Raw genomic sequence first — 136697 nt, 5'->3', positions numbered from 1 at the left:
TCTTGACAGTCAGAGAATCCGTAACTTGCTCATCAAACACGTGGTCGACAAATCTCATTTTCAGGGCATACTGATCACCTAAGAGAGTGCAGACCAGAGGGTGGCTACAATTCCTCAAAGAACAAGGGGCAACCTTGAAGCTCAGCTCCTAACAGAAGCAAGAGCAGAATTCGGATGGATACATTGTGCACCAGGGGGCACTAGCTCACTCAAGTATATTTTAACCAGATGTCTACAAAAAAACTGAAGGAAGCACAGAAAAGAAGGTGGATTTGCATATTCTAGAAATAATAGCCAGCAACTCTTGTTGCTAAGGTGCAGTGTACTGCAGCTTTGAATTCTTTACTGTATAGCAACCACCTTTAAACACAGAGAAGGTTTCTTATTCCCTTCGCCTGTGCCACCCACCGAGATTGTAGAGGTATTCGTAGCTTGGCAGGTTATAGCCGATGATGTAATGGGTTTTCCATCCCCCAAAAAGTGGGAAGCGGGGACGGATCTCCATCTCCACAGAGTCATCCAGAACAAGGAGGTGGCTGGTGGAGATGTTTCCGATTTCATCACGGTAATAGACATCCTGAGCAGCAGCTGGGAGAATGGTCTGTATGAAGGGAAGCAACAGTCAGTACATTGGCTAGGAGTTATTTCCAGTGAAATTGGCAAAACCAATAATGGCTGTTAAGCATCGAGAAACTGTGCTCCCACGTGAGAGATGACAAAATGGCCATTCAGTTGCACTGAGTGGTAAAATTGTGCTATTATAAGCAATCAGCCACAGAAGTGGCTGCCAGCACTGAAATCACTTGGCCTCTAAATGAATGTGCATTCTCCAGCCCAGTTTCAAATATCCCAGACAGCAAGGGATCTCATCATGCCCACCAGGACAGCAATTCCCTTTTCACTCCAGCCCGCTGCCCTAGCTCACTGAGCTTGCTGGCTTTACGCTCAGCAAAATGAGATTTCTGTTTGGCTGCACCACCTTAGAGAATTACAACAATCAATCCTGGAGGCTTCAAGCAGTGAGAAAGGTTTTGGTTCAGATGAAAACACATAATACTTTTCACATCTGGCTAGCAGACCAGCTTTAACTCCTGTTGAGTGCTTTGTGAACAAGGAATGAATGGATGAGTTTCCAATTAATACTGTTCAACTTGATGAGGATATGACAGAGAAGGCAACCCTGAAAATAAGAGGGTGGGGACAGAATGAACGGCCCTTGCGCAGTGGAAAATGGAAAGCAGAGCTGTCAGCATAGTGATTAAGGGCTTTAGAGGGTCCCCAAGACTGGAGGGGTGGGAGCATGGAGAAACACTACATGCCCTGGTATATGCAGTTTGTTTGGCCAACAGATGCAATAAAGCATATAACCTCCTAATTCTACCTCCAAAAGCTATTCCTATCTAGCATGAGCCTTCTCTGAAAATAGATCAGAGCTTTAACATTCCCTCAGGTATGCTTACCAAAAAAAAGGACAACTGTATTTTTTTCCCCACTCTGGGGATGTAAAAAAGCAGGGAGCCACAGTAAAAAAAAAAAAAAAAAAAATTATGCAAAATGTCAACCTTAAAAGACTTGACAGAAGAGATCCCACTGTCTGGCTGTCTCTGGTAGTCATATCTGGAAAAAGGCCCTTTCAGCACTGCTCCTGTGTGCTTTAAATCAACCGTCTCTTCAACTGCAATGTTCCCCCAGTGAGACACCTCGATGACTCGGGTCATACTGGTGATGGTCAGGAATGGACTGTTATTTTCATAGTGTACCTTCAGAGTGTCCTAAAAAGGAAAAAAGATAAACTATTAGACCTGAAGTAAGGAACAACCTCCCCTCACAATTATGTGTCTCTATGTCCCACAGAGAAACCTCCCTGACAGACTCTGCAGAGAGGTGAAGCTGACTGCACAGGCACACAGGGCACTGGCTACCTGGGGTGTACTCATAGGTGACACCCTGCACATCTGGCTGAGTTATAATGGTGAGGGGGCTAGAGATGCAGTTTTCCCCAGTGCAAATACACGCCTGCCAGAACCAACAAAAACTGGCTTGGTTTGCCCTGTGGACACCAAGCAGCAGTCAGCAATCACGTCTGTATTAGGAGCACCTTGTTGGAGCACACATTCCTAGCCTGCACACAGGTTAACTCAGGCTTGACCGGCAATTCTTACACAAAAGCCTCCACTTCCCACTCTCCAGCCTCCGAGATGCAGGTGACATGTTTTCAAGATGCTCTCTGCACAGCCACAACCTCTTTGCACAGACATTTACCTGGCTGTATGGAGGAATGTCCTTGAAGGGGCCATATTCAATCATGTCTTCAGTGCGGGAAGGGTTGCCCAGCTTGGTATAACTCTCCACGTTCCTAGAGGCCAGTTTTACCCGGGTTGTTTGGGTCTTGGTGAAGTATGGCGAGTAGAAATAGTGATTTCCTTCAAAGACCACAAACTGCTTCTCGCTTTGGGTGATGTGGGTGGGGTAAGGCTGCAGGACATGCGTGAAAACCATTTCAACAGATACACGGACCTTGGCTCCTGGTGCCAAAGGAGACGGCAGCTTCACAGAGAAGAATTTTCCACTGGAAGGGAGAAGAACAGGTAAGTCATGTGAGATATCCCCTGAGAGAGCAATCAGATCCAATTCCCGCAACATTCCCTGTGGATGGGAGCCCATATATCACATATATCGTGTGTGATTGGGGCCAGTATTTTATTTGCTCCTCCACGATGTACAGACGTCCCAGAGGGTGTGCTTACTCTGGACTGTGGAAGCAGGACAGAAGGCAGCACAGGGTGAACTGTGTCCAGGCACAATTACAGTCTTTGCTTCACAAAAACACCTGGCTCCCATTTTGGAAGGGGAATGGTGACACGCTCCCCTCCCCTCCCTAGTTCTGCATTTATAAAACATGCTTCAGCAGGGGTTTTTCCATTCTTCTCCAGATGACAAGAATGATCTGAATAAGAGGAAGCATGTGCAAATGCCCACAAAACAAATCACAAACACTTTAAGCACCTGTTCCCACAAAGTCTGTTCATTCTCAGCTTTTTGCCCACAGGATGTGAAACTAAGGAACGGCCACAAAATGAGCACAGTTTTGGACTGAGGTTCTACAGAAAGGATTGGGATTTCACCAAACCTGTAAGGATGCACCAGATGGACCGAGGTCATGACAGAAGTGAATGGACTTCAAGTCATGCCTGGTGGCCCAACATCACATGAGGCCTCCAGATATGTCAGAAACCATGGTCTACCTTGGCAACTTAACTCCACAGCTACTGTCCTCTTGAAACCCAGCAGCACCGTGCTCCTGACCCACTTTACAAGCACCCTTTATTTCGCAGCTATCATGGCTCAGAAAGCACCTGCCTGCTCAGTCTTGCTGTGTATGCACAACATCCCAAGCTTGGCAGCGCAGAGCCTCACGCAAAAGACAGCATCGTCTCTCCCTGCAGCAGGCAACAGCCCATGCTGGGCCACAGTATCCACGCACTGTGGTACTCCCCACATCACAGATTAAGAGCGGTGCTCTGGGTACACAGCCAAAGAGCACTTACAATCTTTCTGTAATCACAACTGCCCATCATTTGAGAGCTCAAAATGGAGCAATGGGTAAGAGCACAAACATAGCTATAATACTTCTCTTACCTGAAGTCCCTTAATAAAGTAACAGGACATTACTTAAGGCACTGAGTACAAGAGACTAAGCACAGCTGAACCCCCCGTGAAGGCAGCTGAGTTGTATTTAACAGAGATTCTCCCCCTTATAGGGCTCTCCTCTCACTGGCAGCCATGGGTGGGTGTGAGAAGCAGGTATGTGCAGCTTGTGCTGGGCTCAGTGCAGAGATCTAAAACCACATGTGCTATCCCCCAAGGAAAGAGTATCTGAGGGAGGGGAGTGACTTCTAATGGGGCCTCTTGGGCTGCAGGAATTGGGTTTGGCTGCTTGTGTGAACTGTGCTTCCTGGCTTTGTAGCACCTCAGGATGCAGCCTGACTACAGAGTGGATCTTTTCAGGAACAAAAGACTCTAGGATCTATAGGTATGTGGGACTGGGGTAGTACTTCTGCTCCACTGTAAGGACGATGCTAGAACCCCCATGCACACCTCTAGGTACTGATCTTAGAGGGTGACACTCACCTTTTGCCCTTAACTTTAGTCTCTCTCACTTCCAAGATGTTCTCCTCCTCTTCCTCACCCTTCACCTGTTCCAAAACAAGAGACTGATCAGTATGCTGCTGTGTAGAAGATTTAACGTGTCCAGGGCAAACTCCATACAGTCCCTATCCACTTTGTAGGGGGATGGCCCTGGAAAATGCAAGCCGATAGATAACTACTTCATTTAACAACAACAACAAAAAAAAAAAAAAAGAAGCCCCCTTTTATAATGTTTTTCATTAACACAAATTGCAGTGTGGTCAGTGTGCAAGAACAGATAACTGGAGACTTCTGGTAACTCTCTCAAGTTCACCTCAGCCCGGTTCCCAAGCCAGCACAGTCACTGTAACTTGTGCAAATAAGAATCTCGGTCAACTGCTTCTGTGATTTCTCTTGTATGTTTTCTACAGTGGCAGGGGAGCGAGCAGGCCACGGGAATGCGACCGGGTGAGCCAGCACGCAACGAGATGAGTGCAAATACTTCTGGGATTAGAAGAACCCTCTTGCACGTACGTCCCGGGGGATAAGAGGCTGGACCCCGTCCCGGGGCCTGCGCTAGCTGGGGATGCAAGCACTGCTCCAGCCGAGGGGCTGCGGCTGCTCACGTTACAGCAGTAACGACGCTAATTAGCAGCCGTCTCGCCTCCCTCATCGCTTCCCAGACCTTACGCGGCCACAGCCGTTCACACCCCCGCTTTGTTCCGTATAACGAGAGAAACCCTTAGCTTCGTTGTTTACAAGGTAGCTGGAGGGGCAGGACGGCCAGCGCCCGGCGGCACCCGGGTCACCGGCCAGCGCTGGCCGGGCGCCGGGCGAGGAAGCCTCTCCCCGACCGCCACGCCGGCTGCCGGCGGAGCCCATGCGGACGGCAACGGCCGGCAGCGCCCGCGGGGCGGCGGGAGCCGGGAGCGCGGCGCTGTGCCTACGTGTCCCTGCGGGCGGCGGGGCCCGGGCAGCGCCCGAGGCCGTGCCGCGGCCCCCCCCCCCCCCCCCCCCGAGGACCGGGGCGCCGTCCCCCGCTGCCCCTCGCGGCCCGCGCTCACCTGCACGCCCAGGTAGGCCAGGCGGGGCTCCAGGCCGGGCTCCAGCGCCAGCAGGAAGGCGGAGGCGGCCGTGCCGCCCGCCGCATTGGCGAGGCTGAGCTCGGCCGAGACCTTGGCCAGGTGGGTGCTGAGGTCCACGGAGCGCCGCGCTTCCTCCAGCAGCAGGTCGGCGGCGGCCCCGGCGGCCGCCAGGCAGAGGAGCAGGCGGCACAGCAACCCCGCCATGGCCGACACGCCGCACGGGGAGGGCACAAGATGGCGGCGCCCGCGCTGTACGGGGTGGGCACAAGATGGCGGCGCCCAGCGGGGGAGGAGGCTCACAATGGCGGCGCCCAGCGGCGCTGAGGTCCCCCCCGAGCCCCCCCCCCCGTGGGGTAGGGCGGCCGTGCGAGTGCCTGAGGAGAAAGGCCGGGCTGGAGGCGCGGCTGCGGCGGGGCGGGTCCCTCCGCAGCCCCGGTGCCGGCTCCGGCCTCCCGCAGCCCCGGGCGGCCGCCCCTTTTCCCCGGTGCTTTCCGGCGCCCAGGGCCGGCCGGCGAGCTCGGGCGTTCCCGCGGGGCGGCTGGGCCCGCGCCCCCGCTGAGCTCCCAGGCCTGGCCAGGCCTCGGGGCCGGCCAAGCGCCAGAGCAGCGGCAGCCGCTTGCTCGGCCCTGCTGTGGAAAACCACTGCGGGGCCTGAAAAGGAGCAAAAAGCGATTATAACAAATAATCCGGGACGCTCAGGGCATCCACGTGCTTTTCAGTCTCCTCTCCAGCCACCGCACAAAGGAGCTCTGTTTTTGCCTCTCTTTGAGCAAAAGCCGGCTCTTGCCTGACAGCGGCGGCTTCGAGTGGCCAAAATCGTAAAACCTGGTGGTAGCGTCTGGCGTGGGATGGCACGGGAGAAGGGCAGTCAGCGTGGGTGGCGCTGGGATTTAGCACGGGGCATTGCACAGAGATGGGAGTTCGATGCTTTTGATTACGCTTCTGAATGAATGAGCCACAAATTGGGACAGTTTGTCTTGCTGGCCTGGCACATGGATCGCTGTTGCTCTGGAAGGTGAGGTTTTAACACAAGTAGATTTTAAGCAGAATCCAAATCTGCAAAAAACCACTGATAATTGACAGCTAAACAATGCCAGAGTAGAAGTGCTGCAGTCAGTCGAGACACAGTAACCAGTCCTGAACTTAGGCAAAGAGAAAATTTTAGTGGTTTAACACATGAGTGGGAAAGAGGTGATTGACACTTTATTCTCAAACATCTAAAGCAGATAAAAATGAGGAACGGATGTTGTCTGCCGTGATTCCTGGAGCAGGGCTTTTGCCTGTGAGCCCTGTGGGACAACAGACTTTTCATGTTTGTGTAATGTGATCCAGGACTCGACCTTTCTTTAAGATCCTAATATGAGTCACGGAAATAGTTCTTTGAATTGGCCTGAGATTGCCAAGTATCGGAAGGGGATTTCCTAAACGTTGTGAGGTTGGATCTGGAGTCAAACAGCCCCTTGGCAAAGGCTAAATAAAGTGAGATGTCTCCTGGTGTGCTATGTTCAAAACAGCATCACCCCTTAACTGGCCTTCCTTTTCTCCCCTTGCTGCCGCCACAATTCCTATTATGGAAGTTTTCTTGGCAAATTACTTCAATTTCCCTTTGATTTATTTAGGCACCAGACCCGTGAATTTGGCAGCTGGCCCTGCTAGCATATCCTAGCACAAGCGGGTAGTTTTGTCACCGTGTCTTGGGTGACAGCAGGGCTATCTTCCAGCAGCACAGCAGGAGATGGTCGCAGGGGCGGGTGTCCACCTCCTCAGCCTCGTGCTTCCAGCTAGGGAAATGTTCCAGGTCCCTCTGCTCTCCAGGAAAAGCATGTTTATCTTGGCCCTCTTCTCCAGAGAGCTGGGTTTTGGGGCCCCGGAACTGGGTAAGCAGGTTCAGGGAGAAACAACCACAAATCATGGAGGGCTGAGCAAAACAGCCGGCTCTAATTTAAGGCTGGCCAGCAGTGCTGCATTTGGGGACTCCCTCCAGTTGTCTGGGTTGGTTTTGCTGTGGAAAGTTCCTCTGCTAGGAGTGGCTGTCACTGTCCTTTCTTCAACCCCGGCCTCTGTGTCACAGGGAATAAATGAACTCCAGGCTGCGTCTTTAATAACATGCGCAGCTCCAGCCTTTATTTCCCCTCTCCCTCAGGGCAATTTCTCCTGGCAAAGGGAAGGAAAGAAATAAGTGCACATTCCCCTTGTGTCTGGAGATAATTGGGCTTCCGTCGTTACATCGCAGGCCAAAGGTTGCTCTCTGATGGGTTCAGCCCAGAGCCTGGATCTGAGCTTGCTGGCAAATGCAAAAGTTTCAACATCTGACCCATCCCAGACCCTGGTGAGCTCTGAATCAGGCTGTTATACGCTAACCCTGTGTTCAGATCCATTTCTAATTGTGATAATTGAGTCATGCCGAGCCCGTGCAGCATCTGTTCCAAGACTTAAGCCCTACCACGTAGGCTAAATTTATCTTTGGGTTGAAAAGCTATTGCTTTCAGGCTTGCTTCAAGGATGAGTTTGGCTCTGCAGGCCCCTCTCGCTGCTGCCCTGCATGTTGTGTAGACCTTTAAGCTTGCACTGAGTGGTGCCAAGCTGTTGTTCCTTTGTGCATGGGTTCACTTAACAGCTGGCAGCAGGCCCCTGGCTGGGTGCGCTGGTTAGAGTGGCCGGGACAGCTTGCAGATAGCTTGCAGGCCGTGTTCAAGCAAGGAGAGGCTGCTTTTGCAGGCGAGGAGCGCTGCGAGGCCCGCTGCCTCCTCATCGTCCCAGGCTGTGGTGCCTGCATGCGGGTCCGGCCAGTGCCAAGCAGCAGCAAGAGCTAGGAGTCCAGAGCTGCTGATTTTTCTCTCTTTATGTGTTTGGTTTTTTTTTTAATTCTCCCCTTGTGAGGAATGCCCCCCTCCAGCAGTAATGCCCCACAGAGCTGTGGGTCAGTAAGTGGCATGAAAGAGGTTACCAGACCCCTCTGCTATCCAGGCGCTGACATAATGCCCCAGCTCCTGGTGACAGTGCTGTGGAGAGAGCGTGTCACCCTCAGGGACACTGAGCAGTGGGACGGGAACAGCCGCGGTGGAGCCGGTGCCAGCCCAGCCGTCTGCCAGGGCTGAGGGACCAGAGCGGTCTAATAAATGCCTCTGGCAGGATAAGCCATGGACAGAACTGCACCCCAGGAAAAACCCTACGCTCTTCTGTTTTTACGGGGCTGATGCCAAACTCAGAGCTGTGTCATCTGTCAGAGCAATTTGTTCTCAAGGAGGAAAGGAGAAGAAGTTGTTTTCCTGAAGGAGCGAGTTGGCTGTGACCACAGGAGCACACTGAAGCCTGTAGCAGCAGGGAACAGGATTTATCCTGGTGTGATCGTCATACCAGCGGGAAACTTGCACCAGGAATATGCAGGGACCATGATATAATGTGTTGCTCTCTGAGGAGCCCGGGTCAGGGGCAGGAGATACTAAACAGGGCTGTGCATGTGTAGCAGAAGTCATCCTGGCAACACCTTAGCCTATGGATTTTAATACAAATCTAACAGTGATCCTGAAAAAAACCACAGGCACGTGGCTGTCGTGGTGACCAAGGCAAAACTCCATGGTTCAGATTTTATTGGTGTTTCAGTGTTTAATCCTGTCCGTGTAAAATCAAGGCAGCCTTCTGGCTGCCAGTGGGAGGCAGAGGGCACTTCTCTCTCTGTATTCGATCCAGAGCGAGGTTTCGCAGTTCCCAGCCACTAGAGTGCAGGTACAACCTGGCTGAGTGATGGCACTTTACTCAGCCTTGCTAAGGCCCTTGAAAAGCAGCTGGCAAAAAAAAAAGTCTTCCAGTTCGTTATTTTTATAACCTCATTTTTCAACTAGTCAGCACAACTCACGCTGAGCCGCTGCCAAGCAAAACACACCGTGATTCTTGCTTGGGGTTCGCCTGTGATTTCCATGGGAGTGGTGGGCCTGGAGGGGGCTGGTTGAGGCTCGGCTCCTGCGCTTTGTTCGGCTGCCCTGGAAACATGTCCAGCCTTTGCACAAAGACAGTGCTGACAGGGCACTGTGTGCTCAGAGGCTGCTCCTCTGGGGTTTCTTCAAGTTATTTCAGGAATCTGCAGTAGCCCCTCTTACAACAGTCACCTTTCTTTAAAATAGTTTATTCCTGGGTTTGAAAAAAAAAATCTGTTTTCATTCCCACGTTAGACCATGAGACTCAGAAAAACTAATGGAGAAAACTGTCTGTGCACAGCAATTGTGCAAAGCATTGGGAAGCACACAGGAAAACCTGCTGGAAGAAAATGGGAGAGCATCTGTGAGTCTTGTAAGGGGGTGAGACCACTGTGTGACAGGTATTGTTGCAATAGGGAGGAAAAAATTGCAGCAAGGAGGACACTTCATCAGTATAAAAAGTACTTTTAACTCTGTTTTTAAAGCTTACTAGAAACATAACTGAAATAGCCGTAGACAGGCACTGGTGGGCTGCTAATGGCAGAAATCTGCTACATGTGTGTGGTTAAAATGTAGAGCCTGAGCAAGGAATGGGTACCTTGCCCACTCAAGGTGACCTGCTTTGCCTTGGGTGGGTCTGGATTTTGTTACAGGATCAGAGCACGTTTTGGGTAGAGGGAACAGTGCTGGTTTAATTGTATCAGGTAATTAGGCTGTTATCAGGGCCGCCACTCAAGTACTTCCCAGCGCAGACAGGACCTGGGTACAACACCCTAAAGTGGCCTGCCCACATCGCACCGCAGCTTGAAAACGCCTTTGGCAGATCGGTGTCTGCAAAACCAGAGGAGGCGTAAGGAGGACAGCGTGCAAATCTTGGTTTGAGAAGACAAATGCTGCCTTTCACAGAGAACTGGGAGGGCAGGGAAACTGCTCTCCTTCCACGCTCCAGAGGAGGAGGCTGAGGGTCCTAGCCATGAGGCCAGGGCGATGCTGGCTCCTGGGGCAGCAGCTGAATCGCACCCTTGTGCTGCGTTCGGCTCCTCCTGCCAGGGCCTGGCGCAGGATCACACCTCTGCAAACTGCTCATTTGCCCCAGGGCTGCAACCTCCCAGGGCCAGCGGTGGAGGCAACAGCACCCGTGTTTGGCAGAAAAATAAGGGCACAAATGCCACGAAAGAGCATCCAGTGGAAACCCGCATGCTCCGCGGTAGGAGCACCCCTGCGGCTGGCGGGCTAGGTGTGCTGGGGTCCCGGCTGGTATCTGCAGGCAGCGGTGCTGGAACAGACGGGCCCTGCAGCCGTGCTGCCACTTCTGCCCCGCCTGGGCTGGGAAATGGAGCTAGTTCTTAGCTCTGGGGGGGGGTGGCAAAAAGCCTTGCCTAGCCCCACCTTGCCATGCCCCCCCCCGGCCCGCAGTGTCCCCCACTCGCCCCCTCCCGCTAGTGTCCCCGCGTGTCCGCACGCCGCCGCCAGGGGGCGCCCAGGCGCCCCCGAGTCGGGGAGCGCCGAGGGGGCGGTGCCGGCGCTGGCGCGGTAGCGTAGCACCGCCCCTTGGAGAATAGCGTTCGGTACGCCGGGGGCGCAGGGGCTGCCCGCCCGTCGGGGGGCAATGGCCGGGCGCAGGGGGAAAGCCCTGCCCGGGGGCGGCCGGGCTGCTGCCGCCTCCCGCCTGCCGCTGCTGGCTTAACCGCCCCATTCACTGCAGCTCTCACGTTAGTAATAACAGTTAATGAAAGGGAGGGCCCGGTTCCCTTCCCTTCCTGCAGGGCCCTGGCAGGAACCCCCGATGAGGTGCGTCCCCTGGCTGTTCGTGATGGGCAAAAGTCACTCAGATTTGTAGGGGTGATGGAGCACCTTACAGGGATCCGCTGCAGGGATCAGCAGGTTTCACTGCATCGCCCTGGTGTCATCGCCAATCCGCCAGGCTCTGGGGTGTTCCACGCGTCTCCTGGGGTTGCTGCAGGAGGTGGCGTTTGTCCCTGGGGTGAAGGACGGGGAGTGGTGGCACGCATCTCCCCCAGGTGAAAGAAAGGCTGTGCAGTAACGCAGTGCCCAGGTGCCATGGGACCACGGTGTGATTTAGTGCCCGATCTCTCGGATAAGCGGTATTGCATTTTTCCTTCTGACTGTTTAAGGTCCTGCAAATGCGGTGCCGGGACCCACCTCACAGCAGTACCGTCCCAGGACCACGATCCTGTCCTCAGTGTCAGTGAAGCCTGGTGAGGAGTTGTGATTGGCCCCTCAGTACAATCACTGAGTTTCCATCTGTCCATGGAGCAACTCCTCATTCTCAGCTTGTTTTTGGAGAGGAAAGCACTTGCTGGTGTATTTATTTTGGAAGCCCGTTGTTCACGTAGAGTTTAAACCTGGATTTTAAAGCCTCAGTTTTGCAGGATCTGCCACAGACAGTGGGAAGTTGAGGATCCTGCTAACAGCAGCAAGAGGGGGTCATTTGCAGATTGGCAGCTCTTGCTGTGCCTTCTGCTTCCTCCAGGAGCTCTGTGTTTGAGCACTGCTTGCTGTGAGATAATGCAGATTTCTCACCAGGTTACTAAATTTTGGAATCCGCTGGCAGGGACTTCCCTGGATGATGCTCTGTGAAGTGCCAGCTGGGATTTACATTTCTCCTGCAAAGGCAGCTCCTGTGCCCCTGCCAGGCTGAATCTGACCCAAGTCTGGCTGTTCATGGACCTCTGGGGTGTGTGTTATGTGGTGGTTGGCAGTGGCCCCTTCCCCAGAGACAATCCCATCGTGCCCTGCCAGATGGGCTGATGGTGATTCCTTCCCACCCAGGCTGTTTGATGTGTGACCCAAAAAGAGGGAGCATTAGCCCTCTGTGAACAGCATTGGTCTGCAGCAGTGAATGCAATCAGTCTTTCCTGATAAGAAAAACACTGATGATCGAGGAAAAAAGGAAACTTGAGGATAAAAGATCGTTCTTTCTTATTCCTTTCTTTGCTGGCGGGTCTCAGGCTCCTCACACACAGCTTTCCTACCTGCCTGCTAAGAAATGCCTGATACGGTGTTTGCATTGTTTTTCCCCAAGTCGTAGGTATTGCTCTGCAAACTGATCCACTGCAACAGAAAGGATGGCAGGCAGTGGAGCACATAGCCCCACACAGGTCACCCAGAAAGCAGCTAAAAGACAGCCTTAGCCTCTGCCCTGTACTCCAGCAGGCCAGCCCCGGCTCTGATGTTGGGGTGGCCCTGGTGTCGGAAGCAATTTGGCAGAGGGCAGGAGTGCAGATTGGGCAGAGCAGGTGTTCCTCAGGCTGGCGTTGTGCTGCTGTAGATGGGATAATGCATCTTTTGTAACCTGATTGCTCTCAGGACTTCACTGAAGACAACAAACCCAGAGAGATCCTATTCATCTAAACAATGTAAAAGGTGCTGTTTTTTATTTGCCAGAAATTCAGGCACGGATATGGAGCCAGCCCTGAGCGCTAGAACAGAGTAATTGAAGCTTTAACACCCACCTATAACCATTTCAGTTTTAGGCAATTGTGCTTTGCGGGGCATACCTTCAATTTGGTGGCTCAGGGATTTGCAAACAGTGAGTCATAACTCCCTGGGGGTCAAAAATGTAGCTGCTGAGGCACCAGGCATTGAAAAGTGTTGTCCAAGATAAAGGCAAAGCAAACCTCACTGCCCACACACCCTTATCCTTCAAGGCTGAGTATCTTTGTCACCCTCTTCGAAAACATGCACTCAAAATTACACAGGCTTCTCGTGGTTGCCATTGATACGGAATTTACTTCTTTTAGAGCAGACAAGAGGGGATTGCGAAAATCTGTGACTTGAAAGAACTGAGGCAGATAGATCTGAAGCTAATATGCAGCACCCCATGCTTGCAGAGAGGTGGCTGCCGTTTGAGGAGGGAATCGTGCTGTGGGACATGTCTGTGTCCTTTCCAGGGAGGGTCCCAGAACAGCTCCCTGGGTCTCTACAGACAAGCCCTGGCCCTGCACATCCAGGATGGACCTGCAGATCCTGGAGAGCATGCATGCAGCAAATTTGGTTCCTACCCATGGAGCGCCATCTTTGGGACACCTTTTGGCACTGACTCACTGCTAATGAAGAAGCGACGTGCGAGTCACCTGTCCTATAAAGTGTCCTGCTCGCAGTGGTCACGTGGCACCAGGCTCCTGTCCCATGACACATTCTGGGTACAACAACAGCATGACATGGCCACCTTTGCCACAAAACGCCTGGTTGCAGAGCTCACGTGGCTGGTCCACCCCATCGCACAATGCCCTGTGCAGAGAGGAGCGGTGGCACGCAACCTGTGGGTCCTGCAGAGCATTCCAGGCACTGCCAGCCATCGGCCTGTTCTGCCTGTCCCCATGGCTTCAAAGCCACTAGTGTCATGAGCTGAGGGGTCTCAGGCACACCAGACCTTCGCTCTGAAGGCTTCAGAGCTTGGTGAGTAACAGCTTGTAGAACCTGCTGCTTTGGTAACACACTGCTCTAACAAAACCTTGATTCCTGAAGAAAGGCCAGTTCTCTAAAGGCCCGTGCAGTTCTGTGCTGGCTGTGTGCACCTCTCTCTGTACCTATTTTTATACCATTCCTACGGTTTAAAAAACCTTTCAGAAATGTCCGTGTTTAGAAGGACCCAGATCTGACGAAGTAACTGACTCACTCTGGCCTCAGGGAAGTTACTTCACTCCCTGGATCATCTTCTCCACTTGAGTACTGAGAACAATCATATGAAATTACCCGGCATACCTCCAACGCAGCTGTAAAAAATTAATTAGCTGGTATTTAGCACCAGCTGTAAAAGTGGGAAGGTATTGGTGTTGTTGGAGAACTTCTGTAGCTGGAGAGACCAGCTGGGAGTCCTGCAGGGGACTCAGGTGATTGTCACTATTTGTGTGACAGCTCTTGGGATTACAGTCATAAATAGGATGTAGGCGTCTCTCTGCCCCCAAGCCCAAAGTCTGGACCATCAAAATACCCCTTTGCTTTGTGACACTTGAACTTTCCACAGGCTTTGGCTTCCACCAGTCCAGGCTCCAGGTAACTACGGTGGTACCAAATGGGTAAGCGCAAAGCTGTGTGGTGCCCATCTTACACCGTGGCCAGCAGCATGTGGTTGTTTCTCCCTGCTGTTCTTGTCAGGGCCAGCATAGGCACTTGTCTAAGGGGATGTCCCGTGTGCTCAGCATGTTGTCCGTAGTCTCTGTAGGAGGCTGACTCAAAGGCAAAGCAAGGGGGAGATTTGGACCTTCACACCTCAGGGAGTGAGCTGGCATCTGAGGGAAGGTGCTAGCATTGCCACCTCCCAGTATCAAAGAGATCGCAGCTCTGCAGTAGTTTTGCGGCTCTTGCTACTGAGCAGGGGGAAGCTGTCAAATGAGTCCAAAGCCATTTCTTTTATGTGCTCCTGTCTCCTGTGTCTGGTGTGAGGGTAGGTGGCAGAATCAGGCACTGTAGAACTGCAGGTCGGCCCCCACCCACTGTGTGGGGCTCAGGCTTCAATGGCTGCATTTAGACCTTTTATCAGTGCTTTGTTTTTTTAAGATGTTCAACCTCCAGCAGCTGCATTTTATCAGTGAGTACAGACACTGGTAATCCCTTGCACTATATGCAATGTCCTCTGCACCTCAGCAGAAGCTCGGATTGGAGATCTGCCATGAGATAACGTGACTGCAGTTGCTTCCTATGGTTGGTATCTGGTGATCAAGTCTTGTCCAGAGCTAGCTTTTTGCTTTCATGTGTTGCTGCTGTATGACTTAGAAATCAGCTGAGGATTGCAAAGGTGAAAGCATTAGTAGATTACCGGAGTGGTATTTGTACTGCAGGCAGGGATTAGAGAAGAGGGCAGGCAAAAGACTATGGCTGTACCCTTGCCAGTGGAAACGTATACGTGGTCATGCAATAGCATAAGATTTCTAATGAACAAAATGCCAGCAGAAGCAGGGTGAATCTGCTTTAGACAGGATAAATCAAAGGATGACAAAGCTTGGAGTACAAAAGCAAGATATTGTGCATTTGCTGCATTTTAGTTCCCCTTTTTTTATTTTAGTAAGTTAGATCATTATAATGATAATTTGAGGAAGCTGGTCTGGAAAGCTAAAGGTGACAAGAGGAAAGTGTTGCATAGCTAGTTGAGAGAGGACATCTTTGTGTAGGGATCTCTGGACAGTCAGTTTTCACTGAGCAGTAAAGCCACTGTGGGCTGGTGCTACATCTTTCTGGGCACAGAGGCAAAGAAAGGTCCCAGGGCTGTGGCCAGTGATGAGGAGGAGGGAGTGCAGGACTCTGAAGAGCTGAAATATGCTGGACACGTATCAGAGGAACGAGCAGGCTCTCCCCAAGCTTTCAATGTCACAGATGGCCAGAGGTGGGGTAGCCGTGTGTCCACAGAAGAGGGTGAATTCATTAGGCATTGTGGGGAATATCAAGACATTCACAGCTAATGTCAAGGTTTTGTAGGTACTACAGCTAAGGTGATGTCCTCCCTGGACCTCTCTGCAGGCCATTCCAAAATCAGGAACCAGCAGGTGTTTTTGTATCCCCGTTCACTCTGCCATCTTAGGGACTAAGAAGAAAAAGGGAGGGTGCCTTTTTGTCCAAGGACAAAAGCAAAGAGATGGTGTAAGACTTATCATGTTTTATTGTCTCTAATTGGATCAGAAAGATTAATAAATAGAGATTAGATGTCACAAAGGGAAGAAAATCAAAGCTGGAGACATTCTTACTCCTGGTTTAGAGGGATGAGCGCATGAAATAGGTTGAGGCTTCTGCACTGGTAAATGTCTTAAGACCTGTCACTATAATCTTAGATATCCGCTCACCTGTGTGAAGGTCCCTCAAGGATAGAGAATGGATTTCTTCAAAGCAATGTTAGTGATTGGGAACAATTGGCATTGGGTTTCAAACTGATCCATTTTAATGGGTTTTAATTGGGCTTTGATATTGTGAAAGTATCAAATGAGGAATACAGCTTTCTTCACAGGCTACTGAAACTAAATGTGCTGGGCTGCTCGCAGCACCACGCTCTGGTTTCTCCTGGGCCACATGTTTATTCTGGTGCAGAGGTGTGCATGTGTGTGTGTATGTCCCCAGGGCCAGGCAAAATGCAAGAGCCACAGCTCAGTACTTCCATTGGCCACTTTCTTACCACTGTATTTCTGTTTTCATTCTGCCACTGTGAATGTAGCTCTCATCTGTGCCAAAAGACAGGTGTCCAGCCTGAATAGCAAGGACCTCTCTGCTGACATTGGTGCTCCCCAGTGCCAGGATTCGTATGTTCTTCAAGGCAGGCAGGATCTTGCCTCATGAGTCTGAGAAAATGCTGCATTCCCACAGAGGATCAGAAACTCATCACGAACAGATATTGCATGACACAGCTGTTGGTCATGCCAAGAAAGCTAGCAAGTGACACAGGAACTTGGTGTGAGGTTATCTTCTGTGTAACAAAGGTATGTAACAGATGGTGCCAGGATCGCTCTGGGGTAGAGAAGGAAGGAGGAAATTTCACCCACAGTTTTTGATGGCTTTTCATATTGCATAAAAAGAAAGAAAAAAGGAAACTTTTAGGAAAAGAGAGCTGAGGAACATTCTGTAACTCACCATTAATGTCTACCCATAACAGCTCAGCATGTGGGTCTCCTGTTAAAAGGAAATGGACTGGGGCAAGCCAGTGCTCTGCCCTACCAGCTGCTGATGAGCCCAGGGCCCACAGTCCTGGGGCTGAGCTGAAAGGATACTTCCCTCCCCATCCAAAGAAATCATGTCTGTTTGGGAGGGTTTTCTCCATCATTTCACTAATCAAAGCTCTTCCTCTTTTGTCCAGTCTGTGTTTTAACTGGTGTCAGGTTCTTCTGCAGCTCTTTGCATCTAATGGGTCACCTTAAAAGCACTAATAAACTAGATGTCACAGGCTCCCGTCTCTTGTGAGATGGATTGGTAACAGTGATACACTCCTGTAGGTGGAAGAATGAAGGTACAAAACTGGTAATGAATTGGCTGGCATCATATGAGGAGAGTCCAGCAGCTCTGGCTCTCGTTCACCTTCTCTTAGTCTGCATTTCCACAACTTAAACCAGCCCAAGGACGGGCAGCCTCATCCTGCCTCACCCCTCCTTCCCTTGCCTAAAGCCAGTTCAGTGCACTAAGCTGGCAGAAAATGTATCTGTGCTGCTTTTATTGCTAGTTATCAGCAGATTCAGTGCTAAAGCGACTCAGGGCAGGCTCAGTCGAGAGCTGGCACTGGCGTATAGGAGGGAAAGCGTGACGGTGAGTACCTGAAGTGGGCTTGGGCTTGGCTGCCCTTTGGAACAGACGTGGTTCCTGCTGCAGGCAGCACAGGAGCTTCTCTGGGCAACAGAGATGCCGAATCGGGCTCAGGCCCCTACGCCACTGTTGTCTGATTTTTCTAAAGTAGGACACTGCAAGGACACCCCGTGTGCTCTGCGATAGATACTCCTCACAAGGGATTCAGGCCAGGCCTGACAGGTAACAATGACTTTAACAACACACTTGCTATGCTGCGCTACCTTTACACTATTGATCTCAAACTGCTTTGAGAGCATTAATGAATCAAACCTTGCAGTATCTTTCCAAGGTGAGCGTTCCCATTTCCAGGTGACATGCAGGGAAACTGCGTTAGGAAGAGTCAAGCCTTTGCCTAATGATATGTGGCAGATTTGTCTCAGGACAGAAAGAAGAGCAAAGGTCTTCTGACTGCCAGTTCCGAGATCTCTCTCCAAATCAGTCCCTGTCTCTTAAGAGTTAGAAGCGGTCTGCTGTATACTGCTCAGAAGCTATTTTCTTTTTAATGTAGCTATAAGTAGCTTAGTTCCTTTTATCTCTTTCATTAACTCTAAAAATACATTTTTTCCTTGGTTGCTTCGTTTTTGCTTTCCCGAGTTCACAGCTTAACGAAACCCACAATAGTCACAGATGAACCAATACGCAGAGTAGAAAACACGGATTTCTCTTGTATCACCAGGACGGCTATCCTCCCATGTATTAAGGTGCCAGAGAGTTTATATTGTCCTGTTTCACTTGCCTGCATTATTGATCTTGGAACTGGTTACTGCCTGATTAATCAACCTGAATGTATCTTCCATTGTCATATTTTACTTTGTTTTCCTTACAAATGCTGTTGCTACTACCTCACTCTAGATCACAGCTGCAAATAAAAAGACCCCAAAGAACAGGTTTGCGCCCTTGTGTCCCCATCCTTTACTTTTGAAAGCATGAAGCGGGAAAATTTCTCCAGCCCTCTCCTTCTCTCCTCAGACCTCCGAGGGCGGGCCGGCGGCTGTCGGCAGCGCTGCCGCGCAGACAGCAGCCGCACAGGACCGGTGTAGTCAGTGTCTGCCGCTCTGGCGCGGTGACAGGCCGCAGAACAGGCAGGTCCCTTCCCACCCGCGCCCTCTGCGCCCGGGCGGGCGTGGCGGCCCGCGTGGTACCACGGGCAGCATCTGGACTCCCGATGGGCGCGCTCGGCCGGGCCCGTCTCCCCGCGTAAACTCCCGGTTCCCGCGGGAGGCCGCTGGGCCCCAAAGCCGGTGCGGGGCGCGGTTCGGCCGCGGCCTCGGCGACCCAAGATGGCGGCCGGGAGCCCGCGGTCACGTGATGCGCGCCCACCGCTCCCCTTCCCCCCTTACTCCGCCGGCTGCCGGGCGGCGTGCTGACGTCAGGGGCAGCGGGCGGGCCCCGTGACCGGAAGTTGTCGGGGGGGAGGCGGAAGTGAAAGCGGGGAGGCTGTTGGGCCCATTAAAGCCGACCGAGGCGAGCGGGGGGGGTGGCAGCGAGTCTCGGGCGGGCGCCGCGGCACACGCACCAGGTGAGGCCTTGCGGGGAGCCGGGGCCGGGGCCGGGGCCGGGGCCGTGCCGCTGGGGTGGGGGTCCCTGGCCTAGGGCGGGGGTGGCGGCTCCGCCCCGGCCGCAGGAGTCGCCGGGCGGGGGGCGCCTCTCGGGGCCCCTCCCCGGCGCCGGGTTGGGTTGGGTTGGGGGGGGGGGGCGCCGGGGCCCTCTCTGCAAGGCGGGGGGGGGCGCTGCCTTCGTGCTCCCCCGGCGGGCTCCGCCACCGGGGCCTGTCCCGCTGGGGAGGGCTGGCGTTCGCCCGCCCCCGTGGCGGGGTCAGGCGGCCGGCGCTGCCGGGTGCCGAGCTCCCCGGAGCCGTGCCGGGCCCGGCCTGTGGTTTCTGCGGGAACAATAGAGCTGGGTCGCGGGGGGGTCTCGCCGGGAAAGGGCTCCTCCGCGCAGCGCCGCGGGAGTGGGGACCCGCAGGCCTTCCCCGAGACGCGCGTTTCTCGAGGCCTTTGTGGGAGCCTGCTCTCCTGAGAGGTTTGAAGAGGCCCGACGTGGTACCTGCCAGGGAGGAGAGCGTATTGTCTGTGACATGTGGCGGTGCTGCTGTAGCTTCCTCTCAAACCGTGAAGAGGCTTTGGGGCAGCTGGTGGCCGAAAGCGGTCTGAGCGCTGGTCTTTGGGGAAGCACTGGGTTGGGGTGGTGAAATGCTGCTCTGGGTGGTCGGTGGATATCGCTTTTATGATGAGCAGGCTGCCCTGGGAGCAATTAATGTGACAAAACAGGCGGCTGAACAGACTGGCAGTTATTGCGAAAGTAGCTCGCAGCGTGTGTAAAGCCTGAGTCAGTTCTAAGAAGTATTAGAGTGGATGTTGGAAGTGCTTTTGGCTGTGAGTGTATAATAAGGTAAATTAAATGATAGATATGTTATTAGTCTCTAGGTGTATATATAGACTAATAAATATGGAAATACCTAATCATTGTACTTAACACAACTGCACTGTCTTCCCTGTAAATAGAGGGACTGTTTTAGTAGTAAAACAGCTGTAAAAAGGCTGTCTTAATCTGAAGTATGATAGGTAACCTCAGCACTGAAATGAGTCTGTCTTACTCAGTAACTCCAAACCCTTTGAGTCAAAGCTGGAATTCTCAGTATTATCTCCCTGAAAACTGAAAATACTTGCTGATAAGCAGAGCTGTTGTGATATGTGTGTATGAGGGGTTTGTATGTAAACTGAGAATACATGACAGAACAAAGTCCTCCCAACTGTAAGCAAGCTGTTTTTTGACAATTGCCAATATGGAAGCTTTAAAACTTCCAGTACTTGCTGCTGGCCGGCCAGCTCTGGCCTGTGCCTAGCACTCTGTGTATCCATGTGGGAATTGGGGCTGGGGGAAGTGGAGAGCTCTCTTTTTAGGGGAGTGGTGCGTTACCAGCTATGCCCCAGTGTTTGGCTGGCTATGATTTACGTGCTTACTTGCAGCTGTACCATGTTCAGGGGCTGCAGTGGTACTAGTAGTGTATGATAGAAGTTGCAGCCTTGCTATGCTTCCAGTAGAGCCAGGCTGCTGGAGTCAATGTACCCTGTTCTCTCAGGAGCTGTATTTGAGGTTAAAGTGGGTGGAGTCATTTGAATATTCCTTGTTAAATAATCGGGACTTAGTTGCTGTACTTATTCAGGAAGAACAAGTATACTTGTCTCTTTTTTTTTTTCCCCCCCATCCCTCTTGTGACTTCCAACAGCTGACTGAACACATGACTTGCCCTCCATGAACTAATGAGTAGACCCACCATGCCTGGCCTGAGTCCTCAGAATCCAAAGCAGCTCTAATACTGTTACTTTCAAGTGCTGCCCCCTTTTTTTTTGTGTGCTATTATGTTAATACTTTACTTCTGGTGTAGAAAAGCTGTAAGATGGGGTTAATCTGATCCCTCAATAAGGAAAACTTTTAAAATCCAATAGCAGTTTCTTGTTCTCCTAACCTGCAGTGAGAAGTATGACTGATAAGATGCAAGGCAGTAGTTACATTAAACTTTCTTCTTCCCTGTGGTGTCATGCAGTGGTCCGTGTCCTCAAATACCCTACTAATAGTTCAAGGTGGCACACTGAGTTGTACCTTAAAAGGCAAAAGTGCCAAGTTAAGAATTTAACTGTGTTGCAGAGGCTACATTACAGGCACCCCTGCCCTCCTACCAAAGCCAGTGAATCAAACTCTACACTGAGTAGCACAGACATATTACAACATTGATGAATCCTTAACTGAAAGTGGAAAATGTACAAGCTCTGCCATAGGCTCTCGTCTGAAATCATCTGGGGAAGATACCACTTTGCTTGGTTTACTACCCAAAATGAATGCCTGTGGGCAAGACGGCTACTGGATTCAATTTCTGCAGCACCTTCTTGAAGCTCCTGTTTTAAGACTCTTGTGTTGGAAGGTTATGTGAATTACCTGTTGGAGCAAATCTCTGGCAAAGCTTGTCCTTGAGGAAACATGACAATTACAATCAAACCATCTGTGCAAAACTATAAATAGCTTTGTCTCTAACATGTATGGGATTTTGGTCTGACTTCTCTGTGAAAATGAGACTAGTTTATGCAGAACTTAACATTTGGCTGTAAACAAAATTGCTTGTGCTTGATTAGGGTGCATTTTTAAATGCTGCATCATGAGATAGGTGTCTGGCAAGCCTTGGTTTGGGAATAAGTGCTGTGGAATAGGGTGCTTAGCTGTTTGCATTCTCTAAAACTGGTGGATGTGTGGGCTCACAGATACTTACTGATAGTTGTCCCTGCTGTTATAATATAGCAATTTCTTCAGTAACTGAAGTAAATTACCATTTGATAAACAAGTACAGAACCCTCATGCTGCCAGTGTTCCCTAACGTCTTCTGGGCTTCTCCTTGGCTGTGACCTGAACTGCTCTTAAGCCCTTGTTACTAGGGCCTGATGGACCTAAGATTCCCTTGCAGAACTGTAGAGTAATTTAAAGCTTGTTGCCTTGATGGATAAGACCTTACCAGATAAGACCTTACCTAAATGCTGAACTTGGCTGGGCACTAGCATGCTTGCATGCTGCTTGTCTGACAGCAATCCTCCATCCTTCGGAGGCTGAAGTACTTCATCCTTGCACAGCATTGTTTTGATAATTGCAGTTTAATTGCCTGATGAGTTGGAGTTCAGTTGGCTTCCCCCTGCAGCTTCCTAAAATGATCTCTTGTAGCTGCTGTATAACAGTCTGCCTTCAGACATAGTTAAGTTGTGACAGTAGATTGTGAGGATAAAAGGGTCACTTTCTGCAGTGACAATCCAAACATGAGCTGTGCCTATCAAAACTGAATTAGGTATGGATAATTAATTGAATGACAATAGTTAATATACCATTTTCAGTTCTGGAGTTAGCTGCTCTATTGAAGATCGTATTTCCCTTTCAATGCGTCTTGAATAAAACTTCCAAATGAGTGCCCAAGGTCAGTGACTCCACATGCGCTGTTCAGAAATAGCAGACAGTGAAGGGATACCCCTCTCTCACATGGTTGCTCTCTGGCTTCCAGCGTGCTTGTTGCTTTTGTGCTCTGTTCGCGGGGATGCAGCGCTCAAACCCGGTGTGCTGCTGCATTTTCTGCTCGGTGGAGATCTGCCGTGGTGATGTCATTGTTGCTGTTAGCGCTGTTCCTGTGAGACTGCTCCTCCTCTCTAGTGCCAGCAATGAGCGCTCCGTCCGTGGGGGAAGCTGTGTCAACACTGCTGTTGCTAACTCACGGTCAGTGACTGGGAGGGAAGCAAACTTGTCAAGGCCACTGGAGTGTGTTGATTTACAGCTGATTTCAAATAGCCTTGACTTCTCTTGCTAGGGAACCTGTTCTTGAGGGCATGGCTGTTTTCACAGGGCAGTGAAACTTCAGGAGGGAGTGCACTGCCTTTGAGATGGGATTGAAGCGTAAACTTGTGGCACAGATTCCTATTTATATAATTTAAAGGCACTCGATGGAGTGGGTGATTTGCTCTTGCCTCTCCATAACTACTTGAAATGCCAACTTAAGGTGACTAATTGTATCTAATGGTACTTGCATGAGTTTCAAGCAGAAATTCCTAAATGAAATTGAGTAGATCTTTATATTGTCAATTAAGAAAACAGTATTTTTCTGGAGTCTGTCTTGTATCACTGCATACTGTAATTTTGGTCACTTGACAGACAAACTAGACTAGTGAAGTGGTGGACAGAAGTGAAGGCGGGCAGCTGGAGCTGCCTTCAGATGCTACCTGGCTGGAGTACCTGGATCTTGGTTGCTGGGGCTACCAGTTTATCTAATGAGTCTGTCCTGAACCCTTGATCTCTCTCCAGCTGGGAAGCAGCATCCTCTTGAAAGTAACCTGCTTGGTGCTTGTCTCCCTCAAGAGGGCTGAGTCACTTGGCTCTGTAGCTCGCTCTTCCTCTTGGCTCCCAGACACAGATAATGATATCTGAAGTCCAAACTGGCACAGTGGTAACAGTGTCTCAAGCATGAGCAGTGAGATGGTTGTAACTGAGGCATGCCTGGGCTTGATTTCTGCCCCCCCCCCAAGAATATGCAGTTTACCAGCACCATGCTCTTAATTTCACCATGCACGTCACTTCAGTGAGGCTTTTTTGGTCCTTTGTGGAGCTTCGTCAAGAGGATAGCTGAGTTGGTGAAGTATTGATGCAGGGTCTGTGTAAGAGGTATGAGGGTATGAAGTGTCAGTCTGAAACAGAGTCTCCACAGTAGGAATTCCTTGTTAGGGACCAACTTGGCTGTCATGGCAAGCGACCTGTTACACTCCCATCCTGGGACTGGTACTGAAATACTTGTCCTTCCTGCTCTGCAAACTGCATTAGCATAGTAAGAGGTACTGAGTGTGTGGGATCTGGAGTTCTGCTTGCAGATCAAGGTTTAGTTCTTAGATTGCAACCTGTCCCTAGAGGAAGCCTCCTCTCTAGAACACTCATTACTGAGAACAGGACCTCCTGGAACAGGAGTAAGGTTTTTGCCATTAGTGTTGGTCTTGTACTTCTCCACATCTACATGTCTGGTGGTAGGATCTCCCATTGGTATTTGTACTATCTCTTCTATCGAGCTCCTGTTGCTGAAGGAGAGACAATATTCACTCTTGCATCTGAATCTCCGATGTAAGCTACAGGGTCTGTCAGGCTTCCTGAGGGCCATCCCTGAGGCCTGAACCCTGGTCAAAGTCTCCCTTCAGTTGCTTTTTTCCTGCCCAGCCTCTAGGAACTGATGGGAAGCTAGCAGCCAGGAGTAGATAAACAAGGCTTGTTTACCACTCACAAGGTCTAAGATCTGTGCTTTGCTTACCACTGCAAAGGTTATCTAACTCCTCCAATCCGTGTTTCTAAAACTGAAAGCATGATGGGAATGTGTGAAACCTTAGGAAGCTGTAGACAAAACTAGAAATTAATCTTGAGTACTTGAAAAATACTGTCAGATATGGTAAAGATCTAACAACTTTAACGTTTCTTAGTGGCCTGGCTGACTTGCAATATTTTGAATTGGTCAGCCTTATCTTTTGGACACAAAGATTAAAACACAGCTGCCCCTGGCACTGTGCTTGGTTTATAGAAAGTAATGGGGGAATTGTGTTCAGTGGGATGGCCTGATGTGAGAACTGTGCTGGGCTATTGGTATTCATATAGGGGTTACTGAAACTGTTGGTTGGCTCTGCTGGTTGGGTGGCTGTGTGCCAAAAGGCTGACAGACGTGACTGTATAAACCAGGCTGTATGGGTGCTATAGCTATGTTCCAGCTAGTAGTGTAAGATTTGTCTTGCTTGATTTGAAAGCTCTCCACCAAGGAGGCCATTGTGGTAGAGGCATGGCAACATGAAGCTATACTGGTATAGCTGAAATGCCTTGCGTAGGCAAGGCCCTTAGTCAAGACACATGGCTTGTTGCCTAGTGTCTCCCAGCAGCCAGCAATGTGCTCAACTCTCCTCCCACATCCTGAGATTGTCTCCCCCAGGGCAGAATAGGGGAAGTTGAGCTTGCTCTGATAAAGGGGGAGGGGTGTTAAAGCAAGCATGCCTGTTCTTGTAACAGCTTGATGCTTGGGGAAAATCGGCTGGGAACTACCTGAAATCCTGTAGGATTTACAGGGGATCTGCTTCCTCCTGGAAGGTAGGGGCACAGCAATACTTAGTCTTGAATGACAATGTAACTTGAGCCTCCAAAAGAAAGCTAGCTGAAGATCTTCAGACACTTGCTATCAGCCTGTTAGGGCTCTGTATATGTCTACCCATTCCTGGGAGAAAGATATCCTGTGGTATAAGGGCTCTTCAGCTGCTGAAGGAACTGGTGGACTAAAACTTAATGACTGGAAACATCTAGCTTTCAGTGAAGCTTGTGGGTATGGGTTTCTCACGGAGCTGTCTTCCTATAACCTGAAGACTACTACTTCAGCAGCACTGGCTTTCTGTCTGGGAATCCTGATCTTGTTACTGTGTGGCATTAGCTCTGAAAGGGCCTTCCTGCACACAGCTGCTGTTTTCCAAATACCTGCTGTGGAGATGATGATCATCCTTGGGTTGCTGAGGAGCAAAGTGATCCACCTAGGATGGCTGTCCAGCATAGCTGGCTGCATTGCTAGGGACACTTCCTACACTCCCCTCCCTCCCTTTGGCTCAGAGTGTTTATCACCTGGAAGAGTTTGTGTGCTGCTGTAATCTTGGGCTAAGCAGCAGTCTAGGCAAAGCAGTGTTCCTGTAGACATCAAGAAATGACCTCCATACCTTTCCTACTGCTCCTATGCACACTGGTGGTCTGACTAAACATGCAGAGACACATCTGCCTTGGTACTACTGTAAGCAAATGCATTTCCGTGCTTGTTTTGCTCCCACTCAAACCATGTAGTCAGATCAGCATGATATCTCCTCAAGAGAAGGTGGCTGCCGTGATATCTAAACTGGTAGAGATCAGTTTCTAAGCTTTATACCTTCCTGGATGTGGGGTTGCAGGCTAGCCCTACGTAGTTTGGACTTTTCTAGGTTGGAGTCACAATTCATAATGGCAGCTTTAGAACAAGAAACTTGTTGAGTTCCACATCTAGTATTTAACCATTGTGCAGGCATAAAACAACTCTGATCTGGAGGAATGCCAGGAGGTGTAACAGGGCTGTGAATCAGTGAGGCTTGGACTGGAGAACTTGGCTTTGAGAACTTAGGCTTTGAGCCTGACTGATCATATGCATCAGTGCCTCTCAGGAATGCAGTGCTCTCCAAATCCCAGCACTCTCAGCCCTAACTGAGCCGCAGCTGAGCTGAGACCTCAGGCAGGGCAGACCCCTTCTCATGTGCAAGTCCTGTGATTCCACTGCAGACATGGCTCCTACTAGTGGCATTGCTTCTGCCTTCCCTGTGTCATCTGGACTCTGGCAAACTGGCCATTGGTGTATCTTCTTCCAAGGAGCTCTTTGAGCCCTTGCCCATAGCAGGGATGTGTCTTAGAGCCTCCAGTTGGGGATTGAGGGTATGTCTGAGGCAAGCTAAAACCTTGTTGCCATTGCAAGGAGTGTCTTCCCCAGCACCAGCTCTGGAGCTTCCTTGATCACACCAAGAGCCTATTCTGCTCACAACTGTTTCAAAGCTTTTGCTTTCCAGTTGGGTTTCCTACATGTTTCCCCAAGCTGTATGTTGCCCCATCAGTCTCTCCCTTTAGCACTGAGGTGTCTTAAGAGCATGTTACCAGGAACAGGATGCAGTAGGGTACATGTGTGGGCCTGGTGTCTATATCCATCTGGTAGCTAGCTTGCAGACCAGGTCAGTTGGCTATTAGCACCATGTCACATCAGTTTGGTTCTCACATTGAAGTAGCCAATGAACTGAACTTGAAGCCATGTTGCTGAGCTGTAGCTGGCTGCTGCTGGCTGGTTCCTGAGGTTCACTTGGTCCTGGAGCAGCTCCTCCAGCACTGGAGGCTGCAACTCCACCCTCAAAATGAGGTGGAAACTTACTGCAGACAGCTGTAGTCTAAAAAGGCAGTTCCTCTGGGATACTGAAACATGTTTTAAGATTCTATTTTCATCTGAGCCATGTCAGTGTGCTAGCAAGCATCTAAAGCTCTAGGCTGTTCTTCAAGAAGGTGAAGCTTTTGGCTTAGGACTCACAGGTGGGGGTGGGAGACACTGGGCAGCATACCTACACCTGATAACTTGCAATATAATGTTTTACACAAGCTATCAAAAATTAATTTGTAGCTGAGGCTCCCAGCTCCCTGAACAGAGGTAATTCCTGCCTCACAGGGCTGGCTGGGAAAGGCACCAACTGGACAGAAGCCTGCTCTTGGTGAAACTGCAGTAAGTAGCAGGCAGCCTAGCTGCTCCTCCTGAGGAGGGAACGATGAGCTGTACTTGAGCTCTTGGCTGTGTACCAGCAGGAGGGAATATGTTGGTTAGAACAGCAACATAAACGTGTGAGGAGGAAGGAGGTGGAAAGCAGTTTTGAGATGCTACTGATACAGCAGCAGCTAGAGTGTACCCTTCTGTGAAGCTGTCACAAGAATATCTTGCTAGCTGCTTTTGGTGTGGGCTTTGCTTTAACTGACTGCTGCTCTGTGGTGCATCAGTGAGGCCTGAAAGCACCTCTGAAGCACCTCTGACTGTATGGACTGTAGGAGCCTGTTGCCCTAAAAAGCAACCTATTTACAGAGAGCAGTTCTTGCAAGTTGTCAACCCAAATGGCAAGATGTTCCTAATTTACTTTAGGCGCAAAGCCAGCATGTGTCCCCACTGAAAGTGAGGCTTTCCTGGATGAGATCTTCCAGCCAGCTGGGGAAGCTGAGCTCCTAGTAGACCTATCATGGGAGTGGAAGAGGGTACTGTCCTGCTTGTGCAGCCCTTGTCAATGCAAGACTCAACTTGCTGTTAGAACTTCATGTGCTTCTGTAGCAGTCCTCAGTGCAAGGACACTAGGTACTTGTCCACTTGTAGAGCACTCAGGTTTGGTAAGGAGAATATGCAGGCTCTGTAGCAGTAAAAAAAAAAAAAAAAAACAACCACCAAAAAAAAACCAAAGGCAGACTTATTTCTAGTTTCTTCCTTAAAGGCAACTTGGCACCTCTTAAGCCATGTTCATATGAAAGTAACAGCCCCTGATGATTGTCCTTTGGCTGGTGCTCAGCTTTTCCCCAGATGAAAGGATGCGGCTTCTGCTCTGTTCGTGGGCTGTTGTCACTTGTGGGAGAATGGAAGTGAGAGATGTTAAAGGTTGGTATCTGCAGGTCCTAGGTAGGCATTCATGTTGAATTGCTCAGGCTGTCACTTGTAGCTTTGCATTAGCAGACACCTGGTTAGCAATGTCTGTGTGACCCAGGTAGTTGGAACCAAGCTGTTGTTACTAAATGGTATTGGTAAAATTTGTTCAGCTCCACCTTGAGCTCCTGCTGCAATTGGAGATTGAGGCTTCGATACAAAGGGTGTCTGGACCACTTGGGTGCTCTGCAAGTGGAAACTGTGATCCTGGTCAACTAATGGCAATTGCAGACTATCTGCCTTTCCTCAGGATGAGGCCTTGCATTTTCAGGGTAGCTGAACTGGAACAAATTCATGTGTCTACTCAAAGCCTCAGCTAAACTTGGCTGATAAATCATGGCAGGGTACAGTGTGACCATGGGGCAAGTGATATGTGCCAGTCTGGTGTGCTTGATCCTGTAAGAACAGGACAAACATCCAGTGAGCATCTTATTTCAGTGGCTGAAGGTCTAAGCAGACATAACCCCCTGAGGTGCTAAACATGCTAGGGAACTTGCTACTTCTGGGAAGAAACTGGTTCAGTCTGACTGAGCTGGTCCTGAATCATTCTTCCAGCTTGAGTTTCCTTGAAGAAATGCAGAACCATTGAAGGGGGAGAATAAAAATAGCTCTTTAGTGCAGTACAGAGACTTAATGCTTTGCAGCCTCCTCCATGTGAGAACAGTGAGCAGAGGTGGTGTTTCTGTGTCGGAAATGCGCTTAGCTGCATTTCAGGACACTTTTCCTGCATTTCAGGGCAGAAAGTTCTTCCAGTGTTCAAGTGTGGCTGTCTTCTGGTCAGTGTGGTGAGCCCACTGCAGTGTGTGGTATCCCCTAATGGAGTACAGCTCTATCCAGATTGGGTTTCTCAAGGTTAGGTGTTTGTACTAAAGGTCCTGTGATATAGTGGGAAAGTGAATGCTCTGCTTATCAGCCACAGCACCCAGAACAGACCTGCAGTGCTTCAGGTTCAAATGTGCCTTTTTGTGGAACACCTACTTTACTCATGTGCTGTCTGCTGGGACAGGGGAGCAGAACTAGGTATTAATAAGTCCAGCAGTGAGTTTAGCTCTGCTCAATGCTTGCTCACCTACTGCTTTGTACCCTGTTGGCATAGTGTTAAATATCCCTGGCAAAGGACACAAGGTGAGAGGTGTAATCTGACAATTTTGCTTCAGTGTTCAGCTTATTTCTAGCAGAAGGTGCAGATGGCAGACTGGCAGATGCAAAAGCAGAGAGCTCCTGGTCAAATGTACCAGTTCTTCTAGCCTCTGCATAAACATGCTTTGGTTCTTGGTTAGGATTGTGACTTGAACTTTTTAATAGCAAAGCTCCAACAGTAAGGACTGTTCCAGCAGCTTGTCAGCAGGTTCAAAACTGGTATGGGTATGCCACTGCTTAAGGAGCAGTTGTCTTCCATGGAGGTGAGATTCCCCCCCAAGGCTAGCTACCATACTAAAACTGTGCATGAGCAACTTAACAGGGTGTTCCTATCGCAAGGCCTACTTCTGTTAAAGGATAGCTAATCCAAGAGATCTGGTGGGCCATCAATGCAAGCTCCTACTGTTCTTTGCTTTTACCAACCTGATTAATACTAAAATGCCTGCATTGTGACTTGACACATGTGAACATCTCTAAGGAATCCTTAACCATCCCTTTCTGCTTTGAGTTAAAGCTGCTGTCTTAATATAGCAAGTGAAAGGACAGTTGTAATGTACTCTGAAGCAAGAAGGGAAGCCTAATTAGATTTGGCATAGGCTTTATTTGCTTTTGCATCTGAGGAGCTGTAGCACTATGGAGCATCATAGGACAGTTTTTGACTCTTCATTTCAGATCAGCTAAGCCAGTAACACTTGCAGGTCAGATGTTAGGGGTTCTCCCTTGCTACTCCAGCAGGCCAGTGTTAGAAAGGTAATAACACTACTGTGGGAGAGAGCATGCTATACCAGGCTTAATCTCATGAGGGTCAACATACTGTTAATGGCTTGTTTGCTTAAATGGATAGGCATTAAAAATTGAGTGGAAGGACTCCTCTCCAGTATTAGAGGCAGCTGTGTCATTCCTTTGGCACCAGTTAAGCCAGGAGGAAGAATGATTCTGACTGGTGTCCTGATTGACAGAAAATTCCTGATGGCTGCTGAGCAGGGCTAGCTGGGTGTGCTGGTAGGCTGTGTTCTGAGCAGTCATGCAGGTGACCTAGCTCCAAGAGACTTCACACAGTGTAAAAGAGAACTGATGTCTTGGATCAAATCTTAACAAACAGGTTTTTCTTCATGATATCTCTAAAAAAGGAAGTGTTTGTTCAGAAATGCTCCTGGGACTGGATCTGAGCCCTGTGTGAGCTCGCACACTGCCATCTTAAGGGCTTATGTGACTCTTACAGGATGCTGCTCTAGAGTAATTATACCAAATAACATAAAGCAAGACAAGCTGCATGTAGAGGTGCAAAATAGTCTTAGACTTGGATACCACTCACTCACCACTATCACAGTTTTGATCTCAACTCAAGCTGAGCTTGGTCTTTGCAAGAGCATGGGGGAAACCCTTGTGCAGCCTGTATCTCAGCTTAGCTCAGTAATTTAATGTTTCTTGTAGGTGTGACTGGAGAAAATCCTCATGTGAGAGAACTGTTCCTTCAGGTATTCAAACTTGCTTTGTCTGTGAGCTAAAGCTATAGTCTTTGTCTCCCTTAGATTTTTTTTTTTACTAGCAAGGTTTACCAGAAATGAGATATATGTAGTTTAGAGCATGTATGTGGGCTCCATTTCTGGGACAGAAGGCAGTAACCAACCTACTCAATGCCATATAATGTGAGAAACAGCCTGTGTTAACAAGGGAATAATCATAAACTGCCTCTGACTTCAGGCAAGCAAATCTTTGAGTACTGAACCTGGCCCAGGGTTGGTTGGTTGCACCTTGTTCTACTGACACAGCAAATGGCATGCTGTAACCAGGATCAGCTGAGGTATTTCTGAGCTTACTTGAACTGCAGTGTGTGGAAGCATCCTCTGCCATGAACATGTTGTATTTGCTGTTGTCTTAGTATGAACTGAAGTCACCAAGGAGACTCTAGTAAGGCTTCACTTACAGGACCTTCAGAGAGCACTAGTGTCTTTCACTGCTAGTATCTCAGCTTGTTAAAAACACTGTGGCTGGAAGCAAACATTGAAGGAGGCATGGTATCCTGTCCTTGGAGTAGTTTGACCCTTTGGGCTGCTTCATAAGAAAACCCCAGTTAAGATAATGGGGATGTCGTCAATCCATCTAGATTGAAGATCTTGCTAGGACCAGTCAGACCTCTGTCTAGCACAAATAGCTGCTTTAAAGCTGGAGCTGCTGTTGGAGACCTGCTCAGCCACAGAACATGGTAAAGATAAGGGAAATAGCAAAGGTGGTGCTGTAGAGAGCAACCTGATGCTCCTTAGAGGGGTTTCTTTCCTTAGGAATGCTCCAGGAGATCAAACACTGGTAATTCCTCCAAGACCTGGAGATGTGCCTCTCCAAAGGCAAGGTCTCCTTGTACTGGGCAAGGAATAACTCTGAAGTGTTAGTCTGTTTATACCTGTAATGAGAAGTTTAGTAAGAGGGCTTGGCCCATCAACTGACTGGGCTTCAAAGCAGCACTGATCAAGCCTAGTAGAACAGGGGTGGGAAACTCTGGGCAGTGTCCACTGCTGGCCCTTGGCAGGACTGGAGTTCCTCACTGTCTCATGGCCCAAACCAAATACCAAGCTGAGGCAGCTTTTTCTGTGCTATGGCTCATATCCGTTGCATAACCTGGGATGGAAGCTGAGTGTCTCACCTGACCGGTGTTCATGGGGCAGTAATAGCCCTTCACACTGATGGGGTAGCCCGTCAGCTATGACAAGAAGACAGTGTCAGGTCTGACTCAGACTTCCTTCCCATGTCTGCAGGTGGCTTACTCAGCTGAGCTGCTTCCAAGGTAATGAGACTTGACAGAGCAGTTTCCCCTCCCTTCATAGTGGGACTTCAGGCTGTGTTGAACTTGGGTGCTAAGCACCCAGTGTGATTTAGTGTTGTAATTTAGGGCTCTGCAAATCCCTCCCTGAGCATGAGAACTAATGCCAGCTTGTCCAAAGCTGCTTCAAATACCAGGAAGCAGTGAGCTGCAGCAGCCAGTGGCAAGCAATACTGAAAACACTCAGAGGAAAATAGAAGCAGTACATGCTGGGTTCTGGCACAGTTGCTTCAGGGTGAGTTGTTTTCCTCTGTCCTGAGGAAAACAGGTGACTCTCGCACTGAACCTATAAAGATGTTTTCCATGACAGTTCAGTGTACACAGCTGTCTTTAAGCTGTTTCAAAGCTCTGCTCACTTGCTTCTTGCTCCATCTGGGCTGATTGTGCTGCAAGAGTCTCTGGCTTGGCTAGCATGTGTCACTTGTGCTATGTGCTTTGAAAACACAGGAGGTGCAGTCTGCTTGAAGGAGCTTACATGGGCTGTTCTCCCCATGGCTATAGAGGAGACAAGCTATAGAGTGTGGATCTTGGGAAGAGCAGAAGCAGGACTAAATGTTGGGGTTGTTGACAACTTTCAGCTGGCTATATCTTTGGTAGTATAGCTGGGCTGCCAGTTGGATCATTGAGCAATGCAGTCCAGCATAGACAGCCTTGGAGAAGAGAGGTGTTTACACTTGGAGAAACTGTCCTGTGCAGGCTCTCTGGCATCTGTTAACACCCGTCTAAGGATAGCATGAGCTCTGTGGGTGGCCTGTCACTGCTGCTCACTCAACAGCCTCTGGCTGTTATCTTCTCAACACTGTTTCCCATCTAGATGTATCACTAGATGCATGAGGTGGGTGCAGTCCAACAAGGTGTGGCTGAAAGTGCACCACTACCTATGTCAGCCGCAGGAGGGCTTTTTCAGCGTCTGCAGCATTCACTGACGGCAAAGTCTAAAAGACTGCATGTCTTAACACTCAAAGCTTGAGATGATTAAGACCTTTTGCAACTGGGCTCTGCAACTAGTAAGAGGCTCCTGCAGCTTGGAGCATGTTACCTCCTATAGTAGTGGGATGAAGCGGGTTGCAGTTATCTAGCAGCTGAGACTGTTGTGTATCCCAGGAAATGCATAGGACCAAGCTGCTCAGAAGATGTATATATCCATGTTGTTGTAGAAGTGAAGGCCTCCTTAGCTGTGAAAGTCAGGAATAGCTCCTGAAGAGTAGGAGTTGTGTGGTGCAATGAATGTGGTGTAGCAGGATGGGAATTTTAGGGTAACCAAGTCCCTATATAAGGGCTTAATACATGAAGCCTGTTGTCAAGGGGTCTTTGAACTCAAGTAGCACAGCTATAACTGTCTTCCAGCTCTTCTTGCTATACAGAGCCTGCAGGGCTCTTCAGGGAAAGCCAAGGAGTCCTTGTGTTGTGGATGAGGTCAGTTCTAAACCAGGGTCTGTTATCTGATCAAGCCTGAGCACCTAAGAATGGTTTGTCCTGTCCATTCCCCAGAGGTGGGGAGAAGGGCCTCATGGTAAGAAGGGCATGCTCAGCCACTAATGGCAAGACTGTGTACTTGCTCTCACTGTGCTAAAGCACATCCAGAAGTGTGTTCAGGGCTGCTGCAGCTGATGTACTTCTAGCTGCTTCACCAATCTGAAGGAGACCTGGGAGCAAGTAAAGAGTGTGGATCTCTGGAGTTCAAATCTCTCTTGCTAATTGGATGGACCATTAGTGGCCCATTCAGAGCCACCTGCCTATAAAGTGGACTGGAGTCATGGCAGGCTGCAATGGAACAAACAACTCGTAGTCTGACAGAGCAATAGACTGAATGTTGTGAGGTTTATTGCTGTAGCCTACTTGTCCTTCCACCAAAGGTGAGGTGGCAGTAGTTAGCTTCATAGCTCTCAGCAAAGCTGTGGAGTCTGGTAGCAGTTTGCCTTGTAATTCAGCTGTTCAGCTGGCCTGTGTGGTTGTGTTGTGACTGCTTCAACCACAGTGTATCCTTGGGACTCAACATTTTCACAAAGCACAGCTGCTAGAGAAAGCTACTGCTGAACCTGAAAGGTTCATTTTTTTTTTTTTCCACTGGGAAACTACTGAACAGTATACAAAAAGCTTGAGTGTGGTATTAGACACATCTCGGCTTACATCTCACTTAGTAGCATGTATAAGAATTAGTCTGTGTTGGGAGCTGATATGCTTTACTGCACTGCCTCCAGTGAGACTAAGGGAGATGGCCTAGGTGAGTATACCCACAAAATGGCCTGAAAATAGGGTCCAAAATGGATTTGGTACTGTAAAGGACAAGTGCTTGGCTCATCTACCTGTTGGTATTAAGTTGCTGCTACTGGTCTGACATGGCCCTGCCTATGAAATGGACAAACACCTGGTTAGTACTCAGGTGTAGCCTTGAATTGAAGGAGTCTGGTTTCAGGAGTGCTAGGCCCTGCCCTTCGCTGGTTCCTTGCTGGGAGTCAGGTTTCTCAGACTCCAAACTTGCTGCTTTCTGCCTTGAGGAATAACATGCTAATGGTGTCTGATGGGATTGTTGCTCTTCCTTTCTAGTGTAAAAGATGACTTCTAGGAAGAAAGTGTTACTGAAAGTCATCATCCTTGGAGACTCTGGGTAAGTGAAGGAGCCTTTAAGTTGCCAATCTGCACCTAGCTGGAGTGGTGTTCTTGGCTAGTGGGAGCCTGGATGCACTGTAAGAAACCAGCAGTGCTGGGAGGAGATATTTTACAGCCCCAGATAGCTGTGTTACCTTATAGCTTTAAGAACTCTTCACTACCCTCTGTCCTGAATGTGTCCCCATAGTTTAGTATCTTGAAGTCCTGCCACAATATTAAACAGGGGAAATCTGGTGGGCAGGCCACTCCAGTAGCAGAACTGAATAGCCTTTCTGCAAGGAGGACATGTGGTGTTGAAATGCGCATTTCACTTAAAAAAAAAAAAAAAAAGAAAAAACCTGCTAGTAAGCAATCTTAGGTGACTTCTTAAAACTCTGTCTCTGACATAGTTTATACTGAGCCATCTGCTTAGCTTCTGTCTGATCTGGCTAGAGCCTGCCCCTTAGAGTGAAAGGCTTTGCTCTGTGCTGTTGAGCAAGGAGTCTGCTCAGCTGTTACAGGTTACTTGTGGTGCAGGCTGTAACCTGATTCCCATGACATAAGGCTTATTTATACCACTGTGCCCAGCAAGCTGTTGAACAGGGAGTGTTTCACAGCCACAGAGAGGGCATGTGAGCCTCTAAGCTGGCTCTCTGGGGAAGATCTCCACTTCTGGGTGCCTAGCAGATGTGTATGTGAGCTGTTGCCAGCTGAGATTGTCTGTTCCTCCACCTCCTCCTCCTGCAGAGGCTGAAGATGACTGTTTCTGGTGGGTTTCTCTGGGGCACTTCATGTTCTTCCAAAACTGCCCTCATGATCATAATGTGATGCATACTCCTTACTGAGGATCAGATTACTGGTAGGGAAACAAGGTTTCTCAAGATTGTAATCCTTTGTATCCTTAGGTAGCTAATGCTCTTACTTAGCATGTTGCCTCAGCATCTGTTTCTATAAAAGCCCCTTCTTGCAGAGGTGGGTGCATTTTCCCTGGTTGAAAGGCCAGGAGACTATGGTGGAAGGCAAAGGGCACTGGGATGTTCTGTTCAGGGTGGTTAATTCAAACACTGTTATAGAAACAGCCTACCTAGTCTTTTTTGTCTTTCTGTACAGGGTGGGAAAGACATCGCTTATGAACCAGTATGTGAACAAGAAATTCAGTAACCAGTACAAGGCTACGATAGGCGCAGACTTCCTGACAAAAGAGGTCATGGTGGATGACAGGCTAGTGACAATGCAGGTAAGGAGTGACTGCTCCCTGCTGCAAGGGGTGCCTGGCTGCCTAGGCCACACTTATGTGGAAGTATCTGCTCCAGTGTAGTCCAGAGTGGTGCAGGGGTCAGTGTACTGGGTGTGAATCTTGTTTGCACTGAACAGGTCTTGGCCATAGGTGCTGCTGGGCTTCTCTACAAATCTGTGCATGGGCTGAACAAGGGAAGGCAAAGATCAGTTTGGGCTCAGCTAAGAGCAGCTTTGTCAGGCCCAGTTTAAAAACCAGCATTTGGTACTGTCAGTAAACTAGATCTTGTTAGAAAGATGCACTTCCTTAGTGTTCAGTAACTGGAAAGGGCTGGGAAAGGACTCCTTAGGTCAACTATTCATGCTGCTGTGAGTCCTGTGGGTACAATGTTAACCTGCCAGTCTGCTTAAGTGTCTTGTATCTGAAGCTTCCATCTCTCTGTGGTGAGACTGACTGCAAGGCAGCAAGAGCCCTGTTGCAGCCATCAGAGGAGTGTTTGGACTGTGCTGGTACCCAAGTGCACCCAAGCACTGCAGGCAGGTCACCTGCTGACCCTAATACCAAAGTCCTGCTTGCCCAGAACAAGGATATCTCCCTTGCTGAGGCTGAACACAAAAACGGTTAGCTATCTTTAGAAGGGTGTTTCTGGCTCTTGATACTTAGTGCCTACAGAAATTCCCAAGCTTTTAGGTGTTCCTCTCTGTCTAGCTGGCGGCTGTAGATGCCTGCTGGGGAGTTTTGAAATGAATGCCCTAATTGTAGACTGACTGTGTCAGAGTAGAGCTGGCTTATCTGTCTTGTCTTTTGCTCCAGATATGGGATACAGCAGGACAAGAACGATTTCAGTCTTTGGGAGTTGCCTTCTACAGGGGAGCAGACTGCTGTGTGCTGGTGTTTGATGTCACAGCCCCCAACACATTCAAAACCCTAGACAGCTGGAGGGACGAATTCCTCATTCAGGCCAGTCCAAGGGATCCTGAGAACTTTCCTTTTGTTGTGCTGGGAAACAAGATTGACCTAGAAAACAGACAAGTGAGTACTGGGACTTGCTAGCCTCCTCTTAAGAAATTGCTGGAGTGGGAGACCTTGAAGGAACACAGGAGGGTTATCTGAGAAACAGGAGTGGGAGGTGCCTGAGTGTGGCTCAGCTGTTGTGTGCCACTGGGGAAGAGTTTCTCCTGCCTGGAGACATCAAACCCCTGTGTGCAGCATGCTCCTGCCCACTGGTGGAAGGATTGCAGCAGCTTCCTGGGTAGGTGCAAGGAGAGGAGCTGATTCTCCTCCTTCAGAATTGCTGAGAAACTCCTATGGGAGCAAGTCCCTGCTCTGCAGATGCCTGAGCAGTCTGTGCCCTCATCTTCCTCAGGCATGGTGCTCCCTGCCCTGGGGCTGAGTGTAGTTGGTGGTGGGCAGCAGTCTCCTGTGTTCTCCATCAAGGCTGTAGTTTTGATGAGGTCAGATCCTGCTGTCTTAGCTCAGGTTGGATATGAGCAGTCTCTGGCCTTGCCCTGGAAATAAACCCCCCTTTCTGTGTAGCTGAAGGTGGTGATGCTGCTCTTTGTCCACCCAGGTCACCACAAAACGGGCACAAGCCTGGTGCTACAGTAAAAACAACATCCCCTACTTTGAAACCAGTGCCAAGGAGGCCATTAATGTGGAACAAGCTTTCCAGACGATTGCACGAAATGCACTTAAACAGGTAGGGAGGGGGCTAGTGGTTGCCCTCTGTCAGTGCTGGTCCTGCCCGCCAAGCTCAGCTGTTGTGGGCAGCCTTGGGCTCTCCAACAGTTTTCCCCAGCCAAGAATGGCTCCTTGCATGCTAGGAGCTGTCCATAGAGCCGTGGCACTAACTCCTCCCCTCTCTCCCACTAGGAAACCGAAGTGGAGCTTTACAATGAATTCCCCGAACCCATCAAACTAGACAAGAATGACCGAGTGAAGGCTTCTGCGGAGAGCTGCAGCTGCTGAGGGGAGAGGGAGGGGTTGAGCACAGTCCTTCACAAATGAATATCACACTTAGGCCTTCAAACACACAGCCCCTCTTCTGTGTTTAAAACGAAATTTAAAAAAATTTCCATCTCCAGCTGCCAAAATCCACCCATCTTCCATGAGCATCTGTGAGTCCTGTACTTCAGAGCTCGTGTCCCCACACCATCCACATCACACTTCATGGTAACAGACCTTTCTCTTAGTTTAAAATGGAAACTCTTATGTATGTTTGGAACTGAATCTAATTCCAGGTGTCCAATGGAGAGAAACTGTTTACAGGTAATCTGTGTAACAAGTTACATACATTTTTAACTGTCTCGTGTTTTTCCCCTGTGAAGGCTGCAACTGGAAAGGCTGATTACCCATAGTTCATTGCAAGCTCAGCACTCAGTCCAACTAGGTTGAGTTTTGTATGTATCTCTGTTAATGCTTGTTACTTTTAACTAATCAAATCTTTTTACAGTATCCATGTATTATGTAATGCTTCTTTAGGAAAAATCTTATAGTACATGTTAATATATGCAACCAATTAAAAATGTATAAATTAGTGTAAAATTCCTGAATTACATGTTCAAGTACTGAAACACAGATTGTGTAGAAAGTGAGGAGGACACTTGTGAACTGCAGCGTGCTAGCAACACAAAGTCCAGATAGAGGCAGTATTCTGTACAGTGGAGATGAACTATGTAAGCCTTCTTGTTTTGAGGCCAAAAAGGCTTCATCTTCTGGAAAATCTGTCTGGCTTCCTTGTATCTAAATTCTCAGATTTGCATAACAGCATTGATATGCACACTGGATTATTGGATTTAAAATTAAATACAGCTATGAAATGACCTCATTTGTTCACCTCCCCTACTGCTTAACTCCTAACATCCTGGAGCGAGTGTGAGAAGAAGCCAGAGCTGAGGTGTCCCAGTGGCTCTTTGTACTGTGGAAGGAGCTCCTCTCCCATCTGGGTTGTGGTAGCTGTTTCTTGATGAATGACCTGGACTATGATCTTCCCTTTCTTCTTACTGACTGCTAATCTGGATTTTTGGTATGGAAAAACTTGGCAATCTAGTCCCTTTCCTCTCTTCCTTTCTTCCTGGTATTTGTTCTTGCGTTTGTAGCTTGCTTAAATGGAGCCCTTCTACCTGTTTTCCAGAGGTCTACATTCTAGTACGTAGGCTGAGCTCTTATGTAAAGAGACAAACATGATGCCAATAAACTTAACAAGAACAAACCTTCTTGTTTACTCCTGTTTCTGACTCTCTTTTTTTTTTTCCTTCACTAACATGCTTTCTTTCCTCTGTCTAGTTGCCATTTTAGCAAGCCAGTGCCTGCTAATTGAAGGATGTTTGTGCTTCCTCCTTACTATAAAGTCTATGCCCTCCAGATGGTTTTCAGGAGTGGGTTGAGCAGGCCCTGCTTGCTTGGCTGACCCAAAACTGTAGTAGGGCAGCTATCCCTCTGCTTTTCTTGAAGCTGCTTGCAGTGGCAGGAATGGTGCTGGATCTGATCACTCTCCTTCAGCCCTGTCCTGGGCATATGAAAACCTTTGTGGAAGGGTGGAGGGGAGGGCAGTGCTGTTAAAGCTCTTGCTACCCTCCTGTGGGAGGGGTTGGTGAGAAGAGCAGGCTGAGCCCTTCCCAGCTCACCAGTTAGGTGCTTCAGCTGGAGGGGAAGCAAGGCTGGCATAGGATACCTTAGAGTGAGTTAAGGTGAAGCCTTTAATTTCTAGATGCTGGGCATGACCCTCTACTTGCACTCAGCAAGGCTGAGCTCACTACTCATGCCCACAGGAAGATGGAAAACAACGAGTAGAGAAATGAGGCCAGTTATTTCAAGAGCCTTCTAACAGTCTTTGTGCTCTATATCCTATTTTATGGCTTTGTCCTATCGTGCTTTTCTCTCACTTGACTGGGCTTTTGCTGTCCACATCAGTTTCAAATAACTACTCTGCAATAGCAATGTGTCCTGGTGGGACCACTTTCCTGTCTGCATCTTTTTGAAAGACTCAGACCTTCTGCTCATCTCCATTTAAAGCATCACTTGGCATTTGTTTTCTGTAGACACAGTTCTAGTGTGGAAGAAGCCAAGCTGGGGGAGGGGGGAGCAGTAACTATAAAGTGATGTTTTGGGGAAAGAGGATGGTCTTAACTCTGCACCTGTGTCCTGCTGTTTTGGCCTTGGGTGGTAGAGCTGAGGCTGAAGGGCTGCTGCACGGAGCAGCTGTGGATGAGCCCTGAAGAGATCCTGTGTTTAATCTCTCTCCCATTGAATAAACTGGCAGTGACAAGGCAAAGGGAGAGTGCTCCACAGGGCGTAGGACAGCTGTGGAGCTCCTTGCCACAGGATGTTATGGGTGCTAAAGGGGAGGGGAGGATTCCCTTTACAACCTACAAACCAATCTTTTCACAGGTGGGGATGTGACATATATGCACACAAGTGTACAAAAAACAGTGTAGGAGGCAAGCAGTGTGGGAATTAGTGCCCTGCTGTTACACTCAGGGCTGATGCTGTCACAGATGGGGACTGGTGCTCCTGCAAGAATCACTTGTCATCACTGTGGTCTGAACAAGCCTTGGACTGGAGAAGCTGACTGGACTGATTGTTCCTGCAGGGTACAAGTGTGCTTGAAACCACTGTTCAAAACCACTCCTAGCATCAATGAGGCCTCCTGGCTTTTACTTCTTTGCTGACCTTTTTGCCTGAGGAGTTGCAAGTGCAATGATGATGTGTGCAAGGGTGACTTGCTGCTGGGCAAATTGCAGAGGAAACCTTGCCCTGGAAGAGGCTGAGGGGTTCAGCCGATGCACCGAGGCAGCTGAGCTCGAGGGCCGATTTTGCTCTTTGCCCAGGTCCTGGCTGGGCAGGAGGGAGAGACCCGAAGAAGGAGGCTGGCTGGTGCAAGGGGAGGGGGACTGTTCCCCAGTTCACACCAAGTATAATATGCAATAGCTACAACCAGTGCCCTGAATTTGCAAAGTGGTGTGATCCTGGCCCCTGCCAGCTGGTAAAACTGTGTGAGGTTGAGGCAGGGCAGCCAGGTGTGGGGCTTGGCGGCTGTGGCTTCTCCCTGCCGAGGGGTTGGAGCCATTTGTGAAGGCAGCTGTGTTTTGTGAGACGCTGGTGCAAATATGAAAGCCGGGGAATCGCACAACCGCATCTGTGCTGCAGGGGCTGTGTGGGGGGAGTAGCCTCAAAGAAATTAAAGACCGACCGCCGTCGCGTGGAAAGCAGCACAGAGATGCCAAGCTGCGAAGCCTTGGGGCAAAGCTCGGTGTGTGCCTTGGCAGCGGCGCTCGGGTGGGCTTTGCGGCTGGACGTGCCCTGCGTTGCTGCCTGCCCTGACCCTGCAGCGGGAGCCCTCCTGCCTGCCCAGCGCCCGCGGGCGGGCAGGGTGCCAGCCGTGTCCCTGCACACCTGGAGCCCCAAACGGCTGCCACCGCCACCAGCCCCCGCTGCTGCCCCAGCCCCAGCACCCAGGTGTGCACGGAACCCCCACCCGGCACGCGCCCCGGCGTGCTTGTAGGGAAATGCGTGACGCAAGCACAAAAACGTGTTCGGGGTCCTATAGGTACACAGAAATATGTTTAGCTAAACATCTGTGCGCGTGCGGTTTACCATTCGAACGCATTGACACAAGCAGTGGTGTGTATGTGTATATATTTATCAAGACACATCTTTTGTGGGCTACAGAGCAAAAGAGCAAGGAAGCACAAGAGCACAAACAAGACAGCATGGACACAGAGAGAGTGTGTGTCTTGCAATATTCTACTTACACAGGCATATCCCAAGGCTCGGAGACAGAGAGCACAAGTGAGTTTAGTTATAGGTTTCCATTTATGAGACGTACGTGGTTGCAGGCTTGCCAATGTACACACATGCAACATAAAGTATTTCTTCATATAAATATATATTCAGAGAAAGAAAAAATTATCTCGCACACAGATATGGCTACCCTCATTTATATATTTACATAAAAACATTTAAATATGAATGTATAGATGTAGATATAGATATACACACATACAAACATGTGTATGTCTATGTATTATCTCACCCCCATATATGGAGAGACAGAGATGATCATACACACTCAGACACATTTGAAATTATTTTATACTTGTATGTGTGCACGTGTGTTTTTTTCTTTCTCTCTCTCTGTTTACACACACAGATACCCCCCCATATTTTATTTTTTTATATTTATACACTTATGTATGGTTTATATCTATTTTTATACATATTATTTACATATATTTATATATTATTTCTATATTTCAGTGTTATATATATAAATGGGTCATATACATGCAGGTGCATGTGTGTGTGTAGGTTAGCTATTTTTATATTTCTTTGAGAAAGGGGGAGGGAGGGAGGCAGGGACACAAAATGAAAGAAAATACAGACACATAAATATTTAAATAAATTCGATATAGAGGTGACTATGGGGATATCTGCATCTGAGTTGGGAGGGGGGGAATGACCAGCTCCCTTGCACTCTTTCTCCATATACACAGACACACGCAGACAGAGAACATATATCAAGATAGATATACACAAACAGATACATATGTGCATCCCAGATATTATATATGGAGGCGGAAGAGAGAGTAGGAAAGATCACAATCTCACACATACAGATATCCCACATGCATTTTTTGGGAGTGGTGGTGAAGGGGAGGGGTTTTTTTTACCATTCTCTTTGTAGGTCTTTCTCTTGGGGGGAGGAGGGGAAGACAGAAGAGAATGGTAGAAAATACAAACACACACAATTAGTTACATATATAAGTAATCAGTTAAAGTATATGTGGCAGGGATATGGGGAATGCTCTGTTTCTGTGTGTGTGAATAGTGCGCACACTCTCTCTCATATATATGCATGTGTGTATATATATGCATGTATAGCAAGAGAAAGAACATGTGTGATCAGCTCACTGTGTAAGTATGTATGTATGTATATATGCAGAGAGAGAGAGAGGGTATTGTGTGTCTGTAAGTATATATGTATAGATAGGGGGGATACCATGTGTGTGTCAACAGCTCTAATTATGTATGTTACAATATATAAAATCATATATTCATGCATATGTGTGTGTGTATATATATATATATATATAGCGAGAGAGAGTTGTGTGTTTGTGTGAACAGTTCTCTCTCCATGAGTATATATGTATATGTGCAGAGAGAGAGAGGTGAGTGAACAGGTCACTCTCCCCTCCATATGTAAGTATATATGCATGTATGTATGTGTGTGTATGTATTTATAACGAAAAGTGTGTGAGTGTGAGATCAACTCTCTGTATATACATATGTGTATATATGTGTGTGTGTATATATAGCAGGAGACCGTGCAAAGAGATCTCTATCCCTTTCTAAGCGTATATATGTATATACATGTAGTGAGAGAATGATGCATGTGTGTGAACAGCATGCATGCGCTCACTGTATATACGTGTGTGTGTAAACAGCACTTTAATTATATATGTATAGATGCATATATAAAGAGAATTATGTGTGTGAACAGTCTCTCTATATGCATCTGTACAGGCATATCTATAACAAGAGAGAGTATTGTGTGTGTGTGAGCACAGCTATCGCTTGCTCTCTACGTATGTATATACATAGAGAATATATATCAAGATATAAACATATATCTGTATATATTTATGACCCCAGAGATTATACATGGGGGGAGGGGGGCGAGACATAGTATGAAAGAAAATGTGTGTGCATGTGTTTGAAAAGCTCTCACTCTTTTTCTCAAGTTTATAGACATATCTGAATACATCCACACATACATCAGGAGAGAATAATGTGTGTGAATGGCTCTTGCTCACTCTGTATATGTTTTTACATGAACAGCTCGCTAAGTATAGATGTATATATTGGGGGGGGGTAGAGAGTGTGTGTCAAAAGCCCTCTCCCTGTATATATGTTTATGTATGCACATATAGATGGAGATTAAGGGGGGGGGGTGAACAGGGCACTCGAAGTATATATGCCTCTGTGTGTGTGTATATATAAAGATAATTATGTTTGTATGCATGTGAACAGTCTCTCTCTGTGTGTATATATATGCATATATATGTGATACACATAGCATGAAAAGTATTGTGTGTGTGAGAAGAGTGCTCTGAACAGCTCTCAGTATATATGTAGGGGAGGAGAGAGGGGAAAAGGGAGAGTGAGAGACCTGTTACCTCTTCCCCCGCCAATATCTAAGTATATATGTGTATATGTGTGTGTATAGCAAGAGAGAATTGTGTAATTGTGTGAGTGAACCGCTGTCTCTCTGTATATATATATATATAAATATATGTGTGTGTGTATATATGGGAAGAGAATTATGAGTGATAACAGCTCTCTAAGTATATATCTATAGATATGTAGTGAGAAAAGTATGTGAGAACAGCAGTCTATATAGAGAGCACATATGTTTATATGCATATATATGTATACATATAGCAAGAGAGGAGTATCGTGTGTGAACAGCTCACTAAGTATATACATATGTATGCATACATATGGGGAGAGAATAGTGTGGTTTTGTGTAAATGGCATGTGCTCTAATTATATATGTATATATGGAGAGACAGCGCTATGTGTATGAACAATCTGTGTATATATGTATCTATATATATTCATATATATAGCAAGAGAAAGTAGTGTGTGTGACTGGCACTTGCTCTCTCTACTTATGCATATACATACAGAGAGAGAATATATTGAGATATATACATACATTCGCATATATTTATGCACCCCAGAGACGGGGGGGCAGGGCAGGTGGAAAGAGTGATGGAAAATGTGGTTGTGTGTATGAATCGCTCTTGCTCATTTGGTTATGTATATATGTCTAAAAATATAGATAGAGCAAGAGAGAGAATGTGTGTGAACAGCTCTCTGCATGTATGTATCGGGGGGGCAGAGCGGGAGTACTGTGCATGCATTTGTGTGTGAACAGCCCTCTCTCCAAGTAGAGATGGAGGTATGCAATTTTCAATAGAGGGGGTAATGTGTGGCTGTGTGTGAAAAGTGCATGCTCACTCGCTCTCTGTGTGTGTATATATGTGTATGTGTGCATATTGAGAGAGAGAAGTGTGTGTGTCTATCAGAGAGAGCAGATCTCTTCCCCAATACCAGTGTGTATGTGTATATGCATATGTGTTTATGCATGTGTAGTAGAAGACTAGTGTTTGAACAGCTCTCCCCCCCTTTCTCTAGATAAGTATGTATGTGTTTGTATGTACATACAGTGACAGAGAACTCTGTGTGTGTGAACATCTCTCCCTCCCTGTATATATGCGTGCACGTATGTATCTTGCTCAAGAGAGGTGTGTGTGTGAGAGAGAACAGGTCTGGCTTTCATTACGTATGTGTATATATGCATATTTTTTCATAGTGAGAGACTTATGTGTGTGCTCATGTGGATGTGTGTGTGTATATTCCCTGTTTAAAAGGGAAAAAAGGCAGGCCTGGGTAACTAACTACAGGCCAGTCAGTCTCACCTCTGTGCCCAGCAGGATCATGGAGCGGATCCTTATGGAAACCTATGCTATGGCACATGGAAAGTAAGGAGGTGACCGGTGCCAGCCAGCATGGCTTCACCAAGGGCAAATTGTGCCTGACAAATTTGGTGGCCTTCTATGACAGGGTTACAGCATTGGTGGACAAAGGAAGAGCAACAGGCATCACCTGCCTGGACTTGTGCAAAGCGTTTGACGCTGTCCCGCATGACATCCTTGTCTCTAAATTGGTGGATAAGGAACTGGCTGGAAGGTCACACTCAAAGAATTGCAGTCAATAGCTCGATGTCCGAGTGGAAACCAGTGATGAGTGGAGTTCCTCAGGGGTCGGTATTGGGACCGGTGCTGTTGAACATCTTTGTCAGTGACATGGACAGTGGGACTGAGCGCACCCTCAACAAGATTGCTGACGACACCAGGCTGTGTGGTGCGGTTGACGTGCTGGAGGGAAGGGATGCCATCCAGAGGGACCCTGACAGGCTTGAGAGGTGGGCCTGTGGGAACCTCATGAAGTTCAACAAGGCCAAGTGCAAGGTCCTGCACGTGGGTCAGGGCAATCCCAAGCACAAATACAGGCTGGGCGATGACTGGATTGAGAGCAGCCCAGAGGAGAAGGACTCAGGGGTGTTGGCTGATGAGAAGCTCAACATGACCAGGCAATGTGCGTTCACAGCTCAGAAAGCCAACCATATCCTGGGCTGCATCAAAAGAAGCATGACCAGCAGGTCGAGGGAGGCGATTCCCCCCCCCTCTACTCCACTGTCGTGAGACCCCACCTGGAGTACTGCGTCCAGCTCTGGGGCCCCCAGCGTAAGAAGGACATGGACCTGTTGGAGCGAGTCCAGAGGAGGGACATGAAGATGATCAGGGGGCTGGAGCACCTCCCCTGTGAAGACAGGCTGAGAGGGTTGGGGGTTGTTGAGCCTGGAGAAGAGAAGGCTCTGGGCAGACCTTATAAAGGCCTTCCAGTCCCTAAAGGGGGCCTACAAGAAAGGCAGAGAGGGACTTTTTTACAAGAGCATCTAGTGATAGAACAAGGGGTAATGGCTTTAAACTGAAAGAGGGTAGATTTAGCTTAGATACAAGGATGAAGTTCTTCCCTGTGAGGGTGGTGAGGCACTGGCACAGGTTGCCCAGAGAGGTTGTGGCTGCCCCATCCCTGGCAGTGTTCAAGGCCAGGTTGGATGGGGCTTTGAGCAACCCGGTCTAGTGGAAGGTGTCCCTGCCCATGGCAGAGGGGTTGGAAGTAGATGATCTTTAAGGCCCCTTCCAACACAAACCATTCTGTGATTCATTCTATGATGCTATATAAGTATGTAGGCATATATGCCTCTAGATATGTATATTTGTATATAACAAGAGAATTGTGTGTGTGAACAGCTCGCTCTCTCCCTAAGTACACAGGTATGTATAAATATGTAGTGAGGGAATTGTGTGATTGAGAACAGTGCTCTCTGTATATATACACATATATACAGTATATATGCACATGTGGGTGTGTATATATGTATATATGCATATGGGGAGGGGGGGTGTTTTTGTGTGAGAACAGTGCACTCTTTGTATATACACACATGTATGTGTGTATATATATATATATATATGAAGTGTATATAGCACAAGAGAATTTGTATGAACAGCTCTCTCCCTAAGTGTGTGTATATATATATATATGTATGTACATGTAGTGAATTATGTGTGTGAACAGCTCTCCCCCTCTGTATACACACATATATGTGTGTGTGTGTGTATAGCAAGACAACAGTGTGGGAACAGCTTTCTCCTTAAGTCTATATATGTAGTGAATTACGTGTGTGAACAACTCTGTATATAGAGTATATATGCATATATGTATACATACAGCAAGAGAAAGGAGTATTGTGTGTGTGAGAACATCTCAGTATATAGATACATATGCACCATATATGGAGAGAGAACAGTGCGTGTTTGTGTAAGCAGTGCTCTAATTATATATGTATATATGCATATATAAAGAATTATGCATGAACAGTCTCTCTGTATATATGTAAGTATACATGTATATATGCATCTATATAGAAAGAGTATTGTGTGTGTGAGAAAAACTCTTGCTTGCTCTCTACATATGTATACCCATACAGAGAGAAAATATATATAAACACACATCTATATATGCATACATTTATGCACCCCAGAGATTATACATGTATATGGGGTGGGGAGAAAGAGAATGATAGAAAATGTGTGTGTTTAAAAATAGCGAGAATAGCTCTCGCTCTTTTTCTCAAGTATATATGAATATATATCTTTATAAAGACAGTAAGAGAATAACCTGTGACCAGCTCTCGCTCACTCGGTGTATGTATGTATCTATACACATAAGTATCTAGTGAGAGAGAATACTGTGTATGTATTTGTGCATAAACAGCTAAGTATAGATGTATATATGCAATTCTATACATCAAGGGGGGGTAGTGTGTGTGTTGTGAAATACCACACGCTTGCTCTCTCAGTGTGTGTGTGTGCATATAGAGAGAGGTTGAGAGAGAGAAGAGTGTGTGTGAGAAAGAACAGGTCTCTCGCCCCCATATAAGTATATGCGCACGCGTGTGTGTGTGTGTGTGTGTGTGTGTGTGTGTGTGTGTGTGTGTAGACTATTGTTTGTGTGTTTGCACAGCATGCACTCGCTCTCTCACCCCCCCCGTTCTATATATGCCTATATACATATATAGGCATATATAGTGACAGAGAACCGTGTGTGCACCTCTCACTCTCTCTGTACATATGTATATATGCATATATATACCGAGATAGAAGTGTGTGAGGTCTGTGTCTACATGTTTATAAATATGTATGCATATCTGCCTATATATGTGTGTATATATAGCAAGAGTAATTGTGTGAGAACAGCTCACTCCCAGTATACATGTATATATGCCTATACAGAGCATGTGTGTATGTGTGAACAGCTCTCTTACATATGTATACGAGAGAGGTGTACGTGAACAAGACTTGCTCTCTGTGTCTATATAAGTATATATGCACATATAGGGAGAGAATGTGTGTGTGTGCTGGGGCTCCTTTCTCCCAGTCTCTGTGTATCTCTCCCTCTCTGAGAAGCACACATACACACACACACACAGCCTCCCTCCATATATTTTATTCAAATATTTATATCTTCATATACTCATACATGTGTGTTCTGTTGCCTACCACCTCTTTGGGGGGGAAGGGAGAGGAGCACCCACCCAGACACCCCGGGGGCTCTGCGCCTGCGGGGCTGCGGGGTTCCCTCACGGTGCGTGCCGCACGCGCTCACAGCCACGCAAACGTGCGCGAGAGCATTGCACTGCCCGGCCCCTCTCTCACACCCCCACCCACCCATGTATATTTGCTTTAAATATTTATATGTTTATGTCAGTTTTTTAAAAATACGTACCTATGTGTTTATAGGTATGCGTGCACTTACGTTTCTTTTAAATTTACATATAGCTATTACAATAAATAATAACTATTACATATTATATATATATAAAATATACATGACATACACACTCCCCCTGCACAACCATAATATATAGCCAGCTTAGCTGGAAGTTTCCATTTGGTTACAGCATTAGATCTACACACACACATTTGCACGTTCCCCACACACACGTATCTATACATTATACATCCTAATCCCCCCCCCCCCCTTGCAGCTGGGGCAGTGGGTGCCGCATCTCCGGGGGTGGGCCTGCAATGCTGCCCGCCCCAGGGCCGAGGGGCTCCCGCTGGGGGGGTCCCAGGGCCGCGGCCCCCTCCCCGGTACACCCAGGCCCCCCTGCACCCATCCGGGCCGAAGCCCCCCTTCTGCCCGAGTGCCTCGCAGCTCCCAGAGGCCGGACGCAACTCATCACAGGGGTGCCCGGCCACGGCTGCTGGGGGGGGGGGGGGGCTGTTATGAGGTTGTGTCTCCCCTGGGGAGGGAGGGGGGCAGGGAGCGGGACAGGACACCCCGCGTGTGTGTTTTGGGGACACGACCGGGCAGGATCCGGCCCCGGCAAGGGGAGCGCCCGGTGGGCGGCCCCAGGGACCCCCAGCACCGCGGGCAGCAGGGGCTCGTCCCCTCCGGCGGCGGCGGGGGGCCCGGGCGAGGGAAATGGCGGAAAGGAGCCGGGGGATGGGGCGAGGAGGAGGAGGAGGAGGAGGAGGAGGAAGGGGAGGCGGCGGGGCTGTGCGGGCTCGGCGCGGCGTGCGTGGGCAGGGGGCGGGGTGCGAGAGTGCGTGCGGGTGTGTACGTGTGCGTGTGCATGTGTGTGCGTGTGCGGGGGGGGGTGTGCGTGTGCGTGTGCCCCGTGTCCCGGCACACGCCTGCGGGCCCCGGCGGCCGCCCCTGTGCCGGCTGCGGGGGTGCCCCTGCGCACTCACAGCCCCCGGCCCCCCCCCGGCCCCCCTCCCCACGGCGGGGACACACGGATCCCACTCCCGGGGGGGGGGGGGGGGGGGGGGGGGAGAGGGGCCTCTCCAGGCCCGGCCCCGGGGCTTTGCAAGGGGGGCGTTGTGCACACCCGCCCCCCCCCGGAACCGCCCCCCGGGAAGGCTCGTTCCCCCGGTGGGATTTTGGGGTGGGGGGGGGGTATTTGGGGGGGTTTATAGCACCGCTGCTGCCCCCCCCACCAGCCGATGCAGAGCTGCGGCCTGCAGCGGGGCTAGGAGCCCCCCCCCCGCGGCGTGCAGGGGCGGCAACGATTCACCCCCCCCACACACACCCGCACTGTGCCAAGCCGGGGGTCCCCCCACCGCCAGCCCACCTACACCCGCCGCGCTGCCCGCACCCTCCGCTGCGGGGCGATGCCCACCGGGGGGGGGGGGGGCGGCGCGGCACCGGACACGCAGGGCTCCCCTCCCCCTCGGAGGCCCCGTCCGGGCGGCCGCGGGGCTGGGGGTCGGTGGGGGGGCCGGCCCCCGTCGCCGGGGCGGGGACCCCCGGCCTCGGCGCGGCGTCTCCGCGCTGCTGCCGGCGGCCGCGGGAGGGCGTCGCCTGTGTTAGTTCCCTCCGGAGAACCCGGGGCCAGCGCCGCCGCCGCCGCCCCCCGCTGCCCGCCGCCTCCCCCCCCCTCGCGGCGGCCCCTCTTGGGCACCGGGCGGCGGCGACACCGACGCGCGGGGGGGCCGCCGCGGGGCCCCAGCCGCCGCCGCGCCGGGCGCCCCCCCCTCGCTCCCCGCCGCGCGCGGCGCGTCCCCGAAATCGCGGCGGGGGCGCCGCGCGCGCGGGGGCGGGAGCGGCGGCGGCCGGGGGCGGCGGGGCGCGGGGCGCCGGGCGGGCGGGGCGGCGCGGGGGGGCCCGGCGGCGGCGCGGGAGCCCCGCGAAAGGGCCCCAAGAAGCACAAGTTGGAGCTGGCGGCGGACCAGGCTGTTGTTGTTCTCAACGTGGTCCGCCCCGCGCCCATATAAAGGGCGGCGGCGGCGCCCGCCCCACCAGAGCGCGGCGGCGGCGGCGCGGAGCCGAGCGGAGACAGAGAGCAGCGCGCCGCGCCGGGCCTCCGCCACGCCGCGGCTCCCCCTGCCCGCCCCCGCCTCCGTCCTGCGGCCCGCGCCCCCCGCGGCACCATGTCGGTGGAGCTGGAAGAAGCCGATCTGCCCCTGACCGAGGCGGAGGAAGTGCCGCTCGCCCCGGAGAAGAAAGCGGCCGCTAAGAAGGCGAAAGGCGGCGGCGGCTCCTCGCTGTCGCCGTCGAAGAAGAAGAAGAACAACAAGAAGAAGAACCAGCCGGGCAAATACAGCCAGCTGGTGGTGGAGACGATCCGCAAGCTGGGCGAGCGCAATGGCTCCTCGCTGGCCAAGATCTACAACGAGGCCAAGAAGGTGGCCTGGTTCGACCAGCAGAACGGCAGGACCTACTTGAAGTACTCCATCAAGGCGCTGGTGCAGAACGACACGCTGCTCCAGGTCAAGGGCACCGGCGCCAACGGCTCCTTCAAGCTCAACAGGAAGAAGCTGGAAGGCGGTGGCGACGGGGGCGCGGGCAGCAGCGCCCACAAGTCCCACAAGAAGGCGACGGCCTCCACGTCCCGGCGGGCGGAGAAGAAGCCGGCGGCCAAGAGCAAGAAGCCCGAGAAGAAATCCCACAAGAAGGGAGCCGGCGGCGCGGCGGCGAAGAAGGACAAGGGCAAAGCCAAGAAGGCCACCAAGAAGGGAGCCGCGTCCCCCGGGGGCAAGAAGGTGAAGAAGTCCGCAAAGCCCAAGGCACTCAAGAGCAGGAAGGCATGAGAGCGGGGCGCAGGGAGCCCCCCGCCGCCCCCCCCCCCCCCGGACTGAGAGCCCCGCGGCACAGACTGCTCTGAGGACGGACCCCAGGGGACCCGCTTTGTCTTTGTGTTGCTGACTCGGCTCCGCAGCCGCCGCCGTGCGCGGTGAGCGGGGCTGCGGCTGCCCCAGCCCCCCTTCCCCTTCTCCGACGCCTTATTTTTTCCATCCCCCACCCCCCCCCTTCCCCCCCCCCCCCGCGGCTTCTCCCCGATCGCGCCCTTTTGTTTTCGGCCGTGCCCCTCCCCGCGTGTAGACGGTTCCCGACCCCTTCCCCCCCCCCCCCGCCGTTTCCCCGGTGCTTTACAGGGTTTTTTCCCGCCCGGTTTCCATAGCAGCCATTTTGCGGCGGCGCCCCCGCTGCCCCCCGCGCCACGTGGGCCGGCTCCCGCCGCCCGGGCCCGCTCCGCGCCCCCGCCCCGCCCCTCCCGCCGGGCGCACCGTGCCTGCTCGCAGCGATTTCGAAAAGCCACGGCGCCCCCTATTGGCTCCCGGCCCCCCCGGCGCCATGGCAACGGGCCCGTTGGGCGCCAATTGGCTACCGCGGCGTCGGAGCGCTCGTTAGGGCGGTGCTCGCGGGCGGCCGCCCGCCCCCTGGAGGGACAGCCTGGAGGGGGGGGAAGCTTCGGGCCGCCGGTTCAGGTCGCATCTTCAATGGCCTTTAATTTTTTTTTTTAATCGGTTTTGGGTTGGTTTCGGTTATTTTTGGGGGAGGGGAGGGTGGGTTTTTTGTTTCCGTGTTTTGTTTTTTTTTTCTTTTCATTTATCGTCGTTTCCAATAAATTGTTAAAAAATGTCGAGCTGTCGTGTGCTCCCTGCAGGCACCGGGGGAACGGGCGGGGAGGGCCGGGGGCGAGGCGGGAGGGCCCGGCCGTGCCGCGTTGGTCCCCGCGAAGGGGAGGGCGGGGGGGAGCCCCGCTGCCCGGAGGCCGTCCAGATGTTGACGCGCCAGAGCAGGCCCAGGGGGGCTGCGGCACAGCTCCCGCCTGTGCGCCCTGCCTCCCCCCGGGGAAGGGGGGGACCTGTGCTGCGCGTAGCGGGAAGGGCAGGGGGAGAGGAGAGAGGATTCCCATGCCACGGAGGCTGAGGAGGAGAGCGGTACCTCCGCGGCTGCAGTCGGCTGAGCTCCCTGCACAATGCGGGGGGGGACACGACACACACACACACGGAATGCCGGCTGCAGTGAAGGGGTACCCATGGGGGGGTACCCTGCAGAATAGACGCCCCCCACACACCCCAGTTGGCATCTGGCTTCTCACAGTACCCAGCTTGGGGGGTATCTCCCACGGTGCACCCCCACCTCCATCCCTCGCTGAGCCCCAGCTGTGGGGAGCTTTTCCCACAGGAGCTGGGGTTCCTGCTGTGCACACGCCTGCGGGCACGAGTGACATACAGCACCAGGAAGGCACCGGGAGCGGAGGCCCATCGCACACCCCGCAGAGCCACCCCTCGCCTCCACGGCTGTGCCTATTTATAGCTCACACCAGCGAGGTTGCATAAAGCCCTGCCAGGGATCTGGGCCATCTTGTTCTGCCTCGCTGCAGGAGCACAGGGCTCCACGCTCATCTCCCACCGCACACCACGGACCCTCCACTTCTACCGGAGTTGCAGAAGGGGAAAGGAGCCCCCCCCCAGTTGCTCTCCACAGGGAGGGTGGGAGGAGGTGTTGCAGCAGCACTGTACCTCACAGGTCAGCTGCGGTTAAGCCCACAGCAGCGCTGCCCTTGGGCCAGCCTGGCTGTCACCCAAGCCATCAGTAGCAGCCTCAGCCCAGGGTCCTGCTCAGCAGTGAGGGAGGAGAACATCAAGCAGGAGCATCACCCCAGACCTGCTGCCAGCCCCTCCGAGGTGCCGTACCCAGAGCATCCGTGCCCCAGGGAGCACAGCACAGATCAGCCCAGCACACAAGGCCCCCATGAGGAGGGGACAGAGGGACAGCAGCCAGGGGGTGCTTGGGGACAGCCACAACCCCAGGTGACAGCAGGGCCCTTCAGCACTCCCAGGAAAGGAGCTGCCCCCTTCCTCCAGGGCCCAAGTCCCTGTGTAGCTCCTTTATCCCTGTGCCCCCAGGAGCACAAGCAGGGAGAAGGGAAACAAGTTTTACTCCCTGAAGAAAGGTCCATCAGCTAAATTCAGCAAGAGAATCCAGCTGTGCTCCTGGAAGAGACCAGCAATGTTCTGCTTCTGGGAGGCTGCAGGCTCTCTCCGGGTTTATACTTAGGACAGGCAGCTGCCAGGTCAGGCCAGCCATCATCCCACTGCCCATGCAAGTCCCACACCAAGCTTGAGCACCTGCCAGCAACCTCAGGTACCCGGAGAGAGCTGCTGCGTTCCAGCACCGACCTGCAGTTGTCTCCTTAGTCAATAGATGACACTGCAGGTTTCGAAGGGTTGGAGGGGATGCCACCACCGAGGTCTGGCTGGTCTCACAGGCAGCAGCAGCGTTACGCTTCAGGCTGGAGCACGCGCGGCTGCAGGCAGAGGGGTCTCCCCACTCCCCAGGAGAGGTGGTCAGACCAACCGCGTCTCAGCAAGGGCACAGCTCTGCCCTCGGCATCGATGTGCGAGGCAAACTGCTCAACTGATAAGGAACATTACCTCAAAGGTAAACCACCGGTGGCATTCCTGTAGGCAGGTACTGGGCAGGTGAGGGCAGAGGGAAGGCTGCGAGCCTCCATCAGGGTGACAGAGCGTGCAGGTCCAGCTGGAGCCCTCGCCTCTTGGTCAGAGGGGCTGGCAGCATCTTACTTCACAGGTTGACTGGCAGGAGCTGTGGTGCCAGAGCATCCCCGAGTGAGCTCCCATGGGTGCTGCCAGCTGTGAGGGCCAGGCTCTGGAGAGAAACCCAAGGCCCAAGGACTTCCAAGGGCCAGTGACTCCTGTCTTACCCCGCAAACACAGCCAGTCCCAGAGCTGAGGTACACAGCTGGTGGAGACTCTGCTGCACATGGCAAGATGCACAGCAGCCTCCTACAGCAGACAGCTTCATTTCCAGGTCCATTCTTACCTTGCCCAAGATACTTCATCCAAGAGGAGGCAGGGGAAGTGCCCTGCAGCCCCCCTGCCTTCTCCTCAAGGGAATCAGACTAACAGGCACCCTTTCAGGCTTGCGTGACCTCTGGGAAGGCTCTACTCAGCCAAGTCCTTCACATTTTATGAGCTCAACTGCTCTGATGCTATGAAGCATTCAGAAGAGCCGGGACTAGCAACACTGCTCCAAAAAGCTGCAAGACCCATCTCTGGAGCTGCAGGATTGAAGGTGACAAAGTCCATTCCAGCTTTCTAATAAAGACCAAGACTTCCACTCTGCTGGTCACGACAATGTTCAGATGTTAAGTTTCAGAGGTGATAAAGGCCAAGCACTTTAGCAACGCTTGGCGAGACAGACAGGATTTCCTTCGGTCTGCTTCGCAACAGCCCAGCGTTCCCAGACACCAGAGGAAGTTCAGAACCCAGCTGGAGCTCTGTGTCAAGGGCGCCACATGTGCCACCAGCTCCTAGTTATAGCTGCAGCCATCACCCCACCAGCCTGGGCAGAGCCACACAGCAACTCAGGTGGGTACAGAGCTACTCAGCCCCACAGGAGTTTGGACAGCAGGTCTGGTAGGGCAGAAGGCAGCATACTGCCCTATAGAGACCAGCCCAGCAGCTCCAGTCCTGACCTACACCTTCCACAGCCCAGCACAGACCTTGCCAGCACCCAACCCTGACTGCACTGGAAGCAGTCTAAGCTACCCACAACCCTTCCTCCCACAAACCCAAGCAGAGAGCAACTCTGGCTTGCACACCAAACACCAGGACAGCAAACCAGGTGTCCAACAAAGGGAGAAGGTTTCAGAGTAAGAAACAGCCCTGTATCTCCAGGCCTCCTCCCTCCGCCTCAGGATCAATTTTTCCCATCTGACCTCCAGAAGCCCATCTCTGCCTACTTGCTTGCAAGGTCACCTAGAGGGTCCTGGGCCAGCCCATCGGGTGGGGAAAGCACCTCCAGCACTGGGGGAGGGTCCTGGGTCCAGCCTCACTCCTCCTCTGCTGCTCCCAGCCCAGGGGCAGCTCAGTCTTCCTGGCGCTGGTGACGGAGCAACTGGGCGATGTGGCATTCCCATGGCGGGGAGAAGAGCTGGAGAAGGGTTTTATCTGCTCCCAGGGACAGGTAAAAGACTACTTGTCTGAGTGAAGGGCAAGCAGGACCACTGCCAGGCTAGACGTGGTGTTTTACTAGTCCTGCCCTGCTTGGAGAAAACCGAGCCCAGACACCACGCTGCCACCAGAGAGCCTGCTCCTGCATACCGCTGCCAGATTCAGCAGGTTTGGTGAGGTGACAAGACACAGCACATTCAACAGCATTCAACAGGGAACCAGTTTAATCACATATTGGGTTTGCACCGTTCTTTTCAGTATCACAAGTTCTGCATTTTTCTAAGAAATACAAAGCACTCTTGGGTTGTACAGAACGCTGGTCCTGGAGAAAACAAGAGGGAGAGAACAAGACACTCGGATACAGACACGTCAACCACCGCACTGGGCAGCAGAAAGGAAACCCCTCATCCCCACGTCACCAACGGTAACAGTCACTTTACAGGAAGAAGAGAGATCCCAGGGGGTCCGTGCCACAGCAGCGGGGCTGTGCCCAGCTGCCCCCCACCCACCTGAGGTCAGGGTACCCCAGCATAGCTGCAGGACACATCTGCACCCCCATTAGCACAACACTAATGAATACACTGCTTCCACGTTCCACAACAGAGTGAAAAACCCCTTAATAAAACCAGTTCACAGGCATCCAGGTTCATCTACTCTAGATAATAAACTCAGAGCCAGGGTAAGTTACTTTATCCACAAGATTAACAGCTGATTCAATAGGTTGAACACATGCTACTTACAGCACATAAATAGAAGTTGCCTTTTTTTTTTTTTTTTTTTTTTTTTTTTTACTTAAAAACCATGTTATGAAGGTCTATGGTCCGATTGCCTAGACACTGCCGCATGCACACGACTATCACAGCCTCCACAGAAGCAGGCTGCTCTGGGCAGCGAGGAAAGCTGTCTCTGCATCAGCTATTCCAGGTGTCATGGGACAGCTAGCCTGCCCCCATGCTCACACATTATCCACAGCCATTAAATAAATACAGTACTAGCCAAAAGTAGGTTTTAATACAAACTCTAGGGTTGTTTTTAAAAAGAAATATTAATCCATAGAGGGTTACAGTTAACAGATATCATCATCACTTTATTTCTCAGAACCAGAAATAGTGTTGAACAAACAAACAACAACAAAAAAAAAGACACAGCTTGTCATTTCCAGAAGTGCAACCAGGGTACAGGGTAGCTCTCAGTGGGACGAAGGGCTTCTGCAGCCGGGAGAAGAGGGGAGCCACGGCAGAAGATGGCAGCTCCCGCTCCCGGCGGGCGCCTGACCTTGCGACGCTCTCTGAGGGGATTTGTCACCGCAGCTTCCACCCCACCCCACTAGCTGGACCCACAGCATGTGGGACCACTGAGTCCTCCAGCACCCACCGAGACAGGGAGCTGCAGGAAGGTGACTTTGCAGGGAGGTACCCCAAAATAAGAGACCTTAAAATAAATAGGACCAGAACTTCTTTACAGTAGTCAATGCGCTAGCTTTACCATGAACAAAACTAAGACTAACAGTCACTTCTTGCCAGTGGAGAAACTTTTTCTCCTTTTCACATTTTCCAGCCCCCTGCCCTCCTCGCTGCAGTGCGGCCTGGATGGCATTGCTGGGGATGGGGGGGGGAGGGAGGGGTGGGCGCACAGCAGCAATGAGTCCCATCCTCTCACCAGGGCGAGCAGGGCCAGCTGGGGGGGCCCTGCACAGCCCCCAGGGCTGGCGGAGGGCAGAGGCAGCCAGGGTTGCCCATGTCCATCCCCCCGCCAGCCAAAACAATCCTCAGCAGCTACCAGCAGCTCTGCACCATGACCCAACTATACGGTTCCGGATGCCACCACTGCCAACAGCCATGATCCAGCTGCCTCCTCCAAGAACACTTCTTCCAGAGGGAAGAGGGGCAGGGTAGGGGCACAAGTAGGGCCTGACCTCACCCATGCTCCCCCAGCACCCCACTGCAGCCCAGGCCGGGGGGGCTAGTGGAGGGCTGGCAGGATGCTGCCAGGGCTCACCACCCAGCCCGGGCTGGGGGGCAGGAAAGGAAACCCCAGCCCCATTGGGACGGGAGGTGGGGCAGTGGTGAGAAGGGGGCCGGGGAGGGGGCGGGGGGCAGCGCTCACTTCTTGGAGCTCTGCGTCTTCTTGGGCAGCAGCACGGCCTGGATGTTGGGCAGGACGCCGCCCTGGGCGATGGTCACGCCGCCCAGCAGCTTGTTGAGCTCCTCGTCGTTGCGGATGGCGAGCTGCAGGTGCCGCGGGATGATGCGCGTCTTCTTGTTGTCACGGGCCGCGTTGCCCGCCAGCTCCAGGATCTCGGCCGAGAGGTACTCCAGAACGGCCGCCAGGTACACCGGCGCCCCGGCGCCCACCCGCTCCGCGTAGTTACCCTTCCGCAGCAGCCGGTGCACCCGGCCCACGGGGAACTGCAGCCCGGCCCGCGACGAGCGCGACTTGGCCTTGGCCCGCGCCTTGCCACCGGACTTGCCCCGGCCCGACATGGCCGGCAGGCAGCGGCCCCTCGCCGCCGCCGCCTCCCAAGAAGCGCCCCGCACAGATGGTCCCGGCGCCTGCAGGGAGATAAACGCCGTTACACCGCGCCGCCGGGCCAGGTCCCCGCCCGCCGCTGCCGCGCACGCCCTTACCCGCAGCCGCCGCCGCCGCTCCGCCCTGCGCGCCGCCCGCCGCCGCACTGCCAGCGCGGCCGCCGCCGCGCCGCGGATATCCCTGCCCGCCCCGCCGCCCGCCTCTTCCCATTGGTTACCGCCGCGGCTGGCGCGGCGCTGATTGGTCGCCGCCTCGATCCCTGATTTGCATAGGGCTCGCAGCGCCCCGGCTCTGTCGTGCGGCCGGCGCCGAGGGCAGCGCCCGGCGGGGAGCGACCCGGCTCTGCCCCTTGCTCCGGGGAGGAGGGGGGGGGGTCCCGGCTCCCAACCGGCCAAGCCCCGCCGCAGCCAGCGCTCCCCCACACCCCGGTAGCTCCTTCCAGGCTGCGGCGGGGCCGAAGGGTTTGGCCGGAGCTCCTGTGGGTGTCCCGGCAGCGCTGCTCCTCACCGGCTGCCCCCTTTTGCCTTGTCCAAAGCCATAGCCCCCTCCCCGGGCAGCGGGATGCCTCTCCTGGGAGGATGCCAGGGCCTGCGGGCGGGGGGGATGCTCCGGGGGGGGGAACCCCCCGATGGGTTTCCCCCCACCCCGGAGCATCCCTCCTGCCCGCAGCGAGCACTGCCCTCCCTTGCAAGAGCATCATGCATCAAAGGGGAAAGTTGCTCCCAAGCCAGCTTTTGGAGCCAGGTCATGCTGGGTTGAGCGCAGTTATCTCCTTGCCACGTAGGAGCAACCGCTGCAAACGGCCTTGGGCGAGCAGCCAGGCTCCTGTTTAAAGGTGGTGTAGTTCAGCAATAACACCTCCTCATTAAACCCTCAGCGTAGGTTTTTTTCAGTGCTGCTGCTGCTGGTGCTCACAGCCTGGAGGGAGGTAATCTCTACCCTGCGTCTTTGCATCGCCCCTGCCTTCCCAAGGGAGGGATTATGTTCCCCAGAGCAGGGAAAGGTGAGCATCCCCCACTCGTGCTCAGCATCTTCACTCCTTCCACAGCAACTCGAGACCTGAAAAGAATTTGAGATGAGCCAGTGACCTTTGGAAAAGCCTGATCTGCAGTTAGCACCAACCAAGCCAGGGCAGCTGAGCTGCTCACCCTGGAGGACTGATGGCCAGGTAGGGAGAGAAACTTCCCTTGTGGCTCCTGCAAGGACAAGCACTGAGGTGACAGCCCCAGTGCCTGAAGACCTATTTATTCTGCCAGGAGCTGCTAATGCAGCGACTCTCTTGCCTCAAGTCACTGTGGGAGCAATAAGGAGCCAGCTAGTAACAGGCTTTCTGGCTGGAAATCCTAATCCCACCCCAGCTTCCCATAAGCCAGGAGACCTTCTGGGCTCAGCTGCCTCCGTGGCACGCGAGGGATTCAGAAGCAGATTTGGCTCCGAGAGCGCTCAGGTCAACCCCGGTGCCCATCCCGTGGCTCCTGCCCCAGCTCCGCTGTCCCTCCCCAGGGATAAGCCCCAGCTATGGCTGCCCCTGCAGCTCCCCAGGGACAGATCATTCAAGAGGAGCCCCAAAATAAATCCCAGGGGAATATTTTCCACTGGCAAATGGAAATGCTCCAGCAACATGGCTGTGCCAGTACCCTGAGAGTTCAGCAGCGGGTAGCTGGTCTCCCCCTCAGCACATGGGAGAAGAGATACGAGCTCTGCCCGCGAAACAGGAGCAATGGGGCCGTGGTGGGCAAGGGGGACACAGACATGCACACAGACAAGGGCACTGCACAGTCAACCTGTTAATCCCATTTTATTTTTTCCAATAAAAATGAAGTACTGCTTTCCAGCAAGGGTCCCACTATGTAAGGCTTTTCGTCTGTAACATCTGGCTCTGTTTAAAAAATCCCTGACCTCAAAAACAACTGCCCTATGCTGTTCTGTAATGGCACTTTGGTTATCTGGGCTTTAATGAATGACCTTTATGAACAAGGCAGAGCGCATCCCTCCACAGATCAAGAAAATCCTCTCTAAGTCTTCAAATCCCATTAACAAAATGATTGTACAAACAACGTGACCAAGACATGCTGTCCCACCCCACTGCCTGCAGGGAAACCCAAGCAAAGTCCAGTTCCTCCCAGGCGCTGCTTAAACATCTCCCTGTTTAGGAGCCACGAATGCACATGGCAACACTGCTTGCAGACTGGGATGACTCTGGCAGATATTCCCAGCTTGGGGTTTCCTCCTAGTATTTATTGCATGTTCCTCTGTACTGCAGCCATCTTTTGAGGGCGAGAGTATTAGAAAGGTATTTGTACAGAATCAATATGGAATTAAATGGAAAAGAGGTATCAGTTTAATACCAAATCAAAGGGAAAAAATAGAGAAAACAGAAGGAGACATGACATGACAAACACTGTCAGAAGGCAGAAGCTACTCCTCCCTGGCAGGCTGAGATGCTTCTCAGGGCTTTATCTTCACTTGGCACAAGTGACTGGCAGGGAGGGAGGCCAGCAGGTTATATTCACTCCCGTCAGTACAAGACAAAGCCATAACCTTTAACAAAACACAAAGAACAGAGACAACAACCTAGAGCATTGGATCAACACTGAGAGACTTGGAGAATCTCAACACCAGTCTGCAAAGCCTTCCAAAAAACATTCCTCATTCTGCTTAGGAAAATCAGGAGGAAAAAGGATGGCCAGCCATCCCAGCTGGTGCCTAAGCCTTGCGCTTCTTCGCAGCCGGCTCTCCCTCCTTCCCCAGCCACTGCTGCAGGATATCTGCGCTGGTTTTCTTGGGCGAAGGGCTGTGGATGAACTGACTTGTCCACCTGGGCAAATCATTTTCTTTCTTCTGGGGAGAGCCCTCCTGGGAGTTTTTTAACCAGCTCAGCATCACTTTGCTGCTTGGGGTGGCTTTGACCTCCTGGAGACATAAAGGACAGTGTGAGAGAAGTCAGCAGCACGGCGAGAGCAGGGCAGGCAGCCGACTGCAAGAGCTGCTCCAGAGTGGGATGCGGAGGCTGGAGCAACAGCCCTGCCTGCAATCAGGCACATCTGCAGGAGGTTCCCCAGGCTGCTGCGAACAGGCTTGTTCCAAGCCCCATTTCACATGGAATTTGCCTCATTTGGCAGAGAAATCCTGGCACAGGGTGACAGTTTATTTCTGGAAGCGGAGGGAAGGGAATCTGTTCGGGGCTCTGCACTCCAGCATCAAGCACAGGCATGCCCTGCAGACGCTGCCTGCTGCTGCCCCTCCTGCAGCCTGGCAGAACCGTCCCTGCTCAGGGACGAGCAGGGACGTCACCGTGACCAAGCTCTCCCCTGCCAAGCGCTCACCAGCACTCACCTTCTTGGCTCCCAGCTCGATGGGTGCGAGACACTCGGGTGTGTTATTGCGGACGCTATTGACAAAGGTGGACACTGGGTGGAAAATTATGTTCTCCGTGGGCTGGATGAGTTTAACTGCTTCTTGGGTTGGCACTTCAGCAAAGTCCAGCCATTTCCTGATGGCCTCATCCCCATCCAGGATGGCTGGCATCCTAGGGGACAAGACACTCAGAGCCAAAGCCCAGCACCGATATGGCAGAGCAGGGTGGCAAAAGCCAGGCTTGTAAGCTAGCAAGGAGCTGGCAGCCTTTGGGGAAACGGGGGAAACTGAAGCAGCAGGATGCTCTTCTGCAAGGCAGAGCATGCATTTGCTTCGCCCAGGTAGCTGCTTTGCTGGAAGAGACAGAGGGGTTGACTGCCAGGCCCCGGTCACACGGAGAGCGATCCAGCTCCAGAGAGTGATCCAACTCTGACCGCCACCCGCCGGGCCACAAGGATGGTGATTTATGGAAAGGGTATGAGCTGATGACCCGAAACGAGCTGGTAATGTTGTAGCATTTTACTCTGAGGGCATCAGGAGGAGGCAGGACTCCCTGCCTGTGTGCTGCCAGACTGGTGTTTAAAGGCACAGCTTTCCTCCCTCGCCCCCCCACTGCCCTGCAGCCCCCCTTGCCCGCTCCCACTTGCCTGTGATGGATGAAGCTCACGTCCTTGGAGGCATCCACGGTGATGATGGTATAAGTGTACAGCATTTCTCCTCCTGCCGGAGGCTCCCAGCAGTCGAAAATCCCAGCCATAGTGAGCAACCTCCATCCTTTCCATTCCTCGTCTCCCTCCTTCGGCTCGGCCTGCAGGAGAGGGGCCCCATCGCCCCGGTCAGTGCCGACCCACAGGCAGCCGAAGCATCGCAGCCTTGTCAGTGCTGCAGCAGGTCAACGACTCAGATCTAAGTCATGTACTGAACTAATTTGAGGGCTTTCCAGGAGCCCTTCTACTAATTTGAGGTAACTCCAGGAGAGGTGCCGGGAGCCTCATCTTCCCACAGGCAAGCCAGCGCCCTCCTCCCCTTCTGAACATCTCGGCCGCCAGTTCGGCCAAAGGAAAGAGGTAGCGAAACTCCCAGCCCGGTCCCCTGCGAGACACATTGCCCACCCATGCAAATATCCGGCACGCGGGGAGCAGCGAGCGTGACGGCGGGGACGTTGCGGCACCATTTACAGCCAGGCAGGGACCGCCGGCCGCAGAGGGATGCCAGAGTGCCGAGCCCACCGCGGAACAGAGCCCTGTTGGGAAACAGAGACCCCCAGAGATGGGCATAGCTGGAGGGAAGGGGGCTTTTCCCAGGGCAGCTGGAGGGAGCAGGGGCTCAGAACTGGGTGCGAGTCTTCAGACACGGTGAGGGACTCCGTACCGTGGCGTCCTTGGTCTGGGGGAAGTAAATGAAATAGGGCTGCTTCCCCCCACTGTGCTGCTGCCACTCATAGAAGCCATCCGCCAGGACCACACAGCGCTTGCCCTTGAGGAGAGCACCCTGGGGGAGAGAAAGCACAAGCGAGCGGTCAACAGCAGCCTCGGGCAGCCTGCGAGGAACGACGGGGCTCCTGGGACCACCCAGCCCGCTTGCTCTCTCTCGGGGCTCCCCTAAACTGCCCCGTGGGGTGCACAAATGCCATCACCAGCACTGCGATGAAAGATGAGCTTCATCAGCAACAACCTTGCCAGTTCTTCTATTTTAATGAAATCTGCCAGCTCTGCAGTACAAGGACTTACTCCCCTGTGCAGCAGGCAAACGGTGACCGTCACCCGCAAGGGAGATGCTTCAGCTCTGGGTTTGCCAACTACAAGATCTCTTCAAGTTGGACACAAAGACAGCAGCAACTTACCTTGTAGGAGGACTTCTTCAGCATGGTATCACTGCGGCAGTTGGAGGTATTAAAAGGCATTTTGGAGGGGTCATCCTTTTTGAACCAGGAGGGAACCAGGCCCCAGCGCATGTCCATGAGGACCCGCTCGGAGGAGTCGGCATCCTTTCGAACCAGACAGAGAAACACCTCGGGTCAGAGCCACATTGCAGGGACCACGAGCATCCCCACAGCTTGAGAAAGGGGCTTCGTGGAGCCCTGCGGAAGCGGCTTCTCCCCCTGCAAGGGGGGGAACAGGCCAGCGTCTCTGCCGAGAGCTCAGCTGGGGCTCACAGCCTCTCCAGCACCAAATCTGCCTCTGCTCTTCTGCAGGAATGCCACTCTCAAGCCAGGCAGAAACAGCCACTAATTATAACCCTTTGCATATTCTCAACAGCTTTCCTGTAAGAATTAATCTTCAGCAGGAAGCACAAGAATATTTTGCAGGAATAACTAAGTGTCTCAGTGAGGCTCGCCCAACAACTCTCTGGAGGAACGAACGCAGTTTTTCTTCAACGAGAAGTGCCTGGACATGCGAGCTCCCCAGCTCTTAAGTAAGCAGTTATGTCAGGCTGGTGTTAAGGTCCTCAAAACTTCCCTCTTTAAGGCCAGCGTCCCACAGGGCATAAGCCTCACCTTCATTTTAATAACGTGATTTCTGCTGATCTGGTTCACTTTCACTCCTTGCGATTTGCATATCATCTGCCTTCGGACAATGGAAACAGCCTGTGGCTTTCACTTCTCCCCCAGCTCACTCTCGCTTTCTTCCCACAGCTGCCAGCCCCAGGCAGCACACAGCTGGGGCGAGCGAGACCCCGGGGGGCATTTGCTCCCAAAGAACTGCAGTAGATATACATATATACATACCTACTACAGGTGTAAGTATATATAGGGACGCATATGTGCCCAGTTTTGCGAAGTCTTCCAGAGTCTCCCAGAGATCAGGAGCGGCAAAAAGGGGCACCTTACACTGCGCCTGTGCCCCAACAGCTGAACGGCGATGCCCAACCGAGCAGGCGTCTGCCTGTGACCTGTATCGCGCTCCCAGTCCCCGTATTCCTGTGCTCCACCAGCTTATCAGCTGCTCTCGGGGGCACGCGGGACCGCAAGGCGGGAAAGGAGGGCACGAAGGGTGCCTGACAGCATCGCCCACGGCACTCCAAAGTGCCCCCACTGAGGCACCCCACCCCATCTCCTGTGCCGGTAACGGCTGTGAAGTGCAGCAGCCCCTTTCGCTGCCCCACCTGCCAGGTGAGGAAGAGCGGAGGGAGCCCAGATTGGGGCGTTTCAATTCAGTGCACCCAGCTTCACCCCGCTGAACATGAAAGAGCAGCAGTTTGCCAGGCACCCTCTTCTGCGGAAACCAAACGAGATGCACAAACAGTTGTACAGGCTGCTCAGGTTGTCTGAGGAAGGTCTGGTGAGGCTTAAATTAGCCGGGATAACGGTCACCACAGGTGTACGATTATTTTACAGCTCTGAAGTTGAGATTCTTTTTCCTCTACCCTCCCCTACCAATGCGACCTGAACACTCTCAGCAGCATTATGAAATGAAAGAAAGCCTCAGGAAAGCAGAATAAGACCAGCAGAGCAATTATAGGCATTTCGGAAAAAATTCTACCAAGCTTAATCACTTCTATACAAATCTTTGCAGAAAATATAACGCTGCGCTGGCAGCACGGTACCAGTTCCCCGCCCTCCTTAGGAACACGCAAATCCTAACAAGAGCGGACACCTTTGCAATTAGAAAATTCAATACCTGCCGCGTACACCGAGCGAAGAGAAGCCGAGCGAGCCGTTACAAATCCGGACTGGGTGCCACACCACCCCGGGAGGCACAGCCCCGCTCCCGCCGCTCGGCCACCCTCGAATTTAAGCCGCAGGGTACACGGCAGCCAGCAGGCGCCCGAGGCCAAGGGCCGCTGCCGGAGCCAGGAGGCGGCCCCGGCGCCCTCGTTTTGGTTTGCAAAGCGAGGGGAGGGAAGTACCTGCTGGAGGTGCCGGCGGGAGAGCAGCACCGGGCCGCTGGACTGCGGGCCCTTGTTGTACGAGGGCCGGTACCTCTCCGCCTGGATCCACTCGGGCTGCCGCCGCCGGCCCCGCCGGTCGCGGTAGGCGCAGGCCCGGCGGAGGTTGTCGGCTCCCAGGGAGCAGGCCGTCCGCCCGCACATCCCGCCGCCCGCCCGGCTCTGCGGGCCGCCCGCCCCGGCAGGGCGGTGGGACGGGGCCGGCCGAGCGCTGCGCTCCGCCCCGCCGGGGAGGTGGCTGCGGGCGGGGCCGGGCCGGGGCGGGGCGGAGGCCGGGGCGGGGCCGGGCGGAGGCCGGGGCGGGGCCGGGGCGGGGCCGGGCGGAGGCCGGGCTGCGCCCCGGCCGCGGAAACGACTTTCCCGCCCCGTCAGACAGGCGCGGAGAGCCACGAGATGGTTTTATTGGAGCCACATAGAAAAAGCGAGGGAGCGGCTGCCGGGGCCTGGCGTCGCCTCTCCGCCACAGGTGCCACCGCGACAGAAACGGGCCACCCGCCACGAACCCCCCCCCCCAGTGCAGGGACAAAGCGCTTCGTATAATCGGACCTTAAAAACATCGTTATTTTATAGACAGAGCCCCAAGTACAGCTGGACTGCAGAGAACACAAAAGCTGCTGTAGTGAACGTGATCCCTATTCTGCTGCCAGAGAAAGAAGCGTTGCCCGCGGGGGCTCGGTGTCAGGACAGTCCTGGAAACGGCCGTTTATCCCACAGACGCCATGATCACATCCACAGGGAGCTCCTCTCCGCTGCGGGCGGTGACCTGCATCGTCACGGTGTCGGTCAGGACGAGACGAGAGCGTACCAGGAGGTCATGGCCACCCCGGAACACACCTGGAAGGGAGAGCGGGAGGAAGGAGTCAGTGCTCCCCTGCAAGCCTAAAAATGAACACTACTGCTTGGCAAGGGCAGGTTTCCCACAGGTACTCTGGCAAATCCCCAGCGCTGGGCCAGGAGAGACCCTCGAGCAGCACACTTCTCATTCATTGTAACGTACCTGGGACTCCTGCTACTGTAAAACTCATGAAAGCAAAGTGTAAGATAAACTCCAGCTGAGAAGAGATCCAGGCACTCCTTCAGCGACTACCAGTCACTCGCCAGAGTGACAGAGCTCCAGTACACATCCATTTTGCCAGCAAGGGTGCTGTCTTTTCCCCCACAGGCTCACTCCAAACCAGGATGCCGCAGATCAAGAAGACAGCAAATTCCACCCAGCTGAGCCCGGGGCTGATCCCAACATCCCCCCGCCACAGCACCCTTCCTGATCCCAACACCAGCTGCTCTACGCTTGCAGAGACAGAAACCATGGCAGGCACAAGCCTCCAAATCCTACCCAGAGCGCAGTCGGCTCCATCAGAAATTCCTGCCGAGTTTTCAACAGGCATCTCTGTGCGACCTCCCAAAGAACTGCTCCTCAGGCAGAGACCTCAGCCCACAGCTTACCTGCCAGGTACAGTGTGTGAGAGTTCTTGTTATCTGGCACTTTATCTGATCGCTCACAGGGCTGCATCCCCAGGAACTTCACGATATTACTAACTGCCTCTGTTAAGAAAAAATAAATAAAACAGGCTCCATGTCACAGGTATTGTAACAGGGACACACAAAGAACATCTACAGGTGACTCAAGCCCTCCCTGCATGTTAGGGTTCCTGTTCCTTGTCCCGAGGGACACGTAGCATTGGCCAGTATCGTGGTTTTGGAGGCTACCAGGGAGGCAAAGGCAACGCACAAAAACCCCACTGCTACACAGCAGTTCTGTTATCTGATGCAGCAAAGGTGCAACAGAAAGAGGAGGGTGAATGAGTCAGACAACGGAAGTAGGAGAGTGCAGCTTGCTGCACACTTACTGCACAGCCCTGACAGCCTGCTTGCTTCTCTGGGGACAGATGCAGAGGGAAGGAGACATGTTGCAGGAGACACAGGTCTTCAGGAAGAATTTGAAAAGGCTTCAGGGAGGGTATTTGAAATCCCAAGGGACTGTACAAAGAAGCACAGAGATGGCTATAGGACAAGGACACCCTTCTAAGCCATCAAAAGGACCAAGTTCTTACAGGCCTCTCAGGAAAAAATAAAAGGAATCTTTAATACATGATGCAAGAGAAGAGGGCTTACACCACAAGCCTGCCCACCAACCTCATGTCTTCTGCTCTTTGCACCTTTTCTTACTGGTCTCAAGAAGGAAGTGGGAGCTCACAGCTGAACTATGGTCTTGGGAGAGTAGAGTGCGAGAGCAAAGCAAGATGTTCTCCTGCCTCCCACAATCCATCCTGGTCTCCACAGGGTCCAGAATACTAATTTGGTTTTTTGAAACCTGAATGAACTTGTTATCACAGTAACTGTAGCTCCCCATTTAACACCTGCAGTGAAATAGCTTGTGAAGGGTTTTGCCCCATTAGCCTGTCTGTGAGAGATCTAAAGTGAGCCAGACTGTGCCTCTGGACTCTGCCTGCTGGAGGGAATGTTAAGAGCTCTGCTGGGCTCAGACACCCCCTTACCTTCAAGGGTTTTAATAGCAGATAAAGTAAAGGTCTCTTCCTTTTCATACTCGTCACCCACTTCATCCCAGGCTGCTCCGAAGTTTGGCTTCAGAACTCGCTGGATGTGATCAGCCACTGTCACCTCCAGGTCTTCAAGCTGGTGGTAGAAGAGGTTTAAGTGAAACATGGTTGTTCTTAACCCTGCTCTCTCCAGAGTGAACTTTAGACTGGATTCCCTAAGCTCAGGTGAATGTAGGAGACAGCCTCCACTTCCACTCATGGATACGTCAGAGCAAGCCCTGCCCCTTCTGGTTTGCTTGAGCAAACACTGCTTGGTTGAGCCACTGCTAGGCATGACCAGTGGCTTTCCCAGGCCATTTCCAGGGTTTACAAAGCAGGTTCCCATTCTGAGCAGAGCCCTTGGCCTGACCGAGATCAAAGCACTGGACAAACGTCCAAAACAGAGGAAAAAACAAAAGCTAAGAAATAGCTGCTTGTGCTCACACATATGCAGCATTTGCTTCCCTGGAATGCACATAAGCTTGTATTTTGCCTTTCTGGCTTATTGTTTTGTAGGCTGGTGAAGTACAGTGAGATACTGCCAGACACTTGCTATCACCTAATGCTGCATGCCGGGTTAGCTGAACTGCTGCTGTGATTACATCTGTGCAAGGGAGAATGGGGCTTGTCCCTCCAGAGCATGTATCGAAGGGCAGTCAGTGCCAGAGCTGGCCAGACACCAGCCTGCATTCATTTTAGCAATCGCTGCAGGAAAGAACCTCCTCCTGATTCTGGCTGAAACACATGGAAGAGCTGGTTTAAATATCACTCAAATGCTGCAGTGACTGCTGGGAAGCAGAGAGAGGGGTTAACCTCACACGTTCCGTTGGGGAAAAACCCTCCCCACTCCTGGGAGGACTCTGTGTCCTCAGTGACTCACTGCACAGCAGTGCCTCTAATCAGATTCACAGCAGTGACAGGCAACGCATAGAAAACAGCCTCTGGAGCTAACAGGGCAAGCTGAGGTTGTGTCACAACATCCCTTCCTCTCCAGAGGGTAAGCACCACTCTGTGAGCCAGTCTCAGTTTCTGACCAAGCATAAGTTCAGCTTCTTCCTTTGTGGTTCAGCTTCTTCCTTGTGCCTGCCTGGAAACGGCAAAGCCTGGAAGAGAGGTGCTTCTGCAGCATCAGTGCTTTCATCAGTCTCGGTGCTGGGGAGGGAAAAGCCCCGCCTTCCCCAGAGGAAGAACAAGGACCACAACCTCCTTGTATCAGGCAAGCCACTAGGCAATTAACTGCGTCACCATGGAGAGCAATTCATGGAGAACAAATGATGACCAGCGGCCCTCTGTCTCCAGAAATCTGACTGTGCAATTGCTGGAGCCTGTAGGACACAGCCAGCCAAACCTGGAAGACACATGACAGCCTCCCAAAACATAGGTATTCTGCACAGTCAGGTGTCTGCCTGGAGAGCAACAGGAGGATACTCCAAACGAGACAAAGAAAGCTCTGCAAACCCACATCTGTATCCTGGGACAGACACCACAGAGACAGCAAGAACCCCCGCTTCATCCAATGCTGCCCACATCAGTGTCAGTGGTCACATCACTACTTGCAGGGATCTGAGTACAGATCACAAAAACCCTCAAAGTGACAGCAGTTTCCCTGATCAGGTACACACCCAGCTCCTTACCACATACTCATCCTCGTAACCCTCGTCGTCTGTCTCACCCGTGTTCGGATCACAGTCTTTGACAGTGAACTTCATCATGCAGCTGAAGGTACAGGCCACTGGAGGCAGGGGAGGCAAAGGCAAAGCTCACATTACCACCAGAACTGCACTCCCCTGTGGCAGAACAGAGCTGGGAGGTTTGGGGCAGCTGGGTTCTCCCCATCACTGTCAGCAGCACAGGCTTAGCCAGTGACCTAGAGAGGGCTCTCCCAACAGTTTCTGTCTCTCAAGGACAAGGTATTTATTTGTAATATTAAGGCTAGCAAACAGTGATAAAGACAGGCTCATGATGGTTGTACAAGACCACAATCCTCAGATCAAGTGCTATTACTGATGAACCTCAAGTTGTGTTGGGAATACTAACTAAACATGTCCCACCAGCGCCTTGTGAAGAGGCAAGATCCTTATCTAGGGAAGGTTCATGCGCCTCTGAAATGAAACCACCTTGCACTGCAGCACGGCAGCTGATTAATACCACTCGGCTGGGAGAGGAAGTGATGACTCATCCCTAAGAAGATAGGCACTGCTGGGTGAACAGCAGCAACACACAGAGGTGAGCAGTCCTAGAACACAAACCAGGGAGACCAAAGCACAGGTTCATGTTCTGCACCGCCACAAACGAGGGCATGTTCAGTTCAGACAGACATCCCTGAAATTCTAGCGGTTTGTTTGAAATACCCCTTTTCTACTCAGAGCATCTGGGCGCTCACAGCACTTTACAAGTACCAGCCTCCCCAACTAAAGGACATGCCAGGGTGCATGGGAGATAAACTCAGCAGAGAGCTGAATGCTCATCTGCCAGCTCTCATAGCCTGACTCAACAATGCTACAGCACAAGGGAACCAGGATAGGAAAAGGGAGGCCTGACAGCCCCCAAACAGCAAAGAGAAGTCATGCTCAGCATCACTCGCGGCTGCACCCACACACAGGCTATAAATATCTGGCTAGGATGCAAGGTAGAATGTGTGGGGGCGAGCAATACGGTACGCTTAATTTGGGGTGCGTCAGGAAAACACAGAGGGCAAACTGTTTACCTGCTGTCGGATCCTCTTCAGATAGTGCCACCAGCGTGTAGCAGGTAGCCGGCTGGTTGTACACCAGGGTTTTGGCAGGTACATAGCCAATGACCTCATACCCCTCTGTTGGCTCCATCTGCACCGTGACATTCTCCAGGATCTGATCGTTCAGGGTGTTCGTGCAGTCAAACTAAACAGGGAAGGGGAAAGCGGCAACAGCTTGAAGTTCCTCGCTATAGATCTAATAGTAGACTCACTTTAGGCAGAGTGAGACCATGGTGTCAACTTGTGAACCCCTAGCTCTTTGTGTTTCAACACTGCACCTCACTATCAGCTAGCTAGTCATAGGGCTCATGCATTCCAGTTTAGTCACAGAGCAACTGTGACTAAAAACTACTCATTTAAATGCTTTAGGGGAGGAACTAAAACCCTGCAGGGGACTCCAGTGCTCCAGCAAGCTTTTGTGTTTTTTTTTTTAACGAAACAACACTTAAAATGAACCAGCACACAACTATCCAATGCCTGCCCTCTGCAACCCAGGCAGGAGCATAAATTCAGCATAAGCAGGGATGTGTCAGCTTCTGCCTGTTCCAGTTCACCAGTTAGTATGGAACTTTTTCTTCTAAATGTACTTTGTCCTTTCTCCCTGGGTGGTAATTCCCAGGTTAACTCTTTGCTGTATGGAAATGTGAGTACTGTGTTGCCTACATCTCCTCACTTGATGCTACAAGGACGCAGTGCCCCACAGCAGATGGGAAGATGATCCTTTGCATGGCTCAAACTAGGGATGGATAGTTTGAACAAGTTTCAGCAAGCTTGATGGTTTCAGCAAGTTTAAACTTGCTGATTAGACTTCGTTCCAGCTGCAGTGACAAGTCACTTAACCTCATAGAATTGCATCTGGTGGATGGACACCAGAAACAAAGATCAACCCCTACGAGGACTGTGTAAGCAGTTCTGAGCTTTTGAGGAAGGAGCTGACCAAGGACAAAACACTGCTGCTCACAAGCTAGCACAAGACTCACTGTGCCTTGAACTCCCCAAGGCCTAGGCAAAGATGCTGGCACGTTAATCCTAACATCTCACATGTAGCAGCAGGGCAGTACAGCCAAGGCCAAGACGTACAGAAAAAAGCACCTGTACTACACAGGCTAAAACAAAACGCAGGGGATGAAAAGCTCTCCCCCAACATGTCCCTTTCTTGGGTACCCTTTTCAGCCTCTCCAACATAGTAAGCTTCACTCTTTTATGCCCAAACCATGCGCTTGGGGACCCTGAGGAAAGGACACGGCTCCCCTTGCCAACTGCTCAGTGAGAATAGCCCCATCTAGTGCTTGTTTGATTTATTTTGACTGTACGTGTAAGCATTGTTCAGCCACACACACACACATGCTCCCCAATTAATTTTTCTGGGACTCTGCTGTCCTGGATGAGAAACTCCTCCTCATTGCAGTGACGTGCTTTGAACACAGATATCCCTGAGCTATTTCTTCCCAATTGAGCTTTTAACCAGTCAGGAGCTTATTTTCCAATCCTGTTTCAGCACCACATGCCATAGCTACCCACCTGGAACACCATGTGGCTGACAAACGTGTGCTTGGTGCAACGAACCACATACTCTGTCTCCAGCTCTGTCAGGGCGACAGGCTCTGGGGAAGACTTGAAGAGCGGGCCCAGTCCCCGAAACTCTGGGATCGCCCCCAGTTGCTCTGAAACAGAGGACAGAAACCATTGTCTTCCCCAACCCACAGGAAGGTGTTAGCAGTTTCAAAGCCCTCGTTTAAGTTGCCAGAAGCTGCTGCAGCAAGGAACTATCCATCAAACAACCATAAACATTCACTAGGGACTTTAAAAATTAAAGGCAGAGTCACCCTTTGCCCGTATCTATTGCAAGATAGAAAGAACAGGACTGCAGGCACCCCCACCCCCCAGGAGTGAACAGTTGACTTAAAGTTGGGAGCCCATGTCACTCTCTGAAAGGAGATGGGAAAAAGCCAGAGGGGCAAAGGCAGGCTCAGCAAAAGGTGTCTGTATTTTTCTCACACACAGGCATAGGAGAGGCCTTGCATCAGTTTACCTTGGAATATTTCTTGCCGTGTTGCTGCCACCTTCTCTGGCTGTTTGACTACAGCAACAGGGGCATTTTCTGCAAAACAAAAAGAAAACAAACAAACAAAACCAAACAAAAGATTTGAAGGTGAAGAGTAAGAAGTAACTAAATCAGAAAACAGATCAATGTCTGGAGAGGGATTTGGCTAAGGAAAGAAAGTGAGCTTGTTTGTTATCTTGCTATGGACTAGACACCCATATTTAACTTCCTAAATACCTTTGGAACTGCAGCAGCTCCTATGAGGATTACCAGCTGTTACTATTATTAGCAGCTGGACTAAACCGAAACACTAATGTGGGAACAACCAGATTTGCTGGCCTTAGTCTTTACAGAAGATATAATCCCACAAAATTCACATAGGATGGAGCTCAGCAATTCCCAGCAAGCCTATTGCAGCCTGTTATCCGAGGGCTGGAGCTGCAAGGGAATTACTAGCAGTTTGGACCAGCATTCAGGGAACTGTTCCTCACCTGCTCTTTGCTCAATGACAGGAGCTGTTGCCAAAGGAACAGATTTCAAGTCAAAGGGTTTCTCAGAGGGCTCCAGGGTGTACTGATGCAGAGCTCTCTCCAGGCCAGGGATGGACACTGTCAAACCTGGGGACAGAAGGGACAGGCCACTGAAACCACAAATAATGCCAGCTCTTTGTCACTTGTTAAACAGGAAAGAGGTGCAGACTTGTTTTGAGGATTTCCTGCATTACCATTCAGGATGTAGCCAGCATTGAGGGATTTCTGCTTCTGCTCCAGAACATTCAGGTAGAAGGTGGCTCTGTCTCTCACTTCATTGTCATCATCCATCACACACCTGAGAGGAAAGTGGAAAACTTTCTTCAGTGCAAGGCAGCAGAGTCCCCACAAATGAATCCAGGTGACTAAGCCACCTTACAGGGCCAGAAAGAACATGCCATAGGAGACAACCAGCAATCTACTAATAATTGTTTTGGAAAAGCAATCATCTGCCACACTTGGCTTCTGTCCACTTTGTGGTGCTGAATGCAGTGATGATCCCATCACAGGATCCCAGGTACCCACTGCACCTTCTCAGATCCACAGCTAGAAGAGACTAGACATGAATGGGGATGCTAACAAGCTCTCGAGGAAACACCATTTTCCACCCAGGATATACAAGGAACTCTGAGGTATAACTCACCTTTTCAGTAACACCAAGATACTGGGTAACATCTCCTCATTCTGGGCTCCAAACTTGGCCAGGGCACTTACAGCACCTGTAGCACAAGTCATAAAAACAAAATTAGAAAGCAAAGAAATCAGCTGAGGTTTCCTCCATTTCCTGGCCTTAATCAAATGCCATGTCAGAGAAGCTAGCACTAGTATAAAGCATTACTGTGACTAGAAAGAGACAGAGGTATTACAGCAAAGTGCCTGCAAACCTCCTCTGTCTAGTTTCAGAGTCACTGTATCTCCGTCCCCATTTCTCACCTGCAGGCCACCTCTTCCATCAATACTACTGCAGGATCTTTGCTGTGTAAAAAGATCTGCTCAGGACTAGAGCAAATCACAATCCTCAAAAGCAGAGGTGTTCATACACTATATTTCCTTGAAGATCTGCCATAGGGCAGGCAGCTTTCCAGGTCTGTGTCTTACCTGCCCGGACTTCTTCATGCTCCAGGACAACCCTGTTGTAGATGAAGCGAATGTATTTGGAGGGATTGTTGGTTTTGGGCCCTTCCTGCCCCAAGAGGTGGAGGATACGAGTGGCCAGCACAGTGAACTCACAGTCCTCAATGAATTCACAGAGGTGAGACAGGCCTGTCTCTTTGCTCTCTGAGTTCTCCTCAATGATGCTGATGATGCAGTCCACGATGGCTCGCTTGTATTCAAAGCCGCCCTAAGGAGCAAAAGGAAACTGCTCAGCTGGAAATCTCAAAGTATTTTGGAGACTCTGAACTAGCCAGACAGGAAAGAATTTCCTTCGAAAAGGTCACTCACACTCAGTGCTTTTTAATCTGTGTTTGAAAGGAGAAGAGCAGTAATGCTGCCCCCGCTTTTGACCCTCTTTACACCCAAAGGACCAGCTAATATTCAAACTCTCTTGCCAGCTCCCTTCAGAATGGCTGCAGTGAAGAAAAAAACAAGTCCTAAAGAGGGTAAAAGAATCCATCTGCCTGAAGGGTTTACATCTCCTTCAAAATCCTCTGCTGCTAGAATTAGTGCATAAAAACAGCCATATGGGAGGAGAAAAAACCCAACCCTCTCCCCTTTAGCACCAGACATCTGAGGATGAATCACAAGAGAAATATATTAAGGATTGTATCTGCAACAGCAGGACCCAGCAAGTAGCCCCATTAGTGTGGAAGACAGGCAATCAATACCTCCCCAGGCACACCCCATAACCTGACATGCCATTAATGCTTGGTTATCTTCAGACATTATTTACTAGTGTCCTCAATACACACCAGGGGATTAAACTGCACACTATCCTCTGCCAATTACATGCACAGTGCTGGGCATTTGGGGGATCCTTCTGGAGCTACTTTGGATTAAAAAAAAGCTTTAAAACAGAATGGTTTGAACTATAAAACTACATTCAAAATGATACCATCCACCCACAGAAAACCTGGGAAAGGAGAATGGTCCATTTTTCACAGGAGCAAAATGAGATGCTCTGGTTTGTTCCCAAACGAGAGGCTGTAATTGGCAGAAAGTGATGTCAGAGCAAGCAGTGGTGCCAGCTGTGTTGCAGGCATGTTAGCTCATTTAGAAATGGCCTCAGCAAACCTCTGTAAAGCTGTCTTTCTGCAATTTATGTCTGACTGAATGCAGAGAATGGTTATAGGTACTCGTGATCCCTTCACCGCCACAGCACAGGGAACAGAACAAAAGTGGTCCCGTGTCATCAATAAATAGGTTGTTATCGAATCTGTGTACAAGACAAAACTTCTTGGAATTTGCTGTCAAAGTATAAAAGAAAGCTGGTTCAAATGTGAAACACATGGACTGCCAACAGATCTGCTGTTGTCTGCATTTGCTTTGAGAGTTAATAAACTCCCAGAAAAATCAAAGAATGAAAACCACATTAAAAATATGCCTGGCAGTATGCATATAACTATTGTGCACAGCTGGCCATTTCTGCCAGTTAGACTGCAAGCATTTTAGAGAGACACTTACTGCACAGCATTATCAGTAAAAGCTTGACTCTCACAGGGGCCACTGTGCAGTCCTGCAGTTCATACATACAAACAAGGAACACAAAGTAGTTGTCCTGCAAACTTACCTCTTCCCGAAGCATAGTGAAGAGAAAGTTCATGAGGACAGCATGTTTGCGAGGGTACTTCTGACACAGTGCATTGATAGCCTGCACCACTACAACCTGGAGGAAAAGAGGGACAAGTAAAAAAAGGATTCTGTCTCACCAGGCAGGAAAAAAAAGTTGAATTGTGTCAATTTTGTGCTGGTCCCTAGCCTGGAAACTACTGTTTTGCCTTTACTTAGCCAACGCATGCAGTTCCAGGAGGTTCAATCCTAGGAATTGGAGGAGATTGATCTTCATGCACTGGCCAGCCCCTAGCAAAAGCCCACACCCTTTGGAAAGAAGAAAAAGAGATTTAATTCTCAAAGGGCATCTTCCTAGAAGAGAGCATGTGACTTTGGAGCTGGGTGTTGTACAACTGAGGCATGGCTTAGGCTGATAGCCTCAGATTTTTTCTCTTCCCTGCAAATACTCTGCAGCTCAGCTCCTGGAAGGAGCTCCATGCAGGTTTCAGTGTGCACACAGGGGTTCCTACAGGAACCTGCATGTCCCTCCTCCTCCCACTTCCTTACTTTGAACTCATCTGAGATTTCTGACATGAAAGAGGAGATCTGCTTCATGAGCCGGTCAATGCTGCTCTCACTGCCAGTTTTCAGCAGTGTGGTGATGGCCAGGGTGGCTATGCTGCGGTTGGAGTCCGTCACAAGGTTCTCCAGGTCTAGATTACAGGCAGTCACAGCAGATGGGTGCTTCATGGCCACCTAGAGCAGAGAAGGAAGAGTGGAAATCACTCAGATGCAAAAGGCTCAGTTGGCAAAACCCACCAAGTCTCTATAAGCTCTCACTCCTTCCTGTAAAAATAAATGCTACGGACTGTACATGAGGGTCATCTCAGACAAACAACTAAGCTGAGGTTAAAGTAACAAGCTCTTCCTGCAGAATTGCATCTCTTGCTGGAAGAGAAGCAGTAGTAACAAACAATCTTTCACTATTTTTAACTCTCTCATTCTCCTCTATATATTAAGAAAAGAAAGCTATGAACTCCCAACAAAAATTCAGTGAGCCTAGCTGTGCAGAACAGCTTTGTGGGTGAAAGCACAGCAGTTACTAGATGTTGCCATTCTGCCTTTTTCTTTTTTAGAGTTTACAAGGTCAAGGAAAAAGCTGGAGCAAAGATTGCCACGGAGCAGGCAAGAAGCAGCATCAATGTTTGATCCCTGTTTTACAAGGAGCTCCTTCACCACAGAAAGCTCAGAAGGGAAAGCAGTAACACGTAAGACCAGTGACAGTCTTTATAGAGACCTGTGAAAATGATTGCTTTCCCCACCCACTTCTGTAAAGTGTTCTTTGAGGTTTTATTCCACTCAGAAAGCAATGAAATGTAAGGCTGTAGCCCAGGGTAGAGGTTATTCACACAAAATCATCACACAATCTGGCCCCTTTTCTCTTCTGAAGTCTGCACCTCCCTCCACATGAGAAACTATTACAGCTCCCAAGAGACTGGCTCCTACCTTGTTGAGGGTACGGACGGCTGCATATCTCAGTGCTGCTTTCGGGGAGCTGCAGAACAACTGCAAAACTGCAAGGTGGGAAAATCAACAAAGGCAGATGTTTAGGCAATCTGTTATTGAGAAGTGTTTCACACCTAAAGCAAGACCTTCAATGAAGAGACAGCTGCAAGCACAAGATAACTATAAGCATGCTTAAGAAGCAACCGTGACTTTACCAGCTTCCTCCCTCCCTCCCGACCCCTTTGCCAAACATCCCTGTTAACAACTAGCTCTTACCCACCTCCCCCTTTTTCCACGGTGCTATCCTTCGCTCCTCTTGAAAGCCAATTTCATCACCTTGTCATCTTTCCTATTAAGTCAATTTGAACCGCTGTTCTCCATTTCTATGCAAACCCCGTTCCTTTCCAAGGGCTGGCCCACGAAGGGCACCCTCCCTGTGCAGAGAGGTGGCACACAGCCTCCCTACCTGCCAACAGTCCCAGCTCAGGGGAACCTTTGGATTGGACTGAGCTGGGAAGGCAGGAGCCCAACACCTTGGCTTCTTGTACAGTTACACTCAGTCTAAAGCAGGGAGATTTATCCCTTAGAATTCAGCCCTGTTTCACAGAAAAAGAAAGATCCCTCCAGTAACCCACACTTGAACACACCAGGCAAATACCTTTACAGGAGCAAAGCTATTCACACACACCACAGGCTCTCAGCAGCAGCATAAAGCAACAAAGGGTACGGCAGCATTACAAACAAGGTCCTTGTTTCTTGGGGTAATCAGCAGGTGTCACCACTGCAGGCCCATAATCCCCTCGTCATTCCCATGAGCGCCACATTTACCTGAGACAGCCGGAGCCAGCTCTTTGGCAGTGCAGTTAGGCAGGTTAACGATGGCAGATGCAGCTTCGTAGACCACCATCTCATGCTTGTTTCTTAGGCAGCTCTCAATGAAATCGAACAGGGGGCTATCACGGCTAAAGGGCAAAAACCCCACAAGAATGAATTAAAACAAAGGTGCTAACAGAAATGAAGAATCCGGCAGCAGAAATGGGCAGGTCTCATAGCCTGTGGAAAGGTATAAGCAGCCACAAATCCACTGTCCCCAGCTTTTGCAGTGGTCATTATACTGTACTTCCAGCTTGGGCTGGAAGTCAGGCTGCCTTCTGAGAAGACACACTCTGCCTTACAGGCTGAAGGGAATCTCCCTCAGCCCTCACACACCAAGAGTTGACTGTCCACACCAAAATCTTATCCACCAGGAAGCCACAATGCATGCATGGTAGCCAAATAATTACAGAAGACAGAGAAAAATGAAGTAGAATATCTCAATAACATAGAATATCTCAAACACACAGACAAGACTCACAGAAGCCATCTCATAACAACCATGAAAGCATCCTGTATTTTCTCTGATGCCTTTTACCCAACAATAAGAGGGTAGAAGCTGCACACTGCTCTTCAAAGACAGAAATAATTGCCCTCACAAGATAGCAAGCAAGCCTGCAAGAAGAGGTGGAAGCAGGACCTGAGAAAATTCTTCCAACAGGGCAAAGGAGCCCTCTCACCTGCCAGCCTCTTCCTCCAGCAGCTTGCTGGCTACTCGAATCATCATGCAGTAGGCAAATGGTGACTTGAGGCCATGGCGTGTGAACTTGCTGAGCATCTTGTTGACTGCCAGGCGGTCATTCTTCCGCACATGGTAGAGCAAGCCCAGAGCATGATACTGTGCAGGGAAAGAAATTGTCACAAACCCACCGTGTGTTCTTTCCACCTGTTGCCCAGAGGTGCCTGGCTGAGCTCTAGCAGTTTGCTCCACTCCCAGCTGCTGCTTGCTATTCCCCGTGTTGGCAGCGGGTTTCCTACCTGCACCATGATATTGTCACTGGAAGCTGCCTCCTGAGCCTCATTCACCCAGCGTTTTACCACATCATAACTGGTCTTCAACAGGTGCTGGGGAGAGACAAAGCCACAGACAACCCGTGAGAGAAGGATGGAGGAAGCTTTGAGAATCACAGGTCATATTAAGAAGCAACAAGCCTTCCCCATGAGGGTGCTGGTGACAGCAACTTATAGAATAGCAAGGGATCAGCACGCAGAGACCTGGTCATGATGGCTGCAGCCTCAAGAGGTCGATGATCTCCCACAAAGTCAGCACCAGCCCCTCAGTTCACAAAGAGGGGAACAGCAACAATGAAAGCCTGAAACTCCCAAGATGTCCAGTCCCACCACAGATGACTGCTTCCCAGCTTGACTGTCCCTCAGGCCCACCCTGCAGGGAGTACATACCAAGGAGGACACCAGAGCAGAGCTGGATACACTTGGCACTTTGTCAACAATTGCCTGCTTCATGTAGCGCTCGATGGCCTGCAACATGGTACTCTGCAGGGAGAGTGAAACAACAGCTGATATGCAACAGCCGTTAGGATTGTGAAAGGGGAGATGCAAAGGCATGAAAAGCAGAGTGGAAGATGGGATGGGGTGAAGTAGGGAAAGGTGAAGGGCCTAGGGCTGCCCCAAGGGAAAAGCAGCACTTACATCAGTGATTTGACAGAGCGCTCTCACAGCAGGGCCTCGGTAATTGTCATCCTTCCCAGTCATGTCTTTGGTTAAGCTGGTTGAAAACAGGAAGCTCTCAATACTGCACTCCTGAGCCAGCAGCTCTCAGGTGCACGCACACTGCACACAGAGCAGCAGGCAGCCAGCACCACAGCGGAATGCCAAGCAGGCAGCTGCAGGTCTCAGGCAAGTCCCACCGGGGCGGGAATGCAGGAGAAAAAGATCAGTACTCAGGTTCCAAACCCATCAGCAGGCTGTATGGGCTCCTGATCACCAAGCAAGGAGGGAACACACACACATAGCCCTGAGGCATTTGCCTTCCTTACTGAACGCTCACTTACTGGTCAGTGCGAGACCGGGGACAGGTTCTCACCACATTGCAGCACTTGGGACTGGCTTCTGTCCACTGCATGGCCTCGGCCCTCAGCAGACCCTATACCCTCAGGCTCCTGTGTCCCCGTATGGCACCAGCCATTCAGTGGGATGATCAGCAATTCAGGAATGACTCAGAGGGAATTTTGTTCCCCAGTGAAGTCGCATCCTGTGCGGCTACAGAAGCAGTAAATCCTTTCTACCTGCTGAAAGCCCTGGGATTTATGCCAGAAATCTTCAAAAAGCTTCAAGGCATTCAGACAGGAAATGTTAATGAAACAGCCTTTTGCAAAAGGGGAAAAAACAGCAGTGCTGCCATATCATGTAACCAAAAGGGACAGTCCAAATACCCATGGGCAGGGGTTATGGGGACACAGCACATTTCACATGCATCACTAGGAGTTCAGTGTCTGTATTTTAATGGCCTATTTCAAAGGAAAAATTTTTCCTCACCAAGGACATTCCCTATCCTCACCCTGCTTAGGGACTACAGTTATCTCTAAGAGGTTGGACAGGCATTACTGGAGGACACGTGAATATAACAGTAACTGACCTGCTAGTAACAATGATTACATCTTCTGCAATAGAAGACATCTCTTTGATAGTCAGGTAACACATCCTGCGAAGAGTTGGCTGACGAGGAAAGAGGGAAGACAGACATTAGCTGAGAGGATCCCAGACAGGAAGGGATCTCAGTTTTCCCTGCTCCCATGATTTTATTGTGACGATCAAGAACATGATACCTTCAGAGAGTGCCAGTGCCTGAGTATAAAAGACGTACAAACCCCATACTGATTAACAAAACACTTCTTCCTCTTCTAAATCCCTCAACCTTAGCGTGAAGCCACAGAGATACCAGATTTAGCTGGATCTATAGTTTCACCTTTCACTTGTCATCCACATGAACAAGGAGAAAAGCTTGAAATCATTAGCTGAAGGCAGCCTGTTACATCAAAAGCAAGAAAGCAAGAAATTTATTTTCCTGAGTCTGGGGATTTCTACACTGGTCTGTTGATTTTAATGCCTTGCGGTTTGGGGAACAACTAGCAATGGTACTATTGCTGTGGGTAGGTACTAATTCCTGGGCTTCTCCAGGACACACAGTCATTGACTCTCAGCAGGAAGCAGGATCTTTTAATACTGGGCACAAAGCATAGTGTATTCTAGCTGATTATATGCTTGATCTGTGCCTAGCACAATCTCAAGAGTTAAGCAGCAATTCAGAGGGAGGAATCTCTGTCTCAAGAACAGAGAATGCTTCAGTTAAGCTGCTACAAGGTCTGGGAAGGGCTAGGAAGCTGATCTCTCTGAACTTTCATCCTACTCTTCCCACTCATATCGGGTAGCTCCAGATAAGATGGAAAAGCTGATTGTATAAATGTGCACATCTCAAGGCTGAAAAAGACACTGTTGACAACATGTCCCACCAGATAAATACAGCAGAAAACAAAAAGCAGACTTACATCATTGGACTGAAACAGCTTGGTCATAGCAAAGAAGGATTCAGTAGCTTCCATGACACCAAGGTGCTCCCCCTAGAAGATATTTGGAAAGAAGGAAATCCCAGTTATCACAACCAGCTTTGGGCCTGCTGCAGGTGTCTCTGTATAGGTGTAAATTTTCTCTCTCTTACCTGGTTTATGAGATACAGGATCTTGGTGAGGATATGAGCACATTTTCGTGGGTTTATGGGGGTCTCATTAAACACTCGTGCCTGGAAACAGAGCACAGACAAGGATGCTGACACCAACACCTCCTTGAAAACACTTTCCTGTCTGGTCTTGGCCACTGATACAAACAACACATTGTAAGTGAGGTATGGCAAGACTCTTAATGACTTTGGATCAGATTTCCCCTCAATTCCTGTTAAACATGAAACCCTTTTAAACAGCTAGTTCTACAGTCTGGGATCGCAAATCCAAGTGCAATTAAGGTTTAAAGGCCAAATCCTCATCACACTTTCACCCACACAAGTCTGGAATTTGTGCTAGCTAAAACACTGCTCTTCTGACAGATGTACGCAAGCTCTGCGAGGCTAACGGGAGCCAACACCATTTACAACGTTGCAAGCAAGCAGATAACGCTGAAACAACAGGGTCTGGTGATCAAGAAGTTTACCTGCTGTTGAATAGAAAGGCATTTTTTCAGGGCAAATTCATAGACTATTCAGTAACCACTCACACCCTACCCATTAACTTTGTCACCTACAAGACATTCGGGCTGTTCAAGACCAATTTCCCAACCTTCCTGTTTTAGGGTGAGCTTTCCCAGATAATTTTATTAATTTTATTTACTATTTACAGTTCATGGTCTTTAATTCTTTACAAAGACCATTTCAACCTTCTCCCTTCCTCTCCAACAATAAAATAAGAACTAACGGGAGTATTGCCCATTTCTTTCAGAGCTAGCAGGACTGTAACAACCACCACTTCCTTGCTGAAGTTCTCCAGTGACCTACTCATGAGAGGGAGAGACTCTATCCAGAAAGGGGTACACAAAGGAGATCATCTAAGGATTTACCTCTTGCAAGACTGCACTCTTCTCCAGGTGCTGGAACGGGTTGGAACCCCCACCTGCAACATAAAGACAGTAAAAGTCTTTCCAGGGATAGTGCTATGGGAAAGTAACTTTCTAACCATGCCCATACTTTAAAAGCAGACTGAGCACTTTGGGGTAATTTTTCACGAACACCAAGCAACCAGAGCTCCCTCTTTTAACTAATATTAATTGGATGTCTTCATAGCAGTTAGGGAAGGCAGAGCAGATAGGACATTCTTCAATTTGTCATCCCCTCCAGAAGTAACTAGCCATGAACCAAGGCAGACTGATTAGCTGTAACTAACTGTGCTCCACAGTTATCCCCAAAGACCTATTTCCACCCCCTGGGCTGGGAGCTTGCTGACAGTTAGAGCATCAATAAGACAGGCCTAGAAACAAAAGCTCAGACAAAAAGAGGTACCGCTTGTGCCATGGTTTAACCCCAGCCGGGAACTAAGTACCACACAGCCACTCACCCACTCCCCGCCCCGCAGTGGGATGGGGGAGAGAATTGAAAAAAAAAAAAAAAAAAGTAAAACTTATGGGTTAAGATAAAGACAGTTTAATAGGACAGAAAAGGAAGGGGGAAAAAAAGAATATACAAAACAAGTGATGCACAATACAATTGCTCAGCCAATCCCTGAGCTGCAGTGTACCCTGGCCAACCTTCCCAGTTTATATAGTGGGCATGACATCATATGGTATGGAACACCCCTTTGGCCAGTTTGGGTCAGCTGTCCTTGCTGTGTCCCATCCCAGCTTCTTGTGCACCCCCAGCCTCTGCTGGCAGGGCAGTATGAGAAGCTGAGAAGTCCTTTACTTAGTATAAACACTGCTTAGCAACAACTAAAACATCAGTGTGTTATCAATATTATCCTCATCCTAAATCCAAAACACAGCACTATACCAGCTACTAGGAAGAAAATTAACTTTATTCCAGCCGAAACCAGGACAGCTTGCCAGACTGGTGAGTCAGGAGTGCTTTATCCTTCCCTTATAAACCAATCAGGAATCCACCAGTAAAGTATTTTTGGCTCTATCACTAATTAACAGAACAAGACAGTGGACTAGACAGTCTGGACACAGAGTAACTGTCATTGCTCCACTTAACAGAATAAATTATATTAAATAATTAAAAACCTCACCAATTAGGGATGAAATAATCAGAGGGAAAAGCACTATCATTCTGCATGGTCTCTATTAGCTCGCCTCCTAAGCATTTGTGAGCTGCAGCTTTTCAAAAGCTGCCAGTTATTGATAAGCAGGTTTTAATTAGTACCTATGTTCAGCCTGGCCCTGGGACAAAATGCAGCCATTTCCAGCACTGTTCCAATGTTTAACAAGCCTGATCCGCTAGAGAGCACAGCTCCTGGGCCCAGCTCCAATCTGACCTGGGCTTGAAGCATCCTATGCTGGTGCCAGGAGCCTTTGCAAGAGTAAGCCTTACACTTAAAGGCAAACACATCTGCACTCTGGCTCCTTCACGGTTCATAAACTGCCCTCGTCTGGCTCAGAAGTTTGCAAATGCAGTAGGTGGCTCAACAAAGCACAGACACTTATGTGGGGTTGAGGAGAAAAGGAAACAAGGGGAATGAACAAAAACAACATTTCTAGTATGAGTATGAACCAGTTCTAGTGTGAGCATGTGAATGTGTTCCAAAAAACCTGTCCAGCAGCACAGTATTTCCCATGGCCCAGCATGTCTACAATCTCTAAATCAGCCATGAACAACAGAGCATCGCCTCTTCATCTTTCATAGCACTGAGGATCTTGAAATATATTGTAAATGAGGTCTTGGTCCTCACAGCACCCTGTGTCAAAGTATTCTTCCATCAGAGAAGGAGAAAGACCCAGGGAAGGCAAAGGCTGTGTGTTCAGAAAGCTCCCAGTATTGGATGACTAACAACAATTTGTACTGATTTGCAGAGAAACAGTCACTGACTGAGCAAGGATCTCAGAACAACTATATGCCCAAAATAACATCTCAAAGTGCATTTCTGAAAGCCAGTGGAAGCAGCTCATGCAAGGCTACCTAAACCATCCATGAAAAGCAAAGACACAGAAGCCAATTAAGCGTACACATTCATCTCAACAAAAAGACTGCCCTGTTAGCCTTTACATGGAAAGAATGGGTATACAAGGCCTGTAAATTCAGGGATGATGCGCTACACCTAATACTGAGAATGACAAGCACTCGGACTATATGTTTTGGACATATACATAATCCGCAGGAGAAAGGCAGGTGCAGTAAATGCTAGGAATCTTCATTCGAGACAGAAGCAAAAGGATGAGAAGTAAATGCAATAGCGAAGAAAAAATGTTGGGAAGCACACAAGCAGCAGTTGCAGAAAGAAGAAAGGAGAGCGCTGTGAGCTCTTGGTATGAACAAAATCAACAAGAGTCAGCACCATAATACAAGGAAGTGCATCTCCTGCCAGCCTTGGCTATAGGTAACACCAATACCTTGAAGCGTGCAGCAGGTGCAAATGAAGAATAGCCCCAAAAATGAAAGCCAAGAGCGATTCCCCTCCAACAGTTGCCTCACTAAATTCTCCACTTATCAAGACGTCACTGGTGGCTTTGGACAAGGGAAACAACGGCAAAGCATTTAATGCACATTAAAATAAAAAGCAAGCACAGTCACACAGAACAATCACTAAGATTTATGCTGAATCAATTAGCTTCAGGACATACTGATTTGTTATGCAGAACAAGCTGCGTAAAAAGCTTCATAGGAAGATGAAAAAGATACCACATGAAGATGAAAAAGGCACAACCATGAAAGTAAACACTGTCACATCTAGCCTTGATTCCACCTGAATTACACAACACATAAAATATCAACCTCTTCCTTACTACTTGTGCCTAAAGTTTTGAAAGGTCAAGCAATCACTTCATGATCCTCAGTGCCCTTAGCCTTTCAAATCCACTGAAACTGGCAGCAATCTTGTTGGAAGAGCAGACCATGTGTGTCAGAAAAAGTGCCAGAAACTACAAATTGGATTCTACCCTGCTTTAGCACCCAGTTTGCAAGCTGGGCAACTGTGAACAGGGCTAATATGCCCAACATTTAGTCTCAGACTCTGCCTCTGGTGATGCAGCAGGTAACCTCGGTGTGCTGTACCAATGCAACTAGTTTAGCCTCTGGTTGCAGCAGTGAGAGGAGGACGGCAGCAGATTGCTCTAGTGCTTCCACAGTGCTTCTCACTGCGCTCTTGTGCACACCAGCCAGCCCCCGCTGCAAAGCTGGTACCGAGTCTCCCCTCACAGCTCCCCCTTACCCACAGGGGAGATCTCCCCTCACAGCTCCCCCTTACCCACAGGGGGGATCTCCCCTCACAGCTCCCCCTTACCCACAGGGGGGATCTCCCCTCACAGCTCCCCCTTACCCACAGGGGAGGATCTCCCCTCACAGCTCCCCCTTACCCACAGGGGGGATCTCCCCTCACAGCTCCCCCTTACCCACAGGGGGGATCTCCCCTCACAGCTCCCCCTTACCCGCGGGAGGGATCTCTCCTCACAGCTCCCCCTTACCCACAGGGGGGATGTCCCCTCACAGCTCCCCCTTACCCACAGGGGGGATCTCCCCTCACAGCTCCCTCTGGCCTCCTCTCACAGCCCGGCTCCCCCCGCCTGCCCTCACCCGACTCCTCGTCTTTCTTGTCGAACTTCTTCAGCATGGTGCTGCCGAGCGTCCCCTCGGTGAGGCCCTTCCCGCCCCGTGGCAGTCCCGGTCCCGGTCCCGGTCCCGATCCCGACCCCGGTCCCGCTCCCGGTCCCGGTGCCACCGCCCGCCCCTTCCTGCTCCCCGCCCCTTCCTGCCAGCCTGTCACTGCCGTCGCCGCCCGTCACATTGCGCAGGCGCGGCCCCACCCTCCCTGACGTGGCTCCCGGCGGCGGCCCGAGCCGCGGGCGGGGCGCCGGGGTGTGGCGCGGAGCGCTGACTGACAGGAGGAGAGGACGGGCACCGGTTGGGAACGGTGCGGTCTGATTGGCGGAGACGCGGGGGCGGGGCTAGAAGGGGGCGGGGTCTGGGGGCCGCGGTGGGTCTGGGGACACTGGGCTTGGGGGGCCACGGTGGGCCTGGGGGACAGTGGGGCTGGGGAGGGAGACGCTGGTACCAGGGGGAACACTGGAGGAGACACAGCATGGAGGGGGGGCACACTGGGACTGGGGGGGGGACACTGGGATCGCTGGGGGGACACTGGGCAGGGGGCCACCCTGGGAGTGGCAGGGGAAGGGCAGAGTGCGGCACCGGGGAGATCGGGGGACACCGGGGCCAGAGGGGGGCTGGAGCAAGGGGGGCACACTGGGACTCGGGGAGGGGAGATGGGACGGTGGGGCAGGACATGGGAAGGGGGAGATCCTGGCAGGGGCTCCGTTCCCTGAGGCGACAAGGGGGGTGGCGGGGGAGAACCCCCTCCTGGGGATGGCAGTTGTCACCTGGACTGCCTGCCTTGGAGCGTCCCCGCTGTGATGCACCGTCTCTGGCAGCTCTTCCCGTGCCCCGTGTCTCCGCTGCCACCAGCACCCCATCGGTACCCTGCACCCACAAACCCCCGGGCCTGGCCCCACAGCACCCACACACTGCAGTGGGGTGTCCCTGGGGTCCAGCGCTACCCGGGCATTGCCTGAGCCCTGGGGCAGGTGGGGAAGGCAAAGAACCCGTTACCCACCCCGGACCTCACCCCAACCCACCCATCTGCTGGCACATCCCTTCACCGGCTACTGAAAAACACCCGTCCCACAGGGTGTGGGGTCTCCCCAATTGCTTCTGCCCCCTTCCCAAAGCCAGCACCTGCTCCAAGGCGAAGGGGCTGCACTCACCCTGCAGCAGGTACTCCTCGAAGAGCATGGCTGTGTCCCCCACCAGCTCCAGCAGCCCCTCTGGTGGGTGTCCCCCAGCCTCTGCCTTGCCCGTGCCGCCCTGTACTTTGCACGGGGCGGCCGCACTCTGCTCCGCACCGCTCTTATCTCCCAGCCTCGCCGAAGACGGCAGCTCCAGCAGCGCAACGCAATGTCCCCGTTGGCCCAGAGCTGCTGTGAGCACCCTGGGCTGGGGGCCAGCCCCGCTGCTGGTGCAAGGGCTGACACCCCTCATTTGGGGTTTAACGAGCTCCAGTGCCGGCCCTGGCCCAGGACGCGCTCCCACCGCAGCTCCAGGGAGAGGGCATACAAAATGGGGGTGTACAGGAGTACAGGACCGGTATCAACCACAACAAGTTGTGTTCAATACCACCTTTTATTGTGCACACTCGCCAGGTCCGTCTTCGAGGCTCAGCTGAGTTTTGTGGAGGATTTTGTGTGCTGCAGCCACCCAGAGAGAGGCGATACACGGGAAAACTTGCCTGGCTGGATAAGGCCCCTTTGGAGACATCCCAGCGGTGGGTGAATGGGGAGCGAAGCCAGGCACAGAAATCCCTGTGGTGCCCAGGGCTGGGACCCAGCTGTGCTCTGGCACTGGTCCCAGTGAAGGCAAACCCGGCCGTGTCTTCTCCAGTGGTGCTCTCAAGTCCTCCCGTGGCTGCTGCTTGTGCCATGGGCACCGGGAGAACAAGGTGCCATGTCCACAGTCCCTCACAGGCACACCGATGCCGCCCCGCACTCCTCTCTGCCCGTGCCCCCCGGCAGCCCCGCTGCCCTCTCCAGCCGTGGCCGAGAAGCCGCGCTCAGCCGGGGAGGTTTATTTCCTGCGCCCGAGACGGGCCATCAGCTCGGCATTGGCGGCCGCCTTGGCCTGCAGCTCCTTCTCTCTGGCCAGGTCGAGCAGGATTTTCAGTACATGGGTGGGGACATCAAGTGACAGGGACACCTTTCTCGCCTTTTTCCTGGGAGCAGGTCTCTTGGCAGCTGGGCTCATCGGCCAGGGCGATGCTTTTCTTGCTGACCCCTCTAGCAGTGGCGGGCTGGCTTTGTCTGGATGAGACCCTTCCCCAGATCCGTGGTCACCCCTCCTCATTTCAGGGAGATCTGGCAGCGTCTCGTTAGCACCGGCGGTTTCCTGCCTCGTCAGCTTCCCTCCGTCCCCGGCTCGGGGGGCTGGCGGGAGCTGCTCATGGCTTGGCCCCTTCCAGGCTCTCGCCGGCACCCCGAGGACCACCAGGAAGGTGAGCAGCGTCCTGCAGCACAGCACGGCCAGGAGTGCCTGCGGGGAGCACGCAGCCGGCGCTGAGCATTGTCCCCCCCCATCACGCTGCCACGGCCCCGCAGCCCTCCAGGCAGGACGGGTCCCTGCCAGGGTGCCACACGCAGAGCCCCCCCCCACTCCCTGCGTCAGCTGGCCGTGCCCGGCGGTGGGGGCTCACCTTCCTTTTGGGGACCCTTCAGTTTTCCACCCTGATTTTAACCTTTTCGCATGGGGGGCAGTTTTGGGGAGGCTGAAGGGGATGTGGGAAGCAAATCAGCTGGGTGTCCCTGTCCTTTCCCACAGCCCCTGGCCAGATACTGGCTGTCCCCTCCATTTCACACCCTCCAGCCCTTTGCCACTCAGGGGAAGGGATATTCCCACCCAGGGCGGTGGCTGCCTGGGGACCGCGGCTGCTGCCCAGCCCGGACCCTTCCCTTTGGCCAGGGAAGCGTGATGTGCCCGGGGTTTTCGGGGCTGGGCAGGCAGTGGGGTTTTCCTCCTCCCACGCCTTCCCAGTGGATGCCATCCCCCGCGGGGCTGCTGGGCTCTCTGGGGCAAAAGCCACCCCCCCAGGAGGGACACGAGCCACTTGGCCTAAAATACACAGCGGGTCGGTGGCAGTGGGGTGACAAGGGCACGAGTCCGCCCACATGCACAGAGTTGTGCCGAGCCTCAGCATCTTCCTCTGCCCCGTACCCAACCCTGGTCCCAGGGAGGGCCCCGGGGGATGCAGGGTGCTGTGCCGCAGGGTGGGGGTCAGGGTGCTGTGCCAGGGGGGGTGGGGGTCAGAATGGGTGTGGGGGGACTGCCGCACAAATCCTGCTGTTATGGCTGCATCTCCCCCGAATCAGTCGCCCAGCGGGAAGGAGGGCAGTGAAAGGCATCCAGCCTCCTGCAACCCATCTCCAGGGTGAAGCCCTTGGGAAAGTACCGGAGCAGGCAGCCGGAGGTGGTTTAACTTGCTGGGAAGTGGGTAATGAAAAGCATCCAACCCCCTGCAACCCATTTCCCAGCTAAAAGCCCCCTGGAAAGCACCACTGAATAGCGCAGCCTCACCATTTTCAGCAGGTCCTTGTCCCCCCGATGTTCAGGCAATGCTTCCCAGGTGCGGGGACCATGAGCTGGGGTTTGCCCTGCTCCCTGCCAAGCCCTGGCTCTTATCCTGCCCCCAGCTCCACCTCCGACCCGTGGAGGGTGACATGCGGGGGGGGGATGGGGACAACGTTATTAATACATTTTGCCTAATAGCAGATGAAATCATCCCAGGCCGTGGGTGGGCACGTGCCCCTCGCAGCTCCATCAGCTGCATTTTGAGGGGATTCCAGGAACCTGGGGCAGCTTAGGCATTATTATTTCACGTCTGACTCGCAAAATGGTTTTTCTCCATCTAATTGAGCTTTCCTGCTCCTGTCAGCTTTTGTTAATCACTTAAGGAAGGGAGAAAACACACACCCATTGCTGCCGGCCAGCGTTTGTGGCACTGGCGGCAAGCGCCAGCTCCCCAGGCGTTGTGCCGCACGCGACATCTCCCCAGTGTTGGTTTGGTGCTGCCGTCCTGAATGGACTCCCTGGCCTTGGCCAGCTGGGGGACATACCTGGAGACATGTCACCTCCCTGCTGTGCCAAACCCAGAGCACTGCCTGAGCTACTGGTTTGCAGCCAGCTGCACCAGTTCAACAAGGACGCCACTAGTTTGCAGCCCACCTGCACCAGTCCAGCTGGGGGACACCACTGATTTGCAGTTCACCTTCACCCAGTCTAACTGGGATGCTATTGGTTTGCAGCTCACCTTCACTCAGTCCAACTGGGATGCCACTGGTTTGCAGCCCACCTGCACCAGCCCAGCCTGGCCCAGCCCCTCTGCCAGCTGCCTGCGGTGGGTAGCGGCCTGGAGGTGTTGCTGTGGGATGAGCCCCACACAGAGGGTTTTGCCCCAAAGTTCCTCCCTTAGCAGCTGTGGGAGCCCCCAGGGGCTCTCAGGCTGGGCAGGCACCTGTGTGAGATGAGTTGGTGAGTGCTCAGCCTGGAGGGCTGGCCGGGGCGAGGAGCCAGGCTGCCCGGGGCTGGGGCTCAGACCGCTGGGGGTCATGCCCACCCCCATGGCCGCAGGGTGACCCGTCCCATGCCAGCCTCCCTGGCAGCAGCAGGGAGAGGAAATAACGCCTGCTCTGTTCCTCCTCCCGGGGATGGCCAGGAACTCACCCCCAGCAGCCAAAATTAGCCAGTGGTGCTGATTCACCCAGCATATCATGCATCACCGCAGCTCCGCGTGCCGACACGTCACGGCGCGGCCGGGGGGTTGTGGCCTGGCTTGCATCAGCCGGGCACGGGAATGTGGCGCTGGGGTCCCGGGGAGGGTGAGGACCCCTAGCCAGCACTGCCAGCAGTGAGTATCTGGGAAGGGCATCCCAGCTGGGGTGGGCAGTGGGCACGCTTGGCTCAAGAGCTGGCCCCAGTCTCCATGGGCATCTTCAGCGGCGCACCAAGAAGCATGGCATCTCCCCATGAGCACAGCTTTAATATCACACACACACCCCCCCCGCATTGGTACGCATATACATTCGCTGTATACAGATATACACAGAGAGCAGCGGTACGTATGGGTGCCACAAAGCCCGCCCAGCAGCCCGCAGGCCCCCGGGCCCCGAGGCAGTGGGGGGCATGTCCCCACTTGGCGCTGGGGCTTGGGGGAGGCAGGGGCTGTGGACCCCCAGGAGCCAACATCGCTTTCATGAAGCCTTTGAGAGCGAGCATAGGCGAGCAGGAACCTCCTCTAACATAGCACCATCCTCAGGGTTTTCCCGATGGGCTGGGGGGTGCAGGCAAGCCCCCCCCCGATTGAAAACAGATGTGCTGCTGGCAGGCGTGCGAGCTGGAGGGTAGCGCACGGAGAAAGCCTCCGGCCTCCCCACAGTTCTTTGCCAAACCATCGCAGCCGCAAAAGGGGAACCGGGCCCCAGTTGCGGTTAAGGTGAAATTTATTCAGATGGAGCTGGTTGCGGGGTGGGTGGTGAGGGATGCCGTGCAAGGAGGCAGCTCCTGGCCCAGGGATGCGGACTGCCTCCCCTGGCAGAGAGTGGGGAATGGGGAAGGGGTTTGGGGGTCTGTGGAGGGGCAGGGAAGGGGATGAAGGTGTTAGATGAGGCGAGGGGAGCGCAACCATGCCAAGTCCCAGCTCCACTCCTGGGCCAGGGGAGAGGGGGCATGGGGCCAAGCGCTATCCCATCAGCAGCAAATAAGTTAAAAATCAAACTGGGAACAGCCCAGGAAACCTCCAGGTGGGAAAGGGGGTTAAAAGACTTGGGGGGTGCGTGGTTTCCCATTTGATACAAGTTTCACCTTAATGGGCAATAAAACTGATATGAAAGGAAAAACCCATGAGCAGCAAAAAGACACGTTAGAAATAGCACCAGGTTCCTGCCGGGGGCTGGTGGGCACGTGGACCCCACCACTGCGGGCAGCCCAGCCCCGGCCGGGGCAGCGGCCGGGCCCTGCCGCCGGGCAGCCCTGCCTGCCAAGACACTGCCCGCACTTATGCCTTTGACTGCCCTCCCACCTTGCCGCTGGCAACGCCACGGGCATCTGTGGAGAGAAGCAAGGGGGTGTCAGAGCCGAGGTGGGGGACCAGCATCATCCCCTCCGGCTCTGCATTGACCGAGCTCGCGGCACCGGGTGGGGATGCTGCCAGACCTGCCAGTGCGGTGCCTACCTGCCCCTGGGTGCTGCCCACAGTGCAGCTCGCACTCCTCCTTGCTGTCGAAGCGGTTGAGGTTGCCCCTGCAGCCGCTGTAGACGAAGGGCCGACATTCGGTGACTCTTTGGTTGTAGTACCACCGCAGCGTGTAGTGCTGGCAGTCCCCCTCGTCCAGCGGCAGGCTGCAGGGCTCAGCTGCGGGGTGCAAACGGCGATGGTGAGGGCAGGCAGGAGCCGGCAGCACACCAGCGATGGAGGGAGCGGGACCCACTTGGCAGAGGGGGAGAAACCCCAGAAGGGGAAGGCAGTGGATGGCTCCCAGCTGAGCGCAGGCAGGGTTTGGCTGGAGGGGACATCTCTCTGCCCTGCCCAAGTGCTGGGAGCGAGAGCAGGAGACGCTGCTCTGGGCAAGCCCTCTCACAGGGGCAGCTCCCAGCAAAAGCTGGAGGTAGAGCTGGGAGGCAGGCGGCACAGGGACATGACGGCCACAGCGTCCCTTGGAAGGGTACCAAAGGGACCCTCTGCATGCTGCTACTGCCGCCAGGGCTTCCCTGCTCTGCTGGGGGCTTTGTGATCCTCTCCTGCAGCTCAAGACCAGGAGCACAGGAAACCTGCCAGGGGCAGCAGGTCCCACCAGCCCAGCAAACCATCTGTCACTGCTGGTGATGGCTTCAGTGAGGGGGATGGAGCACGAGGACTGCGCAGCGTGCATGGCACAGTGCTGTGATGGGGAACGCGCACCCTGCCTGGGTGCCAGCGAGGGGGCTGCAAATCCCCCCAGCCAGAGGGTGCGGGGACCCGCTGCCAGGCGGGATGTGGAGGTATCACCCCAGCAAAGCCCAGGCAGCCCCATGGTCAACCCTGGTGGCTCCATCCTCGGGTGCCGGGCAGGCGCAGGGAAGCTCACCGCCCATCGCAGGCTGCTCCGAGCTGTCCATCTCGGGGACCTCATCGTAGTCCTCGTCATCCCCATACACGCTCTCATACTCGAGATCATCAGTGTCAAGCATGACTCGCCTGTCCTGCCCTGGGAGACAGCACTGGATGTGAGCAGCACCTTATCTCCCACTCTGTCCCCTCCACCCTGTTCCCCCCAGCCACAGCCTGGCACACAGCCACACACCTGCACGCACACACATACATGCACACACCCCCATAGTTGCCCTCTCCTCTCCCCGCTCTTTAATTAAAGCCCCCTGGGACCGGCAGCATGGCCACTGATGGATTATCCCTCAGTGCCTGCAAGCAGAGGGCAGGGACGTGACCAGCCACAGAGAGGGAGCAGGGGAAAAGGGGGATGGGGACTAAAAGCACAGGGATGACACTCACCCTCCTCTTCCTCAGTGTGTGACAACTTGAGCACAGGGACTGCATGAGCGCTGCCAGCAGGGAATGGCTGGGTGGGGAAGAGCCCTGCGAGGGCAAAGGACACGGCGCAGGCATCAGAGAGTCAGAGAGGCGGCGAGGGGGCCCGGGGCGCTTTCCCCCTGCCTCCCGGGAGGAAACCACCCCTTGGAAGCGTGGAGCAGCCCAGCACTGCCCCAGCACTGCTGCAGCCTGCCGGGGTACATGGCCAGGGATGGGGAACCTGGGGACACCCCCTCCTCTCTCTGCACTGCAGACCAGGGCTGCTGGGGGCTCCCGAAGGAGGGACAGGCGGGAGGAGCTGCTGCCCAGTGGGACAGCGGCCGTGGGGAGCCCAGCAGGATGGGGATGGGGATGACAATGGGCACAGGGAGGCACGTGTGCCCACAGGGCCAGATCTTGTAGGTCGTCCGGGCTCTCCATCACCTGTTTGGGCCGTGCTCCCTCTCTTGGCGCACGCTTCTTCCTCCTCCCTGGACAGAGTGGAGGCTGCTCCTGGCCTGAGCCCCCCAGCCTCCTTGGAGAGAAAGCACCCACCTCATCCCAGCCCACCCCTCGCCCCCAGCCCTCCAGCCCACTCCTCCAGCTCACCCTCCCCTCTAGCAGTCCTGGCCCCTGCAAGGCCACCTGCCCCAGCTCCGGCACCCAAGCATGGATGAGGCGCAGTCCCCGTGGTCCCTTCTCTGTCGGGTAGACCCTGGTAGTGCCTGGACCCCACTGGCACCATCCCGAGCCACCTGCCCCTGGGGATCCCTGCTGCACCATCAATTCTGTCATGCACCATCCCTTCTCCCTGCATATGGTCCCACACTGATGCTGGCCCTGACCAAGGGGGTCCCGGAGGATCCCAGCCACCTCCAGCACCCCCAAAACCAGCGGCACACCTGGGTGCTGGGACCCCCTTTGGTACCACACGTGCAGAGCAGGGGCAGGGGCAGGGGGGTAGGAAGGGAGAGCCGCAACCTGAGTGCTCACGTGAATCCAGGCGCCGTGGGAAGTGGCCGCCGCAGGCTGCGGGAGAGACGGGGTGGGGGGTCAGGGGCAGCGGGGACCAGACCCCCGGCCCCGGGGCAGTGATGGGCGATGCTCACCACAGTGCTGGCTCATCTCCTGCCTGACAAAGATGCGGATCTCCTCCTCCTGCCGGACACACGGAGGGGCAAAGGACCCACGTCGCAATGGGGGATGGTGCAATTAGAGAAGAGGAAAAACCCTTTCCCCGGGCCCCAGCAGAGCCCGGAGGTGGGGGAAAGCCCTCAGTCAGTGGCAGTGGGATGGATCCAACACCCCTTCCCACCCCGGTGACCTGAGCACTGCGAGTCTGAGCCAGGTCCCTCCTGGCTCCTTACCGTCATGCCCGGTTCCCCTTTCTCCCCACGGAGCCCCTGGGTGCCAGGACTGCCCTAGGGACAAGCAGAAGGGAGGTGGGAGTTTGGCCCTGGCTGGGGCTCACCTGCCCGGGGCCGGACACCCGCTCACCCACCTGCTCTCCTCTCTCGCCAGGGATGCCGGGCACGCCGCGGGCCCCTGGCACCGACTGTCCAGCGGGGCCTCTCTCCCCCTGCAAAGGACACATGCTCAGGATCTGGCTGGTGGCTCTGGAGCCTCTCTGCTCTCCTCAGCCACCATGGATGTTCTGCTTTCCCCATCCCCTCAGTGCAGGGACACCTGTGCAGGTGGGGATGGGGACAGGAACGGGTCTAGCCCAGCCCCAGGACAAGCAGGGTCCCAACCCCTCAGGCTCCCATTCCCTGGGCAGGGGGACACAAGGGAGGACCCCAAAGCCAGTGAGCTGGCAGGGCAGGGACTGAGCTGAGACATGGTTCCTGATGCCACCAACCCCTCACCCCACTCTGGGGACAGGACCCTCCCCTCCTCACGGCACCCGGAGGGGGACCGGCCAGCTGCGGTGGGGACTCACCTTCTGGCCCTGCATGCCCTCGGGACCTCGCGGACCAACGTTTCCTGGGGGCCCGGGGGGGCCAGGAGCACCGTCACTACCCCGGGGACCGGGGCCACCGATAATGCCCGGGGCGCCCTGCAGGAGAGCAGAGTGTGAAGCTGGGGGTGTCAGAGCCCCCCGGCCCTAGAGCAGGCACCATGGGCATCCTCTGACCCCGCAGCTGGGCATCCCCAAAGCACTGGCACTGGCGCCTTCTTGTAAAGAGTGTGGGAATTTGTTGTCACTTATAATTTAGTGACATAATTTAGAGCAGTGCCGGACGGCTCTTCTGGGAGCATCGGGCTCTGATGTGCTTCTGACCAAGGCCAGGTCCTGGTAAAAGCAACATGGTGCAACGCATACCGTCCCTTCCCAGCCCGCTCACCCGGTCTCCTTTCTCCCCCTGGTCTCCTTTGGCTCCCTGCTGCCCGTCGAATCCCCGGTCGCCCTGTGAAGAGGAAGAGGCAGGCAGCGGGGGACAGGCAGCGGGGGACAGGCAGCCGGGGGGGCTGAAGTGCCAGCACAGCTTTTCCTGGCACTGCCCTAACCTACCTTGGGTCCCATGAGCCCCTCTTTCCCGGGGATGCCTGGTGGCCCTGACAGACCCAGCTCTCCCTGGGGGACAAAGCAGACATCCATCAGCCACCTGCCGTGCATCCCCATCCCACCCCAGTGCCAGCGTGATGCTTACCGGTTCGCCTTTCCTCCCCGGCAGCCCCGAGCGCCCCGGGATTCCCGGGTCTCCCTACAGCAGGCAGGAGAGAAGCAGGGCGGTCAGTCGTGCGCTCCTTAATGCTCACCCCAGAGCCGCGGGCAGAGGAGGGGACCCCATGCCCCTGCCGCGGGGCCGAGCTCCAGCCTCAGCCATCTCCCTGCTCCTGCCGGCTGGCAGAGGGGATCCAAAGGGCCGCAGCCTCCAGGCACCGTCCGGGCTCCTGTGGCACCCTGTGGACACCCACTCACCTTCTCGCCCTTGTCCCCATCGAGGCCGCAGGCTCCTTTCATGCCCCGGTCCCCCTGCAAGGATGAGGAGGGGAGTCAGAGCCTTGCTGAGCTGGCGTGGGTCCTGGCTGGGAGAGCACCGGCGGGCAGAGGGACCAACCCACCTTGGGGCCGCGCATGCCCAGGGGTCCCATGTCGCCCTTCTCTCCCCGGGCTCCAGGGATCCCATCACGGCCGGGCTGGCCCTGCAGGAGAGCACACAGTGTGACAGGGGGTCTGCTTCTGCCCCATGGTGGGGTGGCAGTGGCACCGAGACATGGCTCCTCACCGGCTCGCCGGGCTCTCCCGATGCTCCAACCTCTCCCTGGGGAAGGCAAAGGCATCGGTCAGGGCAGGGGAAGGGGATGGTACCCCCGACACCCCCCAGCACCCCACTAGCAGTGAGGGATGCCCAGCTCCTTACCTTCTGCCCACCGGGGCCACGTGCCCCGGGGAAGCCCGTGGAGCCCTTCTCACCTTGCTCGCCTCTCGCCCCCTGCAAGCAGAAACCCAGATCGACTCGGGGCAGGAAGAAGAGCTCCGGCCACGGCATGGCCATGGCACAGCCACGGTGGCCTCCGAGGCCAGCTCTGGCAGCTCCCCTTGCTGGGATGCCAAGCACTGTGCCAGGGTACCCACAAGCACCAGCATGTGGGGCAGAGTGATGCCACCATGCCCTGGTCCCTCTGTCCATCACCCTATCTGCAGCCCTCTGTGGTCCCCAACCCAGCACTCCCCAGCCCTGCACAAGCCCACCCAGCCCCATACCTTCTCTCCAGGCATGCCTTGCTCCCCCTTGTCTCCCTTGTCCCCTTCCGTGCCCTTCAGGCCACGCTCTCCCTGCAAAGGGGGAAACACCAGGAGGGGTCAGGAGACAGGGAGATGCTCAGACACGTGTCGGGGTGGGGAGGACAGACCCCCCCAGGGCAGGGACAGAGGTGTCTGTGGTATGGCTGAAGGAGAGGGGACAGTGTGCTCTGCGAGGGAGGGTCCCTTGGCAGAAAGAAGCCCCCCCAGCTCTTCTGGCAGGCAGAGGTGGGGGGGGGGGGACTGTCCTGTGCCACTCAGGAGAGGGGGTGCAGGATCAAACCTGTAGGGCTGGGAGCTGCCCTGGGCCAGGAGCAGGGCAGGCAGGGCCTTGGGGAGGGGGATGCACAGGAGAGCCCCTGCCCATCAGGATAAAAGGAACAACACAGAGGGGGACAGGGAGAATGGGGACATCTCTTACCGGCTCCCCCTTGCTGCCCCGTGCTCCGGCGGGCCCCTCCACTACCACAGTATCGCCCTGCACACCCAAAGGAGGGGAGGGGGTGAGTGGGGGGGGGCCAGCACTGCTGCCCTCCCTCCCACTGCCCCCCAGCCCCGGGGACTCACCTTGTCTCCCTTGGGCCCTGGGGCCCCAACGTCTCCCTGAGAGGAAGGTGAGATGGTGAGACGCTGCAAGGATGCGTGGCAGGGAGCGGGCAGCACCTCCCTGGGGACCCTAATCTCTGGGGGTGCATCGTTCGCGCCCCCTGCCCCTGGCTCTCCAGCCCCCAGGGTCCCTTACCTTGTCCCCACGCTCCCCCCGGTTCCCAGGCAAGCCCTGCAGGAGAGAGGAGAGGGGTGGTCAGGGGGTGGCCCGGCCAGGGGTGCAGCCGGGGAGGGGAGTATTTACCGCCGGCCCGCGATCGCCTTCTGGCCCTGGGCGCCCGTCTTCACCCTGCGAGAAGAAAGGGATGTGAGAAGGGGGTCTGGGATGGGGGCATCCCCAGCATCACCCCACCCTGGGGACAGGTGCGGGGCTGGCTCCCTGTCCCCTCGGGCCTGGCACCGTGGGATTTCCCGTCCCTGGTGGTGGGGACACGGGGGGCTGCAGTGAGGATGCAGGGGGGCTGTGGCGGTACCTACCCGCGGCCCTGGGTCTCCGCGCTCGCCTCTGGCTCCTGGCAGCCCGGCCCCCGGGGCACCCTGCCAGGGGAAGGCAAGAGCTTGTCCCTGTCCTTGCTGCCCACTGCTCCTCCCAGCCATGTCCTGCCCCCCCCCCCCCACCATGCCAGGGGACACCCTGCAGACCCTCCACTGCCCTGGGTGCCCAGCACAGAGCAGGCTTCCATGTGCCACCATCCAGAGTGGTTTCAGCATCACCCAGGGGTGGCTGCAGCAAGGACACCCCATGGGAGGAGTGGCCCCACATCTCTCATGCTATAGGGCTGCCCCCATCCTACCTTGTCACCTTTCAGGCCAGCGGCCCCTTGTATGCCCTAAAAGAAAAGAGAGAGGTGAGTGAACCACAGGAGGAAGGCAGTGCCAGGCGCCCTGCAAAGCATCCCTGGGGCTCCCACAGCAGCTCCTGCCCCATGCTGGAGCCCCTGGCAGCCCCCAGCCCCAGGGCCTGGGGCCGGGAAGGTGCAGGGTGGGTGCCCATCACCCTGCCCGAGCTGGCGGGGCAGCCAGGGCAGAGCCTGCACCCCCCAGGGATGCCGCGGCACTGGAGGCCCATACTCACAGCTGGCCCTGGGAGCCCCGCGGGTCCCGGTGGTCCGGAGGTGCCGTCTCTTCCAGGAAAGCCGATCAAACCCTAGCAGGGAAACACGTGGTCCTTAGCGGGCAGGGACCACGGCCGGGAGCCAGCAGGGCTTGCAGGGACCCTGCTGGCACTGCCTGAGGGTCCGGGGTCACCCAGACCGGCGAGGCTAAGCACCGGCCATAGCCTTTACCCTCTCCCCCGGGGGACCCGGTGGGCCAGGCTGCCCGTTGTCCCCTCTCAGGCCTGGCTGTCCTGGCGTCCCAGCGATGCCTGCTAAGCCTGGGGGTCCTGGTGGTCCTGGCAAGCCGACGTCACCCTGCAGCAGGGAGGAAAAAGATGGGGCCCAGCAAAACAGCCCCCAGGAGCGTGCTTCTCCCGTGGCTGGCTGAGCCCGGGCAGCACCTGGGTGTCGGTGACACAGCAAGAGCCAGGGTGACACGGGGGCAGGGGTTACCTTCAAGCCTGGAGGCCCATCCTGTCCTGGAGGTCCCCGCACACCGACACCTGGCGATCCCTGCGTGGTGGCAGAGCACACGGTGTGTCCCCTGGCTGGCGGGCACAGGGCTGCGAGGGGCACCGTGCCACCCAGAGCGGCCCCACAGGGCTGGGGAGCACCCCACTCCCCTGGGACCAGGGGACACTTACCTTCTCCCCTTTGGCTCCAGCGGACCCCTTGGCTCCCTGCGAAGACACCAGGCCACAAGGAAGGGCTGGGTGGTGGGGGCACAAGTCCCCCCACCGACAGCATCTGTTGCCCCCACCACCCGCCCCCCAGCCCCCCATGTGCATCCTACTCACATCTTCCCCAGGATCCCCCGGCTCCCCAAATCTTCCTGGCTCCCCCTGGCAGGGGAGAACAAGCAAAAAGCAGGGTTGGGATATGATGTGCAGGGCGAGCAGCTGCAGCTGGACCCCCCTTGCCACTGGCAGGCAGCTGGGGAGCCCAGGGCCCCCATGGTTCCCTCCCCACCAGCCCCCCAGGGCAGCACTCACCTTCTCGCCCTTGGGGCCGGGCAAGCCTCGGTCACCCTTGGAGCCCTACCAGGGGGAGAGCGGCATTAGGGGAGGGGGCGGCCACAGGGCTGACTTGCCCCCCCCCAGAAGGCATGGACTGGCGGCAGGGGGGATGAGGTTAAAGGGGTGACAAGGTTAATGGGGCCAACTCACGGGTTCTCCCAGCAGCACGCCCTCCAGCAGTGCCGGCTCACCCTGCAGTGACACACGGGTGCTCAGGTGTGCCCACAGCAGGTGCCAGCACCCTGTGGACCCCTGCCCGCCCCGGGGTCTTCGGCAGCACCCAGGGGTGGGAGGTCCCCTGCCTCGCACCCTGGCTCCTTACCTTCTCGCCTTTGGCACCAGGAGGGCCGGCGACAGCCTGGAGCACAGGGAAGAGAGGGGGCAGGTGAGCAGGGCTGCACAAGGATGCTCCCCTTCATCCTGGCTGGGGAAGCTCCCAACCGCCGAGGCAGCTCTGCACTCACCTGCCCTGGGGCTCCAGCATCCCCTGGCTCTCCCTTGGGACCGGCAGGGCCCGAAGGTCCCGGCATGCCCTGGCACAAGCGGCACAGCCCTCAGCCTCAGCTGCAGACACGCCAGGCTGAGCCTTGTAGGGCTCCCTCTGGGACGGGACAGGGTGAGCAGCAACGTACCATCTTCCCAGGCATCCCCGCCTCGCCGTCCTTCCCCGGCACACCATCCCTGCCCGGCACGCCTGGCTTCCCGCTTTCCCCCTGCGGGCAGTAAGAACGGGGCTGGGGCACGGGGGTCCCGCAGCCACCTAAGCAGCCCTGGGCACCCACACCGATGGCAGCTGAGCAGGGGGAGATGACACACTCACCACTTGTCCTGGCAGCCCAGGGACACCCGGTGGGCCCTGCAAGGGAGACACGAGCAGAAATCAAGTGGCAGCCCGGGCACCATGAACAGCCAGAAAGCAGATCAGGGTGGGCTGCAGATACTTACCCCCGGGCCAGGGGGGCCAGGGGGGCCTGGCAGACCCACACTGCCCTGGGGACCGGGCAAACCCTGCGATGGAAACAGCCACATCAGAGAGGGGATGGCACGCTGCCCTGGCACAGCCAGGACCTCGGCTACCGCCACGGGAAGGTACATGGCGGCAGGACCAGCTGGCTTTAGGGGGGCCAGTTGGGTGCTGGTGGGGAGGACGCGAGCGCTCACCCGGATGCCGGAACCAGGTTCCCCCGGATCGCCCTGCGAAGACAGCGCCTGCATCAGTCCCACTGCCCCGACCCACCGGCCACTGCGGTCACGGCCACGACCCTGTGCCTGCCACAGGGTTGTTCCCCAGGGCCGACTGGATCTGGGAGGGGGGCCAACCCGAAACGTCCCTCCCTCCAGCGCAGAATATCATGAAGTGTGGCCCTCCCTCCAGCCCCCAAATCTGGCAAGGCACCGTTTTCCTCTGCCAGGTCAGACGTGGCGATGCCGATGCCAGTGCGATACCTTGGTCCCAGCTGGGCCCTGGGCTCCCGGTGGGCCAGTACTGCCCTGCAGGGGACAAGGGAACATTATTTTGTGACAGTGCTTGCTGGTGGCACAGGACGGGGAGGGGGCAGTGGGGCAGCGTCGTCCCAGCACTGCCACCCCACCCCGGCTCCCTGGGGGGATGCCCGCCCTGGCTGACATCCCCCTTGCGTGACAGTCCCCTGTCCGTGTCCTGGGGTGGGTCCTTACCGGAGGTCCTGGGGGTCCTGGGTCTCCCTGGCTGCCCTGAAGGGAGGAAGAGATGGGGTCACTGCAGGGATGGGTTTTCCCCGGTGGGTGTATGGGGTGTCTCCTGGGAGAGGAGACCCAGACAGTGCCAGCAGCTCTGGTAAGCACCCATGCCAAGTGAGGACAAGCCTGGAGAGCTCCTGGCAAGATGCCTGGGGCCAAGCACCCACCCGGGCAGCAGGATGGCCCCCACGGCTTCACCCAGCGCCCACAGCCAGGAGCCCCCGACTGCGTGCTGAGGTGGGGGGGCACACTGACATGGGGGGGACACAGACACCTACCGGGCGTCCCAGCACGCCGGGGAAGCCTGGCAAGCCCTGCAAAGAACCACATCAGAGCTGGCAGGCGAGTGGGAGCCCACCACCCCAAGCAGCCCCACCTGCCCCCCAGGGATGCTCCCCATTCCCGGTGTGCAGTACCCAGCCTGGGGTACTTATGGGGGTGGGCCGGGAGGACCCTTAAAGCCCTGCGGGCCCTGCGCTGGAGGGGAAGGAGGCGAAGGAGACGTGAATGCTCCCACTGGTGCTGGTGGTGGCTGGTGTGGGACCACAGGACCTTTCCCCCATCCCAGCCCGCATCCCCCCACCACGTCCCCACTCACCGGCTTCCCCTCGGGGCCAGCCAGCCCTCTCTCACCCGGGAGACCCTGGCACAAGAGACAGGGACAGGGTCAGCGCCAGGCAGGGTGACGGGGTCAGCGCCAGGCGGTGGGACAGTGCGGTACTCACCGGGGCACCGTCCCTGCCCTTCTCGCCGGGCTCCCCTCGCTCGCCCCGCGGGCCACCCTCACCCTGCAGTGGGGACAGGCACAGGGTTGTAGGAGAGGCAGGGACTTTCCCAGCGCCCCCTCCCGAGGGCCTGCTGACACCCAGAGAGGGGTGCCCCCAGTAGTGCCCCCACCCAGGGCTTTGCTCCGTGGGGCTGCCCCATTGGCAGCGGGAGACTTACGACCGCAGACCTTATCTCCTTTGGGTCCCCGCTCGCCCTCGGCTCCCGGCTCACCCTGCGTCGGGGAGAAGACGGATGCCATCAGCCCCCACCGCCCCCCCCCCTCCGGGGACGCCCGTCCCAGCCCAGCTCATCACGTTGTCCCCGGCTCGGTCGCCTCGGCTGCCCCACTCCTTTCTGCCCAGCCACGCACCTTCGCTCCCTTGGGTCCGGCGGGGCCACGCTCGCCAGGGAAGCCCATCAGGCTGCCCTCCACGTCTGCCTGCGGGCAGGGCGCAGTCAGGGCCGGCACCCAGGGGACGGCGGGAAGGTCTCCCCGGGGGCACAGCCCTCCCCGAGCCCCTGTGCCAGGGGACTGGACGTGGCCATCCGTCCCCAGAGGTGCAGGCTGGCACCCCTTGGGGACGGTCCCCAGCAGCAGCCATCACCTACCTTGGGCCCTGGGGGCCCTGGGGGGCCAGGCAAGCCGTCCCTGCCCTGGTGGGGGGGAGAAAAAAAGGTTGAGCATCAAAGGGACAGCAGGGCACGGGGGAGCAGAGCCACCCCAGTACAGCCACTCCTAGCCCCCACAGGGCAACTCCCTGCCCCCAGAAAGCCCCCCGTCCCCCCAAGAGGTGCACAGCGTGGGGGACGGCAGGGACTGCGTCCCTGTCCCGGCTCACCTGCTCGCCCCGGTCGCCCTTCTCGCCCCGGTCACCCTAGGAAAACAACGCAGTCGCCATCAGGGGTCTGTCCCCAAGCCCCTGGACCAGGTCCCCCAGCCCTTGCCCTGCACCTCCACACACACTCACCTTCTCGCCGGGCCGCCCGGCCTCCCCCAGCTCCCCGGCCCGGCCCGGCACCCCGGGGATGCCCGGCTTGCCAGGCTCCCCCGGCTGCCCAGGAGGCCCCTCGGGACCCCGCTCACCAACAGCCCGGCCCGTGGGGCCCTGGGGGCCGGGAGCACCCGGGTCCCCCTTGTCACCTTTGGGTCCTCGCTCGCCAGGGAAGCCTAAGGAGCCCTGCAAAACATAACGCCACGCTGCCAGAACCAGTTGCGAGCCGGGGGCTGTCAGCCCTCCGCGAGCGTCCCAGGGCTGGGGCGGCTGCATGGCCACCCCAGCCAGCCCGGGCAGGGGGGGAGCGGGGCAGCATATTTGGGCATGGTTCCACTTACACTCGATGGTTTCCATCGAGCTTGGTTCCACTTACCTCTCGGCCCGGAGGCCCCCTCTCTCCGGGCTCCCCCCGGCTGCCCTTCTGGCCCCGCAGCCGCTCGGACAGTGGCAGAAACGAGTCCGAGCTCCCGTCATAGGCACCCGTGAGCTCCTTCAGGGCTGAAATCTGGGAGGGAGGAAAGAGCCACCGGTCAGGGGGTCAGTGCAACCCAGCTGCGGCAGCACCCCATGGCCCTCGTCAACCCATCTTGGGTCGCTCGGGTCTCCCACCACCTCCCGTGTCCCCCTCCTGCTGCCGTGTGGCAGGAACAACCCCCAGCCTGACAGCCGGGGACTATGTACCTTGATGCCCAGTGCTTCCAGGCTACGTTCAATGTTCTGCAATATGAAGAGATTAAAAACAAAGTGAGTGTTGGCCTGCTCCCACCACGGGGAGGGTCCTCCATCCCCTGGGGCTGATGTCCCAACCCAGCACCTGGGTGGACAGTGGGGGACTCACCACTGCAGTCCCAGGGTCTCCGCGTGCTCCAGGATTGCCAGGTCGCCCCTAGGTTTGCAGAGAAAGAGGGAATGAAAAGATGCACAGAGATGCGGTAGGCGAGGTGAGCAGTGCTGATGCTGCCCTCAATAGGTTCCAGAATTAACACTGCTGGTGCTGCCTGGGCAGGGGCTGCAGTTGCGACCACCCTGGAGCGCATCACAGCTTGTCAGGCTTGGTGCTGGGTACTCACAGGCTCCCCTCGCAGTCCAGGCTCTCCAGGGTCCCCCTGAAACACAGCAAAGGCATCAACAGGGGCAGAGCCAGGCTGGCTGGTGCCGACTCCAGCACCAGGGTCCAGCCCTGCCAGCCTGGGGGCAAGAAGTCCCACCAAGGACTTCTCCCGTCTGGCACAGCATCCCCCAGAACTTTGCCTTGGGGGGCTCAGGGGCAGGAGCACACCTACCTTCGGTCCAGCCACTCCACGGAGGCCCGGTGAGCCCTGGAAGACGCAGAGGGGACACAATGGCACCTGGCACCCATGGACACGGGGCAGTGCCCTGCGGGAGCCGTGGGAGGGGTCCTGCCCGCCCCATGGCAGCCCGGACTCCAGGGGTCCGGTGCTGGGTGGCACCGCGGGCTTGAGGACTACGCACCTGGCCTGGGGGGCCGACCTGCCCCGGGACGCCAGGGAGGCCGGGGGGGCCGAGGGGGCCCGGCACACCTCTGTCACCCTGCTCGCCTTTGGCACCGCTGCGGCCCTGCCGAGAGAGCAGTGTCATGCCCAGTACCTGGGTGCCCAGGTCTGTCCCCGGTGAGGGCATGTACCCAGCACCCCCCCTCACCACGCTTCTCTGCAGGGAGGTACTCACCTCTCTGCCAGGGGGTCCTGCGTCACCTTTGTCTCCCTAACCAGGAGGGAAAGGAGTTAGAGGGATGCTGCCCCATCCGCATGCCCCAGAATGATGCTCATGGACCCAGGCAGGGAGGAGCCATCAGGCATATGGGGACCATGCAGGGACTGCACAGGGACCACCTGGGGCTCGGCTCCTTACCTTTCTCCCATCCTCTCCTGGCGTCCCGTCTTCTCCCTGGGGACACAAGCTGTCAGTCAGTGCCCGACTCGACCATCCCGGCACGGGCACCGCGTGGGACAGGGACAGGCACCGGGGGCATGGCTCAGAGTGCGGGGGCTCTTTGCCACATGCCCCACTTGCCTTTATGTTGTACAGGGATCACCAGCCCTCAGGACCCTGGGCGAGCCCCAGAGCCAAGCCCTGCTCCCTGTACTCACGTTCTTTCCGCTGAGGCCAGGTTTGCCATCATCACCAGGTTTGCCCTGGGAGGAAGCAGAGGCAGTGAGAGAGCCCCCCCGGCGCTCCCCCCCAGCACCAGCAGCCAGGGGTCCCCAGGCCCCACTGTGGCCCCAGGGTGCAGGGAAGGGGGAGCTGGGCATGGGGCGAGCCCCGGCAGACAGACCCAGCTGGGACCTGCTGCAGAGGGCATGGGCCAGGATGCATCCCCAGGGCGCAGGGCCGCCAGTACTTACGGGGACACCGGGCGGTCCCAGGGGGCCCACGGGGCCAGGCGGTCCCTGCTCCCCACGCAGCCCGGGCAGCCCCTGCGGGGAAAGGAGACAGGAGGAGCACTGGGTGGCCGGGCACCCATCTCCCCCAGCTGGCTCTGGGAGGAGGGAGCATGACCGGGACGGTAACACCCTGCTGGGTACAGGGGATGGTCCTGCTGTGCTGCCTCGGACCAAGGAGCATGGGACAAGGCATCAGTCCCTTGCAAGGGTGATGGCCCCAGCAGGAGCATAACCCAAACCCGCCCTCTCCGGAGCTACTTACATCCCGGCCGGGGTCCCCCTGCTTCCCTGGGTCCCCCTGCGGACAAGGAGGAGGTGAGGGGAGGGACACTCCTGCCCTGCCACGGGCCCCCCACAGGCACCTTCAGCCCGAAGCGGAGAGTGTCCGGGGAGGGAGGCTTCTCCCACCCCATCCTCCCTCCATCCCACAGCCCCCACCCGCGGTGCCCAGGGGTGGCCGTGCCCCCCACCCCGGACCATGCTCACCCGCAGCCCAGCGGGGCCCGGGGGCCCAGGTTTGCCTTCCAGCCCGTTGCGGCCATCCACACCTGGCGGGCCACGGTCCCCCTGTAAGAGAGCAGGGCAGGAGGGCTGAAGCCATGGGGCGAGGCGGCGGTGCCATGGGGCAGCCCCCAGCCCCCAGCCCCCTCACCTTCTCTCCTGGCAGGCCTCGGTCCCCAGGGTCACCCTGCGGGGTGGGAAGAGGAGTGAGCATCGTCCCGCCTGAACGGGAGCTGAGCGGGGTGCGGACACCCCAGTCAGACCCCCAAGGGGAAGGGGGGCACTCACCCGTGCACCAGGGTGGCCGCGGGGACCCTCCACACCCTGCAAGAGAGAGACATGCTCAGCAGTAGGGCATGGGGGAGAGGAGGGGGTCCTGGGTGCTCGCCCACCAGCTCCTGCACACCAGGACCCCTGGCTCTCCGGCAGAACATTGCCCGTCTTGCTGTCCCACTGCCTCCCACACCAGAGACCCGGCACCTACCCTCTCTCCGGGCAGGCCGGGGGAGCCGGCATCGCCGCGGGCGCCCTTCGCGCCGTCCTCGCCAGGATCCCCGGGGTCCCCCTGCCAGGGAAGGGCACAGCAGTTAGAGGGTACTGCCGTACTGCCGCGCTGCCGGCGCAAATGTCTGTGCCGAGCCGGTGCCAGAACCCATGCTGAGCATCTCTGCTTATGCTGCACAGTTTAAGGGCGGGATAATAGCAAAGGTCTCAAAATACAGGCATGGGCTGAAAAAAGATGTTGCTGGGCTCAATGCAGCTCCTGGGTGGCCAGGTAGCGGTCGCAGAAGAAATGGAACAAGCAGCGCTGCTGAGCCAGGAGCCAGCTGAGCCATGGCTGGGGACCGCAATACCATCCGGCACAGAGCACAGCCTGTGGCCAAAACTGCCCCAAGCCTGAGCTGGCTTGTAAAAGCGAAAACACCCAGAGCGTAGGGTACAGCTGTGGGATCCCTACGGGACTAGGGAGCTGTGAGCGTGCTGGCTCCTTCAAGGACCTCAGCCCTACAGGGACATCCTACCCTGGCACCCTCCTCCCGGCACTGGGCAGGAGCATCATGGGCCCCCGATCCCACATGGCTCTCAGCCGTGGTGTGCGTCGGCTCCACGTGGCAGGGGCTGTTTTGGGCAGGGAGGGCTTGGTGCACCAGAATCCCAGTGCACAGGCAGAGCCCAGCGGGGGACAGCACAGGACACCCCACCACCAGCATCCCAGGGGACCCACTCGTTACCTTCTCACCCTTCTCCCCCGCTCCTCCAAGCCCCACGTCAACCTGTGGAGCAGAGAGGGGCTGTCAGAGCACACGGGGCCGGGCACCAGCCCATGGGCAGGGAGAGGGGTGGGGGCAGAACTTACGGTCCGTCCTGGGGGTCCGGGAGGCCCCTGAAAGAAGGGAGAGGGAAGTGGGTTAAGGGGAGCTGGCGTGGCCCCAGCGAGGGCAGGGCTGGGTCCAGGGTGGGGGCCAAGCACGTGGCCCCGCGTCACTCACCGGCTCCCCACGGTCACCCTTGCTCCCTGGTGCTCCGGGGCTGCCCTGCGGGAAAGAGGGACAGGGTGAGGGGAGGAGGGGACGCGGGACCCGCGGGGTGGAGGGTACCCCTGGGCGGGTGCGGGGCAATGGGGTGAGCGGGGTAGTGGGTGCCCACGGGGCAGTGGGCGCACACCAGGTGGTACTCACGTTCCTGCCTTCGGGACCTGGGTCCCCTGAGTCGCCCTTTTCCCCGGGGGGGGCCGCGGTAGCCGGGGAGGCCCTGGGTGGAGGGCAGAGGGAGGGGGTGTGTTAGCGGGAGCTGCCCCGAGGCCACTGGGCATCTTGCCTGCCCCAGCGTGCCCACCAGCCCCGCACTTACCCTGGGGCCCCTGTCTCCGGGTTTGCCAGGCAGACCCGCTTCACCCTGTGGGGATAGAGATGGTGAGTGGGGGGGCAGCAGGGAGGGGGGCAGTGGTCCCAGGGGGTACTCGCTTACCGGGGTACCTTCGTCACCCTTCTCTCCACGCTCTCCCTGCGGCACAGGTCAGCGGACGCCAGCCAGGGGGAGAAAAGCACAAGTCACCAGCATCCTCCTGCTCCCTGCCAGCCCCCCAACTCCTCAGTGCCATGGTGCCCCATGGCCCCCAGTCCCATCGCCCCCCTCGCCCCACGCTACCTCCTTGCCACGCAGCCCGGTCTGCCCCGGGGCACCAGCTCGGCCCGGCTCTCCCTTCTCCCCTGGCTCCCCCGGGTCGCCCTAGGCAGGGGGGGAAGGGGCAATGGGTCAGGGCAGCACGGGGGGAGCACAGGGGCCGCCGGGGGGAGAAGGGGCTCAGCACGGCACCCTCCACTCCCCGGAGCGGCATCATGGCACAGCCTGCAGGGACAGCCCCTCCAGAGCCCAATGGACGGATGGATGGACAGATGGACGGAGGGGCAATGCTTCCTGCAGTGACATTACCTTTGGGCCGCTCCTGCCCGTGAGGCCAACGATACCCTGGTTGTTGGAAAGGGAAAGCACTTGTCACCAGGGACCTGGGTGGCCCCGTGCTGGGGGGCTGACTGGGGCCGTGAGCCGGTGCTCCCAGGGCAGACCCTGGCCAGCCCCAGCCCTTGGGGTGCACCCAGACTCACCCGATCGCCCTGCTCGCCTTTGGGGCCAGCCGGCCCCGGGATGCTCAGGCCAGGGGCACCCTAGACACAAAGGGATGCAGCTTGGAGCAACGGCACGGGCACCATGAATCCGGGGGGGCTGTGCCGTGCCCCCTGTGCGCCCCATCCCGAGGCAGTACTCACACGGGCACCTTTATCTCCTGCATCGCCCTTGGGGCCAGGAGGTCCTTCTGGTCCTGGGAAGCCTCTGTCACCCTGGAGCAGATGAAATGGCACCATCAGCCCCCCCACACCACCCCCTTCCCCCCACTGCAGCTAGGGACAGCCAGGCCTGGGGACCAGCACGGGCATCCCCTCGGGTCGATGTCCAGCTGCGCAATCCCCCTCCCCAGCCCACGGCCATGCCCGGGGAGTGCCGGCACAGGGCCAGGGGGCATGGCCGGGGCAGGGTTACCTTCTCTCCTCCAACACCGGGCACACTGGGAGCCTGGGGGAGAAGCAGAAGGGACGGTGCTGGGCACTGCCCACAGCTCCCTGTCCCAGGGCTGGGGCAGGCAGACGTAGACCCGCCGGGCAGCATCACTTACCGGCTTGCCGGGTGGTCCTGGATCGCCCTGTGGAGAGATAGGTGTCATTGCCGGCCCCTTCCCCAGCAGCCCCCTGCCGCCCCACTGGGACCCCACTTTGCCCTCACCTTCTCGCCCCGGGGGCCAGCCGGTCCTGGAGCTCCCTGTGGTGAGAGAAGAGACCTCAGAGGGCTGGTGGTGCCCGGGGACTCGCACCCCGGGCATAGCAGCCCCCGCTCCCGGGGTGCCGGGTCCACAGCACCGCAGCCACTGCTCCCACTCACCTCTCTGCCTGACGGCCCTGGGCGCCCTGGGGCTCCCGCCTCGCCCTGGAGGAGGGGAGGAAGAGGAAGGTGTCAGGGGCATCCTCCCACCCCGTGCCAGGGCGGCTGCTCCAGGCCAGGGCAGGCATTGTCCCGGCACGGCCGCAGCTGCCCCAGCTCACCTACCTTCTCGCCCTCGGGGCCCGGCACGCCGCGGTCCCCCTGCAGAGCGAAGCAGAAGAGGGTTTCAGGGAGCCTTTCTCCCTCCATGCCATGCTGCCCCCACCACACGTGCTGCCCCAGAACCCTTCGGGGCCCGGCCCCAAATCGCATCCAAGATCACTGGGCTCCGACAGCAATGCCCAGGCACAGCCACCGCGGGGCTGCAGGGACACCAGGACCCGCCAATGCTGCTGAATGGCACGATCCTGCTCTGGCACTGTCTCACCTTCTCGCCGATCTCTCCCAGCTCGCCTGGTGCCCCACGGTCTCCCTGACACAGGAGGAAGATGGGGTCAGGGGCAGCAGGACCCGCAGGGGACGGCAGGGGTCCCGGCACAGCACCCAGACCCCTTTTCTCCCTGCTGAAGGCAAGGCGAGAGCATCCCTTTGGTCCCCACACCACTCACCTTCCTGCCCTGCTCTCCCGGCGGTCCCCGAGGGCCCTGCAAAGGAGGATGGAGAAGATGTCACCTCTGGCGTGGCAGGGCAAACGCCCAGGCTGGCTGGAGCGGGAGCCCTCTGGGGTGCCTTCAGGGCTCGGCTCACCAGCGAGGCCAGCTCCTGCCTGCCTTACCTTCTCTTGGAAAACTCACCCGGTCTCCTGGGTCCCCGGGGCGGCCGGGCGGCCCTGGGAAACCTTCTTTGCTGTCACCCTGGGGATTAGGAAAGGAGACAGCCATGCCCATGAGATGGGGATGCCCATGAGATGGGGACGGGCATCCCCGCTGGAGAGCGGTACGGGGTCCGGCCCCAGCAGAGCATCCCCACTGCCCTCTTACCTTCTCTCCCCTCAGGCCGGGGGGCCCGGCAGGTCCGCGGGGCCCAGGGTCCCCAGGCAGGCCCTGCAAGAGAGCACAGCTCAGCCCCAGGGACACACAACTGGCACAGCCCCACTCCCCTCTGCCATCCCTGCTGGCTCAGGTGCCGGACTCACCGGGGGGCCAGGCTCCCCTCGAGGTGCTGTGCCATCCACAAGTCCGGGGGGACCCTGCAGAGACAGGGGTCAGCTCCTGTGTGACAGCCTGGGAGGGCTCAGACCTTCCCAACTGCAGTGCCCTCAGGCACCCACAGGACCTCTGTCCAGGAGGGCAGAGGAGCCAGAGAAACACGGAGCCACTCACCCTCTCCCCTCGGTCACCCTTCTCCCCCTGCAAAAGCAAAAAAAAAAATGTAGGTAAGGACAGGTCTGGGCTCTTCCCATGCCCCCTCAAATGGAGAGCGGGAACCTGCTGGACAGAGCCCATCATCAGTGGCATCAGGGCGCATGTGTGCCACGTGCCTCTGCACACTGCCCAGCACCAGCAACAGCTCATGCGTGTTTATGTGTGCGTGGGCACAGCCCATGAGTGGGACCAGGACCACCGCACAGGGGAGTAGCTTCAAGCTGCTGGCTGTCCCTCCATCCATCTGTCCACATGTCCCCCAGCCGTCCCCGCACAGCACCGGGGGGCACGTACCTTCACGAACTCTCCCGAAGGTCCTGGCGGCCCCATGGGTCCAAGTGGACCGGGGGGGCCTGGATCACCAAATGGTCCCCGTGGACCAGGGCTCCCAGGCGGGCCAGGGCTGCCCTGGAGGACAGAGATGCTCTGTTAGCTGGGGCTGCGGCATGAGCTGGGGGTGCTGGCAGAGACCCCCTGGTATCACCACCCCCATACCTACCGGTGTGCCCGGCTCCCCTTTCCGGCCTGGCAGCCCCTGTGCTCCATCCACGATCACCCTGGGCTCTCCCTGAGTGAGGAGGGGGAGGAAAAATCAGTGTCCCCGTGTGCCCTGTCGTGTCCCCAGTGCAGGACGGGGGGCTACAGTGCCACAAGGCCAGCGGCCCAGCAGGGAGACGAGGAGACCCTGGGGTCACTCAGACACCAAGTAACAGGAGATGCCAGGGGCTGAGATGTGCCCGCCAGGGTCCCCGCTGCTCCCCAGGGACCCCCGCAGGGCAGCCCCATGCCCATCACCTACCGGCTCGCCTTTCTCCCCCTTCGGGCCAGAAAGCCCCATCGGCCCCCGTGGCCCCTGGGAAAGAAAGACGAGAGTGAGGGGAGAGGTGCAGGTGGGGAGCAGGGATGGGTAGGGATGGGGCCATACTCACAGGATCCCCTCGGAGGCCAGGGACGCCCTGGGTACCCTGGAAAACAACAGCTCAGGAGATGAATGTGTGTCCCTGCCAGCCAGAGGAGCGAGGATGGGATGGGATGGGATGGGATGGGATGGGACGGGACGGGACGGGGGCTCCAGCCAAGTCAGGGATGGACAGTCCCTGCCCAGTACGCTTGGCCTGGGACACACACACAGGGGACAGCAATGACCCTAGCAGCTATGGAGACTCCCCGGCACAAGGAAAGGGTAGGCAGAAGCTGGCTCAGGGAGCAGGCAGGGCAGGCAGGGTGATGGGAAGAGCCCACCATGCAGCAGCAAACTCGGGGAGACATCCCCACTTACTGGCTGGCCAGGAGATCCGGGGTTCCCAGGGCGGCCAGGGCTTCCTGGTGTCCCGTCAGCTCCAGGTAATCCCTGTGGGAGAAAGGAGCATCACACCAGTGTCCAGTGCATGCTGGCACTGCCAGACCCTCCCAGTGCCCCAGACAGTGCTGGTCCTGGCACTGGGAGCCCAGGACAGCCCCATGGCTGAGCCAGGTCTCGGGGTGCCCTTCCCGTGTGTGCTGAGTTAGGGTGTGAGGGAGCAGCATGGGGCAGGACCAGGGCTCCCCAAGAAGATCCTCCAGCCTGGGTGAGGATGAGGGAAGGACGAGGGGCAGAGAGAGAGACCCCACGGGGCTGGGTCCCTGTGCCTGGGGACCCAGGGGGCATCTGGGTGAGGGGATTGGAGGTACTCACCCTGTCCCCCTTCTTGCCTGGCCGCTCGATGCTCTCTCCTGGCAGACCCCGCGGGCCAGCAGGTCCTGGAGGGCCAGGCAGCCCATGGCGGCCCTGGAGGGACAGCAGAGAGGACGGGCTGGGTGGGGGGCAGTAGCCCTTCTCTGTCCCTGCAGTCAGGGCTGGACAGGTCCCTGCCTTCGCACACACCCACAGGCAGGACAAGGGGACCTGGGGGCCATGTTGCCACCCCCCACCAGGGAGCTGCCCCCCATCTCCCCCCCAGCAGGACTTTACCGGCTCGCCAGGGGGGCCCGGCTGCCCCGCGCGTCCTTGCAGTCCCTGTGGAGACAAAGCCAGTGCTGACCATCCCCTCTGGGCTGGCATCAGTGAGGTTTGGGGGGACACAGCCCCCCCCCAGAGCCACCAGCAGTGGGGAGACACCCAAATACTCACCGTCTCTCCACGGTCCCCCTTTTCGCCCTGCAAAGGGACAGAAGGAACAGGTTAGCGGCTGTACTCCCATGCTCGGCTCCCCACTGCACTGCTGCCATCAGCAAGTTTGGGGGTCCCCGAGCCCTCGCGGCATGGCATGGCATGGCACGGCACGGCACGGCACGGGGATGCTCACCTTGGGGCACTGCACAGTACAGGGCTTCGGCTTCGGCTCTGGCTCCGGCTGGCAAGACAAGGGAAGCCTGTGTGAACCCAGGCATAGGAGAAGCCCCTGGCCCCTGTGGGGCTGCTCCTGCTCTGCACCCCCTGGGGCACCCTGACCCCTTACCCTGGTAGAGATGATGGTGCAGAGGTCGTCAGTGAGCTCCCCCTCCAGCTCTGCCAGGGTGCCGCTGTCGTGGTAGAGGTACCGCGGGTCCTCGCCGGTGACCACACGCCGGAGCTGCTCCCGGTCCGCCCCCTCCAAGCCCACCGCCAGCACCCGGATCCCTGAGTCGAGAGCACCCTCAGCGCCCCACAGGACACAGCCCCCTCTGTACACACCCCGCGGGGACCCCATCCATCCTCACCCCCAGCCTTGACATCCCTGGCCGCAGCGATGGCATCGTCCCCAGAGGGGCTGTCGGCCAGGACCACCAGCACCGCCGGCACACTGGGCCGGCGCCCCGCACTGGGGCTCAGCAAGTAGGTCCTGGCGAAGGTGATGGCCGCCCCTAGGGAGGGAGAAGGAAGGGGGGCGGTCAGCGGGGTTCCGCCAGCTGCTGCCCCGGCTCCCAGCGCAGCCCCTCACCGATGGCGTTGCCGCTGGGCTCCTCGTAGCGCATGGTGCGAATCTGCTCCAGCACGGAGGGCAAGTCACTGGAGCGGTTGAGGAGCAGCCAGGGCAGGCTGCGGTAGCTGTACGTGGCCAGAGCCACCTGTGAGGGTGCAGGGGAGCAGTGGGCACCACTGCCCGCCCGCACCCCCGGGACCCCCACCGCCGCGGCAGCACCCTACCTGGGTGCCCTCGGGGCCCAGGCGTCCCAAGGCGGACACGGTGTTGGAGAGGAGGGTGCGGATGGCATCAGCGCTGGAGGAGCTGTCGCGGGTGCCGTGCACGAGGAAGATGATGTCACCGCGGGCGTCCCTGCAGACTGCGGGGTACGGGGAAGGGGTGAAGCCGCCGGCAGAGCGGGGACAAGCCCAGCCCGTCCCCCCCGGCGCGGCCTCACCGTACCCGTGCGCTCGCTGACGGAGGTCTCGGCACCCGGCGTGCTCCCCAGGACCGGGCGGAGGGTGAAGGTGTAGCGCTGGCCCAGGCGCAGCCCGGAGACCTGCTGGGAGCTGGCAGCGCCGGGCAGCGTCTGCCCTGTCTCCCCCCCAGCTGCCACCCAGGGGACAGAGTCAGGGGGACTGGTGAGCCCCCGCGGGGACGCTACCCCCTGCCCTGGGGCTGTTCGCCCGCCTCACCTGCGGGGGGGGGTCCAGGAGAGGACGTAGCTGGAGGCACCGGGGACGGGGGTCCAGGTGAGCGTCACCGAGTCTCTCCGCACATCTGTCACCCGCAGGCTGGCGACATGCCCCGGGGCAGCTGCCAAGGAGGAGGAGGAAAGAGTGTGCCGGCCCCATGGGGCAGCCCCCACCCCACTCCTGGCCCCCCCAGCCATCACCCTCCCCCGGATGCCCCTCTGGGCTCCAGCCCCGCGCCGGGGGTCGGATGCTCCCTTGGCCCCATGCAGCCCCTTACCGGTGATGGCGGTGACGGTGGCCGGCTCGCTCTCCCTGCTGCCAGCCAGGCTGGTGATGCTGATGTGGTAGCGCCGGCCTGGCTCCAGCCCCCCCAGGTCATAGGAGCTGGCGGTGGCTGGGAGCTGCTGGCTGCGTTGGGGCCCCCCTGCCCGGGGGGGGAGAGAGGGGTGAGGGGGGTGCGGCACGGGGGCTGGCGGGGATGCAGGGGTGCCGGCTGGCCAAGCTCACCCTCAGCCAGGCGCCAGACCAGGCGGTACCCGGCGCTGCCGGCCACCGGCACCCAGGCCAGGCGCAGGCGGTGCTCCGAGGCCTCTGTCACCTGGAAGCTGCTGACGGGGGGCAGCGGGGCTGCCTCCGCTGTGGGGCAGAGGAGCAGGCGTTAGGGGCAGGGGTGCCCGGTGCCGCCCCGGGGTGCTGCCCCCCACCCAGCACTCACGGGTGGTGACGATGATGGAGACGGGGTTGCCCTCCCGGTTGCCGATGAGCGCCGTCACCTTCACGGTGTAGGAGACGCCACCCTCCAGGTCGGGGATGTCGAAGGAGCTGGTGTGGCCGGGAACTCGCTGGCTGTTCTCCGAGCCCCCTGCCAAGGACCGCGGCGTCAGCCCTCTGCCCCACCGCCCTCGGGGCCCGTTCCCATCCTCACCCCACGGTACCGTCCCTGCGGCTCCACACCACGCGGTAGGCAGTGGCTCCCGGCACGCCGACCCAGGTGACGCGGGCAACGTTGCTCCTGGATGCTTGCACCTCCAGCCGGGACACCGTCCCCACCTGCTCGGGTGCTGCGACACCAAGAGGGCCACTGTCACCCAGGCCCGGGGCAAGTGGCACCGGCTGGCACCAGTGGGTGAGGGGACGCCTCACCTATCCGCCCCGTGGTGGTGACAGGGCTGCCCTCACGGCCGTCCACAACGGCCGAGACGCCAACGGTGTAGACAATGCCGGCACGCAGCCCCTCGATGGTGAAGGCAGTGGGGTCAGCGGGGAGGAAGCGGGATTGTTCCAGACCTAGCAGAGACAGTTGGGCTGGGAAGGGCTCCGGCACCGGTGCCGCGGCACCCCGCGGTCCCCACACTCACCGTCGCTGCCTCGCCACGTCAGCAGGTAGCCCCCGGCGCCCGGCAGCCCTCGCCAGGTGACCCGCAGCTGGCTGGGACCGGCCTCCGTCACCCGCAGCTCTGAGACGCTGCCCACCGCCGGGTACTCTGCACCACCCCGGGACACCACGGTGTCACCTTGGGGTGTCTAGAGGGGCCCCGCGGCCGCCCCAGTGCCCTGAGGGCTTGTGGGGGCATAGAGGACCGACACGCGCCAGGGGGAGGAAAACACAGCGCCAGGACTCCCGATGGCAAACCCCGACACGGACTTACTGAGGCGGACGGTGAGCGTGGCGGCACTGCCCTCCCGGCCGCCTGCCAGCGCCGAGATGCGCACCAGGTAGGCGATGCCCTCCCGGAGGTCACCCAGCTCCAGCCCCGTCTGGCTGCCCGGGACGCGCCTCGTCCTCTCTGTGCCATCTGCCGGGAGCGTGGCGGCCGCCGACCCTCAGCACCAGCCGGCTGGGGTCCCCCGGGTGCTGCCTGCGCCCCTGCCCGCAGACTCACCCTGGTTGTTGCGCACCACCACTTTGTACTCGGTGGCACCGGGGACGCCGGTCCAGCCCAGTCGCACCCGCCTGCCCGCCTCCTCAACGAGCCGCAGGTCCGACACGGTGCCCACGGGTGCCTCCACGCCTGCGAGTGGACACGGTGAAGCATGGCCGGAGCCGCAGAGCCCGGACGGCACGGTCCCCATCCTTACCCCAGGGCCGTGACCAGAGAGCTAGGGGTCTCATGGCCGAGGGGGTCTCTGGGCTGAGCAATGCCATGTGGGATGTCCCTCCAGCTCAATGGCTCGGGAGGGTGGGGGACAAGCCGGGGGACCCGTGGCGGTCACTCACCTGTCTGGAAGGTGGTGACGGGGGTGGCCACCTCCCCACCATCGTAGAGTGTGTAGAGGGTGATGCGGTACTCGGTGCCTGGCTGCAGCCCCATCAGCTGGTAGGTGTTGGCGCTGCTGGGGAGCGACACTGTCCTGGGGGGCTCTGGTCCTGCGGGGAGGGGAGGGTCACCGCCGGCTGCCAGCACGGGGGGTCTGTGGAGGGGTCCGGGCGCCCCAAGCCCACCTGTGGCTCTCTTCCACTCCAGACGGTAGCCACGGGCATCACGGGCACCGGTCCAGAGCACCTGGATGGACGTGGGGCCCAGGATGTTGGTTCGCAGCGTCTGCTCCGCTCCCGCCTCTGCAAGAGGGACCCCGTGGGCCAGGCTGCCCTGTGCCGCTCTGCTGCTGGCCACCCACCACGACGTGTCCCCGGCCCCCGCACACAGCCGGGTGGGGAGCATCACCGTGGTGTGGGGCCAAGGGTGCTGGTCCCCACTCCATCCCGCGGCAATGGCACCGGGGGCAGACCCAGAGGCCAGCGGCAGGTTCGCATCACCCATACCCACCACCTACCCGTCTTCTGCCGCACGGTGGCCGTGGGCCCCTCCAGCTGCCCAAAGAGCGGGGCCACCATCACCACGTAGTCAGTGTTGGGCTGTAGCCCCCCCAGCACGTGCGACGTCCGACCGGCATCCAGGTCCACCCTGTGCCTGTCCTGCCCTGTGAGAGCCAGCACAGCAGTCCTTTGGGGGGGTCCGGGCAGTGGGCGCCACCGCCCTGCTCCTGTCCCTCCTCCCTGGGGCCACCAGCAGAAGGGGCGCAAGCTCAGGGACGGGCACCTACCTGTGAGTGTCGCCCAGGAGAGCCGGTAGCCGGTGGCACCGCCGACGGGCTGCCAGGCCAGCAGCATGCTCTGCGCCGAGACGTTGTGGACGGCCAAGTGCTGCACACCCACCGGGCGCCCTGCGGGCGAGAGGTGCCCGTCACATCCCCCACGTGAGAGCAGGGCAGGGGGCAGCGGGAAGCACCTTCACCTGCAAACACGCCTGCTCTGGTGGGGGGGAAGCCCCCTTGCCCCTGCTCATGGATGCTGAACCACACTGAGGTCACCGAGCGCAGCCCATGCCCGGGCAGCTCCTTCAAAGCACCGCGGCTCCAGCAAACTGGAGCCCAAACGCCTTCCGCTTAATGCCTTAAATACTTTCTGCAGGTTAAGGCTGCCTGGAGCAGCTGAAGGAATCAGTTTGCCAAATCTGAGGCTTGTAAAGGTGTTGCCCCAGGGCCTCACCCCTGCTCCTGCCCGGCAATGCTTTCCTCCCAAAGATTGCAGTGCTTGAATTTATAAAAAAAAACAAACTGCATTTTTTCAGTTGACATTTTTACGTCACGTGGGGAAAGCTTCAGCGGAAACACTCCCATAAGGCTATGAAGAAGCTGGGAGAGCACACAGTGCTGCATCCCCTCCGGGAGCACTTTTTGGGGCTCACAGCATCGCCGTGTAGTCGTGCTCGCCTGCATCCCCATCCCGGCCCCCCCCCCCCCCCCCCCCCCGCAGCAATGGGCTGGGCAACCCCATCCCCACGGGGCACGGTGACTGGAGGGGCATCCCTGTGCTGGGAACTCATCCCTGTCCCCGGCCGAGCCCAGGGCCAGGCGCGGTTCTTACGTGTCCGGGCGGTGAGGGTGGCGGGGACGGCGGGCTGCTGCGCGTAGCGGGGTCGGAGCGTCACCACGTACTCGGTGTCGGGGCGCAGGTTGCTCAGCGTGGCCGACTGTGCGCTGGCCCCCAGGCTCTTCTCTTCCCCCTGGGCTGCCCCTGGACGGGGAGGCGGAGGGGTAAGGGTGGGCACGGGGGCACAGCACGTGCCGGGCCCGGCAGGGAAGGGGTGTCCGCGGGCCCGCGCCTTGCCCCGGGGATGCCAGTCGGTGCCAGGGGTGGGGAGCGCTGGGAGAGGCTGGGACGGCGGCCAGGGCAGGGGCACCCATCGGAGCGCCCGGGGCCAGGGAGGGGCTTCCAGGTGCGCGGCTCCAGCCCAGCACCCGGCTGGGACGGGGGTCCGCTGCCCGCCCGCCACGCGGAGCAACCGCGAGGGCACGCGCGTGCCTGCGCTCTCAGCCCCGGGCAGGGGCACCCGTGGGGGCCTCCGGCCGTCACGCGCACCCACGCGAGCGCTTCGAGCCCTGCGCCTCAAAGCCTCCGGGCGCAGGAACACACGCGCCGCCTCCACGCCTCTGCACGCGCACGTGCCCCGCAGCCTGCGCACGAGCGCCGGCCGCCGCGGCGAAGGCGGGCGTGCGCACGCCCACAGCGCTTTTGGCACGCGCCCCCTGCATCACCCCCACGCACGCAACCCCCTTCCCCGAGCGTGCACCCTGCCGTGTCCTGCCCGGCCCACGGGGCCGTGCAAAGGTAGGGCGTCCAGACGGGACCATCCGCTCGCAGGGAAAGTACCCTCACCTTGCACGGTGTAGCTGAGGCTGTAGCCCTGGGGGGGCTCGGGGCCAGGCTGCCAGGCCAGCCGCAGGAAGGTCGGTCCAGTCTCCACCACACGGAAATCCAGCACGGAGCCAGCACGGCTCTCTGGGGGCGCGGGGAGCCGGGGATGAGCCCCCAGCCCCACATGCCGTAGGCACCCGGCGCCTGCCCGCGTCCCCGTCCCTGTGGCACGGACACTCACGGGTGCGTGCTCGGCCGGACACCGACTCGCCGATGCTGTTGGCGTACTGGGCAGTGACCGTGACCAGGTACTCCGTCCCTGCGCGCAGCCCCCGCAGCACAGCGCTCGTCTCCCGCGGCCCCAGGCTCACCTGGGCAGGGACAGCGTCACCCCCCCTGCCGTTCCCAGGCCACGCGTGGGGCCGCCAGGGACCCCCAGGGACTCGGAGCAGGCAGGCGGGAGCGCTTACCTCCTGCCTCTCTGCCACGATCGGCTGCCCCAGCCCCGTCAGCGGCACGCGCTGCACCCGGTAGCCGGTGACAGGGCCGCTGGCTGCCGTCCAGCGGATCCGCAGCTGGTCAAGGCCCCGCTCCAGGATCTCCATGTTGGAGGGTCCAGTGTGGCTCGGCCCATCTGCGGGGAAGCACAGGAGCTGTCAGCTCCAGGGTGCACGGGGTGGCGGGGAATGCTTGCCGGGGTGGCACAGCCACGTTCCCAGTGGGACAGGATGGCCAGGAGGGCATTTTGGGGAGGATGGGTGCTAAGTGTGCACCGAGGGTGAGCGCAGCCTGGCACCCAGCACCGCCGGCACCCATACCCCACGGGAAGGAGGGTGAGTGCCCATACCCAGGAGGCGCAGGGTGCCCCCGACGCTCGTGCACACCCTGCGTGTCATTAGCGGCACCAGCGTCCCCAGCAGCTTGAAGTCACCGACGTAGAAGAAGAAGGCGTCGGTGGGCATTGAGGCCACACGCATCAGCTCCTTGTGGTCAGCGTTCTTGATCCCTGGCAGGGATGGAGATGATGGGTGAGGGCAGGGACCCTGAACCTGCGGGGACCCCCCCTCACCTGGCGCCAAAGCCTTGCTCACCCACAGCGAAGACCTTGATGCCCTGGCTCTTCAGCTTTGCTGCCGGCCCCTCAGCATCATCCTGGGACTTGCCATCCGTGATGAGGATGCAGATCTGCGGGGCCGGGCGAGAGCCGTGAGACCCAGCCCGGGGTCCACGGACCCACCGCATCCCCTCCCAGGTGTCCCCAGGGCCACCGCCCTGCAGGTACCTGGGGGACCCCTGGACGGAGCTGTGTGGGGCCGAAGAAGTTGTCAGCGACGTAGCGGAAGCCGGCACCGGTCCGTGTGTTGCCGCCCTTGTAGCTCAGCTGCTGGATGGCCCTCCGGACGCTTGTGCCGTCGGTGTGCTGGGAGAAGGGGAACTCCACCCTGGGGGGCGCGGGGGACGCATCATCTCCCAGCCCTGCCGCCCCACTGTCCCGCACATCCCCTCCCCGGGGCTCACCGCGGCTCGTCGCTGTACTGCGCCACAGCGAAGCGCACCGCCTTCTCGCCCACCACCTGCACGAAGGGCCCCACCAGTTCGTCCATGAAGGTGCGGATGGCGCGGAAGTTGTTCCTGCCAATGCTGGATGAGCCATCCACCAGGAAGACGATGTCGGCCTCCAGCACGTCCTCGCACACTGCTGCGGAGCGGTGACAGCACTCAGGGCACGGACCGGCACCACGGCACGGTGGTGCTGGGCCCCTCTCGCACCCCTGCCACAGTGTACACCCGGTGCTCTGCACCCACCTTGGCTCCTCTTCTGCGCTGTGGCAGCCGGGGGGCCCAGGAGCATCGGGAGCATGGCGAGGAGCAGGAGCCGGCCGCTCATCGTGGGAGCCTGCGGGAGAGGATGCTGCCACCACCATCCCACACCAGCCCCATGCCTCTGGGGACAGCGGTGACAGAGCGGCAGGGCCCGGGAGGGCCCAGCACCGTGCCGTGCCGGGACGCCTGGCAGCCGCAGGAAGGCAAGGCGTCAGCGCCACGCCGGGCACCACTGCTGGCACCCTTCGGTGCAGGGGAGAGCCCCCGCTTTGGGTTAGGGCAGGGAGGCAGCAGGGCTGTACCCGGCCGCGTTACCACACGTCGCCCACGCCGGAGAAGCAACCGGCAGCACCCAGTGCCCGCGCAGCACGCCGGGTGTGCCGGCTCACCGAAAAGTGCCGGGTGGGCAGCATCTGGCCTGCATCTGGCCGAGCGGGAGCAGTGCCGGTGCCTACCCCATGGCAGGGCACGGGCCGGCGGCGGTGGCGGGTGCGGGAGGGCACGGTCGCGTGTGTGCCCCGCGCCTGGCCCCGCTCCAGCTCTCCCCGTTCAGCCTGGCCGGGCCTGGCCCGCGGCCCCGCTCGCTGCCCGGGGGGGTGCCGTGCCCCGGCCGGCGGGAGGCTGCCAGCCCCGGCTGCAGGGTGTGCACGGGCTCTGCCTCCACAAGCCCTTCCCGCCGCCTGCTCCGCGCCTCGGCACCGGCAGCAGCTCACCCCGGCTGCTCCTGCCCACCGGTCCCCCTGCCCGCAGGGGCCCCCCAGCACCCCGGGAAAGGCTGGCAAAAGCGGGGTGCTCTAGGGCAGCGGGGAGCCGGGGTGGGCAAGCCCTGCCCGCGAGACCCCACGCCCCGCCGCTTCCCACGCACGCGGCTGCGGGGGGGGCAGCCGGCCTGACACCACAGCGATGGCCACCCCGGGTCTCAGCACCAAGCACGGCCCGGACCGCCTGAACCCGGGAGGTGCGAGCCCGGCGGCCGCCCCGGCGCGGGAGGGCGGACGAGCGCCCACGGGTGCCCGCGTGGGGGGGGGCTCGGTCCTGCCCCGCAGCAAACCCCCCCCCCCCCCCGCCTGCAGCGGGACCCCGGCGACAGCCCCCCCCCGGCCGCGGGCACTCACCCACCGGCCCCCCCGCGGGGCTGCACCGTGCCGAGCCGAGCCGCTCCGTGCCGAGCCGAGCCGAGCCGAGCCGAGCCGGGCGCAGGCGGTGCCGGCGCGGAGCGGCCCCCGGCGCTCCCGCCCCTTTATTGAGGGCGGCCCGGAGCGCGGTGCCGGGGGGGGGGGGGGGGGGAGCGGGAGAGCGGCGGCCCCCGCCCAGCCCGGCCCCCCAAAAAAGGGCTTTTCCCACCCGCCCGCCGGGGAGCGGAGGAAAGCGGCTTTTCGGGCTGTCCCCCACCAAAGTGCCGCCCCCGGCTCTCCCGCCGGCTGCATCCCCGGCAGGGGCTGTGGGGCTCCGGGATGGGGATGAAGCAGGAGGGGGTTGGACCCCCCGGAAGGGTTTCTGCTGGACTCGCCACAGAAACATCTGTGCGCGGCTGAGAGGGCCCTGGTGAGGCTCAAGGCAGTTTTCCCTCCAGCATCTCCATCCTCCATGTCCCAGGAACGTGGTAAGCAGCTCTGGGACCTGCCAGTCTGAAGCCGGCTGCACACCTCCATCCGTCTTGGGGGAATGTGTCCCCAGGGACCTCAGGACACTGCCTGGCCCTGGGCAGAGCTGGACGGAGCTGCCATGGGGACCTGAGCCTTGGCCCCCTCCAGGTTAGAGCCTGGCTCTGAGCACCAGCCCTGGGAATGATGATGGTGGTGGAGAAGGGCTGCTCCCCACACCAGCACAGCTCCCACGAGGCTGCAGGACAGCCAGGCCTTGGCCAGGACCTTTCCTGCACCCTGCAGCTCATGGTACCCATCGCGTGGGACCCTAGCACCCATAGCTCAAGTATGGGGACTGCACTGGAGCCAGCTGTGGGACACCCTCCCACTCTGCTCTGGACACCATCTCCCAGCAGCCACCAGATCAGACTGGTGGCCGAGACCTACCCCAGAGCTGGAGAAACACTCTGGAAAGCGACTGGTGGTGTGAGTGCAGCTGGTGGGAAGAGGTGAAAGGGAGAGGATGCCCGGCAAGGTAGGCAGGGACCCCATGGTGCCCTGGCCTCACTCCCTGCCCACCCAGCAACTGGTGGGACTGTCCCCTGGGTCTGCTCCTTAGCCCAGGGTGCACCCCTGGTCCTCAGGCTGCCCCTCACCCCCAGGGCACACCATGCGACCGCACTGCTCCTTGGGGTGCATCACGGTGCACCCCACGCTCCCCGCTGGTGCCTGTGCTCACCTGGGGCTGGCCCTGGCTCGTGGCCCCAGCATGTGCCCCATGCCACCTCCTCTCTGCCCCCTTGGTCACCCCGCATCCCTCTGTCCCCAGCACCCCGTGTACCTGTGCCCTCCCGGCTGCCGGCCCAGGGGCTCCCCTCCGGCTCCTGGTGGGGCAGCGGGCAGGTCCGGGGGCATCTTCCTGTGGGCAGCGAGGGGAGCGACAGTGGGGGTCCCTGGGGCCCAGGGCCACCTCACAGCTGGGGGCCCGGGGCAGGGCCACCTGCCACTGAGCAAAGATGCTCCAGGGCTGGCTGCAGGCAACTTTCCCAGGCACACACTGTTCCCAAGCAGGGGAGGAGCGGCGATGCCCCCGCTCTTCTTAAAGGCGCAGCAAGCAGTGCATCCCCTCCTCTTCGTTAGCCTTCCTCTCGTTAGGCCCCAGCCCCGGCCCCCAAACCTGGCCGGCCGGCTCCAAAGTTCACCGTGGCCACGGGTTTCGCCCTGCCCGCCCCAGCTCTGTGGGTCCGGCCGTAGGTCCAGCATCCCCAGGTCAGGACCGTCCCCAAACCCTCCTCCCGCCAGAGCTCGCTTAATGAAGGCAGGGCGGCCTGTCCCAATTAGACAAGGGGCTTCGTTAAACAGGGAGCAGAGGGGTCTGCCAAGGGCTCTGTGGCTGGCCCCGGGCCCGGAGCTGGTGGAGCAGCCCACGGCACGGTGCCGGCAGCCGGGCACGGGCGGCTGGGGGTCATCCCGGCTAACGGAGCGAGCATCGTCCAGCGGGCACTGCAGGCAGAGGCACCAGGGCAGCGATGCTTTGCAGCCACGCCGGGGGCTCTGCCTGCCGCCTTGGCCCCTGGGAACGTGGCAGGGACCGGTGTGGGGTGGTCCCCAAACCCCGCTCCCCCATGGGTAGCCCAGCAGCCCAGGAGCATCTCGGCCGTCTTGCCAGCAGCATCCCCCTTGCATTGGCACTGGAGGGAGGCATGCCGGGGTGCTGGGTCCCCAAAACCAGAGTGGGTCCCCTCCGCAGTGTTTCCCCGGCTCCCCCCACACACACATACCAGGGCCAGGGAAGGAATCTGCGGCCCCGGGCGCGGGACGGTGCTGCCTCAGCGGAGGGAGAGCACCAGGTGCGAGTGACTCACGCAGCCGCCCCGCGCCGCTGCACGCCAGTCCCTCCGGGAACATCCCAAAAAGCTGTCGGCCCTTTTCCAAGCCTGGCGGGCTGGCAGCCAGGCCACCGGTCCTTACTCCCACAGCCCAGGCTTGGGGTTCCCCATCTCCCGGCTGGCTTGGCCCCAAAGTACGTTGACTCCTCTCCACTGACACTGATCAAAGCTTGCAGGGCTGACCGTAACCCCGGCCCCTCACCCCTGCCTGCCCTGTGCATGCCACCCTGGTCCCCAAATGCCACTCGCCAGCTGGCCACGCACCCCCTGTGGCACAGCCTCTGCTGCCCCATAAGTCTCAGATCACGAGAAGCCCCAAAACATCTCCCCAGATCCCACTGGCCCTGGGCCCTGCAGGGCACTGCCCTGGGCTGCAGGCACAGGGGGAGCACCAGCTCCGAGCCCCGCAGGGGTTCACACCACCCCCAGGGACGGGAGCCCCCCGGTTTGAGAGTGGGCACGCGGGAAGTACTGGGGCTGAGCCTCTCCCCGCCCTGCGCTTGCCAGGCAGGCGGTCTCGCCACTGCCTTAGTGGGAAATGAGGAAAATTTGTTTTCTTCAGCCCCAGGTGAGGTTTCAGCTCTGCATCAGGCGGCAGGAAAGATGAGTCACGTGGCATGGCGAGACGTGGCACGGTGAGACACGGCACGGTGAGACACAGCACGGTGAGACATGTGCAGGGCTGCAGAGCCGGCTGCGGTGCCGTGGGTCCTGTGCCCCATCCTCTGCCCACCCTCTCCACATCCTGCAGCCGCTGCCTTCGGGGCTCATCTGGCACAGGCTGGGATTCAGCACAACCCTTACAGGATTTTAGTTTCCTGACCCTACGGCACTCCGGCAGCGCTCCCTGCTCCAGCACGGTATGGGCATCCCCAGCTGGCGGGGATGCATGGGGCAGCTCCGGGGCTGCTGGAAGGGAGCCGCTCCCTCTCCACGCCCTCTTAAATTTGGGGGCTTTCAGGCAGAGGGGAGCAGCGGGGGGCTGGCGCCGAGGCAGGTGAGGGGAGGAGTTGCTGGCCGGTGCCGGAGCGGGAACCTCGCCTGCCGCGGGGGCCAGTTGGGACACGCTCCAGGAATGTCTCCCAGCACCAGCCACCACCAGCTCCCCGCCGTGGCACCCAGCTGCCTGTCCCCGGCATCCTGGGAAAGGGGCCTGTGGACGCCCACCCCTGTCACCAGCCAGCTTGGGAAGAGCACTGGAGGGCCAGCATCATGTTCACAGTGCGGCCTCAGGGACCCTCGTGCTACCCTGTGGGTCTCCTCGGCAAGCTCAGGGGCCAAAAAATGGGCCAGGGTGGGGAACCGGTCACCCCTTACCTCCTGCTGACCTGCCCCGAGGGGTTTGGGGTGGCAGACAGCCATGCCAGCCCTCCAGCCTGCGCTTCACAAGGGGTATGGACAGCAGACCGCCAGCTCCTCTGTGCCAGAGGGGACATCTTGCAGCACCCCCCGTTCTGCTGCTGCCCAAAGACACATCCCTGTAGGAAAAGGAAGCAAAGTATCACATCAGGATGAAGCCATGAACAGCGAGCTGCCCTCTCTGCCCAGTGGCTCTGGGGATGCCCAAAGCGAGGGGGATGCTCCCAGCTGCAGGGACCACAGTGGGTGCGGGGGCAGCAGGGAGGGTCTGGTGGGTGAAGGACGATGGAGGCAAGTGGTCCCGCTGCAGCCGGGCTTGGGGTCGGGCTGAGCCCGCTGTACCCCCATGCCAGGGCTCCCCGAGGGGCAGGCACATGCCCCATCTCCCCCCGTAGCTCCTGCAGAGGGATGGGAAGTTTTTCCAGCCCGTAAACTGTTGTGTCTGGAGGCTGCTGCTGGCGTGGCCACACACCAGCATCTCACAAAGCTGCGCTGGACTGCAGCCAGGCTCTGCCGTCCACGCAGACAGGGCTCAGGGAGGGAACAGTGACACTGCGGGGATGTGACCACCCCCCGCCTGCCTTGGCTGAGTCAGGCAGGAGAAGGCAGCCCTGGTCAGCCTGACCGTGGAGGCTGGGCTGGCTCTCAGGGACGGTGAGGGCTGGGAAAGCCAGGCACTACCAGGGCTCTGCCGAGGGCCGGCAGCGCTTTGCAACGGCACGGGGCCAGCATGCCAGAAAGGGAGTGTTACGGTGGGGACAATGGCAGCGGGACGAGGAGCCAGCGGCGCTGCGTGGGGCTCGAGAGTCCCTAGTTAACAAGCTACCCTCATCAGCAGCATCCTGTGGCTGGGCTTTGGGTGATCCTAGGGATGCCCAGAGAGGCTGCACGGTGGCTGGGGCGGGAGGCAGGGACCCAGGGGGAGGCAGGGGACAGCAGGGTGCAGGCAGGGGCTGAAGTGCCCCGGAGGTGACGTGCCCCACGCTGCATGTGACCACCCACGCAGCCTGGCTTATCCCGCAGGAATCCAGCTTCTCAACGGATTGAGCTGCTCCCCTTCGCTCCTGGCCCCACGGCCCCCGCTAGACTCCATAAAATAAGCTTGGCTCGGGCTTGAGGGTGGGGATGCGGGAGAGGGTGGAAATGCAGGGACCGGGTATAGCAAAGCTCCCCCAGCACGTCCGTGTGGGGCCAGTGCTGCTTTTCCCCGTGCTTACAGCCCCGTTGGGGTGCACATGCCCTAGAGATGCTGCAGCCAGCCCAGCACACACCGCTACAGAAGGGAAACTCCTGCCTCTTCACAGGGGCAGACAAATTGCCTCCCTCAGGGGCATGGCGGATTAAGGCACTCCCGGTCCAGCCCCAGCTGCAGGGTATGCAGAAAGCAGCCGCGGCACACAGGGCACAGCCTGGCTCCGGGGTGCAAGAAGTGGGACCCAGGGACCCATCGCAGTGTGAGAGCAGGAGCTGGCAGAGCCGAGGGAGCAGTTTCCACTCGGATGCCTGCAGGAAGGAGAAGATGAAGGGAAGCCGAGGGAGAGCCGCCAGCCCGCAGCGTGCGCGCTCAGGGCATGTGCAGGCTGGGCCTGTGGTGCGCGGAGCGTGACTCGACACGCCGGGCGGCTGAGCCAGCCCGTGCCCGCCTGCACCGGGCGCCTGCACCCACCGGTGCCGCCCAGCCTGCCTGCCCAACTCCGTGCGGCCTCGGGGGTCCCTGGGGACCAGCATCGTCGGCAGCGCGGCACCTTGGGCCAGGCGGCGGGATGCAGAGGTGAAAGGTGGCATTCCTGCAGCTGTCCCCTGGGAGAGCGGTTTGGGGCAAGGCCAGGTCACCGGTGCTTCCCTGCAGCACAGGGGGAGGCGAGGAGATCGTCTTACCTGCAAACACCACCGTGCCACGTCTCTGGCTGCCTCGAGCCCTCACCAGCATCCCTCCGGGAAAGTGTGCAGGAAGATGGGGCAGCTCAGCCCCCACTGGGTGCTGGGGGGGCTGTCACCGGGGCAGGAGCTGCTCCTGGCCTCACGTGGTGCCTGCCACTTTGCACTAAACGCGGCTCCCAGAGGCTGCCCAGGAGGGGTACCGCGGCTTCAGGGGACTGGAGGGGCACGCAGGAGCGCGGCACTGCTCCTGGGGACCTCACAGGAATACTCACCAGCACTGCAGGCAGGACGGTACCGCCGGTCCCTGCTTCACATCAGACCGACCCAGGGAGCAGCTGAGCAGGGGCAGCTGCAGGGACCCAGGACACAAAGCCCAGCCCTGCAGAGCCAGGGCACTTGCCAGCAGCACGGCAGCCCTTGCCACATGCAGGGGCAAGCTGCCCACCAGCTCCCAAAGCCCACAGCACCTCCACACCCCATCAGAGGGGAACGAGCACCGCAAAGCCACGGCTGCCCCATCCCTCCTCCCCCAGCCCCAGAGCTGAGAGCAGCCGGCGCAGGGGGAGATGAGCAAGGCACCACCACCTTCCCTGTGCGCGGGAGCTGCTCTGCTGCCTGATGCCGAGCTTGTCCCCTTCCCAGGGCTGGGAAACCGCAGCTGCCCGGCTCCCAGCATGGCACCCAGGGCCACAAGGGCTAACCCAGCCATGGGAGTCCCCACAGACCCTGGAGACCTGAGGGGAGACCCTGCAAGAGCAGGCAGCAGCATGGCAGGAGGTGTCGGCGGGAGCAGCGCAGGGGCACGCAGCAGCCACTCGCCGGGTGGGGCGGAGGAATGGCAGGCGGGCAGCATGCAGGCCTGGGAAGCTGGAGCCGTTCCCGGGATGCTGCCAGCTGTACTGCAAGAAGCTGCTCTTCGCGGGGGGGATTCACACAGCTTGACAGGGCTGGGAGTATTTGTTCCTTCCCTCCAATGGCCACAGCAGATGCCTCCTCGGCTGCAGTGGCTCAGGGCAGCTGTATTCCCAGGGGAGGAGTGTTGCCACGCGGAATAGCTGTGAGTCCAAGGAGCTGGCCCTTGGGGGCCCCTAGCCCAGCCCCGAAGGACGGGAGCGAGGACACGCTGGACCACTGTCCTAGGACCCTGCTGATGTACTAGGTCTCGCCGTAGACAGTCGTTGCCTTCCCAAGAGATGGAAACAACGAGTCACTAACGGCTTGTGCGCAAGCCCTCCTGCTGCTGAGCCGCAGGCAGAGGCACAGCCAGCCCTGGCAGAACAGCATACCGGCCTGCGCTCACAAGTGACCATCGAGAGGGACCCGCTCTGGAGCTGCATCAGGAGGAGTTTGCTAACCTCAGCTCTCCAAACCCAGCTCTCCCGCAGCCCCGGTGCCAGGGTGTCCTGGTTTTGGCTGGGATAGAGTTAATTGTCTTCCTAGTAGCTGGTACAGTGCTATGTTTTAGGTTCAGTATGAGAAGAATGTTGATAACACTGATGTTTTCAGTTGTTGCTAAGTAGTGTTTATACTAAGTCGAGGATTTTTCAGCTTCTCATGCCCAGCCAGCGAGAAGGCCGGAGGGGTACAAGAAGTTGGGAGGGGACACAGCCAGGACAGCTGACCCAAACTGGCCAAAGGGGTATTCTATACCGTGTGACATCATGCCCAGTATATAAACTGGGGGGAGTTGGCCTGGGGGGAATCGCTGCTCATGAACTAACTGGGCATCGGTCAGCAGGTGGTGAGCAATTGCATTGTGCATCACTTGTATATTCCAATCTTTTTATTATTGTCATTTTCTTATTGTTCTTATTATCATTGTTAGCTTCTTCCTTTCTGTTCTATTAAACTGTTCTTACCTCAACCCACGAGTTTTACCTTTTTTCTTTCCGATTCTCTCCCCCATCCCACTGGGTGGGGGGGAGCGAGTGAGCAGCTGCGCGGTGCTTAGTTGCTGGCTGGGGTTAAACCACGACACAGGGAAAGGCTGCCCCTTGTTCGCTCCCCTTTCAGCTGATCCTGCTCTCACTTACCCACTTTTGCATCTGGGATGTGGTTCTGGCGGCTGGGAGGACGGGGTGGTTGCTCAATGCTTCCTCTTTGCCTCTGTTCAAGTGTTTCACAATCCGCACCAACACCCCCTAAAAACTACCTGCGGCTCCATATAAATTTCTGGCAGGGCTCATGAAAGAGCCCCCGTCCCGCTCTTCACGGGGCTCGGCCGCTCCTTGCGCAAGGGGCCCCCGACGGAGCCGCGGGGAGCATCGCCCGCAGCTCGAGCGCTGGTGGGAGACGTGTGGGGCGGCACTGCAGCCCAGCAGGCAGCCGCCGGCACGTGCTCCGCCGGGGAGGGCACGGCACAGCTTGCACCGAGGCGCGGCAGGGGCCCTGCCTGGGACAAGCAGGGGCATGGAAGGGGGTACGTACTGCTGGAGAGCCAGGGCCACGCTGCAGCCTCCAGGGAAGGGGCTTCTGCAAGTCTTGGGTGCTGGTAGAGGCACGTGGATAGCACAAGCTCCTTTGCCTGCAGGACGCCATCGTGCCTTCCCCTACCAGGAGTATGCCAGCTGACAACGCTGGATCCCCAGCAGCTGCAGGACACTGCCCTGAATGTTTTGTGCAGCAGCCGTGGTCCAAGGGAAGGACGATAAATATTTGGTCATCAGTCTCTGCTGGGGTGGTGAGGAAGCCGGGGGGGGCCCCCAAGGCCGCAGGAGGGGCCGGGAGCACCCCTACCTGTGGGGCGGCAGCCAGGGTTGCAGGGGGGAACTGTGCTCTGGAGGGATTTGTGCAGTTCACGAGACCAGACTTGTCCTCACGGCTCTCCCGAGCGAGGCTGTGCCATTGCTCCTTCAGCTCTTTGGCTGGGTGCCCAACTCCAGAAGAAAAGAATAAAAAGGACGAAACACCCGCCCTGCCCCGTCGGGTGAATCGCTGTCTGTCACCATGGGAACTCCTCCCTCCCCAGACCCCCCCCCAGGATGACTTCATATCTCCATCGAGCAGGAGGGCTGCGTCACCGGGATGGCACAGGGCGGACGGACATGTACGTCTCACGCAAGGACCTCTGCAGACGCAGGGCAGGAGGCTGCAGAGCTCCAGGGTGAAGGCTGAGCAGCCCGGGTGAGGGTCCCACACAGGATGGGGGTACAGTCTGCACCCACACAGTGCATCCCCAGAGGAATGACTGGGGGCCCTCAGAGCTCCTGCTCCTTGCAGAAAACACGTCTTCAGCACCTCTGCACCCCTTCTTGTTGCCATCAAGGAGGGAGGAGCGCAGGATCCTGTCTCTGGCCCCCCCACACCTTTCTGGAGTCACCAGCCTGGGACCACGAGGACCTCATCCCTCTCCATCCTCCTCGGCAAACCCAGGGCAAGGTCACCTGTGAGTCACCGCTGCGCGTGCGAGGCAGAAACAGGAGATACTTGTGTTCCCATGTCACAGGGGCTCCTGCCAAGTGCTGCACATCTGGAACAGCTGTAAACAAAGCAGGGGAAGCCGGAGAGCCACAGCAGAGAGCAGCCGGGGGCAGTGGGGACCTCCAGCCTTGCAACAGCCGGGCTGGGGGAAGGGGTGGAAATAAAGGCAAAACCGCCACGTAGAGCCCAGATGCCCGAGGCTCAAGCACACTCACCCGCCGCCTCTTCCTGGAAGCCCCTCGGCATGCCAGGGCATCCTCCGAGCCAGGTGAGCAGAGGCAGAAACTTGCCACAGACACACTGCCTGCTGCTGGGCTCTGCCTACTGCTCCAGTTCCTAGAGCCACTGCTCATCAAGCCTCCCGCAAGAGGCCCCAGCCCCACTCGCCATGTCCATGGGCAATTATCACTTCACAGATCCCTACCTGGAAATCACACCCTCCAAGCTTCATCAATAGCACCAAGTCTGTTTCTCGATTGCTACGAGCGCTACACAAGAGCAACGTGGTCTCAATGGAGAGGTCATGGTTTTGGTATATATGAATCTGTGCAATGCTAAACTGTACCCAGAGAAGCTCAGAACGCAGTTTTCTAAAGCTGAATATACACCAAATCCCAAATCTCAAAGCAACACAACTTTAATTCCCTAGATGAAGCATTCAAATAAGCAAGAAAAATCCCCCTCCAAAGAGTCAGCTCCCTCTTCCCTAAATATAACAAATAAGAGATAAGCAGCATGTTCCTTTTTCAGCTTTATCCAAGTGCCTACTCTGAATAAAAGTTACACACAAAGTAGAAACTAGTGCACGGTACTGGGCTGTTTTGCAAAATGCTTTGCACATCTGAGTTGTCGTATGCCGAGTGCAGTGCACATGGAGCAGCTTTATTCTGCGTATTGCACCGAGTGTCAGTACTCACATTCACAGCAGGGCAACACAGCGCCCAGAAAAGCTAAATGCTTGATGTCACACTGCAGGCTCTTGGTGAAACTAGGAAGAGCACTCAGATATTCAAGCTCCTGTTTCAGTATCTTAATTACATGATTAGCCTCGCTCAAATCAGGTCATGTGGCATTCGATCCAGCTTCCTTCGCTGTCCTCACGCTGTCTGTGCTATGCAGTTTTCACACCAAGGCAGCATATGGAGCCTTAAATAATGCCAGAGAATGGTGGAGGCTCAGTGATGGATTGTGGGACACCAAGCAGGAGCAGTGTCTCCAGAGCACCTAGTGGGTGATCCAGCACAGGTACTACTCCCATTGACTCCTCTTTGTACAAAAAAAAAAAAAAATTCCCCCTGCTCTCACAGACCAGGGCTGGGACCTCCCCAGGCTGCCACCCCCAGCAGCCTAGTGCTGGGCCAGCAGCTCCATTTTCCATTCCCGGGCAGATCCTCCTCCAGGCACCACACTTCTAGTAGCTTTTCTGGACATCCCCAGCGATGGGCAAAATGCGCAGCAAAGCTGAACCTCAGCCTGACAGCCCCACTAAAAACCTCAGACCCCTGAGAAAAGAAAATGTGTAAGGGGAAAGAGCTGGGAAGAAGAGACTTGCATGGAAAAGTGAGAACCACTGATTCTCTTTGGGTGGCGTGTGGGATAAAGCAGCTTTTAATGAGGGTGTTCGGGGCTCAGGCTCACCCCCTCCCAGGCACACCATTGAAGAAAGAGCTGAGACAAAGACAACAAGTCCTGCTGCCATGCCCAGCTCAGCCTTGTGTCTCATCGCAGCCCAGGATGGCTGTAGCTGGCAGTCAGGCCTGGATGGGCCCTTTGTCCATTGCTTTTCCACACAATGAATACACTAAAGCTTTAGATGAGCTGCTTCCTTTTCCAAATAGGAAATAGGATTTCGGGATATGCATATGGATACCACTGCTCACCTTCCTCTCTCCTGGTGTACAAAGTCCTGGCAGTGCACCAAAGGGCAAGGTGAAGTGCAGGAGGCCTAGGCAGGGCAAGCCTGTGAGTCTGCCAAATATCAGGGTACCACCCTCACCCTAGCAATCCTGCAACGCTGCTGGGTGACACTTCATCACAGGGAGAACTCAGCCCTCCTCCGAGCAAACCACACTATATAGGGGCTGGCCAGGGGAAAAGATCCCTGCTCACGGCCATGCCGATGTCTTGGTCAATCCCTGCATCAGAGGGACCAAGCAGTACGAGGCTGCAGCAACACGAGACACCAGCAGAGCTGCACTTCTGCCCTGTCTTCTAAACCCCGCTCACCTATTGCTCCCACTGCCATTTGTCACCAGCCTCAGCACGAGAGCGGGTAGAGAAGCAGGCTCGGAGGGCTGCGGACTCTCCTCCCAAAAGCTCTCTGGCACCGAAGAGCGGCACAGCTCCAAGCCTCTCATTTCTGTGAAAGCCTCTCTGCAGCTCCCTGCTTCCCTGAGGACAGGCTTGGCTCAGCACCTATGATTAGTATCAACTGTACTTTCCAGGGCGGGTAATTAGTTCAGGTGAGGCAACTACTGACAATTGGCTGCTGTGGCCCCTCTCTTGGCAAGCGCCCGAATCCCAAACAAGCAGCTCACATATCAAAGGGGCTGCCTGCTCCACAAGCAGATCCACCCTGTACATCTGCCCCAGCCCCGCAGCCCCACGCTGGGCGTACCGACAGCCTTTCCTCCTAGAGACCAGGGAAACCCGGAGCGCTCAGCACAGGTCTCTAGCAAGCGCTCCCCGTTTTCACTGCTAGATTTCACGTACTTGGAATATCTCTGTGTGGTAGGAAAAAGTCACTGAAGCACTGTGCAGGTGGCATTGCAGAGCCTCACATAGGGTGCACACAACGATGCACAGTATCCTCCTCTCCAAATCCTCCTCTCTTCCAGCCAAAAGACAGACTGCCAAGGTGTCAGGGAGGGAAAGTAATTGCCTGCATGTAGGTGGAGGGCATGAACTTCAAAGCGGGAACTTTACTGGGAGATGATAAGACAGCACCGTGCAGAAGGGGAGGGAGCAAAGGTCAATTTATACACCAGACTAAATTTATCAGCGCAGTCTAATGGGATCCCAAGTAACCTTCCAAGTGAAGTAGCAAAATAAAACACTTAAGCCATTGAAAACTAGACTGGTCAAAGAGCCCCGCTGAACAATCCTGCATTGTCCAGGGAGCCAGGAAACAGATTTATTAGGTCACCCAGGCCATCTCCAGTTTCAGTGAAATTGCCCTGTTCTAGGGATGGTTCCAACTCCCTCCTCTGGCACTGCCACTGTCCTTCACTGGGCAGCGGAAACTGCAGGAAGGGGAGGGTAGAGGTCCAGCAAAGGATCTCACTTTTTCAAGGTTCAGGAAAAGCACTGAGGTAGGATGCTTCCGTTATGCCAGACATTTCCCAGTTTGGATTCCCTTGGACTAAGGCTGCTCCGGTGGAGGAACACAAACACACACCTACAGCTCAAACAGCAGAAGACCTGCCAATGAGGTTAGAGCTTCATAACTCCCAGCACCGAGGGATTCAGCTGCCAAATGCTTGACAACCCTCTACCAATTCCAAGTTACGCTTCCCAAGCCCCTCTCTAAGGCTCAGAGTATGAGTATCTTTGCCAAGCAATAATGCTCTCAACTCCTGAATGGGTTTCCTCTCCCCACCTTTTAGATCCCCAGTCTGGCTGCCTGCTGTTTACCAAGGAAAAATGATAGCACAAACCTCTCAATCCTTAGAGCTGGTGAGACGCCTGTGTTTCTGGAAGCACAGACTGCCACAGCACCCAAACATGACAGGCACTACAAGGCAGAGTGCCATCGGAACCGCAGCCAGAAGATGCCAACATCTTGGGCATGGCTCAGCCTCAACTCCTAGCTGCTAGCAGGCACCCAACAGCACTCTGCATCCAATGCCAGTCACCAGGGCACGGTTTCTAGTCCAGATCAGCCCAGATACTCAGATTTCTACATGGATAAAAGTATCTACAAAATACCTTCTAACGCTGCATAAGCCAGCCACCCTTGCAGTGCTGCAGCAAGGAGGGAACGGGTGTTAGTCCTCGCTGAAGTGCTGGGACCACGCTGCTTAGCACAGCCAGCCTGCTGCTTTTGCAGGGAAACAGAGCAATTTAGAACGCAGTAGTTGCAGAGGGGTTTGAATCTGTTCCTAGTACAAAGTAGTGCAGGAGGGCCTGGGGAATTACTCAAGGAAAACTACCATTCCAAAACAGATACCGCCAGAGAAGAAAACTTGTAGGAAATGCTAACGCAAGGATGTACATTTCCCTTTCCTTGTATTTCTCACCAACTGCAAAACGCCCTGGAAGCTCACCTGGGGGGGAAATATATAGCAATGGAAGACAAAAGAGTATTACAGTCTGATTGCAGTCACAAAACCAAGACAGAATCGTTTACTGGTTCCACAAGGCTTGAGGCATAAGTGAGCTTGTTTAGTTTTTCAGCCCTCAGTGCACTTGTAACGAGCCAGAGCTTGCGACGATAGTTAAACCCAAATTGCATCAAGAACATTTAACAGTTTCAAACTTGCCTAGTATACGCAATGAGTTCAGACACACTGACTCTCTCATCAAGAATCCAGATTCAGCACAAATGATTTAGTACACTGGATTA

The 136697-nt window shown here is 56.2% G+C and overlaps 8 protein-coding genes and 1 long non-coding RNA gene across 11 annotated transcripts in view; 2 read left to right on the top strand and 7 right to left on the bottom strand.

Moving 5' to 3' along the window:
- Positions 1 to 5453, bottom strand: part of RPN1 (ribophorin I) — an 8591-nt gene extending 3138 nt beyond the window's left edge. The window contains exons 1-6 of the mRNA XM_029996087.2: positions 5193 to 5453; positions 4132 to 4196; positions 2263 to 2569; positions 1563 to 1772; positions 409 to 601; positions 1 to 78 (exon numbers count right to left, since the gene is read on the bottom strand). The exon at positions 1 to 78 is cut by the window's left edge and continues 22 nt beyond it. Coding sequence (XP_029851947.1) covers positions 1 to 78; positions 409 to 601; positions 1563 to 1772; positions 2263 to 2569; positions 4132 to 4196; positions 5193 to 5417 — 1078 coding nt within the window. The 5' untranslated portion in view covers positions 5418 to 5453. The remainder of the gene's footprint in view (positions 79 to 408; positions 602 to 1562; positions 1773 to 2262; positions 2570 to 4131; positions 4197 to 5192) is intronic.
- Positions 5454 to 15893: 10440 nt separating this feature from the next.
- On the bottom strand, positions 15894 to 18677 carry LOC115353889. Its single transcript, XR_003927739.2, has 3 exons — positions 17681 to 18677; positions 16706 to 17058; positions 15894 to 16582 (listed from the first exon to the last, which is right to left on the bottom strand). It is a non-coding gene; the product is annotated as an uncharacterized LOC115353889 (long non-coding RNA).
- Positions 18678 to 18781: 104 nt separating this feature from the next.
- RAB7A (RAB7A, member RAS oncogene family) lies at positions 18782 to 39167 on the top strand. Of its 2 annotated transcripts, XM_041118782.1 has the most exons (7): positions 18834 to 18929; positions 30747 to 30790; positions 34678 to 34738; positions 35830 to 35956; positions 36770 to 36988; positions 37527 to 37655; positions 37829 to 39167. In XM_041118782.1, exons 3-7 carry the CDS (start codon positions 34686 to 34688, stop codon positions 37922 to 37924), a joined length of 624 nt encoding a protein of 207 aa, XP_040974716.1. In that variant the 5' UTR covers positions 18834 to 18929; positions 30747 to 30790; positions 34678 to 34685; the 3' UTR covers positions 37925 to 39167. The 2 variants fall into 2 exon arrangements, with proteins under 2 accessions (XP_029899839.1, XP_040974716.1); XM_030043979.2 differs by lacking the exon at positions 30747 to 30790 and having other exon boundaries at positions 18782 to 18929.
- An 11724-nt stretch (positions 39168 to 50891) lies between these two features.
- On the top strand, positions 50892 to 51862 carry LOC115333401 (histone H1.10). Its single transcript, XM_029996306.2, has one exon. The coding sequence runs from the start codon at positions 51031 to 51033 to the stop codon at positions 51688 to 51690; it is 660 nt and encodes a 219-aa protein (XP_029852166.1). The 5' UTR covers positions 50892 to 51030; the 3' UTR covers positions 51691 to 51862.
- A 4210-nt stretch (positions 51863 to 56072) lies between these two features.
- Positions 56073 to 58543, bottom strand: LOC115333351 (histone H2A type 2-B). Of its 2 annotated transcripts, none has more exons than XM_029996220.1 (2): positions 58494 to 58543; positions 56073 to 58418 (listed from the first exon to the last, which is right to left on the bottom strand). In XM_029996220.1, the coding sequence occupies exon 2, from the start codon at positions 58347 to 58349 to the stop codon at positions 57969 to 57971; it is 381 nt and encodes a 126-aa protein (XP_029852080.1). In that variant the 5' UTR covers positions 58350 to 58418; positions 58494 to 58543; the 3' UTR covers positions 56073 to 57968. The 2 variants fall into 2 exon arrangements, with proteins under 2 accessions (XP_029852080.1, XP_029852081.1); XM_029996221.2 differs by having other exon boundaries at positions 56073 to 58423; positions 58496 to 58541.
- A 1634-nt stretch (positions 58544 to 60177) lies between these two features.
- On the bottom strand, positions 60178 to 65857 carry HMCES (5-hydroxymethylcytosine binding, ES cell specific). Its single transcript, XM_030043690.2, has 6 exons — positions 65602 to 65857; positions 63596 to 63739; positions 63124 to 63243; positions 62400 to 62560; positions 61732 to 61924; positions 60178 to 61308 (listed from the first exon to the last, which is right to left on the bottom strand). The coding sequence occupies exons 1-6, from the start codon at positions 65782 to 65784 to the stop codon at positions 61102 to 61104; spliced, it is 1008 nt and encodes a 335-aa protein (XP_029899550.1). The 5' UTR covers positions 65785 to 65857; the 3' UTR covers positions 60178 to 61101.
- A 330-nt stretch (positions 65858 to 66187) lies between these two features.
- Positions 66188 to 86979, bottom strand: COPG1 (COPI coat complex subunit gamma 1). Its single transcript, XM_030043688.2, has 24 exons — positions 86798 to 86979; positions 83137 to 83189; positions 82250 to 82330; positions 82080 to 82151; positions 81170 to 81249; positions 80224 to 80299; positions 79975 to 80067; positions 79552 to 79638; positions 79254 to 79411; positions 78529 to 78662; positions 77701 to 77768; positions 76762 to 76950; positions 76214 to 76309; positions 74584 to 74827; positions 74129 to 74204; positions 73680 to 73783; positions 73447 to 73572; positions 72944 to 73012; positions 72433 to 72575; positions 70885 to 71056; positions 69812 to 69909; positions 68136 to 68274; positions 67084 to 67182; positions 66188 to 66474 (listed from the first exon to the last, which is right to left on the bottom strand). The coding sequence occupies exons 1-24, from the start codon at positions 86832 to 86834 to the stop codon at positions 66344 to 66346; spliced, it is 2625 nt and encodes an 874-aa protein (XP_029899548.1). The 5' UTR covers positions 86835 to 86979; the 3' UTR covers positions 66188 to 66343.
- A 1533-nt stretch (positions 86980 to 88512) lies between these two features.
- Positions 88513 to 91944, bottom strand: UCN2 (urocortin 2). The gene is made up of 2 exons (XM_029996340.2): positions 91879 to 91944; positions 88513 to 89422 (listed from the first exon to the last, which is right to left on the bottom strand). The coding sequence occupies exons 1-2, from the start codon at positions 91942 to 91944 to the stop codon at positions 88838 to 88840; spliced, it is 651 nt and encodes a 216-aa protein (XP_029852200.1). The 3' UTR covers positions 88513 to 88837.
- On the bottom strand, positions 91781 to 126864 carry COL7A1 (collagen type VII alpha 1 chain). The gene is given in 121 exon segments (XM_030043687.1): positions 91781 to 92863; positions 92991 to 93170; positions 93883 to 94002; positions 94305 to 94388; positions 94767 to 94857; positions 95316 to 95351; positions 95432 to 95480; positions 95690 to 95738; positions 95824 to 95901; positions 96262 to 96378; positions 96668 to 96730; positions 96835 to 96897; positions 96974 to 97027; positions 97246 to 97299; positions 97389 to 97469; positions 97553 to 97588; positions 97688 to 97759; positions 98032 to 98103; positions 98492 to 98548; positions 98638 to 98673; positions 98813 to 98848; positions 98921 to 98965; positions 99154 to 99213; positions 99471 to 99506; positions 99752 to 99823; positions 99963 to 100088; positions 100227 to 100286; positions 100418 to 100453; positions 100571 to 100615; positions 100766 to 100810; positions 100940 to 100981; positions 101112 to 101147; positions 101254 to 101322; positions 101422 to 101502; positions 101610 to 101645; positions 101735 to 101797; positions 101951 to 101983; positions 102236 to 102280; positions 102467 to 102502; positions 102787 to 102822; positions 103107 to 103151; positions 103234 to 103296; positions 103464 to 103508; positions 103647 to 103715; positions 103886 to 103930; positions 104116 to 104151; positions 104245 to 104454; positions 104645 to 104776; positions 104953 to 104988; positions 105110 to 105157; positions 105342 to 105377; positions 105555 to 105590; positions 105745 to 105849; positions 105961 to 105996; positions 106144 to 106179; positions 106383 to 106427; positions 106638 to 106709; positions 106939 to 106974; positions 107163 to 107243; positions 107329 to 107364; positions 107466 to 107501; positions 107662 to 107742; positions 108410 to 108451; positions 108535 to 108561; positions 108668 to 108712; positions 108857 to 108907; positions 108909 to 108929; positions 109029 to 109073; positions 109146 to 109181; positions 109326 to 109406; positions 109611 to 109646; positions 109784 to 109843; positions 109946 to 110017; positions 110217 to 110249; positions 110350 to 110376; positions 110457 to 110492; positions 110613 to 110657; positions 110778 to 110813; positions 111040 to 111084; positions 111221 to 111256; positions 111407 to 111466; positions 111593 to 111655; positions 111748 to 111801; positions 111935 to 111961; positions 112271 to 112384; positions 112476 to 112544; positions 112776 to 112829; positions 112906 to 112941; positions 113256 to 113327; positions 113652 to 113744; positions 113928 to 113972; positions 114087 to 114113; positions 114262 to 114309; positions 114415 to 114575; positions 114656 to 114799; positions 114877 to 115003; positions 115083 to 115219; positions 115303 to 115454; positions 115542 to 115656; positions 115813 to 115959; positions 116043 to 116171; positions 116251 to 116397; positions 116471 to 116596; positions 116679 to 116822; positions 116894 to 117019; positions 117185 to 117331; positions 117419 to 117547; positions 117754 to 117903; positions 117979 to 118095; positions 118311 to 118457; positions 118581 to 118700; positions 119404 to 119553; positions 120196 to 120318; positions 120416 to 120545; positions 120645 to 120808; positions 121022 to 121180; positions 121266 to 121359; positions 121457 to 121616; positions 121693 to 121873; positions 121981 to 122071; positions 126791 to 126864. Coding segments are annotated over 121 exon segments (9384 nt in total). The 5' UTR covers positions 126836 to 126864; the 3' UTR covers positions 91781 to 92572.
- Between the last annotated feature and the right edge of the window lie 9833 nt (positions 126865 to 136697).

Source organism: Aquila chrysaetos, chromosome 20 (assembly GCF_900496995.4).
Source record: "Aquila chrysaetos chrysaetos chromosome 20, bAquChr1.4, whole genome shotgun sequence".
NCBI classification, from domain to species: Eukaryota; Metazoa; Chordata; class Aves; order Accipitriformes; family Accipitridae; genus Aquila; species Aquila chrysaetos.
The sequence above is the reverse complement of the archived record's forward strand: the minus strand, read 5'-3'. Positions and strand labels throughout refer to the sequence as shown.

Excerpts from the sequence above, each read along its gene's own strand:
- RAB7A (XM_030043979.2), top strand. The coding sequence starts at position 34,686 with ATGACTTCTAGGAAGAAAGTGTTACTGAAAGTCATCATCCTTGGAGAC. Across the intron at positions 35,957-36,769 it reads ACAGGCTAGTGACAATGCAG|ATATGGGATACAGCAGGACA; the intron begins GTAAGGAGTGAC and ends CTTTTGCTCCAG. Across the intron at positions 36,989-37,526 it reads TTGACCTAGAAAACAGACAA|GTCACCACAAAACGGGCACA; the intron begins GTGAGTACTGGG and ends TTGTCCACCCAG.
- LOC115333401 (XM_029996306.2), top strand. The coding sequence starts at position 51,031 with ATGTCGGTGGAGCTGGAAGAAGCCGATCTGCCCCTGACCGAGGCGGAG.
- LOC115333351 (XM_029996220.1), bottom strand. The coding sequence starts at position 58,349 with ATGTCGGGCCGGGGCAAGTCCGGTGGCAAGGCGCGGGCCAAGGCCAAG.
- HMCES (XM_030043690.2), bottom strand. The coding sequence starts at position 65,784 with ATGTGCGGGCGGACGGCCTGCTCCCTGGGAGCCGACAACCTCCGCCGG. Across the intron at positions 63,244-63,595 it reads TGAAGAAGTCCTCCTACAAG|GGTGCTCTCCTCAAGGGCAA; the intron begins GTAAGTTGCTGC and ends TCTCTCCCCCAG. Across the intron at positions 61,309-61,731 it reads TCGAGCTGGGAGCCAAGAAG|GAGGTCAAAGCCACCCCAAG; the intron begins GTGAGTGCTGGT and ends TTATGTCTCCAG.
- COPG1 (XM_030043688.2), bottom strand. The coding sequence starts at position 86,834 with ATGCTGAAGAAGTTCGACAAGAAAGACGAGGAGTCGG. Across the intron at positions 82,331-83,136 it reads AGAGTGCAGTCTTGCAAGAG|GCACGAGTGTTTAATGAGAC; the intron begins GTAAATCCTTAG and ends CTCTGTTTCCAG. Across the intron at positions 67,183-68,135 it reads TGCTATTAAAACCCTTGAAG|AGGCAGTTAGTAATATCGTG; the intron begins GTAAGGGGGTGT and ends TTTTCTTAACAG.
- UCN2 (XM_029996340.2), bottom strand. The coding sequence starts at position 91,944 with ATGCCCCCCACTGCCTCGGGGCCCGGGGGCCTGCGGGCTGCTGGGCGG. Across the intron at positions 89,423-91,878 it reads GGGCTTTGTGGCACCCATAC|GGAGTGGGGGGGGGCTCTGC; the intron begins GTACCGCTGCTC and ends CAGCTGACGCAG.